A 144,179-nucleotide genomic window follows, 5' to 3' on the forward strand; every position below is an offset into this window, starting at 1 on the left:
TTTACCAGAAGACCTCCCAAGTATAGGGATAAAATGGCAACCCGAGAAGTTCAGGTACTTGGGGATTGATGTCAGCCACACCTCACAGCTCACACATGAGCACAACACAGAAGTCGCTGTCACCAACCTCCGGCGATCTATAACATTCTGGTCCAAACTCCCACTGGCAATGGTGGGGAGAGCGGCGATTGTCAAGATGATAATCCTCCCCCGCTTCTTGTATTTCTTTGTGAACATTTGCCACTACGTACGGCCTCCCTTCTTCAAGAAATTGGAGGCCATCATTAAGGACTTTTTGTGGGGACCTCACAGGCACAAACTGTCACTAGCTACACTAACCCTGCCGCATAAAGAAGGTGGAATAAAACTTCCAGATCTCCAGCTCTATTACCTGGCTGCCCAGCTCAGCCACATCACGAGGTGGCTGTCAGACGAACCTTCAGCTGAACTGGGGCTACTGAAGCAACCTCACGCCAACTTAATTCCCAAGGAAATCCTATGGAGCCCCCTTTGCCGCTCCCCGGAAACCCCTTTAGTTGTGGAGCTTGCCAGACAGATATGGGCCAGGACTTGCTACATTAGGAAGGTGCAACACCCGTACTCTCCAGACCATCCCATGATGGCAGATGTGTGCAAAACGGAGGCAGACCTCACCATAGCAAGGAGGTGGGAGGAAGCTGCAATATATACATGGGGAGACGTGTTTGAAGATGGAGTGTTCAGGGACTTCGAATCGATACAAGGTATTGAAGGACTATCCAAAGGCCAGTTCCTCTGGTACCATAGGCTCAAACAAACCGCCAAGAAGCAGTGGCACTCCTGGCCAGAGGAACCTACCTCTGACCCTCTACTACAGGAAATGTATGACCTCTCCGATGGCTGGAGACCGGTCTCCAGGTTGTACAACAAGCTCATCGATAAACCTAACCCTAAGGGAGCGGCGCTGAGGGCAAAATGGGAAGCGGACCTCGTAGCCCCACTCACTGATAAAGAATGGGAAAGAGCATTAATGTTCCCTAAGAAAGTGTCAAGAAACTCCAGATTTGGCCAAATACAGCTGAATGTCCTTTACCGAACCTACATGACTCCCCACAGAGTTGCCTCGTTCAACGCGAAGGTCCCACCGGTGTGCCCCTGGTGCGGGAACGACAGGGCAGACATGATTCACATGTTCTGGACCTGCACCAAAGCGATGACACTCTGGTCAAAAGCCAAGCAGTCCTGTAGAGATGCCGGAATGGAGAGATATGAATGGTCACCCGGAGAATGCCTACTGGGTACATAACCCAGACCAAGCAAATTCAAACACCTTGTGAAGCTAATGGACATTTCATGTATACTTGTTAAAAGGACCATAGCGATGGCCTGGAAGACACCCGCAGGCCCCAGGCACGAACGTTGGTTAAACGAAATGGCGAGATGGACAGCTGCAGAAACCAGAGCCTGGCAGGAAGGAACTACATCCAGTGGGGACGCCACAAGCGGCACCCTGGTCGCCTGGAAGGCTCTTCTGATGGACATGCACTTCGACGCGGACCATAAGCCCCCCTGAACACTTGTAGTGTTTTGCAGTAACAGGTTCCTATCAACACTATGCAGATGTCCCCTGAAACTGTTCCCCTCTACTCCCTGAGAAGTCATACCCTCGACTGAACCACCATCTCGAACCCCACATGTTACATCACACGAAGACTATTGTTGTTTAAGTTGTTTTTCCTTTTGTTTACTTTAATCCATAAATTTGTATTATCTCACTTCTGTCATAAAACCAATAAAATACTTTGGAAAAAAAAAATAGTTCAAATGATCAGTACAATAGCATATTGACATAATTTACATTTAGAACATATGTAAAAACCATTATTGTGTGACCTGAAAGCCAATTAGCATTTGTTTAATTGATGCAAGGGCACTAGGAGATAGTTGTGTCTTTAAGGGACTGAGCTTTAGAAAAAGTAATTTTGGGATGGTTACCCATAATCTTGGCCAGATCAGGATCACTTTTAAGATTATGCTAATTTCTGGTCAGAATATGTCTATTGTTCTTCTCCTGATTTTTATAAGTGGTGAAAAATCTTAGGGATGAAACATGAACCCTTTTATCATGTGTCTTTAACAAGTTTACTTTGCTACAGCAAAGGCTGTATGAATGGCATCATAGAATAGCCACTTGATATGATATGATAGTTTATTTATATAGTGCTATACACAATGTGTTTCAAAGCGCTTCAAAACAAATTGATCACCAATGTGCCTGGCCTCCACAATACAATCCTTCTCAAGACCTCAATTGTGTTTAGCTCTTAGAAATTCACCATATGGTATAATCTTTTTTAGGGCCTTACAATTAATTCTCTCAGCATGAAGCACCGAATTAGAAGAAGTGGGTTTTCTAAACGGAATAGTAGTAAGTTGGTTATTGATTATTTGAAATTTAATATCCAAAAACACCAATTCCTTCTTGCTGGCTGTTTTGGTTAGCTATACATTCAAATAACTTTCATTCAGTGCATCAATATACTCAGTTAAAAGCTCCAAAGGAGATCTCCAAAAAATAAATAGGTCATCTATAAATTGCAACCATTGAACAATATAATCCACATATTTATCAAAACATCCGGACCATGCTATGGTTTCCTCCTACCTGCCCATGTATACATTGATAGAGGTTGGAGGCATGCAAGACACCATGACAGTTCCACATGTTTGCCTGTAATATTTACCTTCAAAAAGAAAAACATACTTTTTAAGGGCAGAAATCACGCATATTGAGAAGCATTTGGCTGTGTTGTTTAAAACTAATGGATCTGGAGCACAGAAAATACTTACATGCTTGTAATCCACATTCATGCTTATTACTAGTGTACAAACACAAAACATTTAGGGGCTGATTCGTGGAATTTGTGCACCAAAAAACAGGGATTTGTGCGCCATTATGCCCGAAAAATACCTATTTAACAAATGGGGATTTGTGGGCAGAATGGCACACAAATTCCGTTTTACGGCGCACAAATTCCATGAATCAGCCCCTTAATGTTAAAAGAATAAAACGAGGTACCCAAACCATTTAAAGCTTTTTTTTCTAACAGGTCGGAACTGTTACGAATTTGAGTTAAGATCTTTAACAAATGGTTGAAAAAAATGATCCAACAATGTGGACTCGCTTGTAACAGTGAATTATTTGAAGCCAAAATCATCGTGCCAGTGACATTAGGCATGTACTTAGGGGAGGAACTTCAATATGGGGGTTACTGGATAGTAGCATTTGAAGATTAATATCTATTCCCAATCCAACACATTGGCTTATTTCCAATATTTTAACAATTTGTCAAACTGTTCCTTATTGTCACCTAATACTGATTCTTGTAAATTTCCATAACAATCTGTGTCGTGCAGTTGACAAAATGCTTCATTTAGGTATATTTCTCTGCCCAGAGAACCACTACACCTCCTTTATCTGCGTGCCAGATTAAAATGCTTTGATCATTTTTTAGGGATTCTACAGCAGAAAACTTTTTGACGTTCTACTTAAAATTGGAATTATGGTTTCTGATATTTTCACCCAATTTTATTAGATCTTTGGTCTCTAGTGCTTCAAAAACTTAAATTTTATTATTGACGAGTTTGGGACAAAAGATACATTTGGCCTACAAACCACTGGGACTACTGATATTTGTAAAAATGCCAGACCTTTCAGAAATTTCCAAATCATTGCAAACCCTTTCAACCAGCAACTCTACATTTTGCTTAATGTCAATACATTCAAAAGATATCAAGGCAGATAGATTTTTGCAGATATGGAGTGGATAGGAACACTCTCAGTAATAGGAGTCAGACTAAGCACAGTTAATTTACTAATATGGAATTTGACAAGTCTTACTTTTCTCATGAATTTAAATAATCAACATGTGTGTTAACGCAATTGAAAGTAGTAGAGGGAGAAAAGGAGAGACCTCAATTCAGAATTGATTTCTCTTCTGTTTGTTTCTGTTTCTTCTGTTTGGCGCAACAGAGAACAGAATACATGGATACTTTAAGCTTAGTTACAGAGTAAGGCACAAGGGTACATGAAGAAAAGAAAAACATTGCAAGTAAGTAATTGAACAAATCTGGTGAAAGAATATACATATGTACAAGCGGAGAAGTTATAGTAAGGACAGAATTCAGAGGCTAAGGTAGTTTGCGGGTATTCTTGGGGGTCGTTGAAGTGTAGCCATTTGAGAATATTACGTCTGAAACTGTAATAGGATTGATCTATTCTAATGTCAAGTGAGAGAGAGTTCCAGTACTGGGCCGTCTTAACCGGGAAACTACTGCCGCTTGTTTTTTTTTGCCTGAATCTTGGTATCTGTAGGCAGTAGGAGTTGGCAGCTCTGTTAGGGCGGGTTGATGTTCTTCTCACTATTCTCTCTGCAATGTAGGGGGGAGCTGCGTTATTGAGGCATTTATAGGTTAGTGAGGCTATTTTGAGTGAAATCCTGTTGCTGATTTTTAGCCACTGTTGTTCTCTTCTTATATTAGAGATGTGTTCTCTAGTAGGTACGTTGAGGGCAGTTCTAAGGGCATTATTTTGCAAAATGTGCATTTTGTCAATGATGTATTTGTTGGCTCCCAAATACAGGGCATTGCAGTAGTCGAGTTTGGACAGTATTAAGGCGTTGGCAAGGATGATGCAGCTTGCTTGTGTTAGGAAAGCTCGGCATTCCCTAATGAGCTTGCAAGTATAGGAGGTGGCGGATGCTAGTGAATTTACCTGTTTCTTCAGCGTCAGGTTGGAGTCAAGATGAAAGCCTAATGTTTTCACTTTACCAAAAGAGGAGTTGGGGTGCCCTTTGAGGGACTAGCAGCTAGGCACCTAGAATGCTAAGTAACAAAAGGCAAAACGCTGCAGAAAACATGGTACTGTAGACCTTAGACAAGTGCTGAATGAGTAAAGTACCTCTTGACTTTTATACTAAATCTAATCCCGGACATATCATTCAATGCATGATTTATATGAAAAAACAACACATATGCCATAACATTTTGGATATAAAGTTATTGTAATTCTTGTACATATCAATTTGCATAAAAGGCAAAAAATTATTATTTAGGCAAAAAAATATATATAGACAAGTTGAAAGTGGACAGAATCCCAGTGCTAAGGTAGAGAGAGAATGAATGTCTCTGAGTACACAGAAAAGGCAAAGAAATTAATGAACTTTTTCAAGGTAAAATTAGAGAGAAGTTCTAAACAACATAAACATGATTGAACAATTACAAAGATAATTTAGGGTCTTGATCCAGTACACCGGGGAGTTGTTATGTATACTCTGAGTCCAATATATACACATACAGCCTTTGATCTTAGTTCAGGGCTAGACCTCCTTTGTACCAGTGTGATATGAGATCAAGGTTTTGTTTCAATTGGTCAGACATTCACTTCTATAACTTCTGCTACTATGTTTTTGTGAATGAATCCATATTCCTTATGTTGAGGGATTCTGAACAGTATAGAGACTTCTATCCCGTCTGTTGGTCTGCTGATGAGCTAGATCTTAGTGTTTTTTGGGGTCCAATTAATGGATTACATAAAAAGCCCTCATTGGGTCTGCCTAATGTTTTCACACCTTTGGCTACTGTAATTTTGTTGGCGTCAATGTTGAATGCAGAGTAGTTATGGCTAAGTTTCTCAAGGTTAGCAACAGAGCCGAGGAGCAGGATTTCAGTTTTGCCATCATTCAGGCAGAGGCTGTGATTAGCCATCCATGACTGAATGATGAGGTATATTTAATTTACCAAAGGGCGTATCGGAGACAAAATTGCCTGAAAGGGAAATGAGGATCTGGGTGTCATCTGCATAGTTAGTGTAGGTGACATCCAGTCTGTCCAATTTGTCAAATAGGGGCTTGGTAAATATGTTGTACATAGTCGGCGAGATGAAAATACCTTGGGGTACACCGCAGGCTATTTTGATGGGGCCTGCTGATGCCGATGTGGAGAAAACTCTCATAGTTTGGTTGTCCAAAAATGATTGGACCCAGGCTATAGCCTCACTTGAGAGGTGGGCCGCCGATGCCAAGTGTTCACATAAGACTGTGCGGTCCACCAGGTGATAGGCTGCCGACAGGTCAAGGAGGAGTAGCATGGCAGTGTTTCCCTTGTCGTTCAGCTCGTCAATTTGGGTTTTGAGATCAATTAGGGCTGTCTCTGTGCCATGTTGTTGTCTGAACCCAGATTGGCAGACACCTAGGAGTTGGTTAGATTCAAGATAACACTGAATTTGTAAGTAAACTAATCTGTCTATTATCTTGAGAAGAAAAGGTACCATAGTAATGGGCCTATAGTTGGTGGGGATAGAGGGGTCTAGGGTTTGTTTCTTGAGGAGAGGTAAAACACATGACTCTTTTAAGTTACTTAGTATAGTGTTAGTAGAGAAGGAGGCATTAATCAGTTTAGTTATAACAGGGGCAACGTCCCTTGCTGCATCCTTAATTAGTTGGGCTGGGCAGTTGTCGCCATTACAGTTGGAAGGCTTAAGGGATGCAATCATCTTTTCAGTTTCCTGGATGGAAACTTTGGCGAATTTGAAAGGAGCTGGGCTAGGTGTGTTTGTGGTGGGGTTGGTCTGTGGTGTCTCGTTAGGAGGCAAGGAGCTTTTTTTTGGAGATTTTAGTTTGAAGTCTTATAATTTTGTTAGCTAGGGCATGTTGAATGCTGGTGCATCATTGTTTATCTTTGGGTGCATTGTCAGGTGGGGGGTACAGGGGATTCCGGTTCCATTAAGATAGCAAATAGTTCCTTTGTGTTGGAACTTGCGGTAGAAATCCTTTAGTTGAATAGGTTTTTTTTAGTGAGTAGGATTTCTTTTTTGTAGTTGTTAGCAAAATGTTTGAGTTGAAATTTGTTTTCTTCAGAAGGGGTGTGTTGCCATTGAGATTCTTATTTCCTTTTTTGCATTCTGAGTTCTTTTAGGTGAGGGGTGAACCAGGCATTGATGTGAGATTGTTGTTTACTATTGCGTGACTTCAAAGTTGCAATGGTATCTAGGGCTTTATTCATAGCGTTATTGTAGCTCTCCACAAGGAGTTCAGGATCCAAGTTATTGGGGAGAGCATTGATGGTAGGGAGTAGGAGTGGCAGGAGGTTGTCCAGTGTGATGTTTTATTTTAGATCTGGTAGGTAGGGGAGGTGCCATGGCTTTATCTTTGGTAATATGTTTATTAAGAGTTGAGGAAAAGTCGATTAGGTAGTGGCCTGTCCACTATTGAGAGGTAACTTTATTGATAGTGGTATCGCAGTTCAAAGTGGCAACCGAGTCTAGGGTCCTTCCTTTGTCGTGCATTGGGGTGAGGACTTTTTGGGTTAGGCCATGTTCAACTAACATGGTAGCTATAGATTGGGCTATTTTATTTTCAGGGTCATTGAATCCTAAGTTAAGATCTCCTAGTAATAATAGTTGCGATGATTCTTTAGTATTGTTAGCTATGATGTTATTTCTCTATTAGAGATGCTGAAATCTTCAGACAAAATCCCTCTTTGGTGGCCCCATCCGCGTCCCTGCTGTCCCCTGCAAGAGCGAGTCAGTCATGTCTCGGAGATTCCTTCTTTCCAATGGTTTACCCGTTCTGGTGTTTTTCTTGGTTTTCCTCTTCCTCTTCCCAGAGGCCTTCCCCTGATTTTCATTTCCTGCATGCTGTCCATATGCAACCGTCTGAACTCCTCTAAAATATTTAAATGCACAGATCTTGCTTCAGTGTCAGGGGATTCTATTTCAGAACTTTATAATTCGGTGGCCACTGCTCCAGTTTCTTTAACTTCAATTTCGAAGTATTTCTTCAATAATGATGCACTTTTTTGTACAGTGTGCCCTTTAATATGTGAGCCTGGGTCCTTTTTTGCTACAATGTCTGCTGTCAGGATACTTGCATACGGTAGGTTCATGGAGGCGTATTTGAGCATGCCCTCCTTTATTGCACACAACTCATGATCAATAATGGATTATTTCCTCTCAAAGTAAGTATGTATTCAAGAAGAGTAAACAATAAGATATTGTACTTTATCTTCATACTGTGCCTTCAGCAAAAACGGATCCATTGACCCTATGGGAATAATCATACTCAATAATAACTGGTGTATAATTATCTAGATGATGCTACACGGGAAGAAGTAAATACCAAGCTTGGGTGGCCTCAACGACGGTTAATCCCACTGGAATGTGACAACCAAGCTCTCCTATTTTAACAGAAATGTTAGCGTAGAGATACATAGTGAGTAATTCTATATCCACTCTCTATACACTTTTGAGAACCCCAAAACTGGGAAATGATTTGCAAAGAAGTTATTAGGAGCAAATGTGACACTTGTCAATTAAAAATGCAAATATAAGCATTGAGAATGCTGATGAGGAATGTAAATGTAAGTAAATATGATGACATAATGAGAAGTATGTTCAACTGAGATGAACTAGTCTTCACTCTAGCTGAGAAAGAGAATACATTTTGAATAATGTTTATGCAGACCAAATGGAAGCAAACAGCTTTGCAATTAGAAAAGTATAAACCCACACATTTGGAACCGCTGCAACAACCAATTTATTTAAAGGCACACTTTGACTGCCAAAATTACATTGGGGAATACTGATAAAGTTTCTTCCAGACTAATGCTGCTAGGAAAATCATTATACTCAATTGTATTAATTGTTTGAATTGTCAACAGTTATCTCAGGTGCACTCACTAATGATCTTGAGTGTCTGAACAGGTATGGTTTCATGGAGCCTACCATTGTGTTATTTGCAGAACCCTGAAACCCTTCTTGGTGAGGTCATGGAAAAATCCACTCATCGTATTGGGACCAATCGCTTGAAAAAGGTATAAAGAGATGTTGATTTAGTGGGTGGGGAAGCAGGGTCTCAGATTGCACAGGGACCCCTATGTTCATCTTGTCTGTGTTAACCTGGAGTGTTGACATTAAAGATTTGATGACCTCACCCGAGATCAAGTCCTATGTCTAACTCGGTGACAGCTTGGAGTCTTCGGCCTCACATGTATTGGCCAATGGGCACTCCAGGAGAGCAGACGTGTAGAAAATCCCATCTTCATCATTCTTGGGACCACAGGGGAACGCAAAATGCTTTGTCTTAAAGAGAATTTCTCTGAAGAGAGTATCCCTGGGTTGTGGCGCCATTTGTCAACTGAAGAATGAGGCATTTTAGTCTTGGTTTGGTAAACATTTAAGATTGTGCTTTGCCTGTATTTGTTTTATTGTGTCTGTCTCTGTTAACTGTTAGTCTGAGTTTGTGAGGAAGAGTGATCTTAATATCCCATCTGGCCAGTCGACATCTGACTATCATTTAAAGCACTTACATCCACACACTACATTTCGTAGATGTTTCTGTAGTGTAGAGATTCAATATTGTACTATGAATGCTTCTTGGTTGAATTCAAAAAATGGGCATATCTGGTCAGTGTACTATTCAATGCTATCTGAAAGCCCCCCGCCTACCCCGCAAGTCACATCAATGTTTTAACCCAGAATAGGTTGAAATATCAGCCCAGCAGCAGGGAATACTTTACAGGGGCCAAAAAGTGACTATTTAGTTTGTCTTTCCATCCACTCTTTCCAAACCTGATTCATTTTTGCAGCCATGATTTTGGGCGCTTTGAAACACAATTTACTTGCTGTATAAGCACCTTACAAATGCACAATGAAATAAAAAAAATGATTCTGATGCCAAGGCTTATGCTGCTTTGGTGAAGACTTTAGGCCACATTATGTTTTTAGTGGTAAATTGGCAGTAAATCTAACGATCTACAATCAAAATAGTTAACTCTTATCACCACTCAGTCATGTGACATTACCACTAGATTACCAGTGGTGGTACAGTGATGTTATTCCCTATTTTAGGCATCCATGGGGACTTTTGGTGGATATACCACAAACTATAATTCCGGGTAGTAAATCCACATATTTTTGGCCTTAAAATTGAGAATTTACTTATATAATAATGCTTGAGGTAAATATTCCACTTTAATGTCAAACTCAAAATTCAGTGGTGCAGTAAATGTGGCAGTAACCCGTTACCACAAAAAAGTGGCATTAATGGAATGATTTCTACTTTTTCAACACACCACTGAACTCGCAAAGAGGCCCTTTATTTAATTTGATCTCAAGTCGCCTCAATTCTGTTGTTCTCTAGTGGCAGCGCCAGTGACAAACACACTCACCTGATTTGCCTAAGTTCCAACAGACTCCATAAATGTGACACTCATAAAAGAGATACGCCTCTAGTCCATTTTCTGTTGCTATGTTTACATCTTTTCTATCTTGGTAATGGGATCTGATTAGGCTGGTTTGTTTTTCACCCACCTGTCTGTGTGTATACATGTATCTTTTCCTACCTTGTCTCTGGACCTCTATCTGACTATTGATCGTGTCCCGATGCAATAGCAGGTAACTGAGAGGCAGGCAAGTGGCATTGTTGGGTTTCAGCACTGAATCACAATGCATTGTGAAGAGTAGTACAGACTTCCTTGTTAGCCAAAACGTGTCTTACACCTGTGATAATGGGGAAAGGTCAGTACAAAGCAGGTGCCACTCCCTCCTAAAGAAAGTCCAGCCTATTTTTGTACACCAATTGGTTGCCCGAGACTTACAAGTTTTCTGGACCAATGGCACTATTTTTCACAAGGTGACGACACACATGAGGAAATTTTATTTTTATTTAGTCATGATTGTGCACTTAACAGGTGCTCTAGAGTCCTTTTGGGTTGAAGCTCCATCAAAGAAAGTGTGATGTGTTCTTCTACTGATAAGTGTAAGCAATCAAAGATGCTCAGAATCTAACACCCATGCCCTAAACAAGGCCAGGGGAGCTTCAGGAACAGTTTAAGGTTTTAAAGGTAGAGCATGCAAATTTGGCAGTCCCTAAAAACATAAAAGGCTTAAGTTGACTTTATCCAGCACTCCATGTGGTACCCCATTGAAGGAACCCCCAGTACGTGAACATTCTGTTAAATTTCAAGAAGAGCGTCAAGTAGCAAAAGACTGTTATCACCATACAAGTGCTGATTTCAATCTGTTCTTATGAGCTGTTATCCTTCCAGAAACTTTCCATTTTCATGACAGAGAAGTAATTGGCTATTATACAAACCCATGAGATCTAATCTAAAAGAGTTCACAGATAGGCTTCACTGCATTATTGTAACAGCCCCCTAAAAAAACAGGCTGTACAAAGATCAACTTGTTTAAGCAAAACAAGGGTGGGAATGCAGCTCATTACCTAGAGAGGCTTAATTGATGTTTTGAAAATACTCTGGGATCCTCAGTGTGGCAGAACCTGTGTTGTCTCTGCATTCATAATAAGGCTTAAGTCCAAAATAGCAGAAGGCATTAAATGAGTCATTATTGGTTGTAAAGACTAGAATTTGACAGAGAAATTGTTAGCTGTGCAGCACTGAATGTGCAATCAGAAAGACAGAAAGAGACTTCAGAACCAAATCCTATGGCACCAAAGATTCGGCATCCGCAAGGGAGGGCAGGACACTGAGCTAGACAGAACTCAGTGGGAAGAAGAATGATAGGAGGAAGAGGAGGTCCTGCCAGCATAGGACAGGAGGAGCACAAGATAGATAGATCTCAAATTTGGGCAATGAGCAGTACAATTATTGTAAGCAGTTTGGTCATTGGAGACTGAATGCTGAATCAACCTTCTAAACATATTGGCTGACTAACTCCTCCACCTTTTCCACACACATTTCCACTGCTTTAAGCAATAGGACAGTTGGGGGCAATCATGTCATGTCACTACTGATCCTGCTTGACCAATGCGCTCCTTATGTAAAGTGCTCTGATAATGGGAATATTGTTTCATTTTTAGTAGCTACTGGGGTTTTGTGCAGCAGCCCGTGGGCATCGAGGTGCTGTTACAGATTTCCCGCTTAGTTACAGTGTACAGTGTACAGGTACATAATGTTGCATGGTTGTAGGTTTACATACAGAAAATAGTGCTTGCTGGATTCTTGATGTTTGTGGGTTAGTTGAGCTAGACAAACAACCACGTTTTCAGAGCTTTTCTGAAGGCAGGATGGGAGGGTTCTGATCTTAGTGCTGGTGACAAGGAGTTCCATTGCCTGGCGGCAATGAAGGAGAAGCTGGCTTCACCTGCTTTGGCACATTTGATTTTCGGAAGCACATGCGAGTATGGTGTTCTGGCGGGTCTGGTTGTGAATACTATGCTTACTTTCTGGGCAAGGTAAAGAGGGACATTGTTGTCAATACACTTGTGTGTGATGGCCAGTGTTTTGAAAAGGATGCGTTCTCTGATGGGGAGCCAGTGAGCATCCCGTCTGGCTACAGATTTATGTTCTCTTTCAGGAATACCGAGGGTGGCTCTAAGCACATTATTTTGGATGATTTGTAGTTTTTAGATGAGGTGCCAGAAAAGAGGGTGTTGTAGTAGTCTAGCCTTGACCCAATGATAGCTCAGGCAATCGTGAGGCAGTTTGCAGTGGAAAGGAAGGGGATTGGCTGCATTGAGTAGTTTAGTGGCGTAGGCTGCAGAGGATGCAACAGTGCTGACTTGTCAGGGAATCAACAGTGTTTTGTCCAGGTAAACCCCTAGGGTTTTCAATGTAGAGGATACCGGGATCTGTAAGTCGTCTATGGTGAAGGAGGTATATTTACTGTTTCATTTTTTTAGTGTATCTAAGGGCCCTATGAGAAAGAGTTCAGTTTTGAGGCAAAGCCAGTTGGCCGCCATTCAGGCTTGAATGGTGGAGTAGGCTACGCTGAGTGTCTTTGTGTCTTCCTCATAGATACCAGTGAGGGGTAAGAGGACTTGGGTGTCATCAGCGTAGTTGGTGTAGGCTATGCCGATGATGTCCAAGATGTCAAATAGCGGTCTGGTAAAGATATTATAGAATGTGGGCGAGATGCAGGAGCCCTGTGGAACTCCACAGTGGATAGTGGTGGGGGCAGCGCAGGCTTGTTCTGAGAATACCCTTATAGCTCTTCCCTCTAAGAAGGAGGCAATCCAATATGTGGCTTTATCTGAGAAGTGGGCTGAGGTGTTGAGGTGGTGACAGAGTGTTTTGTGGTCCACTAGGTCAAATGCAGATGATAGGTCTAGGAGGAGGAGCAAGGCCGGTTTGCCTGCGTCCCTAATCTCGTCCATTTGGTTTTTCAAATCAAGCGAAGCTGATTCGGTGCCGTGGGTGGGGCAAAAGCTGTATTGGCGTCATCCTAGGATGTGATTGGCCTCAAGGAAGTGTTGAACCTGTAGATAGGCTGCTTCGTCCAGAGCAGGAAAGATACTGTTGTGATGCGTCTAAAGTTGTTAGGGGACGTGGGGTCAAGTGAAGTTTTTTTGGAGGGGTCCTACCCACGCTTCTTTAAGGCATGGAGGGACAAGTCCTGAGGTGAAGGAGGCATTTATAAAAGCGGTGAAGAAGGGAGACATGGTGGCTGCACAGTCTTTTATGATTGTAGCAGGACACGCATCTCCATTGCATTTTGAGGTTTTGAGGTTCTTTATACGACTGAGTACTTCCGTTTCTAAAAGCAAAGCGAGGGAGGTCCTGAATGGAAGTGTTCAGGGGGTAGTATGGTCTGTGTGGAGTGCGGAGCTAAGGGCACTCTGGTTGGTCTGGATTTTACTGTGTAATGAGTCTATTTTTTTGAGCATGGCTGGTTGAATGCTGGAGCACCAGGTTTCATCTTTAGTGATGGACTGAGAGGTGGGGACTATCGTTTTGAGTTCCCTAAATACAGCAAAGATTTCCCTGGAGTCAGATTTTGTTTTGGCAATCCTAGTATTAAAGGATGAAGCTTTTGCCAGGATGATTGCCTTTCTGTATTTTGCGGATATCTCGTTGAATTCTAGTTTCAGAGAATCAGTGGATTTTTATGCCAGGTGGTGATGGCGGCACATTTGCTGTTGCACAGTTTAAGTAACTCTGGGGTGTACTATGAATTCGAGTGTCGGACGGGTTTTGCTCTACACGCAATTAGTAGGTCTATCGATTCGACTGCCTGCTTAAGCGTAGAATTGTAAATGTATGCGAGGACATTGGGATCATTGGAGAAAGGGGGTCTGAGGTTGGGGACCTCTAGGTATGGCAGTAGACTGTCTTTGATGAGCTTGCTGGTGCTATGTGCTAATGAAGGTGGTAGAGGGATGGTATTATGATTCTGCTTCTGCGGCGAGGGGATGGAGCGGATGGTGACGTGATGGTCTGTCCATGGGCATGGGGAGTTAGAGGTGATTGATGGCAAAGAGTTGAGGTCTGCAATCCAGTCTAGAGTGTGGCTTTTGATGTGTGTAGAGGCTGTGATACATTGTTTGAAATCAAGGGCTTCTAGTGACTTAGCGAGTGTTTCAGCTTGTGGGTCATTTGGATTGTTGAGGCCAAGGATCAGGTCCCCTAGTAGAATACGTTTTTTGGTGATCTTGATATTGTCTTCTAGGGGTTGGAAGAGGTTGTCTTGGAAAGTAGCCACTCGGCCTGGGGGGGAGGAGGTAGACGATGTGAAATGTAATGGTGCAGGTGGGGGAGGTGGTAAGCATTAGCGAGAAGATGTTACCATTACCTTCGAGCACCCATGTGTTCTACTTTCTCCAATTATCACAAAACACTTCAGCCAAAGCAAGACGAAATTAACAAGATATTTTTGGATAACTTGAAATAGCTGAACAACAACTTATCCTGGAGGAAATGACCAGCAAATCCTTTAGTCAAAGTGTATCTCTCTTACTATCCATGGAAAAGGATGTCAAGAAAAAGCAAACACAGCCGAGGAGGCAGGCTGCCCAAATAGCAGGAATATCAGGAAGGGCAGGAGCGAAAAATAGGTCCCACCATGACAGAACCGAAAACAACAAAGATAGTTTACATACCAGCAACACACACAATGAAGCCAACACACACGTTTAAGGTCACTTATCTGGAGTGCAGCAAAGAAGGGTAAAAGTAGCAATGCTTATCTGATAAAAGAATTGTGCTAGAAATGAATACAGCTCTATGCATCTCTAGTGCATGCTGCAGCAGTACACAAATCCAAAGACATGGTAGTAACTGTCCGCTGTCTCAGTTCCCCAAATGCCACCTTGGTGTCGAAACCACCAGAAAAGATGACACCACTGCTGCAGAGTCCCAAGTAGATACCTGCAGCACACCCACAGGATAATAGGCTATTGGGAACACACGTGTTGTTATATTTTGACAAATGTAATGCTTAGAAGGTGCTTTGTGATTGAGTGCCTGAAAATATTAAGAACAAAAGTGACTCAAATCAAGTACTAATACATCTGTCAAAACATAACGAAACATGTTCCCATTTCAGGAGGTAGCAGGTTAAAACCCACACTTGATTTATATGACATTTCAGTAATGTAGGCGACTGTAGAGGTTATGTTTGCATTGGTGCCACCATTGTAGTCAATCAGTGATTCAAATTTAATTACAATGGGCGCTGCGCTGATTGACCAGTCACAGCATCTGGAATCACATGACTGTAACTGGCACACTGCAGTCTATGAACAGTTCAGACAAGATATAAGTCAATGTATATCGAATCACATTGTCAGGGCACAGTAGTTTTAAAATATGAGTTGAACTATCAGCAATGTCTATGCACACAACCATCCAGCAAGAGAAAGTGGTTAATGCATTGAAAAGTAGACATTAATGCAAAGTGCACTGTCTACAGTGCATGCTAACAACTTAAGCATTCGCCATTTCTGTATCTCTGCAGAGACCAAGTAACTACCATCAACTGTAGCAAGATGCTAAAATGGATTTGTGATTGGTACAAAACATCAAAACATATGCATTGTGTGACACATGTGTAATATAATGTAACTGGGTCTTGTATGTGGCACACACTAAGCAGAGCACATGATGCACAGTGTTGCAGTTATTACAGCTGTACATACGTTGCCTGACTGGAGCTCTAGATTTACACCATCCTTCTCGCTTTGCTATTTAAGAAGGAGGGGGACTTTCAGGGCTGGTGCAAGCACTGGGCAAACTAGGCTGCCCCATGGGGTGCTGGCCAGCATGGGGCAGGTGTTTCCCTCTGCTTTCATTACATACAAGAGATATAGGCCAATCCGAGTTAAAGTAGCTGCATAATGTCATCCTGAAATTATGGGGTGCCCTGCTGCAAATGTTAATGTTAATATTAAAGGACATTTGTACCATGCACTATCACCACCGGAGTGGTCCCCTGGCACTCTGGCGGCTCTGAAAGAGGAGGGGAGTTGAGTTAGTGGGAGGAAGCAGGAAAAGTGCAAGAGAGCAGTGATGTGCTGTTGGCGGCCTCAGCCTGGTGGGTCCGTTAGCTGGGCCTGGGGTGTTTGTGGCCGGTAGTCGTTGTGTACTGTTGTGCAAGACTATGTGTGTTTTTGTTTTGTTGTTGCAATGTAGTGAAGTTTGTGCAGTTTGTTGTGCTGTAGGGTTTGGTTGTGTTTGGTTTGGAGTTTGAGAGGTGTATGCAGAAAGGGAAATTGTTAGTAGGGTTGGTTAGTTTGCGTCTCTATCCTGAATTGAGACGCTCGGCTTGCGTAGTCTCCCCTGATCTGTCCTGATCTGGGTCCGACTGGTATACAAGGTTCCTTACTAATCTGGCCCCCACCTCTAACATGTTCTCTCATAGCTCCCCTTATCCTCCCTTCATACTCCTGTGGCCAGTGCACCCGCCAATGTCAACTCTCAGGTAGTGTGATGATTGCCAATATCTCGAAAATTCCACACTACTGTGGTACCCGGCAGTAACTAAGGGGCAGGCAAAAGTGTTGGTGGGATTGTCTGGGGTAGTTGACTCAGTCTCCGTGCGTGTCGCCTGTGTTCCACTCTATCCAGTGTCACCCGTCGAGGTGCCGTGGGAGCTACCCTCTCGGGTCGGGATGTCTGTGTCCTTTCCGGTTTAGTCATCCCTTTTCTGGTTTTGGTTTCCAGATTTAGTCTGTGGTGTTGAAGAGCCAGGTTTTTAGTGATTTCTAAATCACAGTGCTCACACTTCTAGCATTCTATAATGTGGAAGTGGTTTCAGGGCTATTGCCTATTGGACATGTGCTTATGAGCTGCACAGTACATGGTCTGTCTCAAATAAAGGCACAGAGGCCCAGCAGGAAGAAATGTTGATAAAGCAATATGGCAGTACCAGGGCACTCACAAAGGTAAGTTAAGAGTCATGGTAGAACCCGCATGGACCCTCTGGGCAGGGCATGGGCCGGGCAAAATAAAGCTCATAGATGCGAACAGGAGGGAGATTGAGGTGGGTGTAGGGGCCTCATGCAAGTTCAGCAACACAGAGGTGAAGGACCTTATCCACATACTTTCAGAATAGGGCAAAGTGTGTTGTGCCTGCAGCATTTACTCTGAAACAATTTCATTAGCAAGAACAAACTGATTTATTTAACTTTTTATGCAATGCTGGAAGGTTTCACCCTGAGTACTAACCCCACAATTGACGTGTTGCAGCGTTTGCTCTGAAGTGGAAGTGATAAATATTTATTCATGACTTTGAAAGTACTTCATGAATAAATAACATTTATTTTGGGCACACACGCTATTTGAGAGTTGCAATTCATTTTATCTGGGTGAATTCAGAGCTGCAAGCATTGTCTATCATGTCTTGAAAATCTAACACAAATGCCTAATTAATCTGCAATTTGCTGTGCTAACTTTCAAAGCAATACTGAACCGTTTTGGTCAAGCGCTGCTGTCTTTGCCAGTCTATTTATATCCAGTGAAGGTTATCAATCCAAGATAAGCATACTGACTGGGCATATGTGCATGCTGAAGGTAAATGCATAGCAGTGTGTCAAAGTTTTATGTGGCTCTTCTGATGTACAAATGCTCGTCAAACAAACTTAAAGTGAAATGCATTGAAGAAATTGAACATTTTGGAAGGTCATACAATTTGATGATGGTCAAAATGTCTCATCCTCCAAATTGATGTCCCTTAAAAACAGGTCTGAAGCAAGTAATAATCCAGCGGGTGTGCTATTAAGCACAGAAGGCACTGATGGCACTTTGCCTGCAGTGCACTTGTGCTCCAAACTGTCAAAGTGGCACTGCCCTGCTGTCTTAGAGCTTGCTACCTCACTGTCCGCTCCCACCTCCTTGCACACCCTCAGATTGGCAAGCGGTAATTCTAGGCAGACTTCGGTCTGGAGACTTCTGCAATGGGCAAGTGGGTGTGGCTGTGTGTGTGCATTAGTGTGTTTTGTGCAGGCTAGCAACTGATGCACATACCGGCCCTTCCACATCATCTGGACCTTACACCACACGCAGATAAGTCTGGTAATGAGCTATTGACGAGACAGAGTGCAGAAAGCAGACAGGTTTACACAGTGCACCATCTACACCTGCCACACTCCCCAGTCAGGACATGGTCACTGGGAAGAGCTGCTGATTAGGTCAGAGTCATATGAAAGAAAAGCTCTCCACATGCCTCGGCGCTTGCAGACTGCATGTATATAGCGCTCATACTCTGCCTGTCTGTTGCAAGTGATACTTGCACTGTCACCTGATCTGACCATTCTGCACCTTTGCTAGTTTAAGAGGAAAACATACATGGGCCTTGCACATGCTGTACTTGTGCCAGTTTGGGAAGGAAGCATGTGCCAATTTGAGTGAAGTGTGCACAGGCCCTTGTAATCAGTTTTTATCCCAATGTTGCACTTGTGTATTTGTGTGAGGGAAATGTGCACTGGCCCTGCATGTTATGCAACTACATGTTTGCATGGGGCTTGCACTGACCCTGTCCATTCTGTATTTGTTTGTGAGGGAAGCTTGCAGTAACCTTGCACATACTATATTTCTGCAGTAAGCTTTCCTAGCCCTAACAATTCTGTCCATGTGACTATTTGTTAGGGGAACATGTAACAAACTTGTCCACGTTGTTCTTATGCTTCCTGGCATGTACAGTCTATACCTGTGATTGTTTGTGAGGAACGCTTGCATTGATTTACTTTGTGAGGAAATTTTCACTTGACCATGCTGAGCCATTTGTGAGAGTCGATTGCTCTTATTGTATACATGCTGTATCGGTTTGAGATGGGATCTTGCACTAGCCCTGTCCATGCTGCATTTATACTTGGTTGTTATACATACAGCGTGGACTGGGCCAGTGCAAGACCACATCTCAAACATATACCGCATGTATAAAACCAGAGCAACATGTTGTACCTGTTTGTGGAACTTTTACAGTGGCCTTGCCTTTGGAGTTTCAGATGGATTGTGAGGAAAGATTGCAATATCCTGCTCTATGTTGTGCCTGTTTGGATACATACTTTCTGGTCCTGCGTATGCTATGCCTGTACTGTGTTCTGTTTGTGGGAGAAGCCTGTGCTGTTTCTATGCATATATGTACTGTATGTGCTGTATTTGTGAGAAAAGCTTGTACTTTTGGAAACGTTGCCGTCTGCTGCATAGGTTGTGATATATGGGTGGCTGTGGGGGAATTTGGCTCTGTTGCTTCCTATGCTGTACCTATTCGGTGTGTGATAGTAGCCTGAAGTTTTGCTGACCATTATGTATATGTTCAGTGTCCCTAAATCTCCCAGCTGTACAGCACACCAAAAGCCCCTATTCGGAAGACATGGTATAATCAGAGCTTTCACCACATCTCCAGGTGGCCCGGTCATGAGGAAGAGCCACTGTCCCATTTTCGTCTCCGCCCTAACAGCAGTCCATTCACCATCATCAGGTTGGTTAAAGAATGTCACCAGGTGGATTCGCTGAAACACCAGATGGTGCTTTGAGTAGTGAACCACTTGCCTGTGGTTGCTGAGGGCTGTCTCCCTCCTGTTCTCCTCTCCCTCTCTGAGATGTCAAATGAATTCCACCCACTTGTCTGTGAATGCAGTCAAACATTGGGTATTTCTCTGCCACCCCTGATATCTGGAAAGAGGATGTGAGGAGATACCACTACCCAGAGCAAGCAGTATTGGTAGCAAAGATACTGACAACAACTAATACCCTCTTTCAGTATCTCAAGCAGATCTTTTGCCACTCTCTTTAATGGAGCCATAACGGATGAAGGAGTAGGCAGGGCTGAGGCAGAAATAAAGCAAGAAAGGACAGTGGTAGTTGCACTCCAATTTGGGGGTGTAAGAGGATTCAATTCAACACTACAGCTAAGTCAATGCCTAGTCTGGGATACTGAATGGAAACCCTTATTGATATATCTTTATGTCCAGTTCATGCGTTCTGGATGACTACCCCTATATAACACCCCTCCCTTGTAATCCCTCTGACCCCACTGAGCCAAGAAGTAGTTCTGTTTTGCACGTAAAAAGGTTTATTTGATAATTTAAACAATAGATATATATATCACACTTTATAATAATTTAATAATTGAATATCACACTGAATCTGAGCAGTAATCAATAATGGATAGTCTGGCACTAGCACACTTCTTTATAATCAATGATGAGTGGTTATAGGATGGATAAGATAGCAACAATACTTTATGGTTTCAAATGGATGCAAGGTGGAATGAAAATGCAGTACAGAAAATACTCAATATGCGTTCAACAAAACAATGTAATCACTTTTCTCTGGCAATCCCCTCCCCCCCTTATGCAATGCAAGGAAATGGAAGGAAAGGACACAGTTCTCAGAAATGCAATCAAATGTAATTCAGTTCACCCCAGCAAGCTTAGACTACAGAAGTTGGAAACACAGGCCCAAAATGCTTTTATATGTGCTGGCAATGAAGTGAAAAATATGCTAAAATGTTTTTAATTCCCTCTAGAGGTTCAGGGTGAGTGGTATCAATTTAATATTAGTCCAGGCTCACTTTAGCAAGGATCTAGGAGTAACTAGCAGGTTAAACGAATTTTTGGCAACTGAAAGCAAGAAAACTTCTGTTTTCACAAGTGGAGAAATTTGCAAATCGCGGCAAATTCGCGAGTGCGTTTTTCGCGATTGCGGCAAAACTATAGGGGGTAGGAATGCGGTTCTAGGTTCGCAGAAAAGCCACGATTCCCAGTTACTGCAAGTCTCTAGGACAAACGGTCACAGAGATATGAGCGATTAAATAAAGGTCGTTTTTCAGATTTGAAATTTTAAAGTTCAGAAAGACAAGTGACAGCTAGCAACTGGAAAATGGCAAGTGACAGTTAGGAGGCAGTTCTACTTAGGTTAAAATAGATTGAATTATATTATTTTAACTAAGAGATTGGTTCTGCACAGTTCTGCTGGGTACTCACAATATATTTTTAAATAGGCCTCGCCACGAATCTGGTCAGGTTTTAGACTGGACTCTGGTCTGGTCTCTGCACTTCACAGTGATCTGGGTCAGCTCTCTCTGGTTCTGCTAACAGCGGTCTGGTCTGGGTCTGCTCTCTCTCTGGATTCTGGAGATTGATGGATTTAAAGTCTGGATCTTTCTGCACAGCTTTCTCTAGAGATTGATGGAGGTAAAGTATGGATTTTCCGGCAGAGCGTCCCGCAGCAGATGGAAATGAATGTCCCTATCTGTCCTGTCTGTCTGCTTTTATCTGTTTTTAAAATGGGTGTGTGTGCAGCATCACTAGACCCTACCCCTCTACACTTGCCATTGGCCCAATTCTCCCCTCTCCCATGATTGGGGAAGGAACTGTGAGTCAGAGTGATGCTGTAGGTTTTATGGGTCAGAGGATCCTCCCCTGTCAAATTGCACACAATCTATATTTGATAAAAAAAAACATATTTGCACAGGTACACATTCGTTTAAAATTACACACACCCATCACATATCACAGGAGGTATACCCTGTCCAAATCTGCTCTTCCTGGGGGCTTGCATTCAGAAATGGCAACATTTGCACTTTTTAACTGATTTTGCAATTTCGGACATTAACCCAAATTTACACACATGTGCGCAAGGAGTATGGACATTAGTTGATGAAGTGTCAGATTTTTCACATGCACACATTTTGAGTAATATCCTCTTTTCCGCTAAAACCCCCCTGAACATACCACAGGGTCCTAACACATCTTAAAATGTGGGCAGAAAAATCACAAGAATTGTGGTATCATTTAAATAATTTTCACAAGTCCGCTCTATGAATGATCCATCTTTTTCTAAAACCATATTCTGGCTACAGGAATGTGTCTTTTCAGGTCACATGGTACAGAACCCAGTCTTTCCAGTTTCTGCCAAGCTCAGAGACCCTGCCCCTCCCAGCTTCTGCCAAGAGGAAGCTGTTTTACGACATCTGCAATAAACCATCTGCCTGGGTGAAGGGGGTTGCATTGTTCAGAGCTCCTGTATTCTATGGGGGCTCCCCTTAATTCAATTATCAGAGAGATGGCATATCCTTAGTGTGGCCAGCAGGAAACAGCCAGGCCTGGGAAGTTACTTGTGAATCAAGTTTCACTCCTGATGGGGGTAGTTGCCAGGCAAAATTGGAATCTCTTTAAGCCAGTTTTTAGCCACATGTCATTTCTGTTCCCCAGTTTTCTGCATTCAAATAACTAACAGTTTTTTACATATGCAGCTAGAATGCTGATTCTAAGTTTAAAACTATGACATTTAAACAATTGCAGCCTATGTGACACTCAAAAGTAGGTCACTCATTTCTTTTAAACATTTAGATTTTTAGTGTCTTGCAGTCCAAATGTACTTAAACTGCTGAAATCCACAGCTCAGCCAGTCTTGTGATGAACATTGTTTTAGGCTCATCCTCTTTCCAGATTTTGTATGCCCACAAGACTTTATTCTGCCAGATGTCCGCTGGTGTTCAGTGAGATTTTTGGATGTGTTGCAAATAGGCATTTTGAGCTGGCATTCAGAGAAACAAAAGGTGATTTTAAAGTGCGGTTTTTCCTTTGGCACACATTTCACTCATGGCACCCCGGCCCATCCTGCTCACACTGGTGGGTGGCAAGTTAGGCAACCATTTTAGTGTGCACAACTGCGCGGTTTTCATAGATTCTGGCACACATGTGGGCTTTTTCGGCCATCTTGGATTTCCTAAGCCCACAGCACCAAATGTTGTAGCCTAATAGTCCAAACGTGGGTCAGAACACCCAACAAATCCCCCCACGTGACTGCCCTTTGAATTTGAGTCGATGGGGAGTCGGGTGCACAAGGGTTTTGACCCACGCACTGGTCTGTCCGCATGATCTTCTTCCAGTTCTGCAAATGGCACAGTTCAGCATCTTTTCCTCCATCCGGTCGGATCGATCGGTTCTCCTTGCCGGTCCTGATGGGAATATTGGGCGGTACCCTGGGCCCCCTTGCGTCATCCTCCCAGTCTCCGGATCATCCTCCTTGGCCATTCTCCAGGTTTTCTTTCTCCTAGGACGACAAAGGAAGAGCGGCAATACCTATTCATAGACATTTTTCCACCACTGTTGAGATAGTGGGGCAGCATATGCATTTCATCATAACGAAACATTACATTCTTATTTTGAAAAAAAACAGTATAACTAAGAGACAGTTTCATGCAAATCACAATATTTTAGAGACTAGATGTGGTATGTTTTATGGTTGGAACTGAATTAGTCTGAGACAGTACCCGCTAGGATTCCAGAGGATTCCTCCAGTTGTTGCAGAGTATGCCTGGGATGGCAACATTTCAACTGGTTTATGTGGACCCACTTGTCTTCTCCCGCTGCCAAAGGACCTTTGGGGATGTGGATTTTGTAGGCCACAGGGGAGATCTTGTCGAGGATCTCAAAGGGTCCCTTGCATGTAGGCAAGAATTTCCGCTGTTTTGCCTGGTTTCTTTGGAAGTTGTATAGATAGACCCGGTCCCCCACCTGATATTCCTTCCTGGAAGTCTTCAGGTCATAGTGGGTCTTCATGCTATCAGCCGATCTTTCTAGATTCCGCTGAGCGTAAGAAAAAGCATGTTGGAGGTGTTTCCTTAAATTCTACACATACTCATGAGTAGTGGAGGCATTTATCAGTGTCTGCTCTTGGGTCCTGTAGAGCAAATGCTGAGGAAGCACCATCTTGCGTCCAGTCATCAACTCGAATGGTGACATTTTGGTTGCAGATGAAGGGGTAGATCTGATGGCCATTAGGACCAGAGGTAATCGGACATCCCAACTTGGCCCAGAATCTGCCACAAACTTCTTTAATATGCTCACAATGGTTCGGTTATATCTCTCTACTGCCCCAGAAGAAGCTGGCCGGTAAGCAATATGCAACTTCCTTTTGACCCCCAGTATCTCCCACATCTTTGTCATTACTTCACTGGTGAAGTGGCTACCCTGTCTGACTCAATCCTTTGAGGTAGACCAAAACGGGAAAAGATGTGGTTAATCATCAAGGCAGCTGCGGTTTCTGCCTTGCAATTTGGGGCTGGGAGACATTCCACCCACTTGGTAAACAAGCATGTCACAGTCAACATGTACTTATTCCCCCTAGCAGAGCGAATCACGGGGCCTACAAAGTCGATTTGTAAATCTGACCATGGCAGTGTCATCCCCCTCTTTTGGAGAGGCGCGCGGTGCGTGAGGGATGATGGCTGAAATTGTGCACACACAAGACACCCCTTCAAGTATTGGTCGAGGTCCTGCCCCATGTGTGGCCAGTATGCAACCTCTCTTAAGATTTCCAATGTTGTGTGAAACCCCCTATGACCGGCGGTGGCCGCATCATGGGCGTGACTTAACGTCAGGCTTCGGAATGAGGTAGGAACCACCCACTGGTCGTGGCCAGCTTTGGATTTCCTTACCAGCAAACCGTCTTGGATCCGGAACATTTTTGGACATTTCATCAACACTCTTAGGTCCTCTTTCCCAATGTAATCGGTATCCGTCAGGGGAAAGTTCTCAGGGTCCTCAAGGTGTTGGTAAAATTTACCAATTATTGGATCCCCCTTCTGAGCTGTAATCAAATCAGCATCAGGGGTCTCCTTGCTCCATTGGGCAATTGACAGATCATGGTGAGCATTTGTCTGGGACCTAGTGATAGCAGTGACCTGGATTTCCCCCAACAGGGTCTCAATCTCAATTAGATCCCCTTGGATGGCCCCGGTTTTGGCCAGCTGATCAGCTAAGTCATTTCCAGTTTTGTCTGGTCCCTCTACTTTGGAATGACCCTTGATCTTTTTCCAATAGATGGTCATCTCATTCGAGGTGACCAGATCATCAATGTTTTGGATCAACTTCCCATGTTTCAAGGGTTTGTTGTTAGCACATAACATGCCTCTGGTTTTCCAATTAACCAGGTGCTCCACGAACCCGTTCCGTACATAATCCGAATCTGTGATTATGACCAGTTCGTGGAGTTGATGCTGGACAGCAGTGAGGATGGCCTGATGCACAGCCATCAATTCTGCCACCTGACTACTTCGGGGACCAATTTTGTATCCAGCGGAGGGTTCTGGGAACTCCTTCACCCATGCATTCCCTACGCCGGCCATCAGTTCTTTTTCCCCGTTGTTGTCAACATGGTAAGAGCATCCATCCACATAGACAGTGGGCATTCCCTCACACTTGTCTTCTTCAAAGACTTTGTGTGGGGAATTAAGGTATGCCTCCATGTTGTCCTTGATTTTTAGACTTTCGTCCTCGAGACAGTTTTCTCTGGCACAATCATGCAAGTCAGCCAGACCTTACGCGAGGGGACTCTTCTTGTTTTGGCCATATCTGACCTCCATAGGAAAGCCTTGCATTGACAGAATCCAGGAAGTAATTCTGGAATTACTCACATTTCCGGCCCGGATTCTATCACTTTGGAGATATTGCAGAGGCTGATGTGGAGTCTCCACTATGATGTGTTCCCCCTGGATAAACGGGCGGTAATTCTTCAATGCCCACACCGTTGCTAGGAGTGCCTTCTCACAATCGTTGAATTTTTCCTCCACAGAGGATAAAGTTTTGCTCGCATAGGAGATTACTTTATTGACCTTGTCATGCTTTTGGTATAATACGGCCGTCAAGCACGTATTAGAGAATCCTGTCTCCAGGAAGAACTCCTTGTTTCTGACAGGGTAAGCTAGGCAAGGCGCTTGTGAGAGGCTTCTTTTGAGTTGTTTTACTGCCTCGGCTTGTTCTGGACCCCATTCCCACTTGACCCCCCCCCTTCAGGAGATGAATCAGGGGTCTGGTGATCTCTGTGTAGCCCTCAATGAACTTTCTGCTGTAATTAGTCAGTCCAAGGAGGCTCCTTAGTTCCCGCAGAGTTGTGGGGTCTTTCAGTTTCTGAAGTGCTTCCACTTTCTTTTCCTGGGGACAGAGACCCTGAGGAGTAATCTCATGCCCCAAGAAATTAACACGGGTTCTACACCACTGTGCTTTCTGAAAGGAAAGTTTTGCTCCGGCGGCCCTCAACTGGGTCAGAACATAACAGATCTCCGCTATGTGTTCCTCCACAGATGAACCTTTGATGAGGACATAATCTACATAAGCCAGGTTACCCCTCGCACCCAGGTCGGGCATGGCCTTATGTAGGAAAATGTTGAACTCATTACCGGAGTTAAGGTATCCGAAGGGAGTCCGGGTCCATGTGTACTGCTGGCCCCCAAAGGTAAAAGCCAGTTTGTATTGGTCCTCCCTGCTGACAGGCACGGTCCAGTATCCATTGGTCAGGTCTATTGCAGTGAATACCTGTGACCCCTGGATCTGGGCCAGCCCTTGGTCAATGTAGGGCAGAGGCCATCGGGAAGTATGGACCCGTTTGTTGAGCTCCCTAAGGTCAGCGCAGAGTCTCCACTGGCCGTTTGGCTTCAATATTCCCAGCACCGGATTATTGAAGGTGTGTGGACTGGACGGATTATTCCCCGGGACTCAAGGTTCTTCATTATTTCAGTAAGGGACTCCATGGATGCGAGGGGCAAACGATATTGCTTCACAAACACTGGAGTCATGCCAGGGTCCATGGGGATTGTTGTTGTATGGATGTTGGTGCGGCCACAGTCATATGACTCTACCGCAAAGAGATCTTGGAAATCCAAGAAAACTTGTTTCAACTTTTGCTTTGGTTCCAGAGTCACGCAGGCATCAGCTAGGTTGACTCTCTCTTCCACCATCTGCCTGAAGCCTGGAAAGACTTCTGGTTTGGCTATTTCAGCGGCCTCCTCCAGCTGGGTGGAGAAGTCCCTGGTCAGAGTGCTGATTTGGACTGGAGGCTTCAGGTGGGAAAGGCAGCCCTCATGGACCTGGAAAATCACCTCATCCCTCCTGAAGTCACAAGTCACATCTTCCTTACCATAAGGGCAAGAAGTGTACACCAGGAAGTTCCCCCCATGCCGGGTAAAAATCCTGTCTGGTGTTGTATTGTCATCACTGTCACTGTCAAAGAAGTCCTTGGGGACTGGCCCTAACAGTTCATTACCTAAATCTATGGAAAAATGTCGGTCATCAACCGCCATTCCAATAATGGTGCCTGCGGCTAGAGTAATACTCTTTAAGTCGCTGTTATCCACCTCTATTAGAATGGTGTCATGTTCTATGTTGACTAATGGAGTTGGGTTTACCCCCAACCCTTGCTGTTGGAGAGAAGCGTTTAGATGTATGTACGCATCAGGGTTTTGCAGATATTGTCCTCTTCTAACTTTCACTTCCAGGGAGAATTGTCGGGTCCTTTCTGGGATGGTGACTTCCTCTTTGATCTGAATTTCAACTGCATAAGGTAGCAATTGAGCTGACCTAAATGCTTTTTCTGTATCATCAAAGCCCATGGGATTATCCGCTAATCGGGACCAAGCTTTGAAGTTTATTAGGTCCAAACTAATGGCAAAGCGATTGAGAATGTCACTGCCTAAGTAAAAGGCGGCAGTGACGTCTCGCACGACCCAACAATTATGGACTATGCTCTTGTTGCCAATGGAGATTTTGAGCATACACCTGCTTGGCAGGAGCTGTTTGGAATTAGGTGCTTCCAGGTCCATTTCCCATTTGTCTATCAGTTTGAATGTGGGAATGGCTGGATCTTTTGGGAGTTGGCGGAACATGGCTTCGCTGATTAAGCTCTTACCGTTGTTCACACACACTCGGGCGAGAACAGAGTCCTTCCCATCATTTAACCGAACAGGGATGAACAACTGCTCTCCAATTTGCTGAATATCAGCCAGGCTCTGAGCTGATTTCACATCTTTCTGGACTATAGGAGTGGGAGTTTCTGATTGTGGATTAGTATAGAATCTCAGAGTGTTTCCTTCCAGCGTGGAGTACCACTTTAGACTGGAAGGAAGGTTGATTTTCAGAAATAGAGAGGACCCTCCATCACCAGTCTGTTGTCCTACTGCTATTACTGTCACGTCTGGAATTTGGCTATTCTGGAAGTGGAATTCTACTTGGTCAGATTTTTGCTCAACCATGTGGCAGGTGCCGTTTAAACTAACATGGTTGACACTCTGTTTTAATTTTATTGGTCGGCTAGTCTGGGTCCAGAGGACCTTGTTTACGCAATCTATTAAGGGTGACAACCTCCTCAGGAGGTCATTCCCCAGTAAACAAGGGGTGCCCTCAGGAGTCACTACTATGGCCGGGTGTTTCACCTTGTGTCGCCCGATCTTAATGTCCAAGTCTGCAGTCCCCTCAACGGGAATTTCCTTCCCGTCAAAGTTCTGCAGTTGTCCAGGAAGAGAGGTGAGAGGAATTTGGTAATTCTCTCCCCTTCCTGCATTCAGTTCGTCAAAGGCCCTTCTGGACAGAAGGGTAGCTTGAGATCCAGTGTCCACCAGTGCCAAAATTGTACCCTGCCCCTGTACTTGTACCGGGGCATAGTATCTTCCCTCCTTCTCCTCAAGGGGGCACAGATAATGCACATTTTTGGACAACTGGTGGGCTAACTTTCTGGTTTTGGACATTGCAAGCGAAGAGATTTGGGCAGAATTCTGTAGAGAGCCTTGGGAATCTGAAAGAAAAAGTTGGCAACTGGAGATCAGAGCCATTGTGAGTTCCCCTGGCTCCGGTCCTGGGCCGCCCCCCCCTTTTTGGAGGCAGTCATCAGGATGGGTTTGAACCAGGGGATTTTGGTATTGTTGGTTCTGGGATAAGAAAGTGGGCGGCGGTAGCTCAGTCTCCACATCTCCCCAGTCTGGATTTGCATCCCTAGGGACCCATTTTTCTTTGGGAGGAGTTCCCCCCTCTCTGAAGGAGAAGATCCTTTTCCCAGGATCTACTGAGGATCCCTCTCCCTCAAATTGGAAGATCTGTACCTCCTCCTCAAACTGAGTCTGTTTGGGTCTTTTGTTTCTCCTACCCCCCCTCTGCTCCTTAGGAGGCAGACTTTCAGGGGCAAGAGATTTTGTTTCCGGTTCCTGGGTTTCCAGGGGCTGTTTACAAGTGAGGAAGGAAGCTTCCTCCAAGGCTTTACACCTCCCTTCCCCTTGGCCTCCTCCCTGGGAACCGGTGAGTTATCGGGGTGCTGCCCCCGTCATTGTTCTGGAGCACCAGGTCCAGAGTTGGGTGCGTTCTGCGCCGGCATGCTGATCTGAGGGTTCTGCTGAGCCCTCAGTATGTGACCCAGATCCCGCGCCATGTTTTGAACCTGGCGCTCTAACTGGGAAACCCGCTCAGGCTGATACGGGGCCCTGTTTTCTCCCCTGGGCTGATCCCGGGAAGGGTAGCTATTCCTTCTTTGGTAGTACCCCTGGTTGGGAAGATTTGGATACCCCTCCACCCTTGGCCTCCCCTCTCCCGGATTAGGTTGTCTGGGCTCAGGGAATTGGGGAAAGAAGGATGGATGATTTTGGGGTTGGAAATTGGGTGGATACCTGGGGAAAAAGTTCTGCCCAGGATTTGGAGAATTTCTGCCCTCCTGTGAGAAGTTGGGAGGGAAGTTCTCTGGGTTAGGTGCTTGGCTGGATTCCCCCCCTTGGGCTGGAGGAGTCCACACATAACCCAGGATGGGTCTGTTTCCCTTGTACCGGGGGCTTACATAATCAGGAGAGCGAGGGACCCCATTTGTGGGGCTGCCTCCCTGGCCCCCTGTCTGTGACTGGCCCGAGGAACTTCTAGGCCTAGCATTATTAGGTGCAGGTAGGTTTTTAGGCCCCCCCATCTCCAAATCCAAAACGGGGGTGACCTTTACCTCTGCCACCTTGGCAGCAGCAGGGGTGCTGTTGGTTTTGGGATTTTTCTGGGTATTGCTTTTATTTTCTATGGGCTTCTGCACCTCATAGATCCGGGTCGCCTGTTCAATGACCCAGTCTAAAGATCTTTTCTCGTGAAAATCCCTCACGAGCTGGGTCATTATGTATTTGGGAAAGGCATGGAAAAACGTATTAATAAATTCTCTGCTGTCGGTGCGCACCCTTCTTGTGGTCTGTCCAAAAGCACGCTTTAACTCTTGCACAAACTCTTGTGGGGCCTGATCCTCCCCACATTGTAAATTGTAGGCTGCCTTGCGAGCCTCTTGGGGATTTCTGTGAACAGAAAAATGTTTTAATATGGCCGTCCTATAGGTGGACCACCTGGAATGATTTTGGTCCTCCAGCCCTGCAAAGAAACTGGAGTACTCTGGGGAGAATGTCCACTTTACATATTGGATACAACTTTGGCTGTCCTTCAAATGAAAAGTCTCCATCATTTGCTCATAGAGCTCCAAGTGTTCCCAAACAGAGTACTTGGCGTTCTTGTGATAAGGCGTGATGACACTCCTTATTGCCTTTATTTGCTTCAATGGGTCCTTAAGCAAGGCCCTTTTTGCCTTATTGGCCTTTTTGATTCGGGTAACCCTGGTCCATTCATCTTCTGACTCAGAGGCACTGCTCCCAGAGGTTCCCGTCTGTTCTTCCAGGTTTTCCCGGATTCTGCGAGCCTGGGAATGGCTGGCAGAATGTGGGGACCTGGTCTCCTGTGTCCTGTACCGCTCAGAGGAGTCTTCAGATCCCTCCTTGCTGCCAGGATTTGATGGGTACCCCCCCCCCACTGACCTAACTGGGCAGAGGTTTTCAGGATGCCCTTAATGGGCCTACTCACCTGGTGTTCCCCATCAAATTGCACTGTGCTTGGGTGCCCATACCCGGATGCCCGCCCATCCATTCCTGGGAGGTACTGGCCTATGAGCCCCATGCTTCTGGCTGGATAGTAATCTGCCATCCCTGTGGCCCTGTGCTCATGTGCGCCAGGGGACATGGGGGTGGCAGAGTCTAGGGACTGAGAGAAATAAAGGACTCTGGTACTAGGGCTCCTGGGGTTATGCTCAGGAGTTTCTCTTTCCCAGCGAACCTCATCTCTATCCGCCCCTGCTCCCTGTTGCAATGCAAGAGCCTGCTCCTTCAGTTCCTCAGTTAAGGCCTTACTAGACTCTATCAGTCTCTCCTGCATCGCTACCTGTTGTTGGAGTCTATCATTGTGCTGGCAGAGAGCCTCATTCTCTCTCTGCGTTTCCTGATTGGTCCTGGAGCACTGGGCCAGTCTTTGCTGCAGGAGGGTTACCTCCTGAGCTGTGTCCCTATTGGCCTGCTCCTGTCTTGCCAGAGCCTCCTCCACCCTCCTGGTGTGCTCTAGCAAGTCCTGGTGTTCTTTTTGGAGGTCACCCAGTCCCTGGTGGGCCAGGTGATTTTCTTCTGTTTTTCCTTTTAAATGGCAGACTTCCTGGCCTAAGGCGTCTCTTTCCTGTCTAAGAGCCTGCATTTGTGCCGCCAGGTCGTCCCTCTGCTTTTGAACGGCACCAGCTTTCTGGCGTTCTTCATCAAACTCTGCCTGGGTATCCAGGTCTTTCAAAATCAGCTTGTTGCTCTCTGCCTTCACTCTATCTAGATGACTTTGCAGGGTGGCTACCTGCTCCGTGCATGCCCTGTTAAAGTCTAATTGTTGCTCCAGCTTTTTCTGGCTCTGCAGCAGGGAGTCCAAACCTTCTTGGTACTCCTTCTGCAAGGCCAGAAATCTGGTATCCTGGTCAGCCTTTTCCTGTTGCAGGATGTCCATATCCCTCTTTATTTTAATGATGTGCTGTCTACTCTCATTTTCTGACTCCTGACTCCCCTGCAGCCTCTGCTCAGAAGAGACCAGGGCAGATCGGACCTTCTCTAACGCCATCTGTCGCTTATTCGCCAGATCTTGGCTTTCAGTACATTTATCCTGCATGCCTCCCATATATAGGTACAGGTATGCGGCTATCCTAACCATCTTGTCTTGTTCATCCTTAGCTTTAGGAGCCATGTCTAGTTCACTCAGGGCCACATGTAGGGGACCCTGATCTCCCCATATATCTGACCCTGTTTCAGTGACCTGTTGCGTGATGGCCTGCAACCAGACCATGCGGTCCTGGTGAGTCCACTGACCTCTCACAAATAACTTATGTAAGAAGTGCTCTCTGGCTATTTTCATGTCTACTAAGGTCGTCATTCTAGAGATTGGTCTCTGTCCTGACTTACAGAAATTAGTATTTTATTTTTGCAAAACAGACCCTTTTCTTAGAGCGTTCCTTTGAGGAGTGCTTTACAGCGTAACACAGCGTGTGCTCCGACCGGATATGTGTATCTGGTCAGCTGGCACGCTGTATTAATCTGCACAAGTGATAGATCTAATCCAAACGTCCGGCACGAGCCCCCAATTTGTAAGAGGATTCAATTCAACACTACAGCTAAGTCAATGCCTAGTCTGGGATACGGAATGGAAACCCTTATTGATATATCTTTATGTCCAGTTCATGCGTTCTGGATGACTACCCCTATATAACACCGCTCCCTTGGAATCCCCCTGACCCCACTGAGCCAAGAAGTAGTTCTGTTTTGCAAGTAAAAAGGTTTATTTGATAATTTAAACAATAGATATATATATCACACTTTATAATAATTTAATAATTGAATATCACACTGAATCTGAGCAGTAATCAATAATGGATAGTCTGGCACTAGCACACTTCTTTATAATCAATGATGAGTGGTTATAGGATGGATAAGATAGCAACAATACTTTATGGTTTCAAATGGATGCAAGGTGGAATGAAAATGCAGTACAGAAAATACTCAATATGCGTTCAACAAAACAATGTAATCACTTTTCTCTGGCAATCCCCTCCCCCCCTTATGCAATGCAAGGAAATGGAAGGAAAGCACACAGTTCTCAGAAATGCAATCAAATGTAATTCAGTTCACCCCAGCAAGCTTAGACTACAGAAGTTGGAAACACAGGCCCAAAATGCTTTTATATGTGCTGGCAATGAAGTGAAAAATATGCTAAAATGCTTTTAATTCCCTCTAGAGGTTCAGGGTGAGTGGTATCAATTTAATATTAGTTCAGGCTCACTTTAGCAAGGATCTAGGAGTAACTAGCAGGTTAAACGAATTTTTGGCAACTGAAAGCAAGAAAACTTCTGTTTTCACACGTGGAGAAATTTGCAAATCGCGGCAATACTATAGGGGGTAGGAATGCGGTTCTAGGTTTGCAGAAAAGCCACGATTCCCAGCTTTCAGAGGAAAGTTACTGCAAGTCTCTAGGACAAACGGTCACGGAGATATGAGCGATTAAATAAAGGTCGTTTTTCAGATTTGAAATTTTAAAGTTCAGAAAGACAAGTGACAGCTAGCAACTGGAAAATGACAAGTGACAGTTAGGAGGCAGTTCTACTTAGGTTAAAATAGATTGAATTATATTATTTTAACTAAGAGATTGGTTCTGCACAGTTCTGCTGGGTACTCACAATATATTTTTAAATAGGCCTCGCCACGAATCTGGTCAGGTTTTAGACTGGACTCTGGTCTGGTCTCTGCACTTCACAGTGATCTGGGTCAGCTCTCTCTGGTTCTGCTAACAGCGGTCTGGTCTGGGTCTGCTCTCTCTCTGGATTCTGGAGATTGATGGATTTAAAGTCTGGATCTTTCTGCACAGCTTTCTCTAGAGATTGATGGAGGTAAAGTATGGATTTTCCGGCAGAGCGTCCCACAGCAGATGGGAATGAATGTCCCTATCTGTCCTGTCTGTCTGCTTTTATCTGTTTTTAAAATGGGTGTGTGTGCAGCATCACTAGACCCTACCCCTCTACACTTGCCATTGGCCCAATTCTCCCCTCTCCCATGATTGGGGAAGGAACTGTGAGTCAGAGTGATGCTGTAGGTTTTATGGGTCAGAGGATCCTCCCCTGTCAAATTGCACACAATCTGTATTTGATAACAAAAACATATTTGCACAGGTACACATTCGTTTAAAATTACACGCACCCATCACATATCACAGGAGGTATACCCTGTCCAAATCTGCTCTTCCTGGGGGCTTGCATTCAGAAATGACAACATTTGCACTTTTTAACTGATTTTGCAATTTCAGACATTAACCAAAATTTACACACATGTGCGCAAGGAGAATGGACATTAGTTGATGAAGTGTCAGATTTTTCACATGCACACATTTTGAGTAATATCCTCTTTTCCGCTAAAACCCCCCTGAACATACCACCGGGTCCTAACACGTCTTAAAATGTGGGCAGAAAAATCACAAGAATTATGGTATCATTTAAATAATTTTCACAAGTCCGCTCTATGAATGATCCATCTTTTTCTAAAACCATATTCTGGCTACAGGAATGTGTCTTTTCAGGTCACATGGTACAGAACCCAGTCTTTCCAGTTTCTGCCAAGCTCAGAGACCCTGCCCCTCCCAGCTTCTGCCAAGAGGAAGCTGTTTTACGACATCTGCAATAAACCATCTGCCTGGGTGAAGGGGGTTGCATTGTTCAGAGCTCCTGTATTCTGTGGGGGCTCCCCTTAATTCAATTATCAGAGAGATGGCATATCCTTAGTGTGGCCAGCAGGAAACAGCCAGGCCTGGGAAGTTACTTGTGAATCAAGTTTCACTCCTGATGGGGGTAGTTGCCAGGCAAAATTGGAATCTCTTTAAGCCAGTTTTTAGCCACATGTCATTTCTGTTCCCCAGTTTTCTGCATTCAAATAACTAACAATTTTTTACATATGCAGCTAGAATGCTGATTCTAAGTTTAAAATATGACATTTAAACAATTGCAGCCTATGTGACACTCAAAAGTAGGTCACTCATTTCTTTTAAGCATCTAGATTTTTAGTGTCTTTCAGTCCAAATGTACTTAAACTGCTGAAATCCACAGCTCAGCCAGTCTTGTGATGAACATTGTTTTAGGCTCATCCTCTTTCCAGATTTTGTATGCCCACAAGACTTTATTCTGCCAGATGTCCGCTGGTGTTCAGTGAGATTTTTGGATGTGTTGCAAATAGGCATTTTGAGCTGGCATTCAGAGAAACAAAAGGTGATTTTAAAGTGCGGTTTTTCCTTTGGCACAAATTTCACTCATGGCACCCTGGCCCATCCTGCTCACACTGGTGGGTGGCAAGTTAGGCAACCATTTTAGTGTGCACAACTGCGCGGTTTTCATAGATTCTGGCGCACATGTGGGCTTTTTCGGCCATCTTGGATTTCCTAAACCCACAGCACCAAATGTTGTAGCCTAATAGTCCAAACGTGGGTCAGAACACCCAACAGGGGTGCTTGAGAGCCAGTGGGGTTGGTGGAAAGAAGAGATAGCCTCCTTCCATCGAAAAATCTTTAAATAGATGTCTACTGTATGTAATTAAAGTGTATTTTCAGAATATCCCGTGTGTGTGTGTGTGTGTGTGTGTGTGTGTGTGTGTGTGTGTGTGGTCTGAGGCTCATAATATTCATTTGTATTTTGTTTTGGGGATTTATAAAGTGCAGACGGTCACCCAAAGGTATTGTAGCGGTGTAGAGTTATGACAGATCAGATAGATAATTTGACAGCCATAGAGTTATGGAAGAGCAAGAAACAAATAAATATCCAGCGTGTATTTTAGGAAGAGCTAAATAAATATGTTTTAAGTTTCTGACTATAAAAAAGATGGTTCGACTCTTTCTGAATAGTCAGCGGTATTACATTCCATAATTTACCCACCTGCTCCAAATAGTCAACTCTCCATGGTTTACTTTTGCATAGTGAGAAATATATATCAACCTTTCCTTACCGAATCCAAATGTGCCTCTAGAGGCATACAATTTGAACCTCGACAAGAATGTATGCATTGGACATAATGCATAGGCTCTTAACCAATATTCTCTTATTGATTGGGAGCCAATGTATTTATTTTAAAATCTTTTTATTCATAGCATCAATTGCATCGCTTGTAAGGATTGCAAGAAAGGATTAATAATGCAAATACACATACAACAAAGGGCTACAGAGCATACAGCACAGCAATACATTCACATTGGGCTTTAGGAGTCGACCATGGCAGGCATCCATGTGTTAAATAGAGTAATGTAGTGCATGAAGAGCAGGTGAAATATTCCTTTGTCTCCTAGGCTTCATCAATGTTCTAGCTGCTGCATTCTGGATTATAAAGCAGAACCCCGAGAAACACCACAAACTACAATGTATTGTTGAGATGAAAAAGTCTCTAGGCAGACCTGATGTAGTCTATTATTTAGGAATGAGATTCGCCAGGATTTTACTGTAACTTGTATGACAAATTCCCAAGGCTTGATACCAGGAGTTGATGAACCACAATGTCAAAAGCTGCAGAAATGTTTAAGAGGATCAAGGCTCTTGCCTTTCTTTTTAATCCAATCTTAGTCTGCGGTCATCAAACGTAGCAGTGGTTATCAAATCCATGGTACAGGATGGTCTAAATCCATGTTCAGCCAGCTGGAGTATTTTAGCATCTTCTATAAAATTGTGTAATTTCTCAGCTACAACTGTTTTGAGTTGTTTAGCCAAAAAGGGGAGCTGAACAACTGATTGGTAGTTGCCAGGTTCTTTATGGTTGAGGCTGTTTTTTTTTATTTATGTGTGGCTTGATACTATATTGTTTCCATGTATCTGGAAATGTTCCAGTTTTTGGAGAGGAATTAAAAAAGAAGAGCATGACATCCAAAGAATGTGGACACATCATTGTTTGCCCCATTCTGGAGTGTAAGATCTAAAGGAGAGTTAGAGGGTTTAGCTATAATTACTAATAAGATAAGGGCAGAAAGATCTGTTAGGTTAAACTCACTGAGTGGCAGGCGATACTTATCAAATGTAGTACTAGAAGTTGGAGGAATACCTGGTTGTGTAAAATATATAGACAACAGTTCCATTTTATTAAGTTCAACTTTATTTATAAATTGCTGAGCTAATTGTTTCACTGAGGATTGTAAAACTATCTTATAAGAGGTTATTGATCTTTGAACAGACTATTTGTTAGCCAGAATAGTTATTTTGTAGTATTAGATATGGTCTCAAAGTGTCCTCCGTAAAAATGTTGTTTTGCCTACATTATTGTTTTTTATAGTTCAACAGGTGTTTTAAAAAGAATCTGGAGCATTTCTGTATTATACAAAACACGTGTAGCTTTTTAATTTTTCTTCTTAAGTTATTTAGATACGCTATATACAACTCTTTACTTTTTTAATGTTTGATTTTCCACGTGATTTGAATTGGGGTGTTAAGATATCCAAAATGTGCATACCTCCAACTCTTTTAGTATTTCAGTAGGGTTGTTTACAGCAGTTTGTTTAGGAGTCTGCGGGTTAGGGCTAGGAATACTAATACTTTATATATTTGTGGTCTGTTTCCAGGATCTTGTCACAATAGATTTTGTGTTCCAGAGGGGCTGTCAGCTTTTCCACAGCATTAATCAGGGTTAAAAACTGCTGTGTTCTTTTTTGCTCAGACCAAGAGACGGATATTGATTGTTCAATCTTAATCTTGGTTGACAGAGCAGAAATGTAGTCCAAAGTGTGACCAGCTTTATGTGTAGGATAGTTCACAATAGATGATAAACCAAACTCCTGAAAAGATTGTATTAACTAGTTGAGTTGACGGCTGGAGCAGAGCTGTCTTTGGTCCAGTAGTTAAAATTGCCTCTAATCAATATTTAAGTGTTTTTTTTATGGAGAGATCAGAGATGAGGTCAGCTAATTCGTCCACAAAATTATTTTTTGGCCTGTAGGAATCTATAAACTAACAATAGTGTAAGATGCTCTAATGGCATCAATTGGATTTGCGTGGCAAGTGATTCCACAGATGTATTTGTATTAAGACTTGTGAAAGTTTAAAGTTTTGGTTGTTCAAGATTGCTAGACCTTTTCGCAACTTGTTCAGACGTGGCTTTGTCAGCCATTTATAAGTGGGGGCGGGTCATGCCAAAGAAGGATATTATGCTTTCTTCCTATTGCCAGATTTCAGTGATAATTAAAATATTGAGTTTTAAGTTAAGTATAAGATCATGAATCAAGCATCTATTCTTTACCACTGTTTTTGCATTCAATTGTCAACTACATAAGTGGGTAGTCCTTTCATTATCTATATCCATGTGCATGGGGGTAAATGTACTCATGAATGACGTTTTTGAGGAGAAATGTTTATTGATAGGTAGACTATGATATAAATTGTTCGTTTTAACAACTTCTGGAGGAGGTGTTGTAAAACAGTTCCATATCATGTCTAGTCATGAGGCAAAATATTTTTTAATATTAAAGGTGCCAATTTGTGTAGTCCCAGACTTGGCACAGATGAGCATAGGTGGTCTAGCCTTAGGCACCCATTAGTGCGCCAGCAGAGCAGACCGCTCTGCAGATGTACCGTTTTGCCCCATTATGTTTCAATTCCTTGAGGAAGCAGAAAGAACACTGATTCAGGGCAGAACAACTAAAGTGTCAATGTGAAATTACACACAATGAATGAAATGCTGCTTCACACTATCCCTATCATCCAAAGGCTGATGCATGCTAATCATAAAGTCAACAATCAGAGAATCAATTTAGACAATCCAAAAGCAGATAAAGTAAATAGCAGGTGCTATGGAGCATACAATTAAATTAATAAAACCTTAATTTTGACTCAAATCATAGCTTTTCATGATTCTGCCTATTTGTATTATTAATCTTTCCTGATCTGGTCATAGTTTCTAAGCCAGCTTCTATATTATATATATTGTGTGTAAGAGAGGGTGATTTTACCTTGTTGTTGTATGGCAGGCCCAAAAACCGATCTGAAAAATCAATCCATGGAAGCAATAATGGAGTGGGACGGGAGAGTCAGTCAGCTCCTTAAAACTTAAAACAATCTCAATCAGCCTGCATTGAGTTACAGTATTTAAAGACAATAACTACAACATTTGAATACCTTACAAGTATCAAGTATATGTTAATCCCATGTTCGCTATTGGCTCTCACCTATATAGAAATCTAAACACAATATATATATTTGTATGCTCTATCGGTTAGTACATTACCCGTGACCATCCTAAGTGCTGCCCCCTACGAATGACTTAATTGTGCAGTCAGCAGGAAATACTCCATCCTGATTGGCTAAAGTTAAACAGGTAACATAAAAAAATGGCATATCCCCATTGGTCAAAACAAGTTCATTTAGGTTAACTTCTGATGTGCAGTCCCACCGAAAAGACCCAATGATGTAGTGAGTGAGAACAGTGAACTCAACAAATTAGACACAGCAATATTCTCTCCCATGAGTTCAGCCAATTTGGCAATCCAGACATTTCCCCGAACTTTTGGTAGGTTACTACCGCAACCCTTTTTGCAACTCTGGTTTTGAAACATTTTGCTATCCCTATCAAACACTTTTCTGGCTATCTTTTGGAACCAGGTGTCTTCATAAAAAATATAACTGAAGCTACAGTCTTTGGAAATTAATTTCTCATATTTATTCATTCTAGCAAGACATTTTATTGCAGACACATTGGTTCCAACACTCCCTAGGGTGCAGTATAACCACAATCGGGTTTCACGCTTTGGCAATGTCTTCACTTCAGTGTTCGTTCACACCAAAATATGCCATTCACAACTATTGTACTTATCTAATGTCAAGAACACAACTGTCTTGCTACATTTCACTCGAAGATCCTCAGAACCAGTAGGCCCTGCAAAAATAACTAATATGTGTGCTGACCCTCACCCTTCCTCTAAGGTCCTTGGCATGTTGAACACTCGCTGTGGGAAGCAGGAATAAAGTTTTAATTACATGGAAGGACAGAGTCTCAGAACTGCACTCTAGTGTCCTAAATAAACGAAATCTACACACTGTGGCGGGTCCTGGTTCAATATGGCAGGACACTGGCTAATGTGGCAAGAGGCCCCTATGCTAATGCAATCCAGTAACAATATCTTTTACTGCACATTATTCCACCATGAACTTGGTAGCCTTGTGCCCCCCAGAATCTGCCAATACTAAACTCAGTTCAAAATTGGCCTGAAATGCTGTGACAATTGACAGAAATACTGACAAAAAATGACCAAATCTTTGTGCTAGTAAAATTTTCATAGCTTGTATTTTCCTTCACATTTAGGGCATTTTACCTGCATCCCAACATTATGAAAGGTCTAAAACATCACAGAGAAACTGTAGCTTGTGAACATGGTGGGAAAGACATTCATGTGAAATGGTGAGGACACATCTGGGATGAGGGGATTGTATAATCATGACACATTGGGTTGGTAGTGGGGGCAGCAACATTACCTTTCACCAAAAGTGGCAAAAAACCTTGCTCCAGCTCTGGTGACTTTGCTTGCTAGAAATCTATGGCTGTGTTGCTCCAAATGCTATCTGGATAGCCATTTTTTACTGTTGTTTGACATTTTGTATTGGGCATCTTTGATAAAGCAAGCATGATAAAAGTTATTATGTACTATACTGGCATTTCAATGCAGCCTGTCCAGTCAATTCATATGGTCGATTACATTTTGTATTGGACATCTTTGGTAAAGTAGGCATGATAAGTTTTATTAAGAAGCAAGACCGGCATTGTTATGCAACCAGTCTAGACATTACTTACTGCGGCATGACAATTTGAAATGTTATTATGAAGCAAGATTGGCCTTATTATGCAACCAGTCTAGCAATTACTTATTGTGGTATGACATTTTGTACTGGGAATCTTTAGTAAAGCAAGCATGGTAAATGTTATTATGAAGCAAGACTGGCATCATTATGCAACCAGTCTAGCAATTTCTTATCGTGGTATGATATGACATGTTGCTTTGGGCATCTTTGATAAAGCATGTATGATGCGTTTTTATTTAGCTCAACTGCATTCTAGTGCTGCCAGCTTGGACATATTTTCATACTGTGGCATGCATTTAATGCTAAACCAACTGGAGTATGTTGTTACATGGGGATACTGCCATATATTGGCAGAACAAACATGGACACGTTTTCTTATAGTATCAGTACTAACATGATGCGCAAAGCAAACATGAGCATGTTCTTAAATGGGAATATTAGGATATAATGGTGCAGTCAGCATGGAAATGTATGGGCACAGCCAGTGTGAACATGTTTTTATACTGGCACATATTGTGGGCAAAGGCGTCATGAAAATGTGAGAAATGCTCCTGTGCACTGTTGTTCTCATGAGTTACCCTACAAAACCAATTTCACTGTTTGACTTTGTCCCGGATTTCTCTAGAAAGTGTACTCTAAAATGCACCATTTTAACCAATTATTTTCAAAAACCTCTCGGGGAGCGAACCCCCCAAATGCCCCTTGATCGGGTCAGGCTCCCTCACTATGCTCGGTTGCTATGGCATATCTGGGAGAAATATTTACACCCCTCCAGGAGAAACAAAATTCCCATTTGCCACTGCGTACAATAGATAAGATTTCAGGGGAAGCAGTGAGCTTCTTAATGGTGTGAGTTCCAGTGACATTCTTACCAGGTTGTCGAGGGGAGCAAATGGAATAGTCACCAGCGGTGATACATGGTTGAACATACATGAAGGGCAATCAACTTTAGACATCTTTAAATGCATGTAGGTGTTACGGCCAGTTGTATTAGGGATGTGACCATGATGGATGAAGTGCTAGAGTGGGGGCAGAGAGATTGAGGGACAGAAACAGGTTAGTGGCAAGGCAAAAATGTTAGCTTGAATTCAGATGAGAGGTATGTTAAGATGATAACTTGGATGCAAGGAGGTAGGGTTTCAGTTGGGTTTTGAGCAAATCGGTTTGTTTCTCGGATGTCTGGGGAAGAAGATTCAATGTAAGTGGAGCAAGAAGAGAGAAAGAATTGAAGCGAGAGGAAGAACAGGGAGGGTGAAGGGCTACAACGGTAGTCGAGGAGGTGGAGCACAGATTATGAGAAAGCTTGCCTTACTGTGGCTAGATTTGTGAACCAGGAGAAGAAACTAAAATCTGGCCTGTTTTTCGTCATCTTCTATCCAGCCTTGTGACAGTAAGAGGAAGTATGCAGAAGGTTACACAGCCACACTGCACCAATGCAATGAATTTAATGTGCACGGAAAAAAAAATGTCAGGATAATTATATAGCCGGCATGTGTTAAGACCCAATGGTCTTCTTCCAGGCTACTATCCACAAAATCCACTGCCAAATTGCTGCATGCAGTAGATATCTTACTGGCGGTCGTTGCAGTCTCTAATTACTGCAGGTTGAAGCAAACTATTCTTTGGGGAACTTCCTCCAGCTACTTTGTATGTTTTGTGCATTTGGCGCTGATATAATTCAGTAAGTAGCAACGTTTGATGAGTGACCTTGGCGTCAAGGGCTTCAAACTATTTTACAATCGACATCAATACTATGTTCATTGCTGCTAAGCTGATGTCAATGGCAGGGTTAGTGTTGTGTTGTGAAGTTGGTGTAATTGAGTTTGCTGGTTTCATCGCTTTTTTCTGGGTGGGTTTGGAAAAGGACAATGATAAAAGAGAAGAATTTTGCACAGAAAGCGCAAACGTTATTGGTGATTGTGAAAGATTACATCTACAAGACGGCAGCAGTGAAATCAGTAAACGATTAACCGCCAGCATTGTCTCATTGGGGACGTTCCCCAGATCACTGCGGATGGATTGATTTTTGCTTGTCCAAACACGGTGGCCTTTCCGGAGTCTCACCATTAGCAACTGATGTTAAATCGCTTGGCATACACAGTCCGATATTTTTGGCTGTCGTGGCTTTTCCCACAGGTGGTTCAGTGATAATTAATGGATTGGCTTCTGCAACTTCAGAATTGTAGCCTTCCTGATTTGTAAGTTTCAAGGGAGCTACGCACGAAACTGAATGATCCGGCGGTGTTTGATTGTAGCAGGCTGTGATTAATGAATCTGGCAGTTTGGACAGCTGAATTAAATCAGCGTTTGTCTCACTAGTCTCACTAGTCGGATTCGAATGCTCGATTAAATCAGCTGGTGAGGCGGCCGGCTCCATTGAGGATGACGTCTTTGATGGCTTTGCTTCACAACGATAAAAGTCTTGTATATCCACTGTGTGTATTTTCGACAGCAAAGTGTTTCCTACAGTTAATTTACGAATAGCGCTCTAGAGGGGGTGGACCTTACTGGTGTGGGGGTGAGCTGGATTGCTAATTTCGTTATTCCTTTTGGTGGTGCCATTGCTGTTTCAAAGTATAAATACCCCCGGGTATAAAACAGGAATAATTGTGTGTTTGTTACCCTCAGCAAGATGAACGAGCTCAGATATTGGGGGTGGTTGATCGGTGGAGGGACTCACCTATAGACTGCTGATGTTAAAGAATATTACACCCCGAAGCAGGACCGGTAATAAAGCTGACGCAGCACACTTCCAGCACACTTCAGATGCGTGTGCTCAGATGCGCGCTGCCTGGTATTTGTAGACGTTTCTGGGTAAGTAGTCTATGGTCCCATAACGTTATTTTGCAAATAACAGCAGTTCTAGAGCAAAAACAAGTAAATAAATATTATTATAAAGCCAACCTAAAAAAGGATAAGGCTACAATTGAAGCTCAATGATGAAATTCTGCATACCACTTGGAATTAGCATTCCAACAAAGATTATCACTGGCAGCCAGGCAGCACACTTCCAGCACACTTCAGAAGCGCACGTGCCGATGCACGCGGCCTGGTATTTTTAGGTGTTTCTGGGTAAGTGGGCATGTCTATGGTCCTGTAACGTTATTTTGCAAATAACCACAGTTCACTCAGAATTAACAGTCCAAGAAAGATTATGATCGGCAACCAAGCAGCACACTTCAGCACACTTCAGATGCCCACGTGGTCATTAAGAAAATACTGAAGTTCAGATTTCTGGGAAGGGGTTGAAGAGGGAAGGTTAGAGTCACATAAGACAATGAGTTGGCTGGAACAAAATCAAGGAGTTTCCAAAGTATATCAAAGAATGGTCCAGTGAGATCAGGTGGGAGATAGTGTGAACAGAGTGAGGTGGAGAAATAGCAGAGATGGCAAATTCAAACCAGGTAGGAGATGGTGTGGTGTTGGAGATTTTTGAGACATTGTGATAGAAATTGGGATGGGAGTAGGCGTTGCCTCCACCTCTACCAGTCAGACGAGGAGCGTGAATGAAGGATCATTTAGATTCATTTAAGGCCAGGTGGCAGTGTCAGGTGGAGACATACAGATTTCAGTGATAGCAAGGAGATCGAGAGTAGGAGAGCTGGTGCGATAGTAGTCAGTGAAAGGACGTTTTGTTGCATACAGACAGAGCATTCCAGAGTGCAATGTTCACTTGATACGGTAAAGAAGAGAAGAGAACTTGAGTCTCAGAGGAAGCGAGAATACACGGATAGTTGTTAGGAGACATTTGGCTTGCTCAACGGCTTTGTTTGTTGGAAGTAGGTGAAAGAGAGATGGAGTAGTGGGAGTTTTGAGTTTAATGATAGGGATAGGTAAGGAGGAGGTTGTAGCATAATTGGAGAAGGTGAAGAGAGAGGTGAGTAGGAGGAGCAGTAGGAACGAACACGTTTTAGGTGAGTACTGCAGTGTGGAGCGACAGCAGGGTAATTGTCAAGCTCTGAGTGTTCACAGGTACAGCACGGAGAAAGGCAAAAGCATAGGGTCATAGACAAAGCATCTGGTCAATGGCTGGTCTTGGCTTTTTACTGTTCCGCCCTTAACCCAGACACCCTGGACTGTACACCGATTGAGAGTTCAGATGAGATATGTCACACGTCTCGTTACCTGATTGCCAAGTAAATCAGTGATTGCTCTCTTCGATTTTGTACCTTGTGTTGCTGGGATGATATGATTTCTTGCTGATCAGTGTTCCCAGAGGAGTCTCTTGTGACCTATCGCTGGAGATTGGGGTGACTCAAGACAACCCTTCGCAATCCAAAATATAATGAATCCGTTAAGGAAAATGTACTTGGTTTTTGTTATCTCCCATTTCAGTCAATGGTATTCCTTTACATAACACACAGCAACATTGTTTGCTTAATAATTTGATACTTTTGTTGCAGGGAGGTGTGCACATTGCTGTTTACAAATGGTGTTGAAGACTTTTCTACAAATACCTTCAATTTTATGTAGGTAAAAAGAAAGCATGGAAAACCTTTTTGCCTGAAATTTGTGAGTAGAATATACCTTCTCAGCTAACAAGCAACACATGCCACAATATCACTAGGTAGCCATTCCTGGAAGTGCACCTATAGTTCAAAGCAATGCATTATGTGTATGCAAATTTGCTATAAAGCATGCGTTTTACTCCTGAATATTGCCTTCGCCTTATAGCACTATTTTATACATAGCTAACTTAACCCATGACAGCCAGCTCGTGGTGATGCAGCCAACCCCATATGTATACCAGCTTCATTAGGGATCATCACTGATATAGTTTGGCATACTTTTAATTGCAGCATTGTGCTTTGTTCAGCAAACTCCAGCAATATCACTCTGGTTTTTGAACTAGCACGTCTACCTGAAATGTGAGAGTAGGATAGGCCATTTCATTTAAGAAGCCACACATGCATCAGGCAGGAAATTAGTGGGATACATCGCCTCACAACACATTATCATGCAATAGTCCCCATGATTTAAGTGTGTGAGGCCAAGCTAAAAATAAACTATTGCTATTTATGAGCCAGGACCTTATGGGTTCTGTAACCCAGAACCTTTACATATTTTGGAAAACACACGTTGTAGGACAATCTTAATGCTCCAACCCATTACCTACATTTAAAACTGTTGATGACACATATCACAGATTGTCATAAAATGTGTTTATCACATTATTGTTTAAAACATGCAATAATTGTAATGCATCCACTACTTAAGCAATTACAGCAAAGACATGAATGCGCCCCGATGTGCCCTGTGTGAAACATGTACCAAATGATTTGAGGAAGCTCTCTATCCAGGAGATGCTTGATGAATGTAAATCAGTCAACAAATCAATAGTAACTACATTGCTTGAGACTCTTAAACTGTATTGCCAGGGGTCTAATGGAGACATAGCAGGGACACACTTACCAACTAACATGGCTCAAAGAGCATCACATTCCCCCTTAGCTTTTCAGCTCATCCTACTGCAGGGTGCCTGCTTTGGTTACTAGATGCAGATGTCACTACTGGCCAATACATTCTGTCCTAGGGAGTTGGAGAAAGGTCGTAGATGTTGATTATTGGTGTCCTTTTTGACCCACCCTTCCTACAACGATGTACATAAAAAGACTGTTATGCTGGTTTTTACGAATATTAGCTTTTACTCAAAATAAAACTGCTTATGCGTTCTCATCATCAGCTACACCGATCAATGCCAGCCAGATTTATCCTATTATACATCTAGAGTATTGTGTTGACCTGGAACGGTAATCCTTTACTATGATTTTATTTTGACATAACAATTCTAGGTGATCAGTTGACATTTTTAGTCAGCATATGTTCCCATGTTAGAGTATGGTTCCACGTGTAATTGCTTTATATAAGTGTGTTTGATGCTGCTTTGGTGGAGTGGTCTCTAAATAAAGACAATGAACAAAACGAATAATAGCAGGGTGGGGAAGTGTTTCTCACCAGCGATGACAGCGCCTTAGCATCAGAGGAGCACTCAGAGGAGGATAAAGCTGGCACAATGGAGGAAGTCCACCCCCGCTTCAGCACCAACACGGATGGAAAGATTATGGCCCAGAGCTTTCCTGTGAACAGTGCAGTGGATGAGGAATCAGACTTTCCACACACATTCATTCCTTTTCTGTTCGTCCAGTTACATAGTTGATAGGCCCTCAAAATGTCACCAAATCCTTTCTATCTTCTAAGCCGGGTGTTGATTACAATGACAAAACCACTACACCTGCAGCAGCACCACCAGAGGACACGGAAGCAATTGTGGCAGCCTAAGTGAGAAGAAAAGATGCTAGAGGGGACATGGCAGAGGTAGCTCTGTCAGCAGCAACAACAAGGCTCCCGAAAGAATAGATTGTGAGGCCGCAAACAGGGACACCTGTAGATGGTGATGCAGGTGGTGCAGTCAGTGGTGCTGATGACCATGCAGTTTGCAGGAGCATATGGCACACAGATGGAGATGTTGGAGGTGATATAGTCACCCAGAAAACAGGCAAAATAATCTGCATTAGCTCACTGGAAGAGGGCACTGGCCAATCAGGATGCTCGGACAGCAGGTTGTATTCTGCGGTATAAGCCCACGTTCCGAGCAGCCTGGGTGCTGCTGGCCATTGCCGCCTTTCCTTCCCCTGTCCTCTTCACCTCTTAGCATCCTCGTAGCTCCTATGCAGTGCTAAGAATGTTTAATTTAAAAAAAAAAGAAACTTACCTTGTGGTTTAGCGCTGCACAGCACTGTAGTCTCCCAACTCCGTTTCTTGTTCAAGCCGTGACGGTCATCAACATATTTCAAACGTGAAAGACCATTAGCACTGCGTAGGAAACTACACGGGTGCTAATGGCAGTATGACCCAAGGCGGTGGACCAACCCTGTCGGTGATGGCACCTCTGACCCGTGTTAAGGGCCCCTTGCTTTGCTCGGCCCCTTAAATTGAGTGGCGGGCCATTCCAGACAGGGTCGGCCCATCTCCTCGGGTCCCATCACCTCAATATAGCCAGGCCCAAGTACTGGGAGTACTTCATCTAGCCACGTGGAGTGCACATAGGAGCACTGTGCATTGCAGTTCAGCTAGTTCAAGAATTAGGTGAAAAGAAGTCTATGGCCAATGAAATGAGTGCCATTAAAGTAGGCACCTAGAGATATTGCAGTTTGTCATGGTGTTTCTTATTTACATTCTGAAATATCATTAATCAGTATTTGCTTTTAGGGAATGTGATCAGCAAGTGTAACCTGAGCAACATATGCCTGCCATGACACCTCAGCGGATATCAAGATATCAGAAGCAGCACCTCCAACATCAGACACAGCAGCAGCAATAGACCGTGTGCCATCTCGGTGCATTTGACAAAGATGAAGTATGTTTTTTTGAGCTCTATTAGCGCCAATCAAACCGTGAGCAGCATTACCTCCACATCCACTATTCCTCGTTCCAGGACTTATTTCTTGAGGAGGCCCCTCCGAAACAGGACCTTCTTCTATTTCTTCTTTTGTATTACTCCTCCCCTTTATCGACAACCCTCAGTTTTATTATAACCAAGCTGGAGCATGCCCCTCCCTCCCCCCGTAGGGAGGCACAGGAGGGTTGTCAGTACTATGACGAGGAAGAGTAGGACTAGGAGTAATGAAGATCTCCTGCAAGAAATCAGAGCATTTTTGCCTCATTTGCATTAACAATCACTGGGAGGTAGGCTTCATTGTGGTGCTGCCCCTTTAAGGGTTCAGCACGCGGCGGAGTGACGTTGCACTCTGCCGCATGCCTATAAATAAACAGGGCGTACCTGGCCGCATCAGAGCAACCGGGTAGCCCGAACTGCATACTACGATCTCTGTGTGGGTCTGTAGCTGGAGAGGGCTCACAGCAACACGTATGGCCTAGACTGACCCACAACAATGGTGACGAGGTTGCATCTATACCCGGGCACAGTGCTAACAGAAAAGTGAAGTTTTTCCCTCATCCAAAGTTATTTTTCCCTTTTTCAATGCCACGGTAAGGGAAAGGAACACACCGCTCAGTGGCCATTTTGATGATTAGGCCTGGGATGGTCACAGCCCTGTAAAAGGGTGCCTGTGTGCCATCCAGACAAAATTTTGGGATAGTTCAGCAGCGGGCAGCTGTCTTTGCTGCATGTCGAGAGTTCCATTTTCGAATTTTGGAGTGCAAAATTTCGTTGAGTTGACGTGAGGTGCTGGGGGAGGCCTGCTGTTTTCTTTGTTGGTCCCCTAGGCCCACCCAGCTTAATTTTTGGACCCACTGGAACATATCAATCATCTCCTGTGGTTCTCCTGCCACACCCTGCCTGTGTGTTTGGACTGACATGCTGCACATGCCCCCAGGGCTTGGTTTTCTTGGTTTTGGTGGGGGTAAAGAATAAAGGAGCCTGCCATATCATCCACTTCATCCGGAAGAAGACTGCCTGGGTGAGTTGCTACCCCATCTGTAATTTAGCTGGGGTGCCTGTGCGCTCACAGCCAAGAATGATCAGGCTGACCAAGGACCAAGGAGCGCCTGCACCTGTGCCTCTACCCCCTGTGATGAGTCCACCAGGGGTGCTACAACCAATCCCTGAGTTTGACACCTTAGGTGCCCCATCCAGCCTGGGGCCCGATGGAAAAGGTGGATAGACCGGCTGGATATGTACTTTCAAGCTACCATGGAAACAAATGAGGACAGTAAGCTGACAACCCTTTTGTATTCTGCTGGGCCTGCAGTACACAAAATCTTTGAATCCATTCAACCTGCAGACACCTCATACGATGCGGCAAAAGCTGCTCTGCACAATTACTTCTTGCCCCTCGCAAATGTGGACTATGACCGCTTCATGATAAGGTCTACCCGTCAGAAGGAAAATGAAACACTGGACAATTTCTATGGCCAACTGCACAGGCTGTTAGTGACATGCGCCAGGGACAACCTTGACACGATGGTCAGAGACGAGCTAATCCAGGGGTGTGCATCTGGCAAGCTACGCAGACAGGTACTGCGGAAGCCAGGCATCACCTTGCCCCACATCTTTGAGCTGGGACAATGCCAGGAAGTTTCTGAGGTGAGGGCACCCAGGATGAAGGCCGGGGTGTGTTCTGGCAAAGCAGAAGAGGTGTATGCCATAGTCCATGGCCCAGGTGGCAAAGGTGCCAGGAGGCCACGGTGCAAATTCCGTGACTGCGGTTGAAGGACAGGGGACTCGTGCCTCAAGTGTGGGTATGACTTGCCCCACCCTGCGGAGTGCCTGGCTGCAGGGAAAAACGTGTGGCCGGTGTTGTCTGGCTGATCACTATGCCTGCATGTGTCTAGCTCCTCTGCCCATGTAGTGCCGAGAGGTCCAGCCCCGTATGGCTATTTTCAGCAATCACGCCCGCCCTATGTCACCTCGAAGAAGATGAAGATTAAGAGGAAGAATTTTCTCTGTGTCCAGTGTGGATGTCCTGTGCTCTAAGAACAGGCGACAACCGAGGTGTCTGGTCACCATCAATGAGTCATCTGTCCCGGTGCTGGTAGACACTGGGGGCTCCGTAAACGTCATGGCGAGAGAACATTATGAAGCCATGGACTCTCTCCCCAGTTGGCCGCCCCCAAGGTGTGAATATTCACATTTGGGGGGGTCGCAACCGATTCCACTGGACGGTGCCTTCGTGGCTGATGTGGGGCATGGGGACTCTCGGAAAAGAGCTTGCTTCGACGTTAAAACTGTGAGCAGCAATGCTCTGCTGAGTTGTGTGGCGGCAGAGACCCTGGGGATTGTCAGTTTCACATACTTGGTGTATGTTGAGGACAGTCAAATGTTACTGGAGAAGTACTCCTGGCTGTTGAGCGGATTGGGCAAATGACAGGGGGCCCTGTGAGACTGCACATTGATGAGTCGGTTCAACCCATCACTCTGAAACATCGACGTGTGCCTTTCCACTTGCAGGACCTGGTCAATGGAGAGCTGGACAATCTGGTCAGCATTGACATTATCAAGAAGGTTGAGGGCCCAACCCCGTGGGTGTCCCTCATCGTCATTGCCAGGAAGCCAAAGCAGCCAGACTTGGTGATAATTTGCGTCAACTTGTGGTTCCCCAATAAGGCCATCAAGAGAGAGTGGCATTTGACGCCCACCATCGATGATATCATCACCGAGCTGCAGGGTGCATGTTTCTTTTCCAATTTAGACCTAAGACCCAGATACCACCAGGTTGTGCTGCATCCTGACTCACGGTACATCACCACATTCACCACCCATCAGGGATTGTACCATTATAAAAGACTGAGTTTTGGTGAGTTTTGGTGTGTCCTCTGCAGCGGAAGTGTTTCAAATATCATACGCAACGCCCTTGCGGTCCTGGAGACATCCTCAACATAAGTGTTGACAATGTAGTCTTTGCCACGCCAGAAATGGAACACCTACACAAGCTGGCCAAGACGTTCGAGCAGCTCCAGTCGCTTGGCCTGACCCTGCACCGCGACAAGTGTGACCTCCTCAAGACAACTATCAAATTCTTTGGGTTCATGTTTAAGGAGGGAGGCATGTCACCTGACCCCTGCAGGGTTAAAGACATTAAGGAGGCACAACCACCAGAGAATGTGTCGGAGGTGCAGAGTTTTCTAGGCATGGTCAAATACTCTGACCGCTTTATTAAGAATTTGGCCTCTCGGTCGGAGCAATTGAGAGCCCTCACGAAGAAGGACATCACGTGACAGTGGGGGCCGCTGGAACTGGCAGCAATTGAAGATATCAAAATGGCCCTCACAGCTGAAGACACCATGGCCTTCTTCGACCAAGCCCTGCAGTTGAAGATTGTGGTGGACGCCAGCCCGTTTGGCCTCGGGGCGGTCTTAACCCAAGTAGATGCCAATTCGGGTGTCCGGCCGGTGGCGTACGCCGAGCAACGATACTCCCAGATCGAGTGGGAGGCACTCGCGGTCCTGTGGGGCTGTCCGCACTTCAGGCTATACGTCCTAGGGCGTCCAGTGACAGTAGTCACCGTCCATAAGCCCCTGCTGTCCATCTTGGCAGGTTCATCCTCAAAGCCCACTGCGAAGATTGAGCAGTGGATGTTGGCGTTACTGGATTATGGCGTCTCACTTGTCTACTGGCCTGGGAGCAACAACACGGCTGATTATCTATCTCACCAAGCTAGAGGGGTCCCGGAAGATCAGGCGGACATGTGCAGAGGAGGTGGATGCGCACTTTCGACTGGTGGTAGAGGCAGTGACTCCCAACTCAGTGCCAATGGTTCACCTAGAGCTGGCAGCAGCCCAGGATGAATGCTTGCTCATCCTGAAGTCAGCAATTCAGCAAGGATCATGTTAGGCTGTGCTGGACACTCTTGCACTGCGGATGCAGGAGGCCAAAGTCACCCTCGAACAGCTGTGGAAAGTGAGAGATGAGCTGACGTTCTCTGAAGCTGGTCTTCTGCTCAGGGGTGACCGGATCGTGGGCCCACAGATGAAAATTCAACAGGTCATTGGGTTGGCCCACCAGGAACATCAAGGCGTGGCCAAAACAAAAGCCTGGTTGCATCAGAACATCTGGTTTCCCGAGTTGGAGAGGCGTGTGGAAGAGTTTGTTGCGTCATGTGTATGGTGTCAGGCGGCATCACCAGCCCAAAGGGAGCCTGTCATTGGAAGCATGCCTCGAGGCATGAAGCCGTAGGAGGTGGTTCATGCAAACTTTGGCTCCACGACCCAAGGCACACACTTCCTGGTCGTGGTTGACGAGTGGTCCAGGTACCCTGAGGTTGAGTTTGTTGAGTCTGTTGCCTTTGAAAACGTGGTGGTGGTGATAGAGAATATCTTTGCCGCTCATGGGCTCCCCAAGGATATTGTGTTCGGGCAACAGAGCACCCTTCCAAGGTGAGAGTTTTGCCAGGCTGATGGAGGGCTATGGGATCCACCACAGGAAGGTCACCCGCTATGACACAGGGTAAACGGCGATGCTGAGAGAATGATGAGGACTCTCAATAAGGTGTTCCGCATCGCACAGGGACAAGGCCACTGTTTGCAGAGGGTGTTATACCAGTTTCTGCTACTATACAGGGCCACCCCGCATACATCTAGAGGGGTGGCGCCTGCAGAAGCTCTATTCAGACGTTGCCCGAGAGGACTGTTGCCTGAGATGGGGGAGAAGGAGCCGGCTGTGATCGATGACCAACAGATGGAATGGGACCAGAGGCTAAGTACGGAACAGGAGAACCTTCGGAGGCGACTCAGGCCTCAGCAGCTTGTACCCAGGGATGAGGTGCTCATAAAGAACCGGCACCCACACAGGAAGATGTCACTGACATATGAGCCGGAGCCGATGCACGTGGTGGCTGTGAAGGGGTCCATGGTGATGGCCTCTGATGGCATGGCATCTGTCACCCGAAATGCTAGCTTCTTTAAAAGACTGGGGGAGCCTCGGGCGGATGTGACCCAAAGTCGGGACATGATGGAGGTTCCAGATGAGGGAGGGGTGTGGCCCCTTTCCCCTGCTCTCTAGCCAGGGAGACTACCGCTGAGGGAGCCCCTACAAGATCCACATCCCTCCCTGGAGGGAATATGTGTAAGGCAGCGCTGCTAGAGCTACAGGGCGGCTGGGTGTGATGTCCCCGGCCTTGGGCACCTGTCTCCCATGTTGGTCGACCATCCCCAAGTCCAGCAGCAGTCATGGGGCAACCGGGCCGGGTCCCGATCCATCAATGGAAGGAAAAGCTGAAATGCTGTGCAGTCAGCGCTCCAGGGAGCCTGGGGGGGCTGCCCCCGGCCTTGGGCACCTGTCTCCCGCATGGATTCACTGCCCCCAAGTCCACCAGCTGTCCACGGGTGCCCCGGCAGGTTCCCCATCCCTTGATTGAGGGAAAAGCTGTAATGCATCCCAGCCAGAGCTCCAGGATGGCAGGGGGCGCTGCTCCTGGCCCTGGGTGCCTGTCTCCCATATGGGTTGATCATCCCCAAGCCCATCAGTCGTCCAAGGGAGCCCCAGCAAGGTTCACATCCCTCCCCGGAGGGGAAAGCTGTAAATCAGCCCAGCCAGAGCTCCAGGACTACTGGAGGTGCTGTCCCTGGCTTTGGGAACCTGTCTCCCATGTAGGCTGACCATCCCCAATCCCAGCTGTGTTCCCAGGGAGCTCTGGCAAGGGCCACATTCCTCTCCGGATGGAATAGCTGTAATGCAGTGCAGCCAGAGCTCCAGGACGGCTGGGGGAGCTGCCTCTGTCCTTGGGCACCTGTATCCAATGTGGGTCGGCGATCCAAAAGTCCAGCAGCGGTCCCAGGGAGTCCTGGCATGGTCCCCCATCCCTCTCCGGAGGGAAAGCTGTAACACAGCCCAGCCAGAGCTCTAGGACGGCAGGGGGTGATGTCCCCAGCCATGGGTGCCTGTATCTCATGTGTGTCGACTGTCCCCAAGTCCAGCGGTAGTCCCAGGGTGCCCCGGCAGGGTACACATCCCTCCATGGAGGGAAAGCATGTAACGCAGCCAGGTCTGAGCACCAGAATGTTTGGGGGTGATGTCCCCGGCCTTGGGCACCTGTCTCCCATGTGGGTCGACTGTCCCCAAGTCCAGCGGCAGTCATGGGGTGCCTGGCAGGGTCACCATCCCTCCCTGGAGGGAAAGCTGTAATGTAGTGCAGCCAGAGCACCAGAATGGTTGTGGGTGATGTCCCCGGCCTTGGGCACATGTCTCCCATGTGGGTCGACTGTCCCCAAGTCCAGCGGCAGCCCCGGGGTCCCTGGCAAGGTCACCATCCATCCCTGGAGGGAAAGCTATAATGCAGTGCAGCCAGAATTCCAGGACGGTCGGGGGGTGATGGTGCTGGCTTTGGGTGCCTGTCTCTCATGTAGGTTGACCATTCTCAAGTCCATTGGCGGTCCCAGGGATCCCCGGAAGGGTCCCCATCCCTCACTTTAGGGAAAAGCTGTAACACAACCCAGCCAGAGATCCTGGAAGGATGGGGTGCTGCCCCTGCCCTTGGGTGCCTGTCTCCCATGTGGGCTGAAGATTCCGAAGCCCAGTAGCGGTCCCTGGGAGCCCTGGCAGGGTCCCCATCCCTCATTGGAGATTAAGGCTTTAACACAGCCCAGCCAGAGGTCCAGTATGGCCGAGGCTGCTGCCCCTAGCCTTGGGTGCCTGTTTCCCATGTGGGTTAGCCTTCGCCAAGCCCAGCAGCGGTCCCAGGGAGCCTCAGCAGGTTACCCATGCCCTCCTGGAGGGAAAATCTGCAATGCAGCCAGGCCAGAGCTCCAGGACATCTGGGAGTGCTGGTCCTGGCCTTGGGCGCCTGTCTCCCATGTGGGTTGAATGTCCCGAAGCCCAGTAGTGGTCCCTGGGAGCCCTAGTAGGGTCGCCATCCCTCACTGGAGGTTAAATCTTTAATGCAGCCCAGCCAGAGGTCCAGGACGGCCAAGGCTGCTGCCCCTAGCCTTGGGTGCATGTCTCCCATGTGGGCTAGCCATCCCTGAGCCCAGCAGCGGTCCCAGGGAGCCCCAGCAGGTTCCCCATCCCCCTGGATGAAAAAGATGTAACACAGCCAGACCAGAGCTCCAGGATGGTCTGGGGCGATGTCCCCAGCCTTGGGCACCTGTCTCCCATGTGGGTCAACCGACCCAAAGTCCAGTGGTAGTCCTAGGTAGTCCTGGCCGGGTCACCATTCCTCCCTGGAGGGAAAAGCTGTAATGCACCACGGCAATCGCTCCAGGTCAGTCGGGGATGCTGCCCTCAGCTTTGGGTGCCTGACTCCCATGTGAAACGACCATCCACAAGTCCAGCCGTCGTCCCAAGGAGCCCTGACATGGTCCCCATCACTCCCCGTAGGGTAAAGCTGTAATGCAGCCCAGCCAGAGCTCAAGAACAGCCAGGGATGCTGCCTTCACCATTGGGCACCTGTGTCCCGTGTGGGTCGACCGTCCCCAAGTCCAGCAGGAGTCATGGAGTGGCCTGGTGGGGTCCCTACCCCCCACCCCCTGGAGGGATAAGCTGTGACGTGGCAACCCCAGAGCTCCAGGACTGCCTCGCACGTGACTAGACCACCCCCAGCCCACCGGCAGTCATCGGACGCCCCGGCAGGGTCCCTGACCCTCCTTAGAGGGAAAAGCTGTAAGGCAGTATCGCCAGAGCTCCAGGACAGCCAAGGGTACTGTCTGCTGCCTTGCGCGTCTGTCTCCACTGAGGTCGCACATCCCCAGGCCCAGTGGTGGTCCCAGGGAGCCCCAGCAGGGTCCCCATCCCTCCCCAAAGGGAAAAGCTGTAATGCAGCCCAGCCAGAACTCTAGCATGGCCGGGTGTGCTGACCGCGGCTTGGGGCATCTACCTCACACATGGGTCAACAGCCCCCAGCCCAGCAGCGGTTCCAGGAAGCCCCAGCAGGATCACCTCACTCGCCAGAGGGAAAAGCTCTAAAGTGGCCTGGCCAGAGATGCAGGACAACTGGGGGTATTGCGACCGGCAAAGGGTGAAAAGTTCACTCCCATCCTCAGGGAAGCATAAAGTATCTGCCTCTCCATGGGGGGATTCCTAAGGGTGCTGGCCCTGCAGGCATAGAGCCAGCCCCCTGATGCCCACAAATGTGCCTCTGGCAACATTGCCCAATGTTGTTTTGCCTTCCTTGGGGGCAAATGGGTGAAAAACCGCACTAATGTGCCTGCATACAGGGCAAAGCAACATTATGCCATCTTGTTGCCACTTATTGGGGTGAGGGTGGGGGGCGGATCGGCCTCGGGCGACACGTGGGGAGCCCACCCGCAATATCATATCCCTGGTGGCCCAGTGGTCCTTGCTGCTTCCCAGGGTTCCATGTAATAATGTCGCCACAAAAATATCGCCATACAAAAATATCACCGAAAAATGGTTGTTTTTTGTGGCGACATTATTGCATGGAACATTTTTTTTTGTTTCCCCTATCGCCACATATATGGTCATCCAAATAATATCGCCACAACATTTTCCCGGCGATATTATTTATGGCGACCATATATGTGGCGATATTAAATAAATAAATTCTTTAATGTGATATAGTATGAAAATAAATTCAGACTTTACACATACAGTTTTACATGTTGCAAGATACATAACATTGTGCTCAATATAGAATGTACATAAACCTAAAAAACAAATATAATCATATATGCATATCGACATTAAAAAAAAAAACCCTAACTTGAGAAGAACCATTACATATACGACATGGGAAGCTAATTTCCCTCTCCATAGAGGATCTCTGAGTATTTTCCTGTGCTCCTCAATCTTGGGAAGATTCCACCCTTCCCGTAAGGCCAAGTTCTACTTGTTGCCAAATGTAATAGAGTGCAATAAATAAATGCATATTGCTGGTATTGGTGCAATAAATCCAGAAAGACATATCATGTATTGTTACACAATCGTGTACAAAATCGCCCAGATGGCGAAGGATAGTATCTCTCAGTGTCTGACATCCCGTGAGAAGGTGTCTAGCAGTCTCAAGACAGTCTGGGGATTTACAGAGACGACATATATGCTTGTCCATCGGTATTTTCTCCCAGGCCCCTCTGATATACAAAGTAGGTAATTGTTCTAGTCTAAACAGAATGATGAAGCGTCTGAGTTTCCTGGAGGGGCAGAGAGAAAAGTAAGCTTGAGGCTTCATATAATTATACAGCCGGTATTTGACAAAATGATATGTCTCAAGATTACTTATGTGCGCAAAATTCTCTAGCCAGTCCCATCTGTCTATTTTATTACCTAATGCATGTATAGTTTCTTTTGTGACCATAGTCTCTCTGTGTGTCCAACCAATCTCAGTGAAAAAGTCAACCATATTTTTATTGAAGGGAGAGGTGGAATATTTTTGGTCACCTCCTGGTGGATCACAGATAGTAGGGGGTTGCTAGAGTCACTTATCATCTTGAGGTGGAAACCAGCTCTTTTCCTCATAACCATAGCCTTGAGGGAGGGAAGGCCCAGCTCTAATCTGATCAGTGCCGTCGGTATCCCCGGAGGTAGTCCCAAGATTCGTCTCCAGAACTTACCCTCCAGCACTTGTAACCACCCTAGATCCATAGTATGCAGTGATTCAAGTCCATACACGATCATGGGTGCAAACACTTGAATGTAAAGATGACGCGTCCCCCATAGAGTGAAGCCACCGTGCTTGTTTGTGAAGGCAGAAATAAGTGAGGTGACTTGCATTGCTCTTGTGATTCGCCCCTGTCTACAAAGTGCATAGTCGCCTAGGGGCTCAATGTCAACTCCTAAGTAGCGGTAGGATGGAGCGTAAGGTATAAGGTTACCATGTACCATCAGATTCACGCGAGTTGTTCTTTTCCTTGTGAATCTTAGTACTTTTGTCTTATCCAGGTTAATCACTAGGCCATTAATTCTGGCGTAGTCCCAGAGAGAAGTAGCAGAACGTCTTAAGCCACCTATGGTGTTATCAAAGATAACCAGATCGTCCGCATAAGCAAGTACTGTGCAAGGTGCTTCCCCTACTTTAGGTGGACAATTGTCGGCCTCAGCCAGGGCTGCCGGGATGTCGTACACATACAGATTGTAAATGAGGGGTGCAGTAACGCATCCCTGCTTTACCCCACTGTCTTGTGTCACCTTTCGAGTCAAGTGTCCTTCCTGGTTTAATCGAAGGCATGCAGTGGTGTTGTGATGGAGTTATTTTAGGTAATATAACAGACCTGTCGGGCATCCCAATTTTTCTAGCTTGGCCCATAGTCTCCCTCGGGGGATCGAATCAAATGCGGCCTTGAAGTCAATGTATAGGGCGTACAACGGGGGCTGTCCCTTACTAAGTGCCCGTGTACGCAGTATATCCATGACCAAGAGGTTATGTGCGGTGGAGAAATCCCGCCTAAACCCGCATTGGAATCTACTGAGTATTTTTGAATTGTCCACCCATTTTTGCAGCTCACTGAGTAGCAACGAGGCAAATAACTTACCAGAGATGTCTAACATGGATAATAGCCTATAATTATTAGGATCCAAACGGCTACCTTTTTTGTATACCGGGACAAGAATGGCCGTTTGCCATGATTTGGGGATTGCCCCCTGCTCTAATATTTTATCGAAAAGTAGCGCAAACAAGTCGGCCCAAAATAGAGGATGCTCTTAATCACTACGTTGGCTAGTCCATTGGGTCCGGGGGCTCTAGAGGATTTGAGGGCCACTATTTTGTTCATTATTGCTTCTACAGAGATGTCGAAGGGCAACGGAAAAGGAGCCTTCACCATAGAGCTACTCAAGGTTTCTATCCCTCCTGAGTTCCGATCTAATAGGAACTTTTCCCATGCCTCCTTACTTATTGGGTTAACCAAGGGGGCTTTGGCCTTCTCTCTGTACTCGTTTAGGAGCGACCAAATGCCGCGAGAATTTCTAGTACAGATCGTAGCTTCTGATACCTGCTGTTTTTTTCAGAGCTCTTGGTATGTTTGATGTCTGCTCTATATCGATTTTTGATTATCTTTAGTTTCTCCCGGTATAAGGCTCCAGGTAAGTTCATCGGTTTAAGGCCTCGGATTGCCGCTCTGAGGCCTCTCTTAGCGTCCCTAATTTCCCTGTTGAACGGGGGTATGTACCCCCCTATCATTAGCATATGACCCTTATTGGCCGTAGCGTGCTAGCCTGAGAATTTAGATATCCAGTCCTCGATCTCATTCATTGACATGTGTTCAAATTCATGAAAATCTGGAATGGCCGTAGATTTAAGTGCTTCCGTAGCGGAGCTTATATTTCTCTCAGACCATACAATTCTGGAACCTGCACAGTTGGTTTGAATACTGCCTATATTAGGAGGTACAGATGAGGGGATAGGGATGCATAAAGTGCAATGTAGCGATGCATGGTCGCTCCATTCGTTGTGCTTTACGGTCATATCAGTAACTCTTGTCTGTAGCTCGGGGCACATGAATATATAGTCTAACGTACTAAAAGAGATATCGTTAGACCAAGTGTGTTTCCCCGGTCGATCTCCCCTGGTACGACTGTTGATCATAGCCATGTCCCAAGCTCCAAACAATTGCAGCCAGCCTAGCCCTTCAGCTTCTCTCTTTCCATGGGTCATTTCACACCTGGTGTTAAGGTCAGGGTTAGGGGGTATGGATGTTTCATCAGTCATGTGGCAGTTAAAGTCGCCCATGACCATCACAGCCACATTTCCATCTCTCAACCACCAGGAAGACAACAGGTCCTGAATCGCCTCCTGCAGCGAATCACGCCTCAATTCTCCTGGGGGGTTATAAAGGTTGATTACTAGATATCTTCCCAGACCTCTTTTGTCGTATAGTTCAACTTCTACTGCCAAGAGCTGCTCCTCGGCTTTACACTGTATCTTACGAGATGTAAACACATTCATTACCCCAGTTAGAAGCCCCCCATAGGGACGGCCCGTAGTGTCACGTTTGGCCTCCGCTTCATATATAACAAAGCCGTCAAGTAACAAAGGGTCGAGAGACCATGTCTCTTGGAGACAGATACAGCTATGTTGTGACAGTAGGTCAACCGAGCCCTCTGATCTCGATCTCAAAAGATGAGAAAAGCCTCTGCAGTTCCAAGAAAGTAATGAGAAACATCAGTGGTTCTTTAGCATTAGAGGGATATGTTCTAGCAGCGATTTCAAGGCTTGCTGTATTTCAGCCAGTGCAAGGTTGTCCCCCTCCCCCATTTTAGGTACAGTCTCAGCCGGCACTGCAGGCATAATGTCTTCAGGTTTTGATGAGAGGTCCTTCTCCATGGGGTCCACATCAATCTCAATGTCCACTGCTAACATGTCCTCTTTGTGATTCCTGATTAACTGCGTCATAGTCGGAAAGGTACAATGTATAGAGACGTTGGGATTAGGGCAGCCAAGTGGTTCAATGAAAAGAAAGTCCTCAGATTTTAAAACACGCAGTTGGGGTATGTGGTATAGTTTAGCAAGCAACTCAGAGCATGCTAACCAGGGGTTTTTGCCGCTAGGATATAGGTTCTTGATGAAACAAATGCGATTAGAAGTTGTATCATTCGCTGCATTCTTCGGCTCCAATGATGGTGGCTCCCCGGGTTCCCCTGACGCCTGTGTCTCAAGCACATACTCCGGCTGTGTATAAATGCTGGTTTCCTGATCGGGATCTTCACACAGCACAGATATGTCATTATCGTCCGCTTCAGTAGCCCTCTCTTTAGGTATCAACCAATCTGACAGAGGACCCTTATCCCTAGCCGCCCGTTGGGCTGCTCTCACCATTCTTTTCCTGGACTTTTTAGACCGTGTCTCCGGTGCTGATTTGGAATCTGATATGGGAGATTGGATTCATATAACCACTGGCTTATTCTTCAGTGCCTTTTTTGCCAGTCTGCGCTGTTTGCGTGTAAGGGGGGGCTGAGGGCTATGTTCCTTCTCCCGTTCCTCCCCCTCTTCTAGAGGTATCTCAATTATGCTGTTATTACTGGATACATTTGGCCCCTTGTTTTCTTCCATCTCCACATCATGTTCATTAATCACGTCGGCTGTAAATAATGCAGCCGAAAGATTCATTTCAGCCTCTTCTCGTGGGAGTCCTTTGGAGTCTAAGGCTATAGTAATAGCATTGGTGTTGGCCAGGATGCGTCCCGACATCTGTAACAGTATCTTGAGGGCAAATTGCAGGGCCGCCACCGATGATTGGAGCTCAATTATCTTTGATGGGCTAGGGTGAAGGTCGATGTTGTCTGCCGTTAAGTTATCTGGGTCGTCCTCCATCGATGTCATTACTAAGTTAGGAGATGCAGATAATCGTCCGCTCCTTTCCGGCGTAAGATGTTCCCCTGTAAGATTATTCATGCTACTGTCTTTGGTGGGGATTATGCCACTGTTTTGCTTCATCGGAGTATGGGTCTGCATCCCTTTCTGTATGGTCAGGCATAGATCCAGAAGAGAATTGTTATCTATGTCATCAAAATTGGAACTGTTTAAAGAGATGCCATCGTTGTGTCGGTGCTGTCGTGTCCTCAATTACTGTAGAATTAATGGCCGGGGGAGGATTCACCGGGAAGAATTCGGTTATAGCCCCTTGCATCACAGGTAGAGCATTTTTAGCATTCTTTTTGGGTTTTCCCCCTTTCTTTGGACACTCTTTGGATTCCTTCATGGATGGGCACTTATTTTTACGTAAATTGTATATTGAATGAGGGGCTCTTCTGCCCCGCTGCATAGCTGTGTTGTAGTTCTCTTTGCTTTCCAGATTAAAAGTAAAAAGGTCTGGTGTTTGCGTGGTGTGGTGATTCCCCTCGGTCCATGTGGGGGGACAAAGTTGCTTTTCCGCTTAACTTATAGACCCCCCTTTGTTAATCGACCCGGGGGCTATAGCGCCAGTCTCTTAGGTGGGCCCTCAGTCCCTAAGTATTGATGGAGGGTTCCCCCTTTTCCCCGGTACAACTCAGGGTAGGGTAGGATTATGCTTGGTGCCTCTGCACCACTTGTAGGTGCCTCACTGTCACCTCTGCCACCAACCCCTCCTCCTATCGAGGGGAGAGGTTAGTCAGGTGAGGAAACTGCCGTCTGCCCCCTTCAGTCTCTGGGGGGGTGCTGGAGGTGCCACACCACCTTTTTCTAGTGGCTCCTTATATGTGTAGAGGGGGCCGATTGCCCGGGTCGCCCCTGGCTTAAAATCAATGCCAGTGGGGCAGTGGGGCAGAAGGGCCGTGAGAGTTAGGCACCGCTGATAGCTTCGCTCGCCGCCGTGCCGTGGTGTGCGATATTAGGCACAATTCCGGAGCAACCCGGTACACGGCGCGGCGTATCGCGATGCGGCTCTCACTTCTCACCTGATGTCTTGTAAGCGGGGCCTCTCCTTCTTTCAGTCCTTCTCCCTCACTTTCTCCACGCTTTCTCCCGGCGTTGTTCTCCGCCCAGCACAGTCTTGCCCGCGCACTCAAACGAGACAGGCTGCTGGCTGCCGGAATCAAGGGCTCGAGGAAAGGACCCAGCAGCACGTCGGACCGCGTCAAGCCGCACCTACGTTCACGTATTTCCTCAGAGGCCGCCTCAGACACCGGCAATCAATCGCTCTTCGTGGCGATATTAATACCTGATACATTTCCCAGCAGTGGTAGAATGGGGTCAGGACCCCAATCCCCCACCCCAGGGAAGCAACAAGGGGCTGCCTGTCCTTGGGGGGAATACTAAGGGGGCTGGCCCACAAGCATTCCGCTATATGTGGAGTGTAATGTTGTGTTGCCTTCGTTGGGGGCAAATCTGTGTAAACCTGCACCAATATGACCTTAAAGCAAGCAAAACAACATTATTTCATGTGGTTGTTATTTTTTGGGGGTGAGGGTGGGTGGCTAATTGAGCTGGGGTGCCCACCGCTAAAATTAGATTCCTGGTGAATGAATGAATGAATTAATTAATTAATTAATTAATTAATGATTACTTACAACAGGGAAACAGTGACCAACAGGGGCATCCTGGCACTAGAATAAGCAGCAGAAGAAAAGAGAAAATAAGAATATACGGAAAAAGAAAACAGTATACAAGGAAGATAGAAAACTAGCTTAGAATAGAAGAATTTTCACAGCACAACGAAAAGACAGGTGATGTTCCATGGACCAAAGAGACAATGGTAATTTGTTCAAATGGCGTATGCCAATCACCGAAAGGGAGCGACCACCAAGTCCAAAACGTTGCAGGGATGTAATGAACAAACGTATCCTGTAAGTATGCAGGTCCCATCAAATAAAAGGCTTGATGTCCCAAGCACAGAATTTTCAACTCAATAGTCTTAGTAGCCGGGAGCCAGTGAAGTCTGTAAAGGACAGGCGAAATGTGTGCTCGATGTGAAGTGGCAGTTGCGACTCTAGCAGCAGAATTCTGGAGAATCTGAAGATGGTGCAGCACCTAGGAAGGTTGGGATGAGTGGAGGGAATTGCAATAATCCAAAATTCCGATATAAAATAAGAAAACGACAGAGGGTGAAGGTGAATCAGGAGAAAAGAAAGAATTTTGCATAGCAACTTTAGTTAAAAATAACCTCTCTCGCACACTGAGCTTATTTGTGCCTCAGCCGATTGAGAGGGGGTAAACCGTAAATCAAGGTTTTCCACCATATCGACTGTTTTAGGGTGCCAACCCAACAAAGGGGGAGAAAAAGCTGGTGACCAGAGTGTGGCAAAAGCAGGAGGGCCCAACTAATAGAACCTATGTTTTTGCTGATGGTGGTGGTTTTATGTTTTTTCCATCAGCGGAGGTGTGTACCGTTGCCTGACTTTTTAGATCGTCAAACTCCCACTTCCTGAAGATGCCCAATTTCAATTGCCTCTCAGTAGGGGGCAAGAGCTTCCCGGTCGTGGCTGCCAAACTTTGGAATAATCTACCACCAGCACTCAGAAAAGAACAGGCCTACTGGACTTTCCGCAGAAACTTGAAGACTTGGCTCTTCAACTAACTTTGCTCCTCCTAAGACTCTTGCATCCCACTACTGTATCCCACGTCTTCTCTTTTTACCTTAATGTAACTAGCGCCTAGATACCCAAGGGTTTTGTGTGCTGTAACAAATGCATAAATAAATAAATATGTCTCTGATTTGCTTAGTGTTTCAGGATGAGTATGCAGAGTATTAGAATGTTTTAGGAGTGTTAGTGGGCAGTCATGTAAGTTCTTTTCTGCAGGTTAGGTTGATACTTTGAGTTAATATAATTATTTGGTGATTTCTGGTAGCATGCTTTATTTCTTTGGGTGCCCTGGTTCGGACAGTCAGGTTTTCATTGTTTTTCGGTGTTTCTATTGTGCTGTCTTGTCAGTTTTCCTTTAATGATGTTTCCCATTTAGCTTGATTTAAAGAGCCATATTTGTAGCAATTTTATGAACTTTAGGCAATCTTCTGTTGTTCGTATTTCCTTTGGGAGCGAGTTCCAAAGTCTCCCCGCTATGTAGGAGAATGCTGATCCCCAAATGTATGCTTTGAGTACTGTTTTGGTCTGAGGCAAATGTTGTTGCTGGATCTTAATATTCGTTTTGGTTTGTAGACAGAGTTGTGTTCATGTATGAATTCTGCTCCTTGGCCATGGTTTGCTTTGTGTGTTCTGCAGAGTGTTTTGCAGGAAATGTGTTGCCAATGTAGCGTCCTTAGTGCTGGTATGATTTTTTCTCTCTTAGCGAGTCTGAGGAATAGTCTTGCTACTGCGCTTGGTTTTCATTGTAGTTCTTTTATAAGGTATTCTAGCATTCTGAGATGGATGCTGTTGGCGTAGTCTATTCTTGACATGACGAGAGAAATGAAGCTGAGTGTTCAGTGTGGGAAGGTGAAGAAGTGAAGTATCCTCTTGATTGTGTGTAGGTGGAAGAATAATTTCTTTACTACTGTGCTGACTTGCGGTTCAAGTGTTAGTTTGTTACCCATTAATATTCCAAGATTTTTGACACTTTGGATGATTCTGCTGGGTTTCCAATTTGGTAGGCCATGTAATGTGGTGATGGTCCAATGGATCATTGAGAATGATCATGATTTCTATTTTGTCCGGGTTGAGTTTTAGGCTGTTGGTACTCATCCAATGGTTTATTTCTGTGAGACAGTTGGTGAGGGTTGGGTTTTGTCCTTTGCTAGCGTTGATATTGTAGATGATTTGTGTGTTGTCTGTGTAGTTGTAGCAGGTGAGGTCATGTCTTTTGATGGGGTTAATGAGGGGGGTCATGTAGATGTTGATTGGTAGTGGTGAGAGTGATGAGCCTTGTGGGATTCCATCTGTTGTTTTGCGGTGTCTGGATTCGAAAGGAGGTATTCAAGTCATTTCCATTCTTTCTGTCATGAAGACTTTATGCCAGAATAATGCTGTGTTGCCAATTCCTACATCTTCAAGTCTTTTGATTAGCATTTGAAGGTGGACTGAGTTGAGGGCTGCTGATAGATGAAGTAGTAGTATTTCCGATTTGATGTTGAATTCTATGTGGTTTTTAGATCGTCCCATATCGATAGTAATGCTATTTCCATTCCTCTCATGAGTCTAAAGCCTACCTGTGTCTGGTCTAGTGTGCAGTGGTTTTCTACACCTTCGAGGATTTGTTCATAGACATAGCTTTCTAGAAGCTTCACCGGATATGTGATGTTTGAGATTGCTCGGTAGTTGGTTAGGTCTTCTATGTTTCCTAATGGGTCATTAAGGATTGGCTTAATGTATGCTGGTTTAAAGACTTGTGGCATAGCTCCTGTTGCTAGTGTGCTATTCTGGGGGGGGGGCTATCACAGAAGGTGTGAGCTATCCCAAGGTTGTGAGCTATTTCAAGGGCGTGGGCTATCCCAGGGGTGTGAACTATCCCAGGATGTGAGATGTCCCAAGGGCTTAGATATTTCAGGGCTGAGCTATCTCAGGGGAAGGACTGTTCCTATGAGAGGGCTGTTCCTGGGGCAGAGGTATTGCAGGGCAGGACTATTCCCTGGCTATACTTTTCACCTTAGCTGGATCTCTGAGTGGTCAGTCCTTACTGTGTTGGGGGTCCTGATTGTGAGTCCACATAGCGATAGTGCCTTGTATTGGTGAATGACAAAGTAGTTTTAAGCTCGAGGCGTGACAGCTCGAGACATGAACATGATAAACGGTTCTACCAACGGAGACTGTCCCTATAAGCCAACTTGGTCCAACGGTACTTCCTCCACTGTCCTCGACTATGTCTTTATTACCAGCGGTTTATTGCTCAATGTTAAAACATTTGAGGTTATCTAAAAAACCACTAGTGATCATGCACTCCTCCAACTCACTTGGTTCTCTAAATCGGACATCATTCCAGACTATTGGCCTATTTCCATTCAATCGAATCAGGCTCTCAATCGTCTAAGGTTGCGTAGCAAAGATATCATAGCTCTCGTTGAGAACCTTAAAAGACATATCCGGGTCAATGATGATGTAAATTACACGCCTTTATTGTTGCCTTATAAATTCCGGACTCAAAGCGTGTACCTTAAGACGCTGTGCAATAAACATGTCTGTGACAAAAACGTCCAGGCAAAGAAACGCCTCCGTAAATATCTGAAGTAGATAAAGCATCTACAAGATGATCAAAAAGGGCAGCAGATAAGAAAAACAAAAACAACAATTTAAGAATTGGCTCAAGAGGCATAAATAAGAGCTTGTACAGAACAACCCAAAATCGATGCTTAAATTGCTCAACAATAAGGACATGAGAGCTACATGGCAATTACTTAATGGAACCGGAGCCCTTCAGACCACAAATCTAGCTAATGTGATCTTGGAAGAAGTTTGGATCGATTACTGTCAGAAATGATTTGATCCTAAAAGTGAAATAGCTCCTGCCCCCTTCCTAAATTCACAAAAGGCTGGCAGCTACAGCTCGATAGAGACAATGTTGAGGCACTCATCAAGAGGGCTAATAATTCCAGAGCGCCTGGGCCGAATGGCATAACTAATGTGAAGATAAAGACCACTCTGTAAGCTTGGACACCCTTGATCTTCAACTTATTCACCCATATCTTGGAGAGGGAAACTATTCCCATTTCATGGAGGTCGGCAATAGTCGTGCCCATATACAAGAAAGGCCCTAGGTACAATCTTGCAAACTATTGTAACCTTCGTCTGTTGTTGCGGCAGGAGCTCCCATCTCCCGTAGGCTGCAGGAGCAGCCTACCCCCTTCCAGGTTACCATGCGAATAAGGTAAGCCTGGGGCTTAATTATCATCAATGCTACCAAATCCTGATCCTTCCGACATGCAACATCTACATTGATCAACATCTTTATACAGGGTGGATTGTATAATTACTTCCTTGTACCAAGGCTGCTGAGCCGAATATGCTGTTGATTCTGTCATTACTGCATACACAAACCACCAGGTTTGCTTTTCCATGATGGCGGCCACCGTTCCGAAATCGGCATCTGCAGCACCGAAGGGAGCCCGGGCCAGCTGATTGGTCCGGCGTCCCCACAAAGCCAATCAAGGGGCACTGGCAGGTGAAAGCTCCTCCTGACTGAGCCTAATCCACTTTTATCTGTTGTTTCAGCAGGAGCAGGAGCTCCCATCGCCCGTAGGCTGCAGGAGGAGCCCCTTCCAGGCTACCGTGCAAGTAAGGTAAGCTTGGGGCTTAATTATCATAAGTGCTACCGAATCCTGCTCCTTCCGACGTGCAACATCTACATTGATCCACAACTTTATACAGGGTGAATTGTATAATGACTTCCTTACACCAAGGCCACTAGGCCGAATTTGCTGATGATTCTGCAATTACGGCATTCTCAAACCACAAGGTTTGCTTTTTCATGATGGCTGCAGCCATTCCAAAATCAGCATCTGCAGCACCGAAGGGAGCCCGGGCCAGCTGATTGGTCTGGCGTCCCACATAGCCAATCGTGGGCACTGGCAGGCAAAAGCCAGCCCCCAGCGAAGGATACCAGATAAGGCTCTTCCTGACTGAGACGCCATGCGCCTGCAAGAATCTCTGCCCACCACCAACACAAACCTCCTCTGAATGCGTGCATGACAGGTACTTCAGTCAGTGCTGGCACGAACAATACCGACTGTACCTCCCCATGAAACAACACACTGCATGTCTATGTGCAGTTAGCTGAACTGGTGGTATCTCAACAACGTAATACTTGTACTCCTCTGCTACGTCTATACTGCCCTTTGTGCAAATACAAGGGAGCAATGCTACTCTCTCCGTTCCAGCCTCGATACTCCCAAGGTCATGCACCCAGTATTCGTTGCTTCAACAAAATGCCACAGCGCTGCAAACCCACGCATTTACATTGCCAAAACTGTATGCTACCTGCTAGAGTACTGCTAGTCTTGTGACCGTCAGCCATATGCTACAGATATTGCCATGCATTATTGCTGTTAATCCTGCCACTCATATAACGCACATGCTATTTGCACTAGACTGCCCTACAACAGTACTGCTAGTCCTGTTACCACAAGAATGTATCTACCACTTGCTTCAGACTAGCTATGCTTCATTGCTGCTAATCCTAACACCCTTGGAACGTATTACTTCCACTCACGCTGCGTAAAAGACTGTGTTGCTCCCACTGTGCCCCACTGTGTTACACCCGGCAGGCCTCATTACAATTGCTCCTCCAATTTGTGTTAGAACCTTATTATACCCATGCTGTGTATTAGACTGTTGTACCTCACTGTGCTGCGCCAGGCAGACTCCATTACAATTGTGCCTCCAATTAGTGCTAGAACCTGATTATACCCACGCTGTGTATTAGTATGTTGTGCCTCATTGTGCTGCGCCAGGCAGACATCATTACAATTACGCCTCCAATTGGTGCTAGAACCCGATTATACCGATGCTGTGTATTAGACTGCTGTGCCTCAATCGTGCTGCTCCCGGCAGACCCCATTACAATTGCGCCTCCAATTTGTGTTAGAACCTTATTATACCCATGCTGTGTATTAGACTGTTGTACCTCACTGTGCTGCGCCAGGCAGACTCCATTACAATTGTGCCTCCAATTAGTGCTAGAACCTGATTATACCCACGCTGTGTATTAGTATGTTGTGCCTCATTGTGCTGCGCCAGGCAGACATCATTACAATTACGCCTCCAATTGGTGCTAGAACCCGATTATACCGATGCTGTGTATTAGACTGCTGTGCCTCAATCGTGCTGCTCCCGGCAGACCCCATTACAATTGTGTTCAATGTGTGCTAGAACCTGATTATACCCATGCTGTGTATTAGGCTGTTGTGCCTCACTGTGCTGCGCCCTGCAGACCCCATTACAATTGTGTCCAATTTGTGCTAGAACCTGATTATACCCATGCTGTGTATTAGACTGTTGTGCCTCACTGTGCTGCGCCCAGCAGGCCCCAATACAATTGTGTCCAATTTGTGCTAGAACCTGATTATGTCCATGCTGTTTTTACTCCCACTGTGCATCTCTGCCCCCCCCTCCTCCCAATGCATACTCTCACGCCATCCATACAAGCTTGCATGCCCACACATCAGCAGACCCCCTTTCGGCACCTCCTCTTTGCACTAGCACTTACCACAGCCACTCTCTGGTACACCGTTTTAATGATGCCCATGAACACACAACTCTCCCTTCCCTCTGCCCATCACCCGACAAACCTAACCAACCCTGCCATTTCTAGCTGCCGCACTGCCGTGCCTAGCGCTCACACCCAACTACGCACAAGGCTCTCGAGGCTGAAGGCATGCACCAAGCCCTCCTTGCACTACAGCCTCCCCTTACCCACAGGCAGAAGAAATCACAGATTAAGCTCTCGTGCTCGCAACCCATTCACATCACTACACATCTTCTCACCCAAGTACCTGCTTGACCAGCAAGCACCACCTCCCCAGCGACCCCCACCCCCTGGCTCCCCTCACTCATCTCACCTGCACATTCACATCTCCCAGCGCCAAACGTACCCTCCCCAGCCCCCAGAAGCCACCCTCTGTTGCCGCCCTGCGAGCTCTCCTCAACACACCTATACTGAAAAAAGAACAGCCCCGACCCTGCCCTCAAATGTGCCCTCATCAACGCCTGCTCTCTCCCCGCCCACGCCCTCGAAATCTATGACCTCATCACCACTCTAGATCTAGATCTACTTGCCATCACAGAAGAATGGCTCCATTTGGCTTCCGGCCCAGTCATTTCTCTCATCCTCCCACAAGGATACTCAATCCTGCAACAGGACCATAAGCTTTCTAAAGGTGGAGGTATAGCTCTCATTACTAAAGAGGTTCTTCCCATCAGGCTGTGCAACCACACCTGGGAAAGTAACGCTGACCTCCTTTCTGCCAAATTGTCCCTGTCCCCCAAGTGCACCATAAATGTACTGGTCACATACAGATCGCCCTGCTCTGCCCCTGACTTACAGGGGCACCTCCTCCATGTTCTAGGAAACAACCTAAAAAGCTTCACTAAGACCATATTACTCAGAGACCTCAACTTATGTCTCAATGACCCCAGGATAAACCAGCCTCAGCACTAGCCAAGGAACTCACTAACCTAGGGTTTTCCCAAAGAGTTACAGATCCAACCCACTGTAAAGGTTGCACCCTTGACTGGGTGACAGACCACAACTGCTCATCCACCATCACCACCATCTCAGCCTACCCGTGGACGGATCACTCCTGCATCCAATTCATAATTCCCACTGAATTTACCTACAAAGTACTCTCCTATGCCCCACCTGCCAAGGATGTAGCTCTGAGAATTTAACTAAGCACAACCTCCTCCCTTTCCAGGACATCCCAGAACTCAAACCACCCTTTGTAAATGACCCCACCGCTCTCGCAGACATCTACACTCACACTCTCACTAAAGCCATTGATGCAATAGCCCTGATTGAAGACAACAAAGAGAAAAAATCCATGCATACCAACTCCTGGTTCATGGCCTTTCCCTAGCCAAATGGCAATCTAAGCCCAGGGACTGCACCCTGGAAGAATTCAAAAAGCTATCATCGCAATATAAAAAGCCATATTCAAAGCTAAGTCAGAATCCTTCAACCTACAGATCGCCAATGCCAACTCTAAATCTAAAGAAATGTTCACCATTTTTAAAGATCTCATCACTCTCTCCTCCAGTCCAGATGAGATCATTAAAGATGAAGCTTGATGCTCCAGTATACAAACAGCCCTCCTTAACAAAGTCAAACTTCTCCAAGACAAAATACAAACGTAACGCATAGCATCTACTAAACCCGACTGGCATGCCTTGCCTAACAACCCTCCTCACAATCCTTCCATACCTCTCTTCTCCTTCAGAGACATCTCTGAATCGGAAGTCTCAGATCTTCTACAGCATCTAAAACCTTCCACGGGTAAAGGACACATTTGCCCACCGGACATCATTAAAGATTGCGCTGACGTACTGACTCTGATCATCACAGCATTTATTAATGCCTCTTTCTCCACAGGAATTGTACCACTCAATCTAAAAGAAGCATGGGGCCGCCCTCTTCTAAAAAAAAACGTCCTTGATCCCTCCTGCCCTAACAACTACCACCCCATCACAGCAGTCCCATTTCTCCTTAAAATCTTAGATAAAGCAGCCCACAGCCAGATCCAACACTACCTGGAATCTAACGCCATCCAGGTAAAAGCCAAGCAGGCTTCCGCAAAGGCCCTGGCACGGAAACCACCCTCCTGGATTTAAAAAACCGAATTACAGAGATAGTGGACAATGGCAAACCAGCCCTCCTACTACTCCTGGATCTCTCGGCCACGTTTGATCTTGTTCATCACAAGATTCTTACCTCCCATCTCTCCAATGCAGCTCACTTCTCCAATCAGGCCTCCTCGCGGATAACGTCCTTCCTAGAAGGCTGAGCCATGAAGGTTTACTCTAACAAGGGTAATACAGCCCATGCCACTATACACTGCAGAGTTCCCCAGGGATCCTACACTGCGCCCACACTCTACAATCTGTTTACTAAGCCCCTCTTTGACAAACTCGACTCCCTCAGCATAGTTTACACCAATTATGCCGATAATACTCAAGTACTCCTCCCTCTCACTGGATCATACAACCAAGATGTTGTTTCCCTCCTTCAAATGTATGCCACCATCCAAGCCTGGATGGCAGCCAACGGACTGTGCCTAAATGGAGACAAAACAGAGATCCTCCTCCAATGCACTAAAGAAATTCTGCCGAAACTCGACCAAAAATATTGCAACTTCACCATCGACAACACCATCATCCCTGCCTCCTCCTCGGTTATGACTCTTGGAATCTACTTAGACTCCTCCCTATCAATGACTCGACGGATCAATGCCATTGCCTCTGCCTCCTCCCATACCACCAAACTAATAAATGCCATCAAACCTTACCTTTCCAACCAAAGCTGCCTCTCCATCGCCCGGGTGTTAAGCGGAAAACCTGTGCAGTTCCCTCTGGGACCACTGCAAAAGATTTAGGCTTACAGGTGTTGGCAGTAAACCCACTTGGTAGCTGCCTGTACCACACATATTCACCTGGTAGCTTTGGCTGAGCAGTCAGACCTCTCTCAAGAAAAGTTAGGCAGTATGTGGAGTGTACAAAATAGGGCAATTTACACAGTAGAACAAGCAAACACGGAACAGAGCTTGGGTGTAAAGATATATAGGTATTTATTTATAACAACACATCTATGTAAAACAATCTGGCACTAATACGGCAAACTACTTCAATTACAATTACTATAAGTAAATCAATCCCCCTAACAATAGTTCGACAAGTCTAGGTTCAACGGCACCACTTATTTGCAGACAGAGGTGAATGCTTTAACCTAGATGGCACTCTAATATTCGTTAGGATGGGAGAGAAAAGGCAGGGTATGAAATCAACTCGGTACCAACACTTTTACGAACAAATGCAAGGCAAGTAAGGCAGGGTCTACTGTCGATCGCAAAGTTCAGAGGCCAGGCCCACTCGGAGAGAGGCAAGGCGATATGTCCCAAAAAGTTTTGCAGTGGAAATGCACTTCGAGTCTTTGTCGCAAATTGTTATAGAAAGATTGGACCAGTTCAGAACAGAAAGTTAAAAAAGCTTGGAGGCGACCCAATGGAGAGGCGAGGATTAAGACACCTCACGCTACCTGTCATGAGGGAAGCCAGGCGGACACGGTACCTTGTATGTGGAGAGACATCTCCGGCGGGGGCAGTTGTTCCTGGTGGTGGATGCAAGTCGGGGCTTTGCCAAGAGAAGAGATGCTCTCGTCGTCGAAGGAAAGTTGAAGATCGTTGCACCACCAGGGAAGAGACCAGCCACGGAGTGCTCTGTCACAAGGCACCACCTTTTGGTCGCGGTATGGGCTAGTGGCTATCTGGTTGCCGGGGTGCTCAGCACAGGCAATTCGACCACTACGCCCTGGAAGCGAAGAAAAAGCAAAGGGGACTGGTTGTGCCCACCAGTCAGGGGAAGAAGACTCTCTGGCGAGGAGATCTCCTCTGTCATCGGGAAGTGGTGAGTCGGTTCAGCAGGGTTCCACCGGAGGTGTCGTCATTGCAGGTCGGCTCAGCTTTACCCTCGTCGGATTCTTAGGTCCTGTGGCGACTTCTGAAGATCCAGTCCCAAAAGCCCTGCTTTTATGCAGAAAACCCCCATTCATTCAGCGGGGTGGCTCACCACTTGGGCCAATCACACCAGAGTGCGACTTGAGTTGGCAAGCCAACTCAGTCCAGGGTGCCTAAACCTCCTCCCACACCCCCTGTGGTACCCAGGCAGAATGGCACCACTTTGGAGGGCCTCTGTGTAGAAGCCCGCCAAAAGTGGAACAAAGGGCTCAACCTTTGGTTTAGGAGTCACAGAGACGAACACAGACACCATTTTAAAAACCGAGTTCTGGCAGAAAATACCAACCGATAGATTTGTTTAAGAAAAATGAACCGGTGGTATGTTAGAGATTAACGAGAAAAAGTATTAACCTCCAACAATGGGAAGAATCCCATAGGGTTATATTCGGGGTTGAATATAACAAGCAGTTTCCACTGCCACCAGCCAAAACTCGACGAGGGTGGATGGGACAGTGCCCCCTCGAATAACAGACCCAGGGGTAATCAAATTACCCCTACCAGTACGTCCACAATAGGATGGTTTGTACTAGTTCTGTTAGTAAATTTAGGTCTAGTAAAGCCAATGGTGACTTTACATGCCCGGGGAGACAGTAGTCAGTCCCCGGGTATGGAGTCTATGGTGGGGGTCCTCTAGGACGCCCCGGTGTTACGGCATGGAGAGTGCGGTGTAACACACATAGCAAAACATATGAGACCCTATGGAGTAAAAGACCCCATAGCCCATAGAACACATTGACACTCAAAGGCATTCACTACATTCATGTCCAAGAGTGGGAGAAAAGAGTCTCACTCTTGGCAGGATGGAAAAAAACAAACTCCAGAAATCCAGCAAAGCTGCTGGGGGACTCACTAGGTTAGGAAATTCAGCCTAAACAGTTAATTCTCCCTAACACTCGCCCCCCCACCCCCCAGACTAAGGGACAGGAGGATTGAATCCACTCCTGGATGAATCTCATACCTCTAGTCGATGACATACATCCTAGAGAGACCATCAGCATTTTGGTGGTGACACCTTGACCTATGTTCTATGGTCAAATCAAAGGTTTTCCTTTGTAAGCTATATGACCTACAAACCCTTTGAGAGACATCCGTCTTTTTAAAGTTATAGGGGATCTGGTTGACCAGTCCCTCAGAAGTTGTTACAACTTTTGAACCTGTGTTAGGCTTTTTCAAGGGGTCCTTATAAAGGATTCCCTTAGATCTAGAGGGGCCTCCAGAGGTCCTCACCACTTCTCGGTTGGGAGAAGGTTGGGTTTTAGGCCTCTCGGTTGGAGGGAAGGGAGATAAGCAAGGTACATGCTTCTCCTCCCTCTTAGATCTACCTTTACCTACGTTAGGAGTTTCCCCCTTAAGTCTAGGAATTGGGTTGGAGTCTTCGGTGGAAGGTCCAACAGTCTGAAGGTTTTTGGCCTTAGACTTTTCTTTTCTGGTTTTCCACCAGCACTGAGAATTACCAGTTCTCTTATGCCTAGTTAGGGTTCCAGTAGGTCTATCCGCCTCTTCCTCAGAAGCAGGGGGAGTCACAGACTCTATAACTGGGGGAACAATGATGGAGCTTGGTTGGGGCTCCCATTTCCCTAACATGTTAGCGTGAAATTTGCCTGGGTCAGAGGTCAACTTACCAACACCAGAGCTTGTAGCGGGGTTCTCAGTAGAGGTTCCCACAGGCTTAGAGTGGTTCCTTAAGGTGGCCTCTCTAGCCAATTTGGTTTGGTTCTGGGTCTCCATACTGGGAGGCCTGGGGGTACTGGATACTACTCCTAGAGTTTTTAGATCATTCCCCAACAGGACTCTCCCAGGCACCTCAGTCTGAACACTGACAGGAATCAACACTGTCATGTCATTACACTGAATGAGGGCTGGTAGAATTGGAACCATTTGGACAGGGCCTCCAGACATCTTAGCGGGACCTTTGGGTGCCTTAGCAACATCCTCAGGCCTGAAAAAGCTTTTGTCCACTACTGTTCTGCTGGCCCCAGAGTCTCGCCTGGCAGGAGTATCCTGGCCATTGACAAGAACTCTGTCCACATAATAACATTTAGAGTTTTCTGGTATAGAGTCAAACACACTCCTATTCTTATTACTGACCAGATCCATTGACTCTACTGATACACTTGCTTGAAGAACCCAAGGTTCTTCAGCAAAGACTTCAAAGTGAGCACTAGTCATTTGGACCTCCTCCTCAGGAGTGAAGGCTAAGGAGACTGTGCTGATCCCAGTAGGTTTACCCTTACATTTTGGATCTCCTTTGATATGGTCAGTTGCCCCACAGAGATAGCATGTTCCAAATGCTCTCTGGAATGGTGGCTTGTTCTGACCTCCTTCTGGTTTGTGGCCAGAAGGGACACTAGTCTGTTGTGGTTTACCCTGGGTCTTCCCCTGGTTATTTTGTTTGGGGCCCTCTTTGGAATTTGAGTTATTAGAATTCTCTGTTGAGTCTTTTTTTTTGGCTGTTTTCCCTCATCCTTTTTCTGAGTTGCCCCAGAATCCTTATGAGTAGCCCTGTTGGCAACCCACAAGTCAGCAGCCGTAGCTAGCTTCCTGGAATCCAATTCCTTCGAATCAGCCAAGTGCTGTCTGAGCTCAGGAGAACAGGCATCATAAATAGACTCTAACATAAAAAGATTCTTCATACCCTCATAAGTGTTCACTTTGTAACCCTTAATCCATCCCTCTAAGTCTTTCAACCCTTCACTCACCCTGGTAGCCCAAGGGGTACCATCATGCTTTTTGAGGGTTCTAAACCTCTTAAAATACTGGGAAGGGGTATTCCCGAATCTAGCTATCAAAGCTAGTTTCACACTTTCGTAATCCTTCTTATTAGCCTCCCACCACTCTATTACCACATCAGTCGCAACAGGGAGAAGCCTATAGAACAACCAGGGAAGTAACTCGTTCCCGGTGATGTCCTGGAGCCCATGATTATATTCAAACAGTTTTAACCAATCCAACACATCCAATCTCGGTTCATACATACCCACTAATTCCTTCGGCATCCGGGGTCTTTTGGGACTGGAGCTTCTAGAGGAACCAGAGGAGAGAGAAGCATTTTCCACAGACAACTTTTTCATCTCTAACTCGTGATTAAGTTCTATTTCTCTGAGCCTTAACTCAGCTTGCTTCTGCTCAGCCTGGGCATTCATCCGTCTGAACTCTAGCTCTTGGTTTCTTTCAGATTGAGTTAAAAACCGTTTGTATTCTAACTCGAGCTTCATTTTTTCAAGTTCAAAATAAGCAGGGTTACATGTGGGACCTGATATGGGCCCCATAGGTACAGTAGGTAAGGCAGACAGAGGCTCAGAGTGGCTAACTTCATTAGGTTCACTTTCCTCTTCTGACTCATTATCAAGACTTTGATTCAGATCAATACCATCACTGTTTTCTACATTCGCTGGAGAAATTTGTTCCTCTGAACCGGTACCCAGACTTTGGTTTTCCAGCAATCTCGCTATCAGTTCTACTTTCTTGCCTCTTACAGGAAGATTCTCTTGTCTACAGAGAGCTCTCAAACTCTCAGTATTTTCACCTGACAAGGAATCTTGACTGTAAACTTCCATAGTAGACATGTTTTTGAAAGTTGCTTTTTAGTGCTAAGCTTTGTGGTTAGTTATCCTAAAGTGTTGAAAAGCACTCTAAACTGTATACTCGATACAAATCCCACCGCTGTACACCAGTGTTAAGCGGAAAACCTATGCAGTTCCCTCTGGGACCACTGCAAAAGATTTCGGCTTACAGGTGTTGGCAGTAAACCCACTTGGTAGCTGTCTGTACCAAACAGATTCACCTGGTAGCTTTGGCTGAGCAGTCAGACCTCTCTCAAGAAAAGTTAGGCAGTATGTGGAGTGTACAAAATAGGGCAATTTACACAGTAGAACAAGCAAACACGGAACAGAGCTTGGGTGTAAAGATATATAGGTATTTATTTATAACAACACATCTATGTAAAACAATCTGGCACTAATACGGCAAACTACTTCAATTACAATTATTATAAGTAAATCAATCCCCCTAACAATAGTTCGACAAGTCTAGGTTCAACGGCACCACTTATTTGCAGACAGAGGTGAATGCTTTAACCTAGATGGCACTCTAATATTCGTTAGGATGGGAGAGAAAAGGCAGGGTATGAAATCAACTCGGTACCAACACTTTTACGAACAAATGCAAGGCAAGTAAGGCAGGGTCTACTGTCGATCGCAAAGTTCAGAGGCCAGGCCCACTCGGAGAGAGGCAAGGCGATATGTCCCAAAAAGTTTTGCAGTGGAAATGCACTTCGAGTCTTTGTCGCAAATTGTTATAGAAAGATTGGACCAGTTCAGAACAGAAAGTTAAAAAAGCTTGGAGGCGACCCAATGGAGAGGCGAGGATTAAGACACCTCACGCTACCTGTCATGAGGGAAGCCAGGCGGACACGGTACCTTGTATGTGGAGAGACATCTCCGGCGGGGGCAGTTGTTCCTGGTGGTGGATGCAAGTCGGGGCTTTGCCAAGGGAAGAGATGCTCTCGTGGTCGAAGGAAAGTTGAAGATCGTTGCACCACCAGGGAAGAGACCAGCCGCGGAGTGCTCCATCACAAGGCACCACCTTATGGTCGCGGTATGGGCTAGTGGCTATCCGGTTGCCGGGGTGCTCAGCATGGGCAATTCGACCACTACGCCCTCGAAGCGAAGAAAAAGCAAAGGGGACTGGTTGTGCCCACCAGTCAGGGGAAGAAGACTCTCCGGCAGGGAGATCTCCTCTGTCGTCGGGAAGTGGTGAGTCGGTTCAGCAGGGCTCCACCGAAGGTGTCATCGTTGCAGGTCGGCTCAGCTTTACCCTCGTCAGATTCTTAGGTCCTGTGGCGACTTCTGAAGATCCAGTCCCAAAAGCCCTGCTTTTATGCAGAAAACCCCCATTCATTCAGCCTAGCTGTCAATCAAAACACGCTAAGTGGTGAGCGGGGTGGCTCACCACTTGGGCCAATCACACCAGAGTGCGACTTGAGTTGGCAAGGGAACTCAGTCCAGGGTGCCTAAACCCCCTCCCACACCCCCTGTGGTACCCAGACAGAATGGCACCACTTTGGAGGGCCTCTGTGCAGAAGCCCGCCAAAAGTGGAACAAAGGGCTCAACCTTTGGTTTAGGAGTCACAGCGACGAACACAGACGCCATTTAAAAAAACGAGTTCTGGCAGAAAATACCAACCGATAGATTTGTTTAAGACAAATAAACCAGTGGTATGCTAGAGATTAACGAGGAAAAGTATTAACCTCCAACAATGGGAAGAATCCCATAGGGTTATATTCGGGGTCGAATATAACAAGTAGTTTCCACTGCCACCAGCCAAAACTCGACGAGGGGGGACGGGACAGTGCCCCCTCGAATAACAGACCCAGGGGTAATCGAATTACCCCTACCAGTACGTCCATAATAGGATGGTTTGTACTAGTTCTGTTAGTAAATTTAGGTCTAGTAAAGCCAATGGTGACTTTCCATGCCCAGGGAGACAGTAGTCAGTCCCTGGGTATGGAGTCTATGGTGGGGGTCCTCTAGGATGCCCCAGTGTTACGGCACGGAGGGTGCGGTGTAACACACATAGCAAAACATGGGACCCTATGGAGTAAAAGACCCCATAGCCCATAGAACACATTGACACTCAAAGGAATTCACCACATTCATGTGCAAGAGTAGGAAAAAAGAGTCTCACTCTTGGCAGGATGGAAAAAAACAAACTCCAGAAATCCAGCAAAGCTGCTGGGGGACTCACTAGGTTAGGAAATTCAGCCTAAACAGAGAATTCTCCCTAACACTGGGCCACTATTGGAGCTGAATTGGATTACTGCAATGCTCTCCTAGCAGGCACGTCAGCCAAAGATCTAAACAGGCTCCAAATAGTGCAAAATAATTAGCTCCGAGCAGCCCTCAGTATCCCCAAAAGAGACCACATCATGCAGGCTAGACGGGCAGCCCACTGGCTCCCAGTAAAGTAGAGGATCACCTTTATGACCCTCACCTTAGCACACAAATGCCTCAGCCTCACTTCCTCACCCTACCTATCTGAAGCTATCACAAGGGACACCTCCTCTAGGCCTAAGAGAAGTCACAATGCCAACCAACTGCGCATACCTCCCTTCAAAAGAGCAAAGGCAGGGGGAATCAATGTTCCACACCTAGCTCCCAAACTTTGGAATGCCTTGCCCAACAAACTCAGGGCCAAAACCTCCCTCACAGCTTTTCACAAAAGCCTCAAAACTACACTGTTTAATTAACCTCTCCCCTGCCTCCATCTACCCCTTCGCCTACCCTACTCAGCATGTTTTGTCCATCTACCATTGTTATCTTATCATACTTCACTGTCATGTAACTAAGTTTTTCTTTCCTGTAAACTGCAACAATCCCTGCAACTATGTAATTTCTTCTCCTGTAACCAGCAATTATCTCTGTAACAGCGCCACGATGCTTAAGGGCTGCTGCGCGCTATATAAATGTTAATAAATAGATGAATAATGAAACTGTCCCATAGCCCCGTTAGACACTGTAGGCAAATGCTTTGCATCATTCCTTCACCGAAAAACTACAGTGTTGAATATCCTCCAATGATAGAGACGACGCATGCCAGTCAGCATTCACTAAGAACTGAGCTTAATATATTTTTATTAAATCTGCTTAAACTAAGCACCTACAAAGACAATAGCAGAATTTACTAGGCCTGTATCGACATAAGAAAAGCCTTTAACAGTGTCAGCCGCCTTTGGTTATTGGCAAAGATGGAATCATGGAATTGCCCCACTGACTTACTTGCTGCCATCAAGTCCCTTTATGATAACACCAACATATGACTACCTCTTAATGCTCAAGGTCTTCTTTCAACAAAAATCAAAACCATTAATGGTTTAAAGCAAGGCTGTCCGCTGGCAGAGACTCTATTCAATCTACTCTATGCAATCTTTTTTTAAATCAAATATGGAGGATCATATGAATAAGCGCCGCTCTTTTCCGCCCAAATTTGGAACTCAACACATTCCTCGTATACTGTAACCAGAGGACATAGTACTTATTGACAACACACCAATTAGTCTTCAAAGAACATTAGATTGTCTACAGAAATATCTGTCTGCCAAAGGGCTAGAAAGTAACCTTGTAAAAACCAACATTATGACACTTGGTCAACGAGGGTGCTCCTGTGGCGCCACTTTCAAATGGTACCTAGCTAACGAGTCCTTGACAATTGTCAACAAGGACTGGTACCTAGGGGTCCTCATCAACAACAGTAAAGTCGACCAAGGGAGGCAGAGCACTTTGAAACTAAAGCTTTAGTCCCAGATTACACAAGGTTGCATTATACACAAGAGATTTGCCATATTTTCACTATGACCCATACTAACATACGATCAGTGGTCGAAGTGGGCGGGGGCGGTCGGGAGCGCTGCTCCTATACTTCTTTTAATTAAGTTTTACTGTTCATATACTTTTATCTTAAAAAGAAACAGTTCCGGAACGATTTCGTTTTAAAATAAAGGTGTAGGAAGAGGTTGGAACTTGCACTTTCAGTGCACTGCACAGGACGGTTCCTTAAAGAGCAGGCACGTATGTTTTGGGGTTTTTATTGTGCATGGAAGGGGCGTGGCAATGGGGTCTGTTGGGAGCGGTGCAGGCCAGTAGGGAACATAGCTCCACTTCTTCTTTTCGTACACTTCGATCACTGCATACGATACAGCGAAAGTCACCCCGGCTCTACTGTACGGCGTGGAAGGATGTATATGTACCCCATGGCAACTTTGGTCCACTCTAGATGGAGTATTCTGGAGAAAACTTCTTGGACTCCCAAACATACTTGCTACTGCGGTTATACAACATGAGCAAGGTTTAATTCCGTTTGTGGCACGATGCCAATGGACATTTTTGACTCAAAAATGTATATCATCTCCCCCGCCAAGCCCTACCGAAGTCTGAATTTGGCACTGATAAACGGTTCGGATGTTCTACTGAGTGTGTGGCTCAAAGGATGCTGCGCCCTCCTGATACAGTTGCAATCTAACCGGGAGAAACTAGTCCACAATCGTGCAAAGGTTAAACGGAAATTGTGGACCGACGGCTGGATCAAGACCCAGGAGAACAAGAATGCGTTTAAGCAACCAACAGTGAAAAGAGAAGACATCAAACTCTGAAATCAGCTGCCTAAATATCTTAATAAATTCCCGAATCTCTGATACAGGAACTATTCTTGCGTTTCAGACTGAACCTACTGCCAACTAGCCAGATACTTAACATCTATAAGCAAACTTTGACTCCTGGATGCCGCTTTTGTAACTTACTCTCCCTGTGTTTGGTACCCATTGGTGATGTACCATCGTTCATGTATGTTTATATAAATGAGTGCTCAGCCCTGAAGATGGAGTTTTCTCCGAAATGCATTGGCAAATGAGCCTATACTGCTAAGGAAGCTGTTTGCCTCTATTTTTATTAAATACTGTTTCCGTGAGACACATCTTAAGTTTTGGATACAATGTATGCGTCATTTCACAAGTAAAGAACATATATCTAAGCAGAATAGCAAAAAGTACATTCCTAACAAACATTGCAGCTTTTGAACAAGAGCATCTGGCTTACTGGGTGGTTTCATAAGGTTTCTTTTTCTAATTTGGTGTCATAGGATCTCTTTTACCAAATAGCTCCTCTAAGTTTACTTATGGAATACACTGGAATTCAGTGAATATTTAAATACATTCTTTTTCGGGGGTGCCCACCTTTCTCCCTCAGACCTACAGACACTTGAAACAGACATATTTCATTATCAGACATTAGGATCATCATGTTTTGCCCTAGTGCAATGTGCACTTGTACCAATGCAAAGTATCACTAATACTATCCTATGGCGGTAATACAGAACATGCTAAAAGGTACATTGCAATTAGCCCTCAGGCAAAAATTGCACCAGTGCAAAAATCATATTCTTTCAATGCATTATTGCCCCAGGGCAATGTTTGCCCAAGTCCTAATATTAGTGCAAATTCTGTCATGACACACAAAGGCAATTGAAATATAATGTGCTGCACTAGGGCGCCGTTTTGTGCTAGTGCTAATTGCACTTGCATCAATGCAAAGCATCTGTATTATGGCTCTAAATATCAGGATTTGCACCTAACATACAGCCAAGCATCCTGCATGCATCTGGCTGTTTTCTCTCCCAACTCCGGTATGGAAGTTCGAAGGAAAAGTAGTCCTGGGTGATTTGAATATTCATGATTAGGTAAACACTGATTTACCTTTCAACATTCTGCTGGATCCTGTAATACTAAGGTGCTGGGTATTACAGCACGTTGAGTCACTGTACGAGTTTGGTGGTAAATTGACACTACATCCACTGATTTACCAACAAACACATTTACAGTTACCGCCACTCGGTCCTGTGGACATAGCATGGTTTTACAAGTGGTAGCACAGTCTTGTAAGCCCCTATTTCTAGGACTCCACGGGGATTTTGTGTGACCATGTGCAGTCATTCTACACAGTTAATCTGATGAGTTTTGACAATAAGGTGGACAAATTACCTCAGCCTTTTTGCTTGAGGTAAATCTTCCCCCTTGCCAACATAACCTGCAGTACAACAGTGTGGTAATGCGGCAGTAAAGTGGCAGCAACAGAATTACCACCACTTTACCATCTCAGCACTATACTTCGTATGAGGCCCTTTGTGATTTCAGATTGTTATTATATGTTAATAATTGTCGACTCCCCTGGAAATGTTTGCCTGGGATAACAGCAGTGCATCACATGTGTTTCTTTGCATGGTGTGCCAACGAAGAGAAAAGTGAGAAAAGTGACATATGACTGCGGAAATAAAGAGTAAAACAGCTTGGTGCCTCACGTCCCTGCATATATTGGCATGAAAGCGGCAGAGGAGAATGGTGATATTGCCTTGCTGCACAATTACACGAAGCAGCTCTGTACAGTAATTGCTGTGCACAAGACTGGAAAGACGAAGCATCCTCTGCTAACTGTTTCCTGACATATCCAGTCACATTGTGGGGTTCATGCTCCGCTGAATAATACATTATGAGGTGACAGTGAAAGGTGGAAATTAAGGGCACTTTTGCACTGATGGATAACCAGAGACATATTACAATCTTGGTTTGGTATAAGCATCTCAAGCTGATTAAATAGTAATATAATTAATTTCCGTCTGTCGTTTCCTGCTTTACCTAGTCCATCTAATTAAAGTTATATTTTATGGTAAAAGGTAATTGCTTTCTTCCATGATTGCTCCACTAGTTTAATATATTTCAGCTCATAATTTTTTAGATTTACTGCCACAGATAATAAATAAATCAATGGCAGGACTATTTTTGAAAATTCTTCTTCAATGAACCTCATAAAAGCAAGGGCATTGTTATGTTATATGGAATTTTAACAGCGATAATATTGCATCTATCGGAGTTTAGGGTGTGAACAAATCAGATGGAACCAGGAAGGCCATTTCTGTTTATGTCATAAAAAAAGGTTTGATTTCCAAAGTGGTCTGAAGTGGATGACAGTTGTCATGCTTAGCATTATGAAAAGCAACAAATAAAGAAAAAAAAGAAGAAATAAAGATTGTATGTCTGGTCATACATTTTAGCCTAGGGGAACTGATTTTTTTTTTTGCCACACCCTATTTGAGTTGAGCTTGATGACAGTGGAATTATATGGGTCACCAACAAATACTTTGGAGACAATACCTCCTAAAGTTGCCAAAGGTCCAACATTACATTCTGCACAGGTCAATGATGGTATCACCCCATTACTACCCTGCAAAAAACACTGAAGGCGAAAATGTTGCATTGTATACTGTGCATTTTAACAATTATGTGTGGGAGTGTGGGTTAGGGTAATAAATGATGTGAGGGAAGTATGGGATGGTTTTGGGGTCTCCCTCCAACAAATAATTGCGTAAAAATGTGCAAGGGGGGAAAGAAATGTGACATATTCGGGTTCAGTATTTCTTTTCCGCAGCATTCACATAGAACTCTCAATATTTGGTTGTGCTCATATACACGTGACCTTCAGAAAACAGTTATAACCCTGCCCATCCAATTAATTCCAGTATGAGACTAGCATTGACATCTCAACCAATATCAAAGTACTCATGGCAACTTCAACCCAATGCAAGTAGCCCCCTCAATCATATGGACAACCCACAACCACATCACTGACAAAGGACCAATGGACAATGGACTCCAACTTAAGGAGTCAACATATCCCACAATTGATTTCCCCGGAACATGCCCAATTATCTTGTTCCCAGAGGACACCTTATGCTTCCTTTTCCCTCTTTACTTCTACGCCTTGTCTGTCTACTCCCCCCTTTTCCCTGACTAACCGACTCATCTCTAAACTCTCCTACCACCTTGAACTACACACATAAAACCCCCACACAGTGAACTCAGACGTATATGTTACCCCATTAACATAAACCAAGCTATGATGAAGCTCATCTCTTTAGCTTTACCACGCCTATTCATCAGGGGCTGAGCTATATCAAGAGTGTTGCACATTTTCAGATCCTGGGTTCTCCCCTCTGGAATAGCCAATCCCTAGGTTTTACCACTAAATCCAAAGAACTAGAATGGCAATCAGTATGTTGTCATGTCCAGCCTGCACCCATCAACACCACACGTTTTCAATCTGCTTCTTCAGAAATTTCACTAACAAACGCCCTCACCCCTAATCTTTTCTCATGCGGCCAGTGCAGGGTGGACATTAATAATGCACAAGTGCTTGCAAATAGTTTTATTGATCCTGTGTTGAGTACATGTTTTCTGGTGGATGACATGAGGACAGGGCATCTGCAAGGCAACCTTCATCTGTAAAATCTGTATTACTTGTAGGTAATATTAATTTCAACCAGCCTTAAACGTCCTCGTCACAGTCATTGCTTTTAGGGGAACATTTTACCAGGACACCACTTCATGAGTATTTCATTTTCGTTCCTGCCCCTCTCTACAACTATGACACAACTGCCTCTCCCTACCACTACTCCTCCAGCTACTTTTTACCCAAGAATAAAGGGCTGATAAATCAAGAAGAGAGAGAGAGAGAGAGAGAGAGAGAGAGAGAGAGAGAGAGAGAGAAAGAGAGAGAGAGAGGTGGGTGTAAGCAGTGTGACATGGTAGTGTAGGATGAGGTGCAATGAAGATTAATAATAAAGAACCAACCTTTGTCTTTCTCATATAACTCCTTAGATCTGAGTTATATCAAAAAAGCATGATATCTTGCTCGAGGTTAAAGAATAATCGGAACACTAATTCTCAATCTGCCCTAACGATGCGTGTGCTTGGCCCATCAATAGGCAATCAGCAATGCCTGTCAAAAGCCAGGGTACTGCACTGGGTGTCAGCCAAGAATGCTACTATGGCTCTAATGCAGTGATTCGCAACAGTGGCACGCTATCACTATAGGAGGGCGTGCACCCACCTTACCCTGAGAATCAGGCCACCCTCTCCATGAGAGGCAGGCAGCACCGACCCCATGTGCTTTAGTTGCACAAGGGTCTGCCCTTCTTGTCTCTGAGCAGGGACACATCCCCCACTATGCATTTTTTGTTTGTTTTATCATGAGTCCTTGTTGTTCAGCAAGAGATTTAGCACATAATAATGCAAGGCACCGGGGTGCCTGAAGATAGCCCCCCCACCTTACATTATTGCGCTAGCAACACAGACAAGCTGACTGAGTGCAGAGAGGATGATCATCTGGTCTTCCCTGTGGCAGTGCAGATGTGTCTGGAGGGTGCATGCAGGTAAGCAAAGGATTTTAATGTAATGTGTATGTATTTATGCATGTATGGATTGTATGCATTTATGTATGTATCTGTATGTATGCTGGTGTTCGTTTTTTGAGTACGTGCATGTAAGGAGTTGTATGACTGATGCATGAATGTGCGGGTGAAAGTGTTTATGTGAGTGCTGCTGGGGCATGGCATTCTTTTTTGCTTTACCATTTATGTACAGTACCAGGTATTAAGGGTAAAGCAAAAATTAATAGCAAGTGAAACATTATTAAGTGGCTAGACTGGCCTACATTCAATATGGGGCAGTCTATCAGCGTAATAACACTTGTGTTGGCTTTAACCTTAATGAAAGGTTACTGTGCAGCAGAAGTAAAGCAAACATGACACGTGTTATTACATGGCTATACTGGTCTAGCCATGTAATAACACTTACCTTTTACAGTTACTATGCCTCAATATTCAAACAAACATGATAAGTGCTATTACATGGGTAGACTCACGTACATTGAACGTAGGACAGACCAGCCACATAGTGACACTCGTGTTTTCTACTGTGCATCAAGGGTAAACCAAATATGCCAAGCATTGTCACTACCCCACATTCAATACCAGGTAACGCCAGTTATCATGTTTTCTTCACCCTTGATGCATTGGAACTAAAAACATGATAAGTGTTATTACTTGGTTACATTGTCCTCCATTTAATGTAGGCATGTCTAGCAAGGTAATAACACTCTTGTTTCCTTTACCCTTGACGCACAGTTATTGTGCAACAAGGATGAAGGAAAAATGGTAACAGTTATTACCTGGCTAGACTGTCGTACATCAGTAGTGCCAGTCTCCATACACTTTCTCATCGCCGCATGGTATCTTTTACTTGACATGGGGGTAATGCAAACATGATATAAGTGCTATTAAATGGCTGGACCGGCCTACATTTAATGTAGGTGAGTCTACTCTTGTAGCAACGCTTATCCTGTTTATGTTACCATTAATGCCAAGTAAAAAATGCCATGCCATGTTCAGAAAGTATATGCAGCCTGGCACAACTATCATCAGTCTGCATACATTTTCTTGATTTGGCATGTCATTTTTTACTTCGCATCAAGGGAAAAGCAAATGTAAGTGTTATTACATGGCTAGACATGCCTACTTTAGTAGTTCCAGTCTGCCTTCACGTTCTTAATGTGACATGACATAACATTTTATATTTGCCATCAATGGTAAAGCAATCATGATATGTGTTATTACGTGTCAAAATCGGCCTGATGTCAGTGTCCATTTTTTATCTTATTGTGGCAAGACATTTGTTAGCTTTTACTTTATATCATGTGTAAAGCAAAGATGATGTGTGTTATTACGTGGCAAGACTAGTGTACATTGGTGGCACCAGTCAAGCCATTCTTTGGGCCCGATTCATGTAAAAGTGTGCATGTATCCCTGCAAAGACTGCGTGCTGAGAACGACTCTGCGTGTTCCTAAAGGCAAAGTTTCCATCACACACTTTGTGTATTCATTGATTTAAACATGCATTTAACCCCAACCCACAAAGGAAACCGAGCTACACAAGGAACACCCATGACACGCCCCTACATAAACCAAAAACATAGCCATAGACAAACAACCATTCCATAAACCTCTGCCTCTACCACTGACCAAACACCCAGCAACCTGTGTAAGTAACGGTTGCACCCCTTCAAACCTGTGTGAGGTCCCCTGTAAGCAACATCTTCTTCCCAGCCAATCTGTGCAAGGCCCCATGTAAGACACACCTGCACCTCTGTAAACCTGTGTGAGCTCCCCCGTAAGCCATGGCTGCACCCCAGCCAATCTGCATAAGGCCCCACGTAAGTAATGGCTGAACCCCTGCGAACCTGCATGAGCTCCCCAAAAGTAAAGGCTGCACCCAAGACAATCTGGGTGAGGGTCCACTTAAGTAATGGCTGCACACCTACGAAACTGTGCAAGCTCCTCTGTAAGTAACGGCTGCACCCCAGCCAATCTGCACGCGGCACCATGTAAGTAATAGTTGCACCCCTGCAAAACTTGCTCGAGCTCACCCGTAAGTAACGGCTGCACTACAGCCAATCTATGCGATGCCCCACATTAGTAACGGCTGCACGCCTGCAATCCTGCTGACCCTCCACCCTACCCCCAATGCACCCACACTTCTGCCAAATACCCCTACTGTACAGCAGTTCCCTCAAGCCAAGATATCATCTTCCAGCCCCCATAGCCTCTGGTGCCACTGCCAGGCAGCCCCACAGGTCCTCACACCGCCCACCAGCCCCCCTCACATCTGACACCACACCAGCCTGGTCCAGCCATATAACCCCTCTCCCAGTCCAATGTTGACCCACAATGTAACTGAACTCAACTGGCCAGCCACCAACATGAAGCACACTGGCCACACACCCACCCATAGACTTAACAACTGGGGGGCACTGATGCAAAATCCATGTCTGTTACTCATCACAGGACTCCCTGCTATATCACAACGAGTGGCACACCAACAGGACAGCAGAATGTAGCAGCAGCTACATAGTGAAAGCACCATGTACATGAGACACAGTAAAACAATGTAATGCAATGTGATGTATCATTGTGCCCATGTGCCATTGCAATGGCCTCAAAGTGCCGCAGGTGAATGACCTATGAGGACACACGTCCAAGACATCACTGATAGGACAGAGTCACATGTAGTGTGAGTGTATAGTAGCAAGCAACAATCAATGAATGAAGGGACTCAGGTAGGAAAGCACATAATTCTAAGCCCCTGCAACTAACACAAGTTGAACAGGCATGTGTCAGGGTGATGCAAAGGAGGTATGAGAGTGTGTGAGCCAAGTAGATGGATGGTGTGTAAAGCCAGATATAAAAAAACTCACATGTAAACATGGCAGATGTACAGCATGACATGAGAGCATCCACTGGCTAGTAGCTGATGTGTGCAGGTGGGTGGCCATGAATTGGGAGGCCCCATGACTGCACAATTGATGAGTGTATGCCACACATCCACAGTTAGGCCCCCAACCCACGTGACAGTCACAGAACAAATGCATACCAAAATCAAAGTTAACCAAATGCAGCACATAAGCAGAGAGAAAACATCAACTGTGTGATGAATAAAGAGAAAGCTGTATTATCAATATTTACACTATGAAAAACAACTATGTGGAAGGGAGGAATGTCTAAGAGGAGAAAAGAACAAATGTAAAGACATAAAGATCACACACTGAACTATATATATAGGCAGCAGGCTCAATAGTCTCTCATCACATCCTCCAGAGCATTCCTCATCCTCCACTTGGTAGTGAGCAACCGTACAGTCCTGCATGTCTTGCAGGCTCTCCTTCAACCTCCGCTCCTCCTCCACCGCATCCCAGCGAGGCCCCCCTGAGGATGACTTGGGCACAGAGGAGGTAATGGAGGAGGGGGCAGCTGAATGAGACTACCCGAGAGCAGCACATGTGCCAGCTCGACCAGGTAGAGGGCCATCGGTTTTTGATGCCACGAGAGCTTGGAACAAATCTCTCTCACATCATCATGAATCGAGCCCATCCGCCTTTCAATCCCAATCAGCAGGGTGTGCGCCATCTCAGGGGTGATCTCCCTGGCCTCAAGGGAGGCATGGTGTGGGTGAAGGTACCCACGATGGTGGTCATTGCTGCATCAGATGGAGCAGGGACAGGAGGTTGGTGAGCTCCCTCCATGTACACTGCACATCCCCCTGCTCCTAGCCCAGGGGTGCAGTCTGAACAGCATCCTGGATGCCCCCACCAGACCCCATGCGCTGACCTTCACCTGCCTCCTTCTCCACCACCTCCTTCATCTCCCTGGATGACTCCAGAAAGCCTTTCCACCTAGATGGTACCTCCGTTTCTGCACCCTGGCCCACAGCCACTGAGGAGTTCCCCACTACAACAACCTCCTGGTATGTATCCCAGCAGCTCTGCCCGATGGAACATGTGCTCCCCCTGCCAACTCACCCTCAGTTGATGTGGACTAAAGTGTGGCTGGCTGGGGTGTGCACTTTGGCTGGTGGTTCTGTCCCTGACCTCTGCTCCACAGCGATGCAGCCACCCTCTTCTCAAGCAGCAGCAACTTTGGAAAATGGGACCAAAACACATTGACATCAGTAATAGTTGTCAATAGATGTGTGGCATACACAACATAAACATAACAAATAATGCAGCATGTTTCAACCATGAACTGACACACACACAATGGGCACACACATGTATGTGCCCAGGCAAACTGCATGTCATATGCTGCAGTGTAGTGTGAAGGCTGAATCACAGTCATGAAACATGCACATGTCAACAAAGCACATTAAACAGTGGCCAACAAAACATCACCAAAAACAGGCAATGCCAGCATACCAATGACCAACCAACACAAGTATGTCATGCAACCATGAGCATGGGGACAGCACCAGGGCACCTGCCCAGACAAACACAGTCACCTAGGTGCACATGCAACAGCATGACCTGCAATCACGCAGCATGTACCAGCACACATATTTGGGAACATATTGCACATGTCAGGTGGCCAAGCATACATATATTGTAAGTACACACAAACAAGTCTGTTCCAAAGGCAGTGGGATGAGAGGTGACATCCCTGTCCCGGATATGTCAATGCATCAACTTGACATACGCAGGCACCAATGCACATGTGTCACTCCCGGCAGATGTGTCTGCATGGATGGACTGTCAGGTGTGCCACACATGAGTCGCCCATTATGTACTTTACTCACATGGCCACAACATAGTATGTCCACATCTGTTCTGTCCCAGCACTTAGTACATGAAATCTCACTGTATGTGCCCAAGTACAACAAGTCATATGCCAAGCATTGGCATGAGGTAACAAGCTGTTGCGTCTCACACCAGACACAAACTGCAAACAGGATGCGTCATCTGCAAAACATGCATGCCACTCATACGCTGCAGAGCATTGGCCCACATGGGTACTCACCACCAAATTCCCCAGGCTAAGAACTGGGAGTGGAGGTCTGGAAAAAAACAAAAGTACCTGCAGCGCTAACTGTGTGAACGAGTGGCAGCCTGCACGGTGCACCTCCATGGTGGGTTCACTGCCAAAGGCTGCCACCTGTCAGGTACAAGTTGCTCTTACAGAGGTAACATACACTCCTACCTCCCCTCAGCGGCACCTAGTGCCTGTGATTGTGTTTACACAGGTTGGCCTCAACCCCTGCAGGGAAAGAGGGTTAGTAAGGTTCCATGGTTAGGGTGGGTATTGGTGAGTTAGGTCAACCGGAAGGAGGTTGAGGTTATGGATATGTAAGGGGAATTGGAGTAGAATGCTCCTCGGCTCTTAGCACTTGCTGCACTATTTGTTTGGCATTTACACATGCTGTGCACAGTATTCATGCATGCTGCACACTTCATTGACACTAACACAGATTCACAACAGTAGGCAGCAAGGCCCTTTGCCCCTGGTGATTTTTACCACCCTTTTGCCTCACCATGAGCTCTCAAATGTCCTCTCAGGGTATGGGTTGCTCTGTATACCTCATTCCCAATTGATTCAATGGTAAAGGTTACCTGTCACCAATGCTACAAATCATTCTGAGTTACTTCACTGGGTAAGGGTTTTCCGTTACCAATAACATATAGCTAGACAAGCTCTTTCACATAGTATTGTCAAAAATGAAATGCACTTAGCTTGTCTTCTCGTGATCCACTCTGTGTGACAGCTGCTGCTCGGTGCCCAAGAACTGCTTCTGAGATGTGGGCACCATAGTACTGAAGTCTGTGAAAAAAACAGAAGTAGCTCTGTGTCCCCAACCACTCTTTGCCTCCTGCCCCTGACATCACCACCATGAAATGGTTGCAGGTCTTGAGATCATCTCAATGTTTTCGGACCATGTTCTGGGTACGGACTGCCACCCCCTCCGGGTTGATGTCAGCCGTGATCTCATCCCAAATCCCCAGCCTTACGTCATTGCCCAGTACAATCCAGACAAGTTTCACAGGCGTATTTTGGTGTGTTAGGCAATCCGTTTCCTTCAGGTAACATATACCGCATTTCTCTTTCTGGGGGCTTTTTTAGGCCTATGTTGTGTTGCGTATGCAATTTTTCAGTGTCAGAGTGCCTCTGAGTAACGCATACTGTTTTTTACAGTTTTCAGAAGCTATCACGGTATCGTGTATGCAATTTCTTTGTTTCGGTGTGCGTCTGTGTGTCACATACCATATAGCTTTACTTTTGGGGTACATTGGAGACTTACTGCACCACACATCTATGTCGCACATCACATGGACTGTTGCCTTCCTCATATTGACCAGGACAATAACTTGGTGTGCCTTTCATTTATCCTTTACACCTGTGACATGAGTGGAAAGGCCCCAAGAGAGAAAGGGAGCAGACGAAGTTGGGTTGGTGAAGTGGTGAGGACACATCTGCCCAAGCCCAGGGGGTCAAGGATGTGGTGTGGAGACATCTGCCCCAGACCCTGGGGGTCGGGACAAGATGTGGAGACATCTGCCCCAGCCCTATGAAGACGTGGTGGGCCCTAATCGCCAGGTGACATGGGACCTGGACGCCAACATGGTCCCAGCAAGACAGGTGCAGCACTAATACCTAGGGCCACTCGGGCCAAGAACGGACACCCTGCGCAGCAGGAAGAGGCTCCACCCCAAGACACGGCACAGGACACTGGCCCACTGAGGAAGAGGTGTTTCATTGTTGAGGAGATCCAGATTCTCATCAACTATCTGACCGATCACTATCCTGAGACGTGCCAGTATGCGGGGGGCACCCATACACCAGCACAACAGACGATGCATTAGCAGCAGGTCACGGACCAGATCAACACCTTAGTTGTGGAGATGCGCATTGCTGCACAGGTTATGAAGAGGTGGAATGGTCTCATACATAGGACCAAGCAGAACCTCAGGGTCAACCTGGCCTATGCAATGACCACTGGAGGCGGGACACCAGAGGAGGAGCAGATGACACTGCATGAAGACGCCACATGCCAATTCAACACCCTATGCAGGTGCAAGGCATGGTGGCCTGGAAAACTATGAGGACACATCCAGTGAGTGGCTTTTATTGTGTATGGTATTGTAGAGAAGAAGCCGTACCAGTGCCGTACCAGACAAAATGTCTATACCGCAAAGAATTATGGAAGTATGTACTCATTTCTTGAAACCATATATGCAGTCATGAAAATAGGATAGCCATTTGAATGAAATCCCAGAGGAAGTGTGAAAATGAGCAAGAAATAAGACTGGTGACGTCATGCAAAGCAGAGCTGACACATCTAGAAAAGAGGCAAGAGGCTGAAGACCATAGACATTCTATAGGATCTAAGGAGGAGTTGTTAAAGATGAGTAACATTTTGGGCTCGAGATGAAGATGCTCATGCTACAGAAACAATGAAGAAACAATGAAGAAAATGTACAGATGCAGTAACACAAGCAGACAAAGTATTCTTAAGGCTAGCTATGTAGTGAATAGAATGCGGTGATGCGCAAATGTATAATAAGAATGTATGGAATATGGATGTTCCACAACGCACTTTAGCAGAGTCTGGACCCTGTGAACAGAAAGGCTTTTTCATTGTGGTGCAGTTGGAAAACAACTAAATGGTGGAGGTGAATTCAAGAAAGGCTTTGCTGGCCCAGCACCAAGAACTAAAGGTCACCATGATCCTGGTTGTTCGTACAGTAGCTATGAAACGTGTGAAAAGAACAAACTCTGTCTGAGGTGGGGGGAAGAACATTGAAGACATTAAAGGTTCATCATTTAATAGTATTTTATACAGCAAAAAGCTCTGAAAAATTGGGCCTCATTACGAGTACGGCGGTAGGGGGTTAACGGCACCGGTAAGGATGCCGGTGCCGTTAACCCCCTACCGCCGCATTCCGGGTCCCTTAGCGGGTCCCGCTAAGGTACCACGGAGCAAATAACGGGCCCGCCATTTGTGGGCCCGTTATTAGCTCCTTCCCCATTCCCATTGAGCCCTATGGGGGCTCGAATGGGAATGGGGAATGGTTTTCAGAATGGGGACATACCGGGTCCTCAAGGTCGGAATGACCCGGTAAGTCCCCATTCCGACTACACGGACCCGGACACAGGTTTGGAGGAAGCCATGGCGCTATTAGCACCATGGCTACCTCCAAACTTGTAATGAGGCCCATGGTCTCCAGTCACATGGTGGGATGAAATAGATACTGGGTTGAGCTACTTCGAAACCAAGAGACAAAGTATGCCTATATACTCCCTTTTATTCTCAGGCACGGAGAACATTTCAGCGGCTAATTGACTGGCAGACGGCAAGAGTGATGATAGATGCCAGGCTAATTAGGTGGGAAGATATGGTCAAGACCAGCCCACGAGCACCTGGGGTGCAAGCCTGCATGCTGCTAGCATGTGCGGAATATTACAGAGGGGTACAAGGGTGCCAACCAATTATAGAGGGGCATGTACCAAAGAGCCCCATAGTTTGTATAACCAATAGGACGTCGTTTATTTGATGACGTCCATAGTGACTTGCACTGGAGGAGGGCTTAGTTGCCCTCCTGATGTTAGAGACCCAATCACTTCCCCTGAGAAGTATGAAACATATTCCTAGATGTTCCCTCTAAGCCTATCACCTTCTAGAGTAGGTGTTTGTAGTCTGCCACGTAGATTGACCTCAGTAATGATGAGTTTTTACTGTATAAACTGTGTTTTTTATGAAACTCACTGAATGAGAAGATCGAGCGTATGTTCATTGATGCTCATTATACTCCCTGTTTTAGACAATTGCAAATATAACAGACTTACTTTGCCAACTTCCTGAGTCAGTCTGATTATTGATGTTTGAGTATATTCTGCATCCCCATCTATCTCAAAGTATTGCTACCTCATCTTAAAGGGCCTTGTGTTGGGTACACAGGTTCAGTATGTTTCACCAATCATGCATGACCCACCATATATGTGTAGTGGTACATCTGGCTGCAGTTGTATAACATTAGTGGGCAATGCATGTTTGCTGATATTTAGACTCATGTCACATAGCCTTCATTCTGGGAGTATCATGTGTGGTGGACAGGTGTGCCTCATGTCCATGTGACAGTACACATCACCTACAGGGTAGTCCTCTGTGCAAGAAATGACATGCCTACAAGTACTGTTGTTTGCCACATTCTTGCGGCGTGTCACTTTGCACTGCTGAACGGTACATGCGATAGATGGTGCCCAATCACATCATTTCATGCTTAGTTGCATGTTCAATTTGTTACCTGCTCCTGTGGGATGGCTTCTCATGATGCATGTCAGAGCTGTCTGTTACCACACCCGGTGGTGTGCCCAGACTGATGGAGCATCAGTGCCCACAGACCACGGACCGAGATAGGCTTAGTGTTGGTGCTATAACACTTGTATGTTGTAAGGGGTTACGCCATTCACTACATGGTGAAGCATAGTTAATGGTGGGTTGTCATGCAAAGGTTGCCATCCTTGCGGTGTGAGAGTTTACAGGCATCATGAATGACAATGAGTGTGCCTGTCTGCATACCATGCAATGTATGTGCATGGTAATAGTGCAAACATATCGACCAACTGCAAGTTAGGAGCACTTGTCTGACGTTAAAGACTGGTATGTGTCTGTCAGTTGATACTTGACAGGCACATGCCTTGTCCCTACCATCAATGTGCTGTACAGTTGCATGGACATTGGCCTGTCTGTGTACTTGATACATGCATACTTGTCCATACTCGTGTCATCTGTTTGATAAGGTAACACATGTCAGCTGCATCACCCCCTCAGGTGTGGCATGATGGCACTGTTGCTCCTTGTGTTACGTAATTAGTAACTGAGGTGGTGCTGGTTCGCAGTTTGAACATGGAAGCTCATGAATAATGACCCATATTCGTGGGATGTTGTTCATAGACAGGGACTGATTCACAAACGAGAACACATATTCCAGCGGCATCACTGTAGGGATTGACTGTTGCACCTACATGGTGCTCCTAGACTTTGTATGACCCTCATCAGTATGGCTGACAAAGGTGTCGCAGGATGTTTTGTATACGCTCCACATTTAGACATACACAGCCTCCTCACCTACATGGGCGGAGCGTGAACAAAAGGGCAGGGCCATGCTATTGTCATGTGGATGACGTGCAGGTTTCATCCTAGCCTCACTTCTCTGTCGCCCCCTCCTTTCTCATTCATGACTGCCCGTCTGTTATACTGGCTTAGTGTACTCCTAACAATCTCTGCCTCAATGCCAGTAAGACAGAGAACCTTCTCATTGGGACCCGTGCTCCCTCTTTCCCTCCCACACTCTGGCTGTACTCCATAGGCCCACTCCCCTCACACTCTTGGGAGTCAATAAACCTTGGTGTCATCTTCAAATCCTCCATCCTTCTCTCTTCACATCAAAGACCTTGCTTAGAAGGCCCACTTCCAGCTGCACCTCCATAGCAACATTTTCCCTTACCTCACCTTCCCCCAGAACCTCAATGTCTCCAGAGCTCTGGTCCTCTGTAGGCTGGACTACTGCAACAGCCTCTTCCTCAGTATGCCAAATTCTCCCTTCGCCCTAGTCCACTAATCCAGAACAGATCTACAAGACTTTTCCTTTGCCTCAAGCACAGGGACCTCATCATTCCAGCCCTGAAATCTCTCCACTGGCTCCAGGTTGCTGCAGGGATCGAGTTCAAGATCCTCTGTATCATCTACAATGCTTTCTGGGGCTTGGGAAACCTGTACACCCAACTCTCTCTTCCTTAAGACCTCCCTACTTGAGCCCTTCAGTCATCTAGCTGTGACTCTCTGCAGATCAAATGCATTGCTAATCAGAGAGTGGGGGTAGATTTACCTCCAACGCAGGTGCTCCCTCTTCAACGGACGTCCTGCTCCTCTCAGACTTTTGCTGGATTCCGTTAAGTTCTAGGAGCTTCCTAGGACCTTCCTATTATCTTCTTACTTTTCTCTCCCCCTCCCCCACTAATGTTCCCGTCTTTCTTTTGCCTGCCTGCCTGGTTCCTTCAGAGTCTTACAGGGCAGCAGACCCCCACTCCAGTCTATCCTTGCACTTGGTCTCCCTTACACTGCACTTGCCTTCTGGTGTCCCTCCCCCATCACTGGTCTGGCTGGGCCTGCACACTTGTGGCCTTTACATCCCCCTATGTCGCACTTGGCTCCCGGGCCTTCCTTCCCCTGAACTCTCTGCTTTCCCTGGCTCTGTCCACCTGGCCTCACCTGCAACTCACTTTTTCTCACTGTACCTTTTGCCCTGACTAGCACAGCTCTCCCCCCTCACTTCTTTCACTGCATTCCCACGATCCAAATGTCACAAGGCTTAGTATGACCAGTTTCTTTGTTATCCTCCCTTTTCCCCTGGTTTAGGCATGTCTGACCGAAAAAAATAGATTGCGGGAAATAGATCAGAAAAAAAGGTGACCACATGCAACATCAGATTGTAAGATGTACAGCACAGTGTTGCGGAATTACAAACAACATTTGTTTTTCGTTCCTCCACCCCCTAACCCATCCCCCTGCCACTTATCTGTTTGCTCGTTGCCTGGTCCACTTCAGCCATGCAGCATCAGATCTGTCCCTCTAATGCGGGTTGGATCCGCCGCTGCACGGTTCCATTTTCTTCTTTCTTTTTCTTTTTCGGTCCCCTGCCTCCAATATTGAGTAAGTGGGGGACACCCCCACAACTCCCGCTCCCCATGTTCGGTATGTATTAGCCTAATTGTTCGTTTTTTTTAATCGAATGTTACTGGCCAAATTCGGTCAAATGTATAATTCTATTGAAAAATAATGAGCAATTATGCTAATACCGTTCCCCCATCCTCTTGTCTTGTTGTGGCTCGATACACATTGAGTTGAGTCACATTGTAAATACCCAGCAACAAGGAATATATGTTTATACTGACAGTGCTGGAATCTGCGACTCCACTCAGTGCTGGCCTGCAGCCAGTGAGTGGCATGTTTAGGCAGGGTAGCAACTGTATTTCTTATAGTGGAGAAGTGCTTTTGAGGACGAATCTGTGATTGAGGCATGCAATAGATAGTGTGTCAAGTATGCCACACTCGTGGTAGATGCATATGTCATAGTTCTCAGTCTACTATTTGTATCACTATTGGCGTAGTGCTGGTGCAAGGGGATAACAAGTTGTGGGGCCACATAGGGCATGAACAAATATGGTGCTCAACATACACCCATGATGTGCCGTAGCAGTTAGCATTGTTTGAGATGGCAGTGACCGTTGCATGGCAGTGTCATATATAACGACAGTCAATTACATCGTCATTGATGTGTCACAGAAGACATAGGTCAATTGTCAGGCAAACACTGGGAGACCATCACTGGGATTGTGTGATTCAGACAGTGCACACATCTATAATGCACACATATCACATTGTTCAGTGTACACAGAGTATTCTCTGCAAAGCAACGCAATGGAATGTGTTGTCCTGGTCAGGGTGCAGGATTGCATTAATGCAGAGGTCTTAAATCTGGGCGGCCACATGCCTGGGGGAATGGGGGGTGCGTGATGCTGGACGGCGAGAAAAGCAAATTCTTTTTTTGCACTTAACTGAGCATGTATGATGGCAAGCCATTGGCCCCCCATGCACATGCTCAGTCAGTGGGACGTGATTGGGGCGTGACCATGAAACTGAAAATAAACGCAGCATGAACGCACGCTTTCCTGCATTTAGTTTGTGCATCCAAGCTGCATTGTTGCGTCTTGCTGCAATCCTCTACTGGCCTGTTAAGTGATGTTGCCTCTCGGCTCCCCCCCACACCACAGATAGAGGGGGTACAGAGAAGTGTGCATATAAGGCCTTTCATGGTCCCTCTGTGCCCCTCTCCCCCTGTGCACCCACAAAGGTGGCCGCTTGGGGAGAGGAGGTGAGCAGGGGACTGGATCACCACAATGCTGGTCCCTCTGTGCCCCTCTTCCTCTGTGCCCCCAACTTGGGAGCCATGGAAGACAGGAGGCGAGCAGGGACCGAAGCACGCATTGCCAGTGATGTATGATATCTGGCTCCCCCACAGCAGATTGGTGAGCCCCAGCAATCTGCCATTGGGTAGCCCGATATCATACAACACTGGTCCCCCTGCTTTGGCTTCCCCTCTGCCTCGTCACTCCTCTTCCCCAACACCAGCGCTGGTCAATGGGCCGGCCCTTGCAGGGTCCAAGATCCAGCATCAGATGTCTGGCTGGATCTCGGGACCCGGCCTGCCTCCACCCTGACCAGGCTTTACCAAGCCCTTAGCTTCGCTGAGGGAAGTCGGGGACTCGGTGACCTAATCTGTGCTGTTCTCCTTTCCCCTGCTGTCACTCGTGTATTTCTTGGCTCTGTTTGCTCATCCCCCTTTTCTTTCTTCTGCCCTGGAAAGTACACCAGTACACCACGTGAATCAATGAGCCATGAATATCACTGGGGTGGGGGGCCATCACTGTTGAAAGCAGGCTTTCCACCTGCTGGGCACCCTATTGTTTTCCAAATATGCATTTTACACGGTTTACGTACATGCGCTACGTACCCACGCTTGGTGTTATGTGTTTCACTCATAAAAGTGCAGCCAGCGATTAATGTTTATTTATATAGGGCATGCAGACTGGATGCCACAAACCCAGAGCTTCTTAGATTCAACTTGATTGTTTTAAGAAGGCCTATAATTTTTTGCAAAAGAACTCCATGTTTTCATGGTTTTGTGGCATAGATTATTCTGTATCCAGGTAAAATCGCTGGCATTATATGTGTATGTATAGTGCTTTATGTCTGACTCCAGATTCCTCCTGCTGCGAAGCACTGTAAAAACAGTGTAGTGTTATTACTATGAAATGTAATCGCACTTAAAGGAATGGTTCGCCCAAAAATGTTTATTGCAAAAAAAGATGGGCAATAATATAAAAAAATCAATTGGCACTTTTTTTTAAGTCCCTATGTAAAATTTGGAGAAGATGAGGCTCAAAGGGAAGCACATGGGGGCATCCATTTTGTGAAATGGATGCCCGCCGCTGTGCTTGCTTTGGCTTTTGCGGCACTAATGAAGGAAAAGCCAGCCAGCTGTATTAAACAAAATCTACCACTGGGTTGCTTTTCCTTCATTGGTGCCGGGACTCAGAGGACGGAGACCGGAGACTACAGGCAGAAAAGCTGCAGCTGCATCTCAGTAAGTGCAATTTATTTTTAAAAAAATAAGCACTAGCTGCGTTTTTTTTTATACGTTTTCTGGGCTGGAGGAGCCAAAAATAAAAATGTTTGGCCAAACCATTCCTTTAATTTATTCACTTCTGAAGGATGAAAGGCTAATTCAGCTTTGCTGAGATATGGAAAATTCAGGCCGGCACAAGTTCACTTAGGTATCAAATTGTATCGCACTGTGTGCCCTAATGAACCGTTCAGTTAAAAATAAACATGTATTAGGATATCTACCGACCACCTTCTTCTGTCTCCTGTCAGGCCTTTTTTAAACCAAATATAACACTAGTATAGTATCACGGGCAATAACATATTCCTCCTGCTTCTAAGCATTGTAAAAATAAATGATGCAGTCGACATGGGCGAGCAAGTGGGCGTCTGCGGTGGCTGTGGCAGTCCATCTTGGCTTTCTTGGCTTTCTTGCTGCTGTTATAACTTTGGAGTATCCTGTTTGTGGGCACTTGGACATTTTGCAACGTCCTTTGCTGCCCCTTTTAGGATGAGAGTGGTTCCTCGATCTGTGCAGGAAGACGCGGGTTTCACCTTATAAGCCGTTCCTCAGCATGGAGCATCCACAGAAGTGGGAGAGCAAGTGGTGGTCTGTGGTGTTCCATGGAGGGGCATGTGGGGTGTGAGTTTTTGGATACCATTCACCTGTGTTGAAAGTAACAGCTCAAATTCGAGTCAATCTGCATAACAACGAGGAATTGCAAGCAGCGTGGTGAGCCTCTACTTTCTTTTGCTCCCAACGTACTGATTTTGTTTTATTGCAACATTGTTGCAATAAAGAGTAGCGCCCACGATTGTAAATTGTAACTGTATTTGTAACTGCACAAAATGCTAGCTGGCACTGACGCTGCGTCTAAAGTGCTGCGGTGACTAAGTGTACTGTTCAACTTCTAACAAATATTTTGCAAATACATTTTGCGTCATTGCAAGTTTGGCGGTAGCCGTGCCTGTTTTACAGGCACGGCTACCGCCAAACTCACCACCTGTGATTGGGCAATAACTGGCCCATTACGAGTTGAATGGGCCGGTAATTGCTCATTCGCCGGTGGCGGTATTGTCGGGCTCCCGATCCCCATTCTGCCCCACAGGGCAGAATGGGGGTGGGGAGCATGGTTGTACTGGCCCTGTTGATAACGGTGCTGGTGCAATTACGAGTTATGCTCGCGGGTGCCGCACAGGCCGCCAGGTCAGACCTGGTGGGCTGTCAGGTACCCGTGAGCAGAACTCGTAATTCGGCGGCACGTATGAACAGTGCCGGTGCCTTCCCGGCACCGTTCATACCGTGTCCGCCAAAATTATAATGAGGCCCAATGTCTGATTTATGGAGCTGGTGTTACTTTGATGATCCAAAGGCAATTGAGATTGATTATACTGTTTCCACCGGATATGTGGCGACGGTTAGCCTCATGTCAGAAAAACAGGCACAACAGTCTGGAGCTCTGGCATGGCGTTTACCCTTCACATTGGGTAATGAAAGCAGCCATTTATCTACAGTAGCTTTGAGCCCCATCTCCGACAGTGGGTTGGCGGGGCCACTTAGGCAGACATCTAATGTCTACACCCTGTCAGCTTCCTCTATGAGGGCAAAATATTCTTTAACTGGCATAGCTGGAGCCCAGGTGATCTGCAACAAGCCTATGCCCCCTTTTTCACCAAGGAGATGGTGGAAAATGTGGAGATGGATTTGGTGGGCTCTGGAATTGGGGCCCTTACAATGAACCGATCACACAATCCAAAATACCGTGGCGTGTGAGCGCATTCTGAGTTCAATTTCAGTAACACCAGCTGTTTGGGACTCATTAGCCATACAAGAACACTCTAATGGGGTTAGGGAAAGTAAAGTTCTGATCCAATTGGCACAGCAAATCCCTGAAATGAGAGGAGGGCTAAATAAAGGAACTTTTGAGGTAACATTGTCAGCATTGAACTTTGTTCTGAACTCACTTGTGAATGTCTTTGAATTATTAAAAGACAAAGTGCAGGTCCATTCTGGGATTTTGCTGGAAATGATCTAGGAACTGGTAGGCTGTGACTTTTCAATAGTGAGATTGAAATCAGCAGTAAACACAAACCTCTTAGGGGTGATGGATTCCATTAAAGCAGAACTGAGACATCATGCAAATCTACTAAGTCGTGAAATCACAATCATCAGGAATAATGTCCCTGCTGGGAAAGATACTGGTAGATTTGACTACAGTGATACAGGCCTGCGTCGACTGAATCAAATGAGTAATACCAATGAAGGAGGCAGAGCAAGTCCATAATGACTTGCACTGTACACCACTCTCGGAGTCAGTAATGGAAGAGTTTGCATGATTGGCTGATCTCCCATGTGAGATGGGGAAACGGAGGAGGTGGAGGCAAGGGAGATAAATGAATTTCCAAGAGAACCCCTAAAGGGACCTGAGACACCAAAAAGGAAGAGGAAAAAGAAGAAGAAAGGACAATGGGACACATTCCCTCAAGGAAGGGAACCTCAGGAACAGAAATCCCAAATCATGAAGAGACATAACATCAAGAATGGTAATAAAATAAAATACCTGCCTCAATGCCCATTCCATATTTGAATGAGAATGACCTGGGCTACTGGTTCTGCAGAAAATTTGGCCCATACCAGTAAGATCCCAAAAGTGGTATCCAACTTTACGAAAAAGAGTAAGAAACTACAGACTGTAGTGTCTCCCATTTAGGTACCTACTGACAACATTTCAGGGGCCGGGGAGAAGGCTTGTGAAGTTGTACCATCCATGATTGAAAACATCTATATCCATATGGCTAATTATGATACAACTGAACAACTTAAAGAATTGCAGGCCGTTGTCATTTTTAATGTTGAACCACCAAGCCTGAACATGCTCCGCCAAAACTCCAGGATGTGTACCCAGGTGGAAGATCCCTTACAAGATCATTATAGAGGGGATCCCACAGAGAGAGAGGTGGACATAGGGCAGCAAATATGTTAGGGCTAGAAGTACAAGTATTGGGTCAATGGAGGAGAACCGAAAAGACCTGGAGAAGAGTAATTGGTTTAGGATGGAATACCTGTTCCACGATGAGGACGATTTAATCATCAATAGAGGTACTATTGTGTCCCTTATGCATTACATTCTGGCATTTCGTGTGTGGAGTTTATTTCAGATAATAATCTGGAAACAGCTGTGATTGACATTCCATTCATTTTAATCCAAAATCATTTGCTGTCAAACATCGATGACTTAAGACTGAGGGGTATTGATATCAGTAGGTACGGTGGAGCACGACTGGAGCCTTCATACCTAGAGTGTAGTGCAGGTGCGGTTGCAGGGGACCACAATACGGTATAAGACCCTTTGTAAACCTGTCTAGTAACAAGGAGAGGGGAAAGTGGGTTTGGTTTACAGAAGCTAAAATGACCAGTGACTTGGAGCTCACCATACCATGAAAGAACAAGTCTTTAATGTCATTAGTTAGAACCTTCGAGGCTTTAAGCCCCTCACCTGTCAGAATAGGGCCGTTTTGAAACTTGGCAATGTAGAGTTGATTCTAATTCAGTAATCTTTTCTGACAGATGAAGTCACTATTTATGGCTTTGTTGTATGTCAATAGGGGCATTTAGGAAATCTACTTGGGAGGAGTCAGGGGGACTGTTGGTGGTTGTAGAGCAAGATTGGGTCTGCTCAATAGAATCCTTATGTTCCTACCCACCTTGTATCCAGGTTCTGTGCCTCATAATGTGAGGTGATCTGGGTTCATTGCTGATTATTAACCTATATGCTAATTATAGGGAAGTGAAACAGGTTGTGATCCTTGAATGACTGGTTATGATTCTGATGGAAAATCAGAGTGATCAAAGCCTGAGTCACATGCTGTTAGCAAGGGACGTTAACAAAGACTGTCTCAGGACATAACACACTCAGCCAACACCCGGTGTGATGGGCTCAGGGTGGGAGACCTTCACAGGACAGTGGGATTGTGTCCTCTTAAATGGTAACGTGCAGGGAGATCTAAAGGAGAGAAATACTTGGCGATGTGGGGAACAGTCTTTGCAGATCGACTTTATTTTTGTTTCCTTGGGGCTATTTCAACATTGTGAGCATGTTTGTGTTAATAAAGCAGACCCGAGTGATAACTCAGTAGTGTGGGGCAAGTTTGCTTGTATACATCAGAATGAAACAGTAGGCAAGGTATCAAGCATTACAGTAAATAATGCGAAAAATAGGCTCTCCTGGAATGATAATACGAAAATAGGAAAGTTTATGAAGTAATTTGCCAAGGCATGGTACAAGAAGTTTGGAGGAAAGCAATGTTACAGCCTATATGCCCTGTTTGGTAAGGTGCTGCAGATAGTCATAGCAAGTATTAAGAACAGCGGGTTGTGTGCCACTATAAGAAAGGGTTCACTTTATGCACAAAATACAAAAGTTAAAGAGTGAGATGCGAAGGAACATCATAAATCTTAATAATCAAAATAAGAACTCCTCAGAAAAGAAGGAGTTGAGGAATAAATTAACAAGTCTGCGAGTGATAAAACGCCAAAGAGTAGGGCAGAGGGTCTTGTTTAGTATCCTGAAAAAAATAGATAAGAACTTTTGGCAGATCATAAATGAGAAAGAAACCACACAGATATTACTCCAAGAATGTCCTCTTTTGGAGGATTCATGGGTGAGTCACTTTACTCAGCTATACAGTTTAAGTCTACCAACATGTAAACTAGAAGGTGGAGGAGATCCTGGGACTTTGATTTCGAACACAGGGACATTGAAACTCTTATATAGAAGCTTAGTTGTTCAAGAGCACCAGGACCACGTGGACTCTGCAACGCAGTCCTAAAGTTCGACCCATCATTCTCGGGCCCCTTGTTATATGCTGTTTTCAAATCTGCCCCTCTCCATCATGAATTCCCTGACTCCTGGCATACTGCCACAATTGTTCCTCATTTTTAAAAGAGGAGACAAGCATAGTCCCCTGAATTACAGGCCAATAGCCCTCCTGGACTTTGACTGTAAAATCTTTGCTTCCCTAGTTTTGACAGAACTTGGGCAGTTAATAAAGGCTTCTTAAAACCCAACCAAATTGGTTTTTGCAAAGGGGTAGTGGCCACCACAGCAGGTTTCATTATTGACCACCTGCAGCAGAAAGTGTGGCAAAAGCTAGTTGCTGATATCTATACTGTTTCCATCTACTTATCAATGGCTTTTGATAAGATAGAAAGAAACATGCTTTGGACTAAACTAGTAGGTGGAGCATACCCAATGGCTCGCTGTCCATTTTGATCAACCTGCACTCTGAGACGACACTAGGGGTGAGATTAAATCAGGGGGACAAGACATCTTCTATTTTATTCAAACATCCAATGGGTTGCACCAGGGCTGTGTTCTGAGCCCCTATTATTTCACAACTACTTGTTGGACATGGGCATGGAACTTGCCAACACAGTATTTTCTTCCCCTTCCGTGCTTGGGTGCAGGTTATTTTGGGTCTCATATGCAGAAAACATTCTGATGTTAGATTATTCTAAGATTAGTATTCAATCCTGAAGACCTTTGGTCAATATGCAAAGAAGAATGATTTAACTGCCAATACCATGAAAGCAAAAATGTTGGTGTTTCATGGTGGCCGTAGGAAGCCATCAATGTTGTGGATGCAGAACTCTCAAAAACGTAAAAAAGTCAAGGCATTAGAAATACTTGGGTTTTAACATTCGTGGAGTGAAAGATATGTCAAATGAAGATGCTGCATCAGCATTTTGGCATATTCTCATTAAAGCCACTGCTTAGGTTTAATAAATCAAAGGTGGTTCCTATCATCTGTTATGTGCTTGAGGTAACAGAGCTTAATTTTGATTATATGGAAGGACTGCTATGGAAGAGTGCCTTGGGCCTCCCAAGATCAGTTCCAATGGCTACTATTCATGCTGAGCTGGGTCTAAGTTCCCTAAACTCAAAGATATTGTAGAAACATACCCAGCTATGCTTGAAAGTTTGGCAACAATCCTGTGTTTTGGTTCAAGCCTGTATTCTACACCTAAGTCTGGCCTCCACGAGTTTGGACGAGGCAGCAGTGAATAATATGTTTACTAGCAAGAAAATCTGCCAATATGACTGGATGACCACCTGTGAAAAATCTAAGACCTATAAGAGCTACCAGGATGCAAGTAGGATGCATCGTAAAATTGGTTGTTGTGCACCATACCTGCTATCATATCTATCTTGGGCCTTCTTATAAAACTATTCTGTCTTTCCGTCTTAACCTGTGGTGGACGAAGGAAAACAGATTCCTATGGAAAGCTAAAGATGTGGAAGACTCCACTTGCAGTCGATGTTTTTTGTCAGTGGAGTCACTAAAACACCTAGTGTGTGAATGCCCAGAATTGACTACTCATTAAAGGAATTAGACTTAATCCTTGGGATTTCTTTAAGGAAAGTTTTTATTTGGATCACTGCTCGCGGTCACTGTTAATTGCTTTGCATTCATTTTTACCTAAATTGGGTCTGTAAATGTACTCGTTGAATTAGTAAATTAAGAGAATGTAATTTTTTTTGTGATGAATGTGTCAAGTTAAGGGACTGTAATTTATTTGGTTGAAATGCTATTAGAAATTCTGTAAAATTTGTAAATGTGTAAGAAGTGTATTGAGGTCTATTTATTTAGGCCATAGACACAAATAAAAAAATAAAAAATGATATCTAAATGAGAAATGTAATCTCCAGAGCCAATGCATTACCAAATGCTACTGTATGCACATTTAAGGAGGAATAGCTGGCAAGACAGCTGATTAAGTGCCCACTGTTGGGATCTATGTGTTCTTCAGGTCTCAATTTTGAGTCATGTCTGAAGGTGAATCAGACTGGGTTATAGCCCAGCCTTGTTCAGCTTCTTTCATGCAAGTATAAAAAAGTAAGATATAGGTGAGGTAAGTATACATTCTTGTGAATGATGGGTGAATGAAAAAGAGTGAAGGATGAGATGTGATTCTAAATGTTTGAAAAACAGAACCGGTTATTAATTGGAAAATGTAAATTGGGCTGATAATTGAACATGTGTAAATTGGGGTTGTTTTGTAATATTAAACTATCATTCTGAGTGGATCCGTGAGATGACAAGCAGCATTTTCACACCTTGGCCAAGAGAAGATGTTCATGAACAGGCCATTCAGGCACACGCATTTAGCGGTGAAATACAAAGGAAAGACATTACAATAAAAGGCAGTATTTTAGAACTCTGGAACATGTTTGAGGTAGAGATAGAACATCATGATAACAACTAAAGGGAAAATAATAGAGAATGCCAATGCCCCTAGTGCTGAAGAAGATAAAGTGGGAAAGGAGAAAATGACACAGATGCAGCATTCGACCGTGGCAGCACAGACACAGCCTTCTGCTCCACCAGCACCTGCTCATTCACCTGCGAGCGAGCATAAGGCTCCTTTGTTCTCCCTTGCTTCACTTTTACAGGACAAGACATATATCCTGAAGCCTACAGCTGACTACACTAACACTCGACATACCAACACAACACAGGGAAAAAAGGGACAGACAAAGAAGCAAGAAACATTGCACAGTAAGCAATCGATAAGTGCCCTTAGTAACACAGTATAATCTGAAATAGGGAAGAATGCACAAAGGCAAATAGGGCATGTCATCAGGGAGGCAGAGGAGGAGCACATGAAGGCAATGCAAGAGAAAGAGGAGCAGCAGGGCTCAGCGATACAGATATTGTTTAAGATTGACCGTTAACCAATTGACAAACCAGTACTACTGCTTTTAGAGACAACTGAGGAAGAAGATCAGGTGGCAGATGATGGCTCAGTATGTTGTGAGGAAAAAACAGACGACAAGGACAAAGGTGATGGACAATTCCCTGTGAATACAGGTGTGCTGTCATATATGATTAGGCTTAGAAAATTGCCTGGTTTAAGAGCAGTGGTGACAAGCAAAGAAGGTCAAATTGAGCAACCACAGGAGCAGGGGATGCAGTTCCCATTGGAACAAAAGTGCAGATAGGGAGTTCACTATGTTCCCAGGCTAAATAGGGATAAGGAGAATTTAATAAATAGCTTGCCATCACTCACTGTAGGTGCTGGCAAGTGGATCTATGCTCTGGAGAACACGACAGCAGGGACGACTTTAGCTGTGGCAAACATGAAGAGCGTGTTTGCCTCTTTAATAGGGGAGCAAGGGGACGTCCTTTGGCAAAAGGCAGGGTACACAAGGGTAAGGTTGAGCAGAAATGTTCATGATGGGGCACCATTCAATAACTGTTGAGCACATGTACGGAGAGCGCTGAGGGAATTATACCCAGATATGTCTGAAATGCAGTCCATTTTAGCTCGTTCTATGAGACCTGAACAGGAACCTGCACAATACATTGAACACATACAGGAGATGTGGCTTTTAGAAACAGAACAACACTGGGATAGGAATCTCCCTGTTTTATTTGATCATCATATTCTGTCTAGGGGCCTCCCCACAGATGTACAAAAAGAGCTTGAAAAGGTGGTATGAATAGAGACAAAGTGATGGGCCGAGATACAGGCACACATAGTATATCACTGCAGATTAAAACAAGAAAGGTAAACAATAAGATAAATGATGCTCAGAAGGCAGATGCTAAGTTAATGCAGAGAAACTGGCTAGATATAGTTTGGAGGGAGCAGTAATAAAATGTTCGACTGATGGACAGCACACTAACAATACCATGCAGATTGGGGCAGTTCAACAATAAGGACAGATGGTGTTTGTCCCGCAAGTACAACAAAGTTTTTCGGCAGGCACCTCAGACAGGTTTTGTCCCAAGGATAGAGCAAGGAGGATGTATTTCTCATATACCGCAAGGAGGGTTTGCACCACAGGTTCAGCAGGGTGGTTATTTTCATCCTTGCATAGCAAATGCCTCACAGCAGCAGCAAACACAAATACTATCTCTATTTCCCCAGCAGCCTCAATTTGTCCAAATGGCACAACACATCAAAAAGCAACAGATGCCCCAACAGTAACAATCCAATCCCTTCCACACAAAGGCAGACAGGCATGCACAAATGTCTGCCTGCAGGATAATTTGTTACCATAGGGCACATCACCACACTGCACAGGGGAAACATTTTTATGATGCAGTGCTTTCATGTTTCAAGGCACTGACACATATTCACGCTCTGATGTGCCCAGTCCTTTCAGTAACTGCAGATCAGCAAGTGGAACCAATGTGGCAGTAAACATAGGCAACAGAGGTTTTTCATTTTTGATCGAAACAGGAGCTACCAAATCTTGTATTAAGGAGGGAAGGTTTCCCTTATCAAACAAAGTGATGGACATGCAGTTTTTTTCTGGGGCTGTCATGACAATTCCTTTTACAGAAAACCTACCACTTGTTATAGTTCTGCACAAACTTGTAGCTCCTTTATTATTTTCAAAGGACACACCAATCAACATATTGGGGAGAGATATAATGAGCAAATTGAATATGACGATATCCTTCTCTATCAAGGCTATAGTATGTTCTACCCCAGGCATGTATTGCACAACACAGGTTTGTGCAATTATACACGCCTCTTGTGCTCGCAGTGTTTTGCGAGGAGCATCTCTCAATCCAGACTTATTCATTTATGGGGTGCAGGTGCTGTTAGGTTGGGTACCCAGAATAAAGGATCACAAGTTTTGATATCACAGAATTTTTATTTAGGCCAGCGGTATACAAGGTGGTACCATGCAGCACCTTAACCACCATACACTTAGATTCTGTTATTGCATAAGAGAACACTGAGAAAGGTTATTTTACAGGGTATAGATGAGGACAGCATTGAATGGTGCACCATTTTGTGCATTGACCTGTCACTGTGCTTGTCGGATTTGACAAATGAACAGCTTTTTACAGACAATGACGACAAGGGGAACTTGTGTTTCAGATACGCATACCCTGTCAGGTAACTATAGAACAAAGAGAGGTTCCCCAGAAGGTGCTTCTTTCAAAGTCAACACCAGGATATTTAAAGCAGGACCTGCATGGGGTATCCAAAGAGCTATGGACGACAGGCCCCCATGATGTGGGACTTTTGAAAGGTGTTCGAGTGGTCCACATTAAGCTAAATCCAAGGGCCATATTGACTGTGCTAAAGCAGTACCACCTGTCAAGGGAAGCTGATCAGGCAATATATGACACAATTTTGGCGTTATATCAACAGGTTGTTATTCAGACATCAGAATCCCCGTCCAAAATGGCTGTGACCCGTTAAAAAAAGGAAAAGTGGGATCTTGGAGAATGGTGCTGGATTTCCACCCTTGAACAATATCATGGAGGCAGAGTTCCAGGTAGTACCGAATCCAGCAACAATTTTGTTAAACATACCCACGGAAGCAACATGTTTTACAGTAGTGATCTTAAAAATACAGATATCCCACCCCATTTAATCACCGTGGTGCAAGGTTCCAACACACCCATTCACCACAAGGGTATTGTGAATCCCCAAACACTTTTAATAGAGTGTTGAGTATGTAGCAGAGAAATGGTACAAAGTGGACAGAGCAAAGTTACAGTATTGCCAGAAAGAAGTGGTGCATTTGGGTCAGATAATATCATCTGAAGGGAGATCATAAACTCCAGAGAGGGCATAATACACCACAGCCATTGAAAGTGAAACAGATGGAACAGTTTTTGGGCTTCTGCTTTGATTTTTCAAGTTACACTAAGCCAAGGGCTAAAAGAAGCATAAAAAGCTAAAGGACACATAAAATGGACAGATGACATGCACAGCTAATTTAAGGAATAGAAATGATCACTGAACAACGCACCAGTATTGGCTACCCCAGATTACAAAAAGCAGTTTTTCCCGTTTGCCCATGCTAATGGCCACATTACGACAGCAATGCCTACACAAAAAACACCAGAGGGACAGAAACCACTGGTATTTTACAGTGGCCATTTGGATCCAGTAATGCAGGGTCATTTTCCCTGTGAACAGGCACTTGTATCAGCAGAATTTGCTATTCAGAAAGCATCAACCATCACAATGGGTTGTTCATTGATGCTCTATGTAGAACAGGCAGTGTTTGCCATATTGGAAACATCAAAATCCACCCTCACCACACAATGTGCATCAGGGAATGAGGTAATATTATCAAACACTTCAGTTTCTGTGGTGCAGTGTCACCGGGTCAACCCAGCAACATTTATTGCAGATACTGTAAAGGAAGGTGATTATGTGCATCATCATGCTACATACCAGGAAAAGCTGGGGCATCTCAGGTTTATCAAGGAGGACCCTTTATAGGAGGGGGAGATATGTTGATGGATCATCTATAATTGAGTTTGAGGAGGTTTCCCAGATAAGATTGCCACCTCATTGCTCTGCACAGGCTGCAGAACTGGTGGCATAAATAACAGCTGTAAAGATATCGAAAAGGTGTTCTATCGCTGTTTATTTGGGTTCTGCATATGTCACATCGACAGTGCATTCCGCATTAGCCAGATAGGAAGTTTCATGGCTCACTGATTCAAGTTGAATGGCGATAAGACCAAGGTGATGGGTTTAGGCCCTCCATCTGCATCTTCTTATTGGATCCCTCCTTTTTGGCCTTTGACTCCTGGTCCCTTCCCTTACCCTGTGTTCTGACTTGAGTGTCGTGTAGACCGTTGATACCTCCGTCCGCAAGTGACGCACAGGGGAACCTAAAAGAACCCCGCTGTGCAACTTTTGGAGCCACAGGTGGGAGATGTTGCTTCCCGGATCCACGGAACCTCAGGAACACCGATGCTGCTGCAGAAAGAACGGGGTTAAGTACCAGGCAAATACAATACAATACAAGAATCACAGTGTCTGAATAAGTTTACCTATCCGGTGGTTGGAAATCCCGGGAGACCTAATGGAGGAGGTTCGAGACTCAGATGAGAGGTAGTCCCCAGAACAATAGGGACCAGAGTCACACGTGGGTACAGGACAGCCCACCTGAGCCAAGGGCTGGAGTCCCCAAAGGGCAAGGGCGTAGCGAAGACAAACAAAGTTCAAAGGGATGATCCGAAGGCAAGTGAGGGACGGGCCAAGGTTCAGCAATGAGTCAGCAGTTCCAAGCAAAAGTACAGAGGAAAATCCGAGGGAGTCCAGGTGAGTGATCCAGAGTCAAGGTAAACCAGCAAAACAAAGTCCAAACGTAGCGCCAAACAGAGTCGAAAGACAGCTGAGAAGCGGTGAGTGCTCCGTGCATCAAGCGTTATGTACTGGGCGCTTCCGGGTCACGTGACGCCCTCCATCGTCACGTGGGAAACGCCGACCTGAGTCAAGTGAGCGGACGACTGTCCGATGCGGAAGCGTTCTGCCGCCCCTTCTGACGTGTGCTCTCCATGGCAACTGCCAATGCAGGAAGGGCTGCAACTGGGCACGTACAATGTACCCAGTATGGAGCTTTCGGTCCTGTGGGACAACCAAATCACGTGAGTCTCGAAACCAGGGGGGAGTAGTGTGGGAGCCCTGGGAAGGTGTTGTGGGGATGCTAGCAGTGTTCTGATGTACGGAAGAGTGTCTAACATAGCCCCCCGCAAAGGCCAATGACCCCGTGGGCAGGACGGGTGATCCCGATTTGAACCGGGAAACCAACCGAGGAGCGTTAACGTCCAAGGCGGAAACCCAAGAGCGCTCCTCCGGACCATAACCCGCCCAGTCCACCAAATGCTGGAGCCTACCCCTAACCCAACGAGAACCCAGAATAGCCGACACCTCAAAGACATCAGGGGAGGCCAGGGACACCAGGGCCACTGGGGCGCGGAGACGGGAGGAATCAGGGCAAGGCTTGAGAAGGGAGACATGAAAAACGGGATGGATGCGCCAAGAGCTAGGGAGAACCAGGCGAAAAGCCACCGGATTCACAACCTGGGAGATCACATACGGCCCCCCAAAGCGAGGCAGAAGCTTCCGACAACCAACCAGGCGAAGGTGACGGGAAGACAACCACACCCGGGAACCCACTGCAAGGGGAGGAGCAGCCAAGCGCTTGCCATCAGCACAGGACTTCATGGAGGCCTTTGCTTCAGTAAGGTGGACAAGGGTACAAGCATGAACAGCAGACAGATCCCTAAGACAAGCCGAGGCAGCAGGATTCAAAGAGACAGAAGCGTCAGGGACGGGCAACACCCTGGGGTGTTGGCCATAGAGGGCGTAGAAAGGAGAGAGACCCGTAGCAGAGTGAGCCGCGTTATTGTAGAAAAATTCGGCAAGCTGTAAAACACTCAACTAGGAGGATTCCTGCTGCAAGATAAGGCACCGGAGATACTGCTCCATAGATTGGTTCGTCCTTTCGGTCTGCCCATCAGTCTCGGGGTGATAGGCCGAGGAGTACCTGGTATCGATGCCAAGCAGCTTAGTCAAAGCCCGCCAAAAACGAGACGTGAATTGCGACCCACGATCAGATATAAGGACAGAAGGGAGCCCAAAAAATGAGAAAACCGATTAAAAAAACAAGTCAGCCAGGGCTGGGGCTGAGGGGATTCCACTACAAGGGACAAAGCGAGCCATTTTGGTGAACGTATCCACCACCACCCAGATGGTATCAAAACCCTGCACTCTGGGAAGATCGGTCATGAAATCCATAGTCAGTGTGTGCCAAGGTCTCGGTGGTACTGGCAGCGGAATCAGCAGGCCAATTGGGCAGCCCCTTCGGTGTTTGGAATGAGCGCAAACAGAGCAGGTGTTGACATAACATTCCACGTCACGCTTCATGGAGGGCCACCAGCACCAGCGCTTTAGGAGATCCATGGTGCGCTCCTGGCTGGGATGGGCGTTAAAGGGGGCATCGTGGGACCATTAAAGAGCCAGGTTACCGGTGTCGGGCGTGGGAAGAAACAAACGATCATGCACGAAGGGCAAGCCGTCACAATACACCGGATCCCAGTCCCGCAGTTGGTCAGAGTGACTGCTCGTCCATGCTCGCACAGAATCCAACCACGAGAGAGAGGGAGTACAGAGACAGATCACGTGACTCTTGCCTAGAAGAGTATCAGGAAAGGTTGGCAATGAGACCCCACCCGGAGAGCATGACAAGGCATCCGCTTTCCCATGAGTGACCCCAGGACGATGAGTGATGTGAAAGTCAAAAGCGGAAAAGAAGAGATGCCACCCGACCTGTCTGCTGTTGATGCACTTCAGGGAGGCCAAGTCCTGCAGGTTCTGATGGTCGGAGTAAACAGTGATTCGATGCCTAGCCCCCAGGAGATGATGGCGCAGACACGAAAGGCGTCCATGACAGCCAGAAGTTCTTTCTCCGTCACCGTATAATGTGCCTCTGTACTGGAAAACTTGCCGGAATTGTATGCCACCGGGTGCAACTTGCCCGTGGTCAGACAGGTCTGAGGCAGCACCGCACCGAGGGCGAAGGAAGAGGCGTCCACCTCGACTATGAATGGGAGTTCAGGATTGGGGTACTGAAGGATTGGTGTGGTGGCGAAAGCGGTCTTCAGAGCCTCGAAGGATTCCTGATGTTCCTTCCGCCACTGATAGGGTACCTGAGGGCTAGTCAGAGCCGTGAGTGGGGCCACAATGGAGGAAAAGTATGAAATAAAGCGCCTGTAGAAGTTGGCGAAGCCCAAAAAGGCCTGCAAGGCCTTGAGCGTCTGAAGAATCGGCCATTCTAGAACCGCCCTTACCTTGGATTCATTCAGGGGTGATGTGGAAGCCCAGAAACTCAACAGACGTTTTATGGAACTGACATTTCTCGGGTTTGGCAAACAGCAAATGTTTCCTTAGACGGGATAAGACCTCCCGGACATGCTGCACGTGCTCATCTAGATCTCGCGAAAAGATCAGGATGTCGTCCAGATAAATAACCATGTACACGTCCAGAATGTCCCTGAATATGTTGTTCATAAAACGCTGCAATGTGGCCGGGGCGTTGCATGAGCTGAAGGGCATGACAAGGTATTCGTACAACCCGTAACGGGTGCAAAAGGCAGTCTTCCATTCATCACCCTCGCGGACGTGCACTAGGTTGTACGCGCCCCGGAGGTCCAGCTTGGTAAAAACGGACGCATGAGATAAGCGGTCTAGGAGGGGGGTGATCAAAGGGATTGGATACCTGTCCTTTTTAGTGATGGCATTGAGGCGCCGGTAATCCACGCAAGGGCGGAGATCCCCCTCTTTCTTGGGAATGAAGAAAATGGGGCTTGCGGCTGGTGAAGTAGAGGGGCGGATGTGGCCTAGTCGCAAGGCGTTCTTGACATACTGCTTCAGGGCCTGTTCTTCAGAGGGGGACAGAGAATAGATCCTGCCCGAAGGAACGGCAGAACCCGGGATTAGTTCAATCGGGCAGTCATATGGCCGGTGTGGGGGAAGCACCTCAGAAGAGCCGCGATCAAACACTGATTCGAATGCCCCGTACTCAGGGGGAATTCCGTTAACCACCCCTCCAACAGTATGGGAATCCGCAACCATCGGTCCCCCGTCATCCAATGTGAGATGAGCAAGTGCTCCCAGGGCCCGTGATGGAGTATCTACTTCGTGATGGGCTGGGAGACAAAAGTTCTGGCAGATATCTGACTCAAAGAGGACCGTGCCTTAATGAGAGGATTGTGCTCACGCAACCAGGGTATCCCTAATATAATACCGAACTGGGGTGTGGTAATCAGGTCAAACCTTAGCGTCTCTGTGTGAATGTCTTGTATAGTCAATAAGAGGGGAGCAGTTTGGTGCCTAACGGGACCAGAGACCAAGGCAGTGCCGTCTACAGCCTGGACCGATTCGGGTCGAGCTTTCACCACTAAAGGCAGATTGAGGGAATGGGCTAAGGCAATGTCTACGTAGTTCCCTGTGTTACCAGAGTCGATGATGATCGTGACTGAGTGGGAGACGCCCGCAGAGGGACAAAGGGTGGCCTGTACAAAGATGGGTTGAACACGAGCAAAAGCAGGAGAGGCACCCGGAGAGGAGGACTGGAAGCTCGACCTGGTCTCTGGGTCTAGGGTCGAGCTGTCCGAAAAACCTGGGACTTCTTGGGACGTCGGGGGCATTCCTTAACACAGTGTCCCGTGATGCCACAATAAAAGCATGCATTATCCACCCTCCTACGTTCTCTTTCTGATGTTGTGATGGGACTACGCAACCCTCCCACTTGCATGGGTTCCTCTGTGCTGGAGGTGGGAGGAGTGACTGCTGTGGGCTGGGAGAAGCCCAACTCAGCCCTGCGCTCTGAGCGACATGCGTCTACCTTCAGGGCAAGATCTACTAGTTCCTGATACTGAGTGGGCACGGAGGGGGCCACTGATAAGGCATCCTTCATTGGATTGCTCAACCCTCTATAGAAAACGACCGCCTGCTTGCTTTCCGGCCATGAAGTCTCGGCGACCAATTGGTTGAAGCGGGTGATGTAGTCTATCAAGGCCCCCCTACCCTGGGTTAGTTCTAACAGCTCCAGATCCCTGGATTGTGCCTTGTGCCGGGTGTCGAAGACTCAAGACATCTCAGTAACCAGCAGGTCAAAATCATAGAGAACCGGACTGTCGTTCTCCAGTAAAGGGTTAGCCCAGGCGGCAGCTGTTCCGGCCAGGTGAGACAGGGTAAAGGCAGCCTTAGCAGTGGCATCGGCGAAGGCCAGGGGTCTGCACAGGAAGTGCAACTTGCACTGATTGATGAAGGTCCTGAACTTCTTGGGGTCGCCCTGGTAACGTTCAGGAGCAGCCAGGGGAAAAGGGGCTGGAAGGACCACCGGGGTCGGGGCTGGGGCACTTGCCACCGGAGGAGGCGTGGCTGGAGCGGTGGCATCCCTGAATTCAGGATCTTCAGGGAGGGAATGCTGGACACTCTGTATGGAATCTAGCCTTTGGTGAATCACGGTGTTTGCGGCGGCCATATCCGCCCTTAATATTGTAATTGCCTGTACTAAAGCAGCTATGGGTTCTTCCGTGGACCCCTGCATTTTTCAACACGACTATACGGCTTCTCAGTCTGTTCTGACTTGAGTGTCGTGTAGACCGTTGATACCTCTGTCCCCAAGTGACGCCAGGGGAACCTAAAAGAACCCTGCTGTGCGACCTTTGGAGCCACAGGTGGGAGATGTTGCTTCCCGGATCCACGGAACCTCAGGAACACTGATGCTGCTGCAGAAAGAATGGGGTTAAGTACCAGGCAAATACTATACAATACAAGAATCACAGGGTCTGAATAAGCTTACCTATCTGGTGGTTGGAAATCCCGGGAGACCTAATGGAGGAGGTTCGAGACTCAGATGAGAGGTAGTCCCCAGAACAACAGGGAACGGAGTCACACGTGGGTACAGGACAGCCCACCTGAGCCAAGGGCTGGAGTCGTAGCATGAGTCCCCAAAGGGCAAGGGCGTAGCGAAGACAAACAAAGTTCAAAGGGATGATCCAAAGGCAAGTGAGGGACGGGCAGAGGTTCAGCGATGAGTCAACAGTTCCAAGCAAATGTACAGAGGAAAATCCGAGGGAGTCCAGGTGAGTGATCCAGAGTTAAGGTAAACCAGCAAAATAAAGTCCAAACGTAGCGCCAAACAGAGTCGAAAGACAGCTGAGAAGTGGTGAGTGCTCCGTGCATCAAGCGTTATGTACTGGGCGCTTCCGGGTCACTTGATGCCCTCCATCGTCACGTGGGAAACGCCGACCTGAGTCACGTGAGCGGACGACTGTCCGATGCGGAAGCATTCTGCCGCCCCTTCTGACGTGTGCTCTCCATGGCAACTGCCAGTGGAGGAAGGGCTGCAACCGGGCACGTGCATTGTACCCGGTACGAAGCTTTCGGTCCTGTGGCGCAACCAAATCACATGAGTCTCGAAACCTGGGGGGAGTAGTGTGGGAGCCCGGGGAAGGTGTTGTGGGGATGCTAGCAGTGTACTGATGTACGGAAGAGTGTCTAACACCCTGCCACGGTAGTCAAGGATCTTGAAGTGAAGATCGCGGCTTCTCTGTCCATGGAGGCTCAGTCTGGGGCAGTTCTCAGGCATGGCTATTTTCATCTCAAGATGATATGTAAGGTTCTCCCGCTTATCCCTGTCCAGTATCAAGCCCAGTGGGTGTCAGCCCTGATAGTTCCATCCATTGACTACTGTAACTCGCATCTGTTTCAGTCACCTTACGGCCTACGTCAGCTACAGGTCTTCCGAAACTCAACTGCCCATGAGGTCACCTCTACGCCTCAGTGTGTCCACATTTCCCTTGTGCTACGGACACTTCATTTGCCTTGTTCATCAGGCCTTCTATGGTCAAGGAGCAGAATATATCCAGGTGAGGTTTTGCCCGTATATCCCTGGGCAATCTCTTCACTCAGCTAATGCTCTCTTTTTCCCTATCCCTAGGTTTAAACTTATCTGGGTGGGGGGGCATTCCTTCATGGTTGCAGAGGCCATCTCATGGAACTCACAGCAATGGGTATTGTGTGCCATTTGCACTCACCCGTGTTTCTGTCATGCTTTAAAAGCATATACTTTATAGGCCACTTTATCCCTCTTCTTCAGGAGTAGTGCCAAGGTGCCTTTGGGTGTATGTCACACTTTTGAATTAAATTAATATAGCATAACCCATTTAACTTGCAGAACTACTTTACCAATTGATTGATGTAATTTTACTTCCTTTTGCATTAGCAGTTGTGAAGTGTGCCGCCCATACTAATGGCACAGATTTCATTTCCCAGGGAAATGACACAAAAGAGACAGCAGCCAAACAAGCTGCATATTTACCACATGTTACAGAACAGGTGTTCGCGCCTTGAAACACTTGAAACCCTTATGTATAGGCACTTTACAAATGCCATATCAGATCATATCATGTATGGACATCCCACGGCAGCAGGTACAACTGACCAACCCATACAATGCTTAGCCTCTGCCCAAGATAATACAACTACAAAGGCAGGTTCTCCAGGAAGAGAAGGATTTATGGACTAAAAGGGGAAGCTCTTTTTCCCACACAGATTTAATATGGTGACAAAACTTCACAGGAAAGCCTGTGATACCAAAAGAAATACTTTTGGTAATACGATTCTACTTGAACAGCTGCATTACTGCGCACATGTTAATAAAGAAAGCACCGCTGCAGAGATACAGGCAGATTGGTTTGCGCTAAATTTACAGGAACACATGTCAGCATTTATAAAAAATTGTGTGACATGCCAACAATATACAGCAGGGCATTCTCTGAAAACAATTAAGGCAATATTGCCTCACTCTTCATGTCTGTTCAGGAATCCCCATTTTGACTATGTGGATATGACTGAAAGGTGTAATAAATTTAGTTATTTGATCATTGTGGGCTATACATTTTCCCGTTGAATTGAGACTGGTGCCTGTACCCATCCTGATGCAAAATCTATGGCAAAATTCCTTGTTAAAGAGTTGTTCCCACAATGAGGTGTGGAGGCTTAACAATGGACAGCATTTTTTCAATGACCTCTTTAAAGAAGTAACACCCATATAGGGCATTAAACACAGATATTGCTTAGCTTATCACCTGCAGGCCAACAGTGTGGTGAAACGACTAAATGAGCTGCTTGAAGAATGCATTGCTAAGCTTTTTCACATGCTTGGTAATAACCGGCTTTATTGCTTACCACTGGCACTTTTCACTTCAAGGCATGAATTTGTTTTCCAAAATTGATTAGCAGAGTTTGCTAACTAAAATTTTCTTGATTAGCAAATGTACTCACATTTTTAACGGAACCAGTTGTTGCTTGTACCATACAAATAAACATGAACGTTAGTGAGGAATCAGACCTTGCAAGTTCTTTAACATTCCTCTAGACCTGCAGGTCAAATAATTTAGTTTACTTACTCTACCGAAGAGAAATGCATTAGGCCCATGGCAACAGATGACAATACATGTAAATGTGCTTTCTGTAGATTGGTGCATGTCACTACAATCCAACTTTAGTTTGGCACACTGCTGCCACCCAGAGGCCAACCCTGCACAGTGAAACTTATTTGACATTTACTGCAAAAAAAGTTCAAAAATGTCAAACGTCCACTCCAAATGGTACTGGCCCTTCTAAAATCTACTTGACTATGTGAGTGGGTGAAAAATACTTTGAGAACCCTGGATGAGTGTCTGTAAAAGGTCAACTGCACGAATGGACACACATAGATCTGATAAAAAGGCTCTGAAAACTATTTGGCCAGCTCTCTACCGTACGTGCTAATATATAATGTAATCATAATCCCAGAGCAAAGCAAATACTTCACTGATGATAGTGCAGTAGATCTATATGTACAGACTGGATGGAACTATTAATCACCACTGCTATGCGTAAACATCTAGTTAGCTTTGTGTATTCATTATGTAAGAGGGAGAAAAGTAAGAGGCAAAGCAGATTGAAGGGTGTAGCAGGCAGAGAACTGGGTAAACTAGGTGGAATATTGTAGTTAGTGGCATCTCATTTTCTGGGTAGTTGGTATAAAGCAACAGGGTGAGAAAACACCATGTGAAGTAGTATGGGATCAGCCCATGAGTTCAGCACACGTTGCAAGCTGCATGTAATCAGGTTACAGAACTAGGTTTACCATCAAAAGCATTTTGCCGTTTGATCATATATATTTTCAAAAGTGTCCACTCAGTAATTCGATGCATTTTCGGTAACAAAATGAAATATAGTTCACACTATATTTAGGTACACTAACCTACACTTTACTGTTTACTGTAAGGCATGGAGACAATGCGGTGCTTTACAGTAGCAAAACTGTAATTATGTATTATGTAACACATTACATTTTTAGAAATTGAATTGAAGGACTGCATTTAAAAATACATAAAGTTAGCACACACTTGTATTTGGCAGACAGGATATAGTTGACTTAATAAAAGGTTTTATCCAGATTACTTCTGGTTTGCAATTATCTGAAAAATAAATAAAAAAAATCTTGCTTGCATACTCACACAGGTCTTTGGCACATAAGGGTGGAGGCGACTGCTGCAATTGCTCTCCATTGGCCCCTTTGAACTTGCAGTGAACAGAGATGAGGGTAGTGGCAGCCCCGAAGGCAAGCAAGGAATGCAGGGCGAATTGTGCTTTCATTGAACAGGGTAACTTCAATAGCTAGTTTTGCTACACAAGTACCAATTTTATTAGCAAACCTACTGAATTGCATAGAAAATTGCTATGTGAAACTTCTTATTTTATGCTTTGCGTTTGTGAAATACACCTGGTTCTGACCATCACGTTACCCCGCATGAGGTGGTGACAAGCAGAAGAATGTTAACGCTGCTTGCTGCTGCATGTACTAACACTGATGCACAAAGTTTGGGTGAGTGAATTTCAGGGGTATCTCAGAGAGCTTACTCATTCTCTAAAGTTACTTTGTTATGGCCACCCCAGTTGTAGCCCGAGGACTGGATATACATATGCAACTTAACCAGAAAATGGAAAGATCCGAGGTTCGTCTGTCCATTCACAGTGACTTATGCAAACCATACAGCAGTGAAGGTGGTTGTCAGAAAGACTTGAATTCATCTAACAGATGCATTTTCCCCACTACATTTTTCACCTCACTACATTTCTTTTGACAAAAAGACTGGTTTTCTTCCTCATCATGGCTGAAGATATCAGGAGGGAACATTATGAGATGGATGCTGTATTTTCTTATAGTTATTCTGTTCCTATACTCTTTTAGCTTGTTATTTAATTTTAAATGTGGTTATTGGAATTCTAGTATTGTTATTATAATGGTTTCAGAAAATGTTAGCTTGACTAGAAATAGACACAAAAGAGGGATTCCTGACTCAAAATTGTCTTTTAAAAGCATTAGGGCTTAGACTCGCATCAACACTGACAACATGTGGTATGAACACATGCAGATGGTGGGAAGAGAGAGTGCAGATGACACAGGCCTTGTGCGTTCGTTATTACCGCACACTGCAGGCTCACCCAATGCTTTTGTCTCACAAGATATAAGCCCAGACATAACACAATGCATGATTCATTTGGCCTTGTGGCAAGTTAGCGGGATATTCCAGGGACATACAGCTCGGGTTCAATGGGTACAAGAGGGCGAAGTTGTTCAGGATGACAATTATATTAGAATAAAGGGAATAGCATCAAAGAAGAACCAAAGAATGTTTTAGTGCACTATGAAACTGAGGTGCCAGAAAGGGGGAGATGAGCCACTGAGCAGAACACTATGTTCATTGCGTAGATAAGGACACAGGCCAGCTAAAACCTTGGTGCATGAAAAGGGCATGCATGGAAATAAGTGGTTCCATATATTATCAACATGAATGGCTAGAAGGGTGATTGGATGTAGTGCAAGGGAACTGATAGGGGAAGGAAGGGAAGAGGTGCTTCGAGTTCACAAAAAATGTCATGAAATATGGGTTGACAATGTTAACTTATTGACATAGCTTGATGAGAAGAGGAAACCGGTGCCAATACAACTTACCAAGCCTTCTTTATCTTTCTGAGCGAAGAGGCAATATGTCATAGGGGAGAACACAAACTGTGAGGTGACACATGAACTTCCAGGCCAACTAGGTGGAACTGCTGCATTAATTGATCATTTTTGGGCCTGTGGCAGATATGCCTATGTTCAACTATCACCAAATTGACATGGCACATGTACTTTTGTCACTCTGCACTTACCGATTCTCGTGGTGCCAAAATCGCATATCATACTGTTTAATGAACATACGGCTGTCAAGGAACTGTATTGCACACGTACTAGGAGGTCGCACACAATGCACAGCAAAATGGAAAAGCAATCTGCTCACAAAGGCAGAGAAATGCCAATTTGCGATGGAATAAGAGGGACAAAACCAAGATATTGTCCCTCCTCTTTTTCCAAAACGGCACCCGTTTTCACCTCCTTACTTGCTTCAGGGGTGCAGACTGCAGCAAATACAAAGTGGCTCCAGGTCATCCACTGGGAGCTGATACAGTTAGCAAATGGCACTGAGAAGTGTTTGAATGCCATTAAAGAAGAGCTTCGGGCATTGCGCTTGACCACCCTGCACAATCGCCACGTCCTGGATGTGATAACTGCCATTGAAAGGGTTGTCTGTTTTCAAAAATAGGGATAAGTGTTGCGCTATGATCCTAGCAAATTATGCTGTTAACAGCAGTCTAGCTGACACCATTTATGAGTTGCACACCCTATGGCCATGGAGAAAGAGACCAGCAGGTTGGTCGACGATGACTGGTACAGAGCACTTTTTTTCTGGATGCCTAGGTGACTAAGCAACATTTTTGAAATACTGATTCTCATCCTCGTATTGCTGATCATTACATTTTGCGGGTGTCAGAAAGCAGTGGGCGGGGTGCAGCAGTACTGGGACTAAGGGGAACAACATGATGTTTCTAACACTGGCAGTACTGATAATGGTGCCTAGAGATAAGTTCACAAACCAGAGACTAGAGGTTAGAATTGAGAGATTAAAGGATCATCGTCAAATAGACACGCAACAGAAAATGCACATGCAGTAATGTTTGGAAACACACGTGCAGCAAAGTGATTCAATATATACACAGTCGGCTACAGTTCTATATTAGGTTTAAGGGTTGAGAAATGCTTTCATTGTGAGTCTGGGTTTGTACAATATGAGCTGCTGCTGTTAGTTGTGGGCAAGAGAACTTCTATTTTCAGTATAACATCAGGGTTAAAGGCTACATACCTCTTCATGTTATTCGGTTGAGTTGCTTCTTGGAACTAAGGCTCCTTTAATTGAATTTTATTATGTGATGGGTGCAAGTGCCTTAAGGTCTGGATGTTTTGGTAGGAAAAACAGACATTCATTAATTGTTGCAAAGAAGCGGCCTGTATAACTTTAAAAACAATCCCAGACAAGCAGGCATGTGCCGTCCAATGCGAGAGGCGATTAAATACACCGGGGGCACACATTGCATTATTGCCACTTTAGAAAATTAGAAAGTGAACACAGCACGCCCAGTACCACGAAAGGCCCTGTTTTTGTGAGTTAACTGAATTAATAAATTGTGAAGAAAATAGACGGAGGTGAATTCAAACAGTGGCATCTCAGCTTGGCTGTTTATTAAAAAGATAGCGAGAAGGTCATGATGTACTGGTTTGGAGCTCATGTCGAGACGGGAGTCGTATAGCATGCAGGTGCGGGGCTGGGAGAAAAGAGAAGACCAATTATAATGTTCAGGGGGTTTGCAACTTATCTGTGCTCCCTATTGTTTTCCATATGCCCACTGGTCATATCTTGGTGGGACACGAAGGCTGAAAGTTATCTAAGATGTGTTCTGGTCCAATTAGTACAGAACTCTTTTTTCAGGAATACCTTGTACATGGCAGCCAATCAGAGCACGGTCAGAGCAGGAATGAGGTCATAGATTGGGGGTGGGAATCTTTTGGGGTGGCAAAGTATAACTGGCCAACGAATGAGCATGATGTATAGTGTGCTATAGGGGTTTTGGGATGCATAGCCATTGCTAGTTTTAGGTTTTTAATTATTATAGTGCTTATCAAAATATGTAACACTTGTGGTTTGTAGTTTATGTGGTTTGGCTTTCAATCGTCGTGTTGAGACAGTGTTCAGTGTTATGCTGTGTGCTCTCTCCCGGCTGTTCCAGAAATAAAGCTGCGTTCTTTTTGCAGTTCGTGTCTCCTAATTTTGGGTCTTTTTGGGACAGCTCTACCTTTACACCAGCACATGCACAGGAGTGCCCAATAAAAAGAAGGGCAATTACAAGTGAAAAGAATCATCAACTCGATGTTTTGAAGAAACCCCTTGTTTATTTTGAATACGTGAATTTAGAGATAGGTGTGGAAAATTGCATGGCTCAGACTTATGTACTAGGTGATAATGGTTGATTACATTTTGAAAGAAAAAAACCTTCTTCTATTCCTTGAGCTTTCTCTCTTCTAATTACATTAAATGACGCTGGGTGGCGTTACTGTACATTTGAGGATACACTCAGTATATGAAAAAACAACTGGATATATAAAGTTGTAACTTACATATTTTGACAATACCTAGACTGTAAGGCTATAACAGACATAGGACGGTAGTGTCTTCAAATAGAGGCTACATTTGGAATACTGCATTATGGCAGCACCTGGCAATGTTGGCCTTTACTAGGCATATGGTTACCAAAGGGCACATGCACATCTATAATTGGTATGAGATAGAAGTAAACTGCCAGATGATGCTGTAGTGGCATGTGCATGACAGTGCCCCTCACGTATGTTGGTTCTACTGGGCCTACAGTCTTAAATCTGCTTTAGTAATGTTTGGTTTTTAATGAAATGTAAGCTTATGTCAATTTGTTAAACCCGTCAGTCACTTCAGGCGTTGTCATTGAGGTTAAATGTCATGTGATTCTATTTAATGTGATGCCATCAGGGTCAACGGACATAGGACATCACTTCCTTTGATTCCATTGTACTTATGAAGCCACTTCTGCTATCCCTGGCATGTTGGTGAATTGACATCCCTGCTTCCATCCCTTGCAGTGTGTACCACACAGATCTTGCATGGTTCACCAAAATAGTCACAGACCCCACCACTGGATTTATTTATCCATGTATCCATTTCTTGGCTGTTTTGTAATGCAATGCATCACACGGTTGCTGAGCTTTGAAACAGGAGGGGCATAAGTTCAATGTTCAGATTTTAATCTGCATTCCATTGCATCGAATGAGCGTGAACCTGCACAAGAGGGGTTGGGAGTTCCTCACACCAACCGGAAGCATTTTGGAAACCAATAGGCTGAAACAGTGCATTTGGCATCACAATGTACTCGTTATAAAGATGCACGCTTGAAAAAAAAACTATTCGTGAAATATCTGCCAAGCAAGCATGGCAAACCCTACATCTGCACATGATTCAATGGGCTGTCTGAGGGATTGTTTCTGTCTATGATTGATTACAGCACAAAGTCATAATTGGCATCATTAAAAAAAAGTAAGCAGCATCTGTTTGTATAGCCCCTAGAAATTGGAGGGCTGTATCATGATGCACTACGTAAACGAGTAATAAAACATGATATATACATTATTGTATGCAACAGGTGTTCCTGCGACCTCATGTCATGGTGCGGTTTGTTAAACTCCAGCACATGAAAGGCTCCGTAAATCCTGTCAGGATTCAATCCTTTGACTTGCAGGTGGAACGCAGTTCCCAGATGACAGGAGTGAGCTATTGACTTGCTTAGCTATCTGACCTGCTTGACATTGGGAAAGTCGGGTTCGGATTGATTGGTATCTGCTGTTTTTGAATTGCTAGCTTTGCAAACATTGTTGGCCTCCGTCATGCTAGGTTTGTTGAGGATGTTACCATCCGTTGTGTCCAATGCTTGTGACATCCATAGCTCATTTCTGTTAGTTGGTGGTAAGTAGCTGAGTGAGCTGAGCAACTGCTATAGAGCTGTGAGCGTATATACCAGTTTACAGGTTAGAATAACTACATGACAAGTCCCGAGACATGCACTGCTCCCAGTACAAAGAGAGCAATAGGGATTAGAATCTTTTGTGTGATATTGTGTAACAAAAAAACACAACTTGCAAAACAAGTCCAAGTGTGAAGCATAGTTGCCTGGTTTCTTTTTGTATACATTTTGAGGAGACACAGTGGGGATCTATCTGTCTGTTTGTTCAAATATAATTATTGACATAAGGTCCAGCCTAGTCGCAATAGTTTCATGAAATCCGGAAAGTAGTCTCCATACATTTTTTTCATAAACTGACAATTCAGCCTTTGTTGTTCAAAACTCACCAGAGGTTGTATAGGTGTATATGCCATTGCCTTTTTGTACTCGGTTGAACAACTAACTATGCTCTGTAAAGACTCTGAAAACGTGGCCAGCATGCAAAATGTCTGCTGTTCGCATGAGCTTTGGCAGTCTGAAGATGTATACCAGCCACAACGTTCTTTCCTGTAGCACCAGGGTTTCTGCCTCAAAATCCAGCAGCCAAGCGGTTCGCAGCGGAGTGCTGTGAGTGCAGTTGCCAGCAGGAGCAGTTGACGAACACATACTCACCCATTAAATGAGGAACTTTATTTCTTGATTATCTGTTTGGCAGAGGAAGTACAGGATTTATAATTTGAGAAGGAAACACAGGAGAAGGGAGGGAATTTTTTCATAAATCGAGCCCAGTCATAGCCAGTTGAGACCACACACTTAACAATAGATCTAGGTAAACCATTAAAGTTATCCGTTCTCTTGTTGTCGTGCCACAAGCAAGATCATACCCTCTTATCAACTTCCATTGAGAACAAAATGAATACACTTCTTTAAAATTCGAAGAACACGTGTAGAGAATTTACCGTCATTAAATCAGGACTTTGATTGAATACATTTCTGTGACAGCACAAATTACACCATGGATTAGAATTAGCCATGGATCCCATTAATACTTCATTAGACAGACTTTCTATTTCTAGATTTGGGATAAATGAGCTCTATCTGAAAGGAGCTTGATGTCTGGGGTCGCTTTCAGACACACCTGCCCTCTGTATCACCAAGACGGCTAATCCGAATGACATTTAATTCGAAACAACATCAACTTCCCTGTCATCTAAGAGTGGTTGTAAACCAGAAGCCATTAAAGAACTGAGCGCTCCATCAATCGCAGCGCTACATTTTGTTTTGAATTCGTTAGTGAAATCATATGCCAAGATCAGTGTAGAAGTGAAATCTCATGCAGATATCCAGTACTCTCTCCAGGGCACATTTGATGTGAGTAAAATGCCATTTGGTGAAACATCAGAGGATGATTTTGAATCAGTGGAAATCTCCTGTATTTAGTAGAACGTCTTAATGCTGTGTATGGATATGCCTCCATCGACGGAGTTCATTAAAGAAATGGAAAGACTACTGCAATGGGGATGTGGATTTGGCAAAACTGCCCTCTATGGTATGTTCTTTTCAACTTCTGACAGGTGTGCCCATCTTTTTTTCACCATTCAGATGGTTTGTCTGATGAAATTCATACCAAATTCTTCAACTCGCAATCAAGACAGACCTATATTACATATAAGAACCACAGGACACTCGTCTACTCAAAACGTAACTACCAAAAACATAGAGAGAAATGTTTATCCAATGTGAATGTGATTTAAATAAGGCAACAGTATGTCAAAAGATGTATGTTAGAAATTAACATATAACCGTTGTATGAACTGTATTACTTGTGCCTTGAAGAAGTCTGAGAAGGGGGCAATACGCAAGTACATGCCTCTTAGCGGAGTATGTTGGCACCACTATATCAACATGTATGATTGGAACTTGTATATAAATAAGTATTGTTAATCTGAATAAGCTACGAAATACTATGAATAACTAACAAGTTTACACCAATTTATTGAACAAGCAACCCTAATAAAATTGATAAACCAAGCGCACAGGTCTACATAGAACACCACACTTGCACCAACTTGTCTCTATGCAGCCGTGCAGCTACTGGCCCCCACATAGATAACTAACTAACAACTGCGAAATTATAAAAAAAACAAAGGGGAAGAGCGCTCTAACTAATCTACTCACCCTCTTACCTGAATAACTGCTCTTTCATGCCCCCCACTCATTATATGACCAACTTGATTGAGAATGTAGAGGACAGATGATCGTTTTCAAGTGTACCAGCTAGTTTATCTCCCCTTCCCTCTCCTCAATGAGACGAATCCCGAAATTGACTTATGGCAATGCAAGTTCGACAAGACATACATTTATGCAATGTTACTTTACTACAACATTCAGTTACTGATATCACTATGCTAAAGTCTCATATTTATATAGAGTTTGTGTTGTGTTCTGATTCAAAGGTAGTATTGAATCATAGAAATATACTAGGCCTCTTCCAAGAGATACCTACACTTTGCTTAATAACATCTAGAGATATGGAATTGGTGGAATGTATTAATGATTTGTGAATGTATATATTGGTGATAGATGTGCCATCATTCATCATTTATGGGATCTTACTAGCCGCTACAAAAGAACTGTTACAAAGGGGATTTGATTTCGTCCCATTTTCCAGGCAGCGTACAAATGCATCTATGGCCCAGGGGATTGGTCAAGCTAAGGTCAAAAAACAGCATGTGGATTTAAATGTATCCTACTTGGCTGGACCGAAACCTTGTCATAAGGTCCATTTAATGGGGTCAAAAATCGACTCAGTAAATCCATCCAAAGATTGTTCATGGTTATCCACACCATTGACAACATCCACTAAAAATGGAGGTGATGCAAGGCCAGGCTTTAGTAACACCTCCCAGCTTTGCGTAATCTCTTGGAGTTATAGAGGGCCTAAACATTTATTAAATGACCCTTTGGGGGGGGGGGTGAGGAAGTGTAGCGAATTGTTCCCTGCAATCTTGCAGGAGGGATCACTATGCTCACCTATTGGTGCTCTACTTTTTTTCCTAATTGAATTTGTAACGCTCCTCACCTGATCTGCCTCTACAAAACCTCTGAAACAGTGTGTAGTCCACGTGTGAGGAAGCGTGGCGAAGTGTTCTCTGCAGTCTTGCAGTCGGCATTGCGGGGCTCACCTGTTGGTGCTCTACTTTTTTTCCTGATTGAATTGTGATGCTGCTCATCTGGTATGCCTCTTCGAAACCACAGAAATAACGCACAGCGCACGCGTGAATAAGTATGGCAAAGTGTTCTCTGCAGTCTTCAAGTCCTGCAGCTTTCGGCGACAGAATAGAAGTGGTCCAGTGGTGAGTCTATTTTATAGGATCCTTTTATTTGACCAAGTTAATTCAGCATGAAAACTGCAAAGACCCACACTTACACGCAAAGCAAATTGTATGGGCAAGAGGACTCGGAGCCTGACTTCCACCAGCTCTATTGCTCCCTCTGCTTATCCTTGGTCAAAAATGGAAAAACTGGACCTTGCCCAAGTGGATCAATTAAAAATCACAGGTTTCTTCCCGACTTCAGCCACCACCACCTCCAATTCTGCTGACATTATCAATTTGGCCTCACCAGAAGTCATATCTATTTCTTCTGTGATTCCCTCTAAAACTACCATTACATCTCCTACCACTGACAATAATAACTCTTTGCTAAAACGTTGTCTTAGCCTACAAAGAGACTCGTTTAGTGCCTCTCACATAATTACTAGTGTTATGCTGCCACAAGGCTATGATAATATCATTGGCACTAACTTATCAGCATCACCAAACTTGGAAAGACTCATGTCTGAATCTGAAATGTCAGAGAGCGAGTCAGACATCAACATTTTGGTGGAGTGTGACCTGCCTACGGAAGAAGACACTACCCCCAGCTTGTATGCTGTGACAGTCATTATTTGATGCTATCTTTGATTTATGTTCGAACATAGCTAAGGAGCAACTCGTGATAAAAAGAATCTTAGCTAGAGTTGTAGATATTATTCTTAGCAACAGCAAAAAAGGTGCTTCTCCGAATTCTATCCTGTCTATCTGGGGCTGCCATTCCACTCCTACCATCTCTTCACGGCATTAGTGAGGCACACCATCCTGAATCCCTACTCTATAAGTTTGCACCTTTAAAGGTGAATAGCCTGTTCTATCGGTAAACCCAGACCCTGGGACTCCAGTCCTGTTGCCCTCTGACTCGGTTATAAATCTGACAACAACTCCCTTGCAGGCTTCTGCGGCAATGCTGCCCCTTCACGAGTGGAGGCGAAGGAGGGGCAAATCAGCCACTTGGTGTAACCTGCAAGAGGAGAGCCAGCAACCAATTCTTTGGTCTCATACTGTGAACCTGAACTACGGGTGTGGCCCAAGGTATTCAATGTGTGCTCTTGCTGCTCCACTAAGGCGGGTAAAAAAAAAAAAAAGAAAAACTGCTAGTATGGGAGCTTCTGGGGACCAGAAACAGGTTGAAAATGTGAGTAGCATGCTAGACAAAAGGCTTAACCAAAGACATGGAGGCTTGTTACTTCTTAAGGATTTGGCTACTACGATGTTCTCTCAGCAGACATGTACCAGCCTCGAGGCTCATTTAAATCTTCCGACCCTTAATATCTCTTCTGATCTGCTGGACAAATATCTTTGTACTCCTCTTACTGGTTCATCAGTTACTAAACCTGCCAAAGATTCATCCTTGAGAATGCCGAACTGAAACGCCATTTGACAAATGGGTCAGGTTTGATGAGAATTCCCCCACGGCTGAAAGTCCATTCATGAATACTAAGCCTACTACACAGCCTGCCTGCATTATCATCCGTTTCCTAATCACACAAAGAACATGTTGAACTAGCTGATATTGATTGCCTTTAGAATTGTGCTGTCATTGAATTTGTTTCTTTCATAATTGTGGAACTACTTAGTGTGAACTTCCAGCATCTCAGGTTTTTATGCTATGACCTAATTTTATGTTTCTAAATGTACTATCACTAAACCTCCTACTGAGATTATTCAACCTATAGCTCATCAACCATCTGATGTTCCTTCAAACTGGGGTTTCCCTTCTCAAAGGTCTAGCGTGATCGCTTGTCTAAAGGAACCTCTACACAAACCAGTGTTATCTGGCCAGGTTGCACTTTGGATCCCAGAATCTTTGGGAGATGTCAGGCCGTGATGTGCTCTCGCCTTTCATTCATGTAAAGTCCTGTTTTGGAACACCAGAGGGTTTCGCTCTTTTTTACGTAACCCAAGTGGTTTATCCACTCCTATTGCATGTGATGTTTTTATCTTGCAGGAAATCTGGCTATACCAAAACTTCATGGTAGAAGGCTTCGATGTCATCTGTCACCCGGCCGTTTCCTTGACACGGGGTCAGCCTATGGAGGGTCTTGCAGTATATGCTAAAATGCACATAAAGATGAGTGAATTTAAGCTTTGAAATCCCATACCCTACATACTTTGATTGTTGAATATCTCCCACAGATCGAATTCTACTTATCAACCTGCATAATCCCCCCCGGTGGTATTATGTCCATTAAAATTCAATTTTATATAGAAGGTATGTGGACAGCATGGACCTCTAACCATACCCGTTCTAACATTACTGTGGCTGGTCATTTCAATGGCCAAAGCCCAATGCCAATAAATCACGATACGTATCCTAATGACTGCAATTCTCGGGATAGGCAAAGCACTGTGAGATCGGCATGCTCTCAGGGGAGACTCGCTGTCACTGGACAAAGTTGGGTCGGTCACCTTAGCCCATTTGATCTGATTCCCTTACACATTCAGGATAGCAAAGGCAAATAGGCAATATACTTTGACAAAAAGCTTAGCCAAGTGGAGAGCCAGCTCTTCAATACAAAAGTTAATTTCTACTCCTACGGTCAAATTCTCAGACCTGTTTGATCATGCCATGATTAATGGGTCCATACATTTTGATCATGAAAGGAACTTCAATTAATACCTGCATCTTGTATACAGCTGCACTCGAGGCAATCAAATTGTGTGGACAGATCTAAATGTACAAAACATACAACTTGAAGCTTAATCGAGTTGCGAACTCGATTGAAACCCTGCTAGAGGGGCATGACTGGCATATTCACTATTTGATGGACAGCACTCTTAGAGTAATATGCCCTGACAGGGCAGCATTACCTTCTGAGAGCAAAGGGTTGGGCCTTTATAATGTTCATGTTGGCAATAGGAAGAAAACACTGCGCAGAGCTCTACAGATGTTGCAGAGATCTAGCCTATTGACCAAGGAAATGAAGAGAAGCTGTGCGGAAGACAAATTCCTGACCTGTATCCCACGGACTAAATGTGTTTCAAGAGGAGACAGAAGCTTTGGAGTTTTCAGGCCTAAAGTCTGGAATCAGCTTCCATTAGAAAGCTGAATGTGTGAAACCCTAGATCTCTTCACAAAGAGATTAAAAACGTTCCTATTTAAATAGAAAATGAAAGTCTAACATAATTAGAACTCCTGCTGTCTCCTTTTTTGGATTCCTGCTTAGTGGGAATCTGCGCCCAAATACAGTTAACTCTGTCTGGTGTGCGTTATAAATCAATCAAAATCAAAATCAAACAGCCCATTTCTGCACACAACATAAGAACTGGCAAGATAAGGCTAATGTAAATAATGCCAATTGGAGGTTCCTTTTTGTAACTCTAAGGGCAAACAACAGTAAATAATGTTGCTACCTTTACAGGAAATATCTGGCAGAAGTATCGCCCTTACAGTTAAATCCCATCCCCATGAACACATGGATTGAGCACATTAACGGCCTTTATTACGACTCTAAGGCCAATGATGAAACACTCACTGCTGCTTATAATTTTCCACCTAATCACATTGTGGGTTTTGAGAAAGAAGATGTGTGCCCCGTGGCCAGACAGCCTCCCCAATGCTGTAATTTGGGAAAACCCAGAATTATGGGCTCAAATATTTACTCTTGGTTTTACAAAATACTTCCACATGGTGTCATCCCAACCAGCTGGCAGGAATCAGTACTAATACTGATGTGCAAAAAGGGAAAGAGAGCAGGTCTAGCGAATTATAGGCTGCTGGCAATGCTGGATTCGAATGAGAAAATCTTTTCAGCCCTACTGTTAAAACAACTGCAGAAATGAGTGGATGAACACAGATTTTTGAAAGAATTTCAAACATGCTTCCTTAGTAGAAATTGTAGTTCACATAACATCTGGTCCATACATTATTTAATAGCCGATGCAATAAGTTAAGATCTCCTGACAGGAAGCTTTACATCTGTTATGTGGACTAGGCCAGCGCCTTCGACTGTGTATCTTGAATTAAATTGTGGGTGAACTAATCATCTGCGGTATAGATCTGTGACTACTGCATTTCATCAAATCTTTATTCAACGACACATCAGTCACTGTTCGGGTTGACGAAGATGGCCTTACCAAGCCCACAAGTGTTACCAACTGGGGACTGAAGCAGGGTAGTGTTCTTGCACCCCTGCTGTTCAACCTCCACTGACTGACATGGACATGGCCATATCTTCCTTTCATATCTTCCCCTTCCCGAATTGGAGTGGATAGTACCTCCTTGATAGTTTATGCTGATGTGACCATCTTGAGGTATGTCTATTGTAGGGGAGTATGGGGGTTCACTGCAGGGGTGTCTACCTGCATATTTGTGCGTTGAAATGTGCACACAAAAAACAATTCTGTATTTTCCGCCGTAGGATTTTGTTTTTGAAAATACCACATAGATCCCCATCTTGATAGATCAGACCGTTGTTGGCCTCCCGAGGTCCTTAGATGCTCTATTCACATATGCAACAAAAACCTACATGCATATTAACAAGACTAAGATCGGGATCATTGTAAAACAGATTAAGAAACACAACAACTTTAGATGGAAGCTAGAGGGGGAGACACTAGAAATAGTTGATTCATATTTACTTCTCTCTCCCTCTCCCCTGCTAAACCTGCTTAACCCCCCACTAAATTCATCACTAAACCTGCATCTGGGCCACTCTCAGCAACCTCGGTCCAGGGCCCAGCCACTCTCCACTTGCACTGCCTCCCTGGCTCCCCTTGCACTGTGGGACTGTCACTGTACCCTACAGCCCCCCTCCCAGCACTTGCTCTGCACTTACCTCGCACTTGCCACCAGCTGGCCCTTTTTATTTATTATTTATTAATTATTATTTCTTACGCTACTTACCTTGTACTGCACTTTACCCCCCACCTCCTCCCCCTGCACTTCCTCCTTTTCCCCTTACCTCTGCACTTGCGCGATCTGAATGACACCTGGCCTAGTAGGATCGTTTGTCTGTCTTCCCCTTGTTTCCCTCCCTCCCTGCCTCGTCGCGCCTTGAAACACTTGTGTATAGGCGCGTTACAAATACCATATCATATCATATCATATCATATACATATATGTGGATCCCAATTAAGTGCCTTCCTTCTTTCTCCTACTACGGGACTCACATATCGCAAAAGGTGCATAGAAAATGAATGCTGGTAAAGAACTTCATAATTAGGAATGGGGGTATAACTCCGGTGTGATTTGGGGCTGACGTCTAACTGCACTATGGACGATACAGCAATGTAAATTCTTTGCAAAGCTTTGCTGTGCTCGGAATGTCACGAATTCCCTTTTGGGCCTTGTCTCCAACTGCACATCTCGTCATATTTATTTATTTATTTACTTATTTCAGTTCTTGATCGACGCGCCACATCGCCCATTGGCCTCAGGGCGCAAATGAAACAAACATACTTAAAGTACTATAAGGGTTATTTAAACTGTGTTTATCACCACAATATGATACAATCAGACCAGTTGTGGGCCATGATTTTTTCAACAGAATTATTAGTAATTACGTCTGTGGCTTTTCACATTTGAAAGCTGTTCTATCGATAATGTGCTAGTCACACCTTACATTGATTATTTATATGCACTCCTTGTCAAGAGAAGATGAATGGATTTGTTATCATTGTATACACATACGTGAGTTTTATGTATATATTTTAGACTTTCAATTTTACTGTGTTCATATTTGTGATGCAGCTATATGCGAAGAGTTATGACATTTGTGACTGTATTTTACTTAATGTTATACAGTGTATTGTGTGAAGGTTTTCTTAGTAAAGTCAAATGCACATAATACAAACTTACCTATATATGACTTAACATCATAATAGAGGAAAAGTAATACTTTTTCGCCATAGATATAGCCAACATTTATCAGAGAGACTACTAATACTAATGTGAATAGCCTACAACAAGCTTGTCGATCAAAGCAGTTGCACGTACATCAAACCGAGATACAGTGAAACAAAGGGAGTGGAGAAAACAAACAAAAGAAGTATTGAAGAATAATAAAGACATGGGTCATACATCAGATGCTATTAGTTTAAGATGTCGGAATACTATAACATCCTTACGCAGCAAACTTTTCCAGAGCGATAGGGAATGTAAGTTGAACTGTATTCTTTCTAAATCAGATGTACACTTTTGGAAGTTGGTTAACCACAGGGAAAGTAAGCAAGTACCATTTCAAGAAAACCCAACTTTGGAATGAATTTGGTTTAGCACTTTGCAATTATGTTGTCTTGTCATTGACTTTTGACCTGAACGATACAATTTGCATTATCATCAAAAGCAGGAACCCCTGTGCTTCAGAGTCTAATGGAATATACAATAGGGTATTTAAAAATCGACCAATTATATGAGCAAATATTTTAATTTCGACCATTTGGCAAGAAAATGCTATGCCCAGATCGTGGAAAATGTTGCACATTGTCCCCGTTTACAGAAAGCGGAAGACCTTGGACGCAGCTAATTATAGACCAATAGCCCTGTTAGACGCTGTTGCAAAGGTCTTTACACCACTTATTCTGAGAGAAAGTAAACATTGCGTGAACTCATATGGCTTCTTGAAAGAAATCAAACTGGGATCCGTGGGGAGTGGGTACAACTCTGAACGGTTTTGTTCTCAAACAGATTCAGAAATCAGCTCTGCAAAAAAATAACCCCCACCCCGTTTTTCATGGTGAGTATCAGTTTCTCTCACCTGCCTTTGATAACGTAAATAGAGTTCTGCTTTGGCATAAACATGGGGGTCTACTTACATAGCAATAGGGTATTAAGAATAAGACTACATTTGCAGGTTTACATTTCTGGGGCAATAAATACCCATCGAGGACTTAAACAAGACCTACCCTTGTGCCTTGCATTTTAAATTTGTATTCATCTGATATGGGTGAGGGATTAAAGAAATCTGCCTTTATTTCCCGAATCTTAATGGGCTAAAGCCATTTTGGCTGTCTTATACCCGTGACCGTATTCTCCTCGATAATACACAACTAGGCCTCCAAAGACTCCTGATGGCGTTCTATGATTACACAGATATGAATGAGCAAGGGATAAATATGAGAAAATCAAAACATACTTCACTACAGGTCTGAAATCGGTTGGCCTTACTTGGCAGATTAATAATCATAAACTAGAGATAGTGAACAATGTTCAATTGCTAGGCTTTTCGGTCTCTGCCAGACCCAACAAAAACCTGATAGTAAACCATATTATGAAAAATCTGTACAATTGGTGGCTCAAGTGAAACGTATTAGAATTATGATAGGTTATTCATAACTCACTTAATACCCAGAGGTTTCTAAGCACGGTCCCAGGGATCAAACCTGTGTTTCTCCTTGTCGTCTTGCTTCCAAGGTGAGTGTGTTGCCCCTGAGCTATCCTCTCGAGACAATTAAGAATAAATATGGAACATTTTCCTTTTTGCTATGGATTAAGTTTTATGAAGGGAAAGTTGTACTCTACCTTATCCAGGCAAGGGAGGGAGAACAGGTGGAAGACAGAGACAACGATCTTACTAGGCCAGGTGACATTGAGATTGCGCAAGTGCAGGGGAAGGGGGGAAGGGAAAGTGTGGGTAGGGGGAGGGGGGAGTGCAATACATAGGATGAACAGTAAAAAATAAAAAGAATAAATATAAACAGTAGGTAAAAGTGCGGCCAGCTAGTGGCAAGTGCAGGGGTAAGTGCAGATATCACGTGTCAAGAGCTGGTAGGGACTGTAGGGATACAGAAAACAGCCCCATTGCAGGGGTTGTCTGGGCGGCAGTGCAGGTGTGCAGCTGGTGGTGGGCGAGGACCTGGGCCCGAGATCAGAGGGTAGCCAGGTGACCAGTGCAGTTTCAGTCAGGAGTTCAGCAGGGGAGAGGGGGATGAGAGAAAGCAGAAGCAAAGAGGAAGGTCTTGGGGTGCTTCCAGACCAGAGATGGTTCTCCTCAAGTTTCAGGGAGGCTTTTCCAGAGGGCAGCCTCAGCAGAAGAAAGAGATCTACCACCAACTTGTTGCTTGGAGAAGAGACTGACCCTGAGGGGGTTGGAGGCGGATGAGCGAAGAGCTTGAGAAGGAAGATATTTAGGAAGAGAGAGTTGGAGGTATTGAGGGCCCAAACCCCAGAAGGCCTTGTGGACAATGCACAGGGTTTTGAACGTAATCCTCGCAGCTACTGGGAGCCAGTGCAAAGATTTCAGTCTGGGAGAGATAAGATCCCTATGCTTGAGGCCAACGACAAGTCTCACAGTTCAGTTCTGGATGATTTGCAGAGGGGTAGATAGTAGAAGCAGGCAGATTTAGAAAGAGACTGTTGCAGTAGTCCAGCCTAGAGAGAACCAGAGCTTTGGAGACAGTGAGCTTCTGGGGGAAGGAGAGGAAAGGAATAATACCTATGAGGAGGTGCAGCTGGTAGTGTGACTTCTTAGAGACGTCAGAGATGTGAGGAGAGAATGAGAGAGTGGAGTCATGGTTTTTACCTTCACAGGTGGGAGAAGGAAGAGGGCCAAGAGAGGCCGGCCAGAGAGCGATAGGAAAGGAGGGAGCCGGTGTGCTGATGAGGAGAATCTCAGTCTTACTGGCATTAAGTCAAAGATCATTGGTGGCACACCAATCCTGGTTAGCGGACAGACAGTCAGAGATGAGAGAAGGAGAAGAGGTGTCGTCGGCATTGCACTGAAAGTTGGAGCAGAGAGCGGCAATGCGGTGGGCAAGAAGTGCCAGGTATTGGTTGAACAGCCAGGGAGAGATATTAGACCCCTGGGGAACACCACCAGTAGAGATAGAGATAGAGGAGAGGAAGCACCCAAGTTGGACCTAGGAGGGTCGATCGGAGAGGGAAGAGGTCAGCAAAGTCAGGGCCTACCAGGTGATCACAGAGACGGTTGAATAGGATGGCATGGTTGAAGGTGCCAAAGGCAGAAGAGAGATGCCAAGATGTACTTTCAAGAAAGGTTGGCTGAATATTTTAGCTCATGGAAGAGGAGAGAACTCTGCCTGGGATGTTGTGATGCAGAATAAGAGTGGCCTATCCTATTTATTTGTGTTTTCAAGGAAGGTGTTTTCATATAACTAATTCTAATAACAATAAGGTGGAGTGTGTGTGTGTGTGTCTGTGTGTGTTTATGTTATAGTTGATTGCCTGTGGTGATGTGTCTGAGTGTACTTGAGACTGGGCAAATGCATGTGGAAGAATCTGTGTTCATGTGCCTATGTATCTACATTTGTGAATATGTTGCTAATTTGTATGTGCATCGTTTGTTGGCTACATAAGAGTATTCTGGACAAACTCAAAACATGAAAATCATAAGGGGTCATTCAGAAATGGGGAGTAATGGTAAAAACCTCAGTATTTGACAAATACAGCCAATTTTACCTTCTGCCCAATTCAGGGTTTTATCAAAGACCACTGACAATATTGCATGGGAAGACAGCCAGCAAATGTTTGGGTGGACTTTTTTAGGAAAATCTGCCTATTTTTACTTTCACTTTTATCTTTTACAGACACTTCTCTTCAATATAGTCAACACAGTTTTTAGAAGGGGTCATTGGTCCTCACTAGAACTCTGGCGGTAGCCGTGCTCTTATTAAGGGCACGGCTGCCGCTGGAGTTGTTTTTTTTCCAGCACCCGCGATTGGGCAGTAACCGGGTCATACCAAGTTTGGCGGACCAGGTAATTGCCCATTCGCGGGTGCCATTATGGCCAGCCTCCCGATCCCCATTCTGCCACGTAGGGCAGAATGGGGGTCGGGAGCATGGTTGCACCGGCACCGTTTACAACGGTGCCGGTGCAATCATGAGTTCTGCTTGTGGGTGCCGGTATGCACGCCTGGTCAGACCAGGCGTGCCGTCCGCCACCGGCGAGCAGAACCCGTAGTGTGGTGGAGAGGTAACAACGGCGCCGGTAGCACTACCAGCGCTGTTGTTTCCTTTCCTTTCCGCCACACTCATAATGAGGCCCATTGTAAGGGGCCTGAAAGGATGAGGAACTCCGATGCCCCCACACCACCTTAGCCAAGTATAGTATCAGCCACTAATGAACATAAGTAATTTCCACATTCACATTGATGGGTACAATGGCTAAATGCATGTTTAAGAAACACCTATTTACATTATCACAGGCGAGGGTTGTATTACCACAGATTTTACAATAATCTCACCGGTGGTAAACACTGAATTGAACGGATTTCCAGAAATACCACTGGTGAAGGTGTTCACTTTCTCCACCAGTATTTCATAAAAAACATCTGCCCATCTCTGAATGACCCCTTTAGCTTGTAATCTACTAATAGTTAAACCCTGATAGTTATAACTTTCTGTGCATATTTTTCCTGTACCTGAAAGTGAGAACCAAAAAACAATCCAACTGCCATTTTTGTAAGCATCATAAAATAAAATTCATGAGTGCCCTTCAGGTTGCTATTCAACTAACTTCCCAGTGATCAAGAAATTCACCAGAACATAGGGGAAGTATTCTTTCAGAATGAAAATCAGGACAAACATCAATACGATTTGGACCCTTACCTCCTTGGAAAGGAGGAGTCATGATGAACTACTTTTTAACAGACCAATGATGTATGGGTCACAGTGGTGCCAACATTACCATCTAGGGGCACAGAATATGTAATTTATATGAGTAATGTGATGGTGGAATGAGTGAACATGCACCTGCAGCCTTTGCTTTTCTCTCTCTCCCTCGCCCACTGTTGAGGCCGATGTGTGCGGGCCACCCATGCACAAATACAATACTGCTGAAATCAATATGAGTACCTCATCTCATCTACACAGATGCTGAGTAGGCCTTCCAATAAACTGTTCTTATGAGGTAGGCTCTATCCTGGAGGATTTTATCTTGTTCTTTTTTGTTTTTACATGTTACATCTCTTGGACAGTCAACTTGGGGGCACTTGCCCCATGTCCCTCTCCCCATCCAGCCACTGATTCTGCCTGACATCCTGTCTTTATGTCTCATGGAAATCATTTCAGCTTTATAGATGGAACATCTAGCACCTTCTGATACCCAACATTAAACATTGATTACTGCAAAACAGAGTCCCCGCCTCCCTTATCCTGCTGTCCCTTGTTATACATACTAGAAAAATTGACTTCATAGCAAATATTTAGTTATAAATAGATTCCATTGGCACTAATGGATGTGTGCCGAGAGTCTTCAAGAATAGGGGAAAATCCCTAGGTGGCACCAATACTTTACCTGGAGGTTGGGAAAGGTTAGAAAACACCTTAACTGCCACCCACTAGGCCTAAAAGAAAGATACAGCGTGGAGAAACCATTCTGTAAAGTCAATAACTAAACTAATTCCACAGGGAGGGTATTGTTTGCTGTGCAATGAACCAGAAGAATTTCAAAAGCATAATATAGGGTTTAAAAGTGAAAAGCTTTAGTGCTAGACTGCTACCACCACATATCTAGACCTACCATATTTTTAAAGCCCCTTTCACTTTACTTCCAGAATAACAAATATCCGTTGGAGATTTGTTGAGCAGACAGGCTCCAGTATTGGTGATAAACTGAAAGATGTTTCTAAAATGGATCCACTGGCATTTGGATTAAAAAAAGGAACCACCTTTTCCGAGGCCTAGGAGGCCCTCTGACATGCATCTCAGGATTTTGATTTGTATCCAAGGGAAACGCAGAGTAGGGTGGCTGATCCCCATGCAGTGGGAAAAGGAAACGTCAATCAAAATAACAGAAGACAGATTTCCTCCAGGCCAAACAATACATCCCAGTATAGACTGAAAGCCTCTGACATTGTTTTTGAGAGATCTCCAGACTAAGTTTGAGCTATTAGGGAATGCAGCTTATCCTGCATAATTTGCCTGCATGGATATTGTCAGCACCTGGGACATGACCTATGGATAAAGACAAACAGTGTCTCTCGGCACCATAGATACATGGAACACAACAGATCCGACCTGCTACGTTCCTGACTGTCCATGTTGGAAAGGCTACTGTGCTGACAAATGGAATCCTAACAACTTTCCCCTTTGTGAACTCGGGTGATGAGAGCTTGAAAGAAAGCTGCCAACTATCTCCACTGGTGATCGCCACTGTTCATATCCCTCAGTGCTGGGTTGAGTTAATCCTCAGAGCTGCTTCACAGCCTCTGCCAAAGGCATCAGTTGGTAGCAGAGGAAGGTGTTTATAGGAGATGTTCTCTGTAGTTAGAAAAGATCATGAACCTATGGTGCTCCACCTTGACTGAGACTGATACCGGAATTAGCTTTTCAAAGTATTTTGACCCAGGGCTCCACTTCCTGTACAGACGGAAATGTATTGGAGTCTTGTCCATAAGATGATGAGTACACTTAAGTCCAAGCATGTGTTCCTTAACTATCAACCATTGGTGCACTGGACCACTTTGATATAGGAATACACATATGCACGTCCTCACAAGACACATGCTGTGCCTTCTGGTAGAAATGCACATTTTGCTAGGGTGCACATCTTGCTTAGATCAACTTGAGATCATGAACACTTCTTCATGAGAACACAGTGTTGCTATTGAACCAACCATACTTACTTAAATGCACATTCAGCATCTTTACCTTTTCATTGAACTTCACCCTACCTCCTGACCTATATGCCAAATAAGATAAAACAACATTTACGTTCAATCTAACAGATTCAATATTTTTATGCCAAGGAGAGAATTTTAACCTGAATCTTTGCCCCTAGTAAACAGATGCTCTAAACGCTGAGCCACCAGGTCTTCCTAAATAAAGCATAACAATTTGCATTATGTCATGGCAGTCAAAGGTGTAATGGAGGAATATGCATCTGGGAACTAGCTGAGTCGGTTTGGATAATCAAGTTTGCTGGTCTGTCTCTATGAGCCATTTCTAATGGAAATAGAGATAAAACAATATTTGTTAACAGTAAAAAGCATTAGACATTTTACACATTTACTCCCAATGCACAACTCAACCTAACAGTTTCAATGTTTTCATGCCAACAAGGGGACTAGTATATGCAACCTTGATATTCATTCATTCATTTTCATAATTTCTAAAACGCCTTTCACCATAGGTTATGTCCCAATGCGCTGTGGGTTGAACGCCCTTGGAGGGACCTAAGTCCAAAGTATGGGCAATTGGGAGGTTTTATTATGCATGTGTGCATAGTGGCCCTTAAAGGTTATGAGGGGTGGCCAAGTCCCTGCTAGCCACCCATGTCTAAATGGCATGTGAATAGGTGGAGAGAGGTAAAATAGAGAAATAAACAGAAGTGGGTTTGCAAGAGGATAGTCATTTATGTGTGTAGTAACAGTTCTAGAACAATAACTAAATGAAACATTTAAAATTGCACATATCTCCTCCCAATGCAGATCTCAGCCTACCAGATTGAGTGTTATCTTGCCAATGAGAGCTTTGAAAGGTAGCTGAATTCTTATGGTATAAATGTTGTGCAAAGTTGTGCGTGAAAGCGGATGTGTGCAGGAGTGTGACCGTGCCATAAACACGAGGTGCGAGAGGAAAAATGCAATGGCTATTTTCAAAGGAATCTCTAGAATAGGTACATTCTTCCGAATTCTAAACATCTGGATAGATAAATTAAGGTGGCATCATTCTGCATGCATCCAGCTTTCATAAAGTGGATACATGCTTAACCCAAAATGACCATAGAGGCTGCATTATGCCAATACCTGTGTTCAAATAATGTGGCTACCCTCGTAGAATAGACTAGGTACAGCACCCTGGCCAGCTCCACAACCTTTCAGGTGCTAAGTAGAGGTTGTCGCATGAGCTCTTCTAGGTGCTGTGGCTACAATCTCTGCAATACAATTGCTACCCTCACAAATCTTCTGAGAGCAACGTCCAAACGACTCTCATGAATTATTGCAGGTGCATCACATTGGCAAACCACTGAAATCATTTGATACCCTCATAGATTTCCTAGATCCAAGTGCTACACATTGGCCACCCTTCTGGACCATCTGGTTCAACACATTGTCCATCCCCAAATACCATATAATTTCTTATCCTCAACAATCCCTCCAAGTGCAATATATTACCCATCACCAAAATCCACCCAAGTGCAATACATTGGCTATCCCCAACAAACCCTTCAA

Source organism: Ambystoma mexicanum, chromosome 4p (genome assembly GCF_040938575.1).
Source record: "Ambystoma mexicanum isolate Mex_15411 chromosome 4p, UKY_AmexF1_1, whole genome shotgun sequence".
NCBI lineage: Eukaryota > Metazoa > Chordata > Amphibia > Caudata > Ambystomatidae > Ambystoma > Ambystoma mexicanum.